This window comes from Amphiprion ocellaris, chromosome 3, assembly GCF_022539595.1.
Source record: "Amphiprion ocellaris isolate individual 3 ecotype Okinawa chromosome 3, ASM2253959v1, whole genome shotgun sequence".
Lineage (NCBI taxonomy): Eukaryota > Metazoa > Chordata > Actinopteri > Pomacentridae > Amphiprion > Amphiprion ocellaris.
Genome location: NC_072768.1, coordinates 35,144,732 through 35,288,910, shown reverse-complemented (window position 1 = coordinate 35,288,910; position 144,179 = coordinate 35,144,732). Strand labels below are relative to the sequence as shown.

Below are 144,179 nucleotides of genomic sequence, written 5' to 3'. Positions count from 1 at the left end.
GGAAGAGACTCAGGTGTGTCCGATGAGTATAACGAGGTAAAAGTAGGTCACCACACCCAACTACACAATCCTACACAACAAAGGGAACAGTGGTGACCCGCGACCAGGATAATTAAAGCTTCACCCATAAAGAACACATTTCCCAACAAGTGAGTTTAACCTAAATCCAGCTGAAGAAACAACTCCGTTATCTAGAAAATGGAACTTCCTCTTTGGGTCGCTGTGAAAACACAACCAGCTGTTGCTGAACATCTGCCGCCCGAAGCAGTTTTTTTCCAGCAGCAGTTCAACCGATCAAACATACTGCAGGGCAAGATAAGACGACTGTTTGACGAGTCCACTGGAAACAAATTAGAGCTTTGTGTTCTGCTGGAACAAGAGTAGCTCGTGACATGAACTCGCTGTTTCCCTCCACAAAAATGGAGACAAAGGGACCGTTTCAAGTTTCTAGTTAACTCTGGGCAGGAAACAGTTCACTGATGTAACTGTAAAGTCAGATAATGAATAAAGCCCCCCAAATTAGTTGGGTTACATGTTTTAAAGCAACAAAAGTAAACTGTAAACCTCAAATGTGGTCTTAGTTCCATCCTGGATTTAACCAATCAGGTGTGTTTGACAGTACTGACAATTCTCATGAACACTAAAACATGACTGAACTGGTTCATGACTAAGACCCAACAGTGTAAAAGTTGCAATTGCTGCAGTTTTGAAATATAAAGTACATTTTTGTCCGCACCGTTGATCTGCTCTTTAGTCTTAAAAGAGGCCTGAGGGTTTTTTCTCATCCTTATACACTTCCTGTCCAAAAAATAAGTCGCCACCTGGATTTAACCAAGCAAACAGGTAAGATCCTTCCATTGGATAATTACTGCAGTGATGAATACGTTTCAGCTGCAACAACTTGTTTAACCCTAGCTGATGCAGTGAGGAGCTTCTCAGTTCTTAAACAACCATGTTGGAATAAATATCCTGTGGTCATGGAAATGATGTTAATCTGACTCAGAAGGATCAAATTATTGGCCTGCAACTGAAACTACTAAAATCCGGTTAAGAACTGTCCAACGCATTACTAAAACCTGAAGGATAGTGGAGAACCATCATCTTCAGGGAACAAATGTGGTCAGAACAAACTCTTAGATGATCTTAGGAAACCAACAGTAGAACTCATGGCTATGTTTTACCCTTTGATGCACAGTGTGGGTCAAGAGATACCCACTGTCCATTGGATTTGGGTCACTTTTGACCCATGTTGTGCATCAAAGGGTTAATAGTGAAAGTAAGAACATTTCCACACACACGATGTGAAGGGAACTCAAAGGACTGGGACTAAACAGCTGTAGCTCTAAGAAAACCACTGATCAGTGAGGCTGATCAGAAAAAAAGGCTTCAGTTTGCTAGGTAGCATAAAGATTGGACTGTGGAGCAATGGAAGAAGGTCATGTGGTCTGATGAGTCCAGATTTACCCTGTTCCAGAGTGATGGAGGCATCAGGGTAAGAAGAGAGGCAGATGAAGTGATGCACTCATCATGCCTAGTTCCTACCAGCCTGTGGGGGTTAGAGTTATGATCTGGGGTTGGTCAGGTTCAGCAACATTATGTTTCCAAAGAATGAGGTCAGCTGGCTACCTGAAGATACTGAATGACCAGGTCTGTCCATGAGTGGAGTTTTTCTTCTCTGATAGCATGGACGTGTTCCATGATGATGATGTCAGGATTCATGGGGCTCACATTGAGAATGAGTGGATCAGGGAGCATGAGATGGATTGACTTCCACAGAGTCCAGACCTCAGCCCCATTGAGAATCTTTGGGATGTTCTGGAGAAGACTTTGTCCGACTCTCCCATCATCAGTATAAGATCTTGGTAGAAAATGAATGTAACTCTGGACAGAAATATATGCTGTGACATTGCAGAAGCTTATTGAAATGATGCCATGGTAGAGTGCTGTACTCAAAGCTAAAGGCAGTCCAGACTGACGCTGTCTTCGACTTTCATTTTTTTCCTCTTTAATGTATCTGGAACATAACGTGACTTTAACACCACATATTTTGCATTTGAGCATTCCTAAAATATGGTCTATATTTTTTATTCACCTATCATTTTGACATTTCCCAATTATTCAACAGAGTAAAACTAATCTTATAAAAGTGTTAAAGTGTTTAAAATTAGTTATAGAATTATCTAGTAAAACAAACATATTTAGAGTGTTTCTGTGCTGCACTTCACAGTTTCGGTTCAATGTGAAAATGATGTTTGTGAAACTATGAAACTGCCAGGTGTGTGATTGTAAATCTATTTATTATTCTGTCAAGTTTCTTTATTTTTTAATAAGCCTGAACGACTCCTCGGGATAAAGTAGATATATGATGAAGTTTAGACAGTCTGCTGATTTATGTTGTGAAATTTATAGTAAAATTACTTCTAAAAATAACTATGAAAATCTGATGGACCAATAACATTTAAATAGCTGTAAAAACTATTAGTATAACCAAAAATGTCAAAATATATAAAATAATGTATATTTTTCTAGTTGATTTGCACCCTATTTTTAACAGTCAACATGTAACTTAACACTTTTTTCCTGCAATTTTTTACATATTTTTCTGAAAATAATTTTTAAAAATTATTTATGACAAAAAACTGTAATATACAAATATTTTTGCTGATTTGAATGCAGGAAAAATGCAGTAAAACACTGAATTATCATTTATAATAAATATACAAACTTTTGATCTGAAAGTTATTTGCAGTTTTGGCTTTTTTGCTTATTGCTGACATTTAACAAAACTGTAAAATAACAGTAAATTATCTGAAAACGCCTGTTTTTTCTAAGCTATTATGTTTTTTTTTCTGCTGATTTACAGACTAAAAGTCACTGTGACAGTTAATATAATTAAATCTGAGGATTTCCTGCCTCAGTAAATGTGTTTTAGCAGCGATTCTGACTTTTCCACACAGGTTTAATGAGTATTATTAACTTTATCTGCTAATTATCTGGGTGTGACACTGAGGATTAAAGCTAACTGGAACATTTTAACGATCCATTGTTGAAGTTAATAGCTTGTTAATAGAACTCCACCTGTAGTGACGAGTGAAAACGTTTAAGAAGTTGCGGTTTAAAGAAAATTTAATCTCCCTGCTTAATGACAGTCCTTCCAGTCAAATCTAACAGTTGAAAGATGGAAGTAAAAGCAGGAAAGTTGTTTGTTTAATTATTGAACAAGTAATCCAAGAAACTGTGTCTTTCTAATCACTATGTGCTGCCACGTTACACAAGTTACCTGTAGAGCTGAAATACCGATTACGTTATAGAGTACAAGTAGTACTGTAGAATTTTGGAGTTAGCCATAAAATAAAACAAAATTAAATTAAATTAAATTAAATTAAACTAAATTAAATTCAGTTAAATTCAATTACAAATAAATAAATAAATGTTGATCTTAAACTGTGTAACTCCATTTAAAAAAAACAAACAACAAAACAAAAAAGCCCACCTAAAAGCACCTTTGGAAATCCTAATACACTTTCAGCTTGTACAAAAATGTATGAATTGAACAATTTTCAAGTAGTTTCAAGAAATTTCATGAAGTGCTGGGCCGCTGTTCTCTTTTTCTGCCACCTTTCTTCATATTTCTAGTTTTTTCTTTTCCCACGCTCAGCCACAGCTGCAGCTGAAGGCCGTGTGAGAGGAAACCAGCACAACAAACGTCTGAATCTGCTCTCCGACAGCAGTGAGCTCTGACTTTAACTTCCCTCCATAAACTCTCAGAGCGGCTGGATGTTTACGTCTCTTTGTCTTTTCTATTGTCTGACGGCTTTAAAGCAGATCAGAGGAAGAAGAAACGGAACAAAAGCATCTTGGTTGGTTCTGACTGGATTTTTACCAAAACTTTGGGAGATTATGATCAGTAGAGGAGGAAAAATTACAGGATTTTCAAAGCATTTTCCTTTTCAGATAAACAATATCAAACTCTGCTGGCTTCATTCATTCATACACACATGCGAAGTAAAGAAAAAAGCTGAATTAAAGAATTATAGATGTACAATTAAAGTACAAGTCATGTTAGTTGAAGATATAAGGTGCCAAAAATGCTGGTAGTTACACAGAAGGTGCAAAATTGTTGGTATTTACAAAAACAAAGAGTATAAGAAGAGTACAAAAAAGCCCTGGGTAAAAATACAATGAAAAAATATATATATATAAACATATATGCTTTGGTCCTGGTGAGCCTGAATTATGGGATTTATTGTTTACTCATTACTTTGTCTAAAGGGGTATAAAAATGCGGAACAGGCCCAGTTAATTTGTTAATTCTTCATGTGATTTTGCAAAAGTTCAACATCTCATTGAGGGTTTGATGTTAAGGAGCAGATGGCAGGAGCTTCAGTCACAGTTAGTTTCAGCAGGAACAGTGACTGAAGTAACATCTGTATTTAGATGTGTGTTAAAGATGTCAGTAAATATTGTTAAAAATGTGATGCTCAAGCAGGTGACCTCAAATGCATAATCACACTGTCAGCAAAAACAATGTTTATTTTTAAAATGTTTTGGTATATATGGATAGTTAAAGGTCAAAATAGAAGCCAAAATTCTTAAAAACAGAACAAGAAAATATTTTTTTATGAAAAATACACAATACAATTAAAAGACTAAAATATCTATTAAAAATAAATTAAATAAAAATATCTAGGAATAAATTCATAAAATCAGAATAAAAAATAATTGTAAAAAATGAAATAATACTCTATACAATGAAAAGACTAAGATATGTAATAAAAATAGTAAAATTAAATAAAATATCTATAAATAAATTAATTCATAAAATCTGAATAAGGAAATATTTTTTTAAGAAATCAAATCATATACAATACAATGAAAAGATTAAAAGCTGTTTAAAAATAATAAAATTAAATGAAATATCTATAAATAAATTACTTCTTGAAATCAGAATAAGTAAATGAATTTAAAAAAATAAATAATACACAATAAAATATCTATGAATAAATTCATAAAATCAGAATAGGATTTTTTTAAATTAAATAATACTCAATACAAAAAAATAAAATATGTAATAAACATTGTAATATTAAATACAATATCCAAAAATAAAATTAATTCCTAAAATCAGAATAAGAAAATATTTTTCATAAAACCAAATAATACAACACAATGAAAAGACTCAAAGATGTGAAATTAAGTAAAATAGCTATAAATCAATTAATTGTTGAAATCATAAAAAGACCATAAATCTTAAAAATTAAATAATGTACAAAGCAATAAATGACTAAAATATCCATAAAAAATGTAAAATTAAATCAAATATCTATAAATAAATTCATAAAATCAGAATAAGAAAATCATTTTCAAGTAATAGGTGATACACTGAACAGACTGATATCAGTAAATTAAGAATAAAGAAAGAAATCATTACTTAAAATTTGTTCTAAAAAACAGAAATAAATAAATGAATAAATTCCTGAGTTATTGTTGAAAAACAGCTTTAAATTTAATGAATTTTTTTTTTTACTGAAAGCAAGTTAACATCCAAAAAAAAAGTATTTGATATATGAAGCTAAAACTTCACAGATATCATGTTAAATATCTATAATTTATGGTATAAAGGTTTCAATCAAATGTGAGATGTTGAGCAGAAGAAGCCTCATGATCCTTATTAGACTAGTGATTAATTTAGAGCCCAGATAATAGGAGCCCAGACTTATGTAAATGCATCATTTTCTGAAGAACAATGACAGAACTACGTGTGAAGGTGAGGACTGGTTGCTCTGTTTCTCCAGAGTGATATCAGATTTCCATGATGGTTTCATAAGTTGTGCTCAGCAGCTGCAGCAGCGTCTCTTTGACAAACCTTGATAATCGTTACACGGTAATTTCCTTTTCTTTTCAGCTGTCAACATCTGCGCTCATCTCTTTTATTCCCTCCCTGTTGCGCCAGTCACGACCGGCTAACCGGCTTCAGCTGGAGGGAAGATTGACGCAGTGATGCTGAGTCATAACGGCAATTTGTGGTGTTTGTTCATGCAGAGGGGCTCAGGTGCAACCAGACGTCTGTTCTTAATCGCTCATCAGGGAAAACAACATTTGTTCATAGGAGATTCTCTTTTAGCATCCCCGATCCGAGCTTTTAAATGTACCTGAGACCAGAACTCCAGTTAGATTATCTAGATTTGAGGTGATAAAGTGACGTCAAGCCAGGACAAAGCGTTTTTAAATTCAATATAGTCAGCTCATGTAATTCAGGACGAGAACTGAACAACGAGCCAAAGCAGACGAAGTCAAACTGGTTAAAATCCAACAAAATCAAACCAAGTCAGGCCAAATCAAGGCAGCCTGTGCTACTTTAAGAGCATTCATGTCAACTAAATTTGAATTAAACCAAACCATATGGAGTCAAATCAGCTAAAATCAACCAGAAATCAAAACAATAATCATATGAATCAGGTTAACTTAATTTCAATCTATTCTGATTTACCAGATGTGGATTGAGGTCTTACCAGTTTCAAAATCCATTTCACTAATGGAAATGATAACAACCTGCCATGCTAAAAATTTCAAGCTTCCTGTATTACGCTGGAGTTCCATTCCTACGGCGCGACATAAGTTGATTTTCGCCATAAGTCGAAACTCCGGCAAAAATGTAAACAAAGCTGTTACGTGCATTGTGATATCATCAGTTCTTCAGAAAAGTCCTGAATACCAACGGCTTTCATCCATGTATAAGTCATTTTACGAGAAGACAACAGAATATGTTGCACTGTTTTTACACTCGCCAACTACTTCCACACAACCGACGTAAAGATGAAACCGTACATTGTAAACCAAGGACCGCCCCAAAACCAGGTCCGATGTAATGACGAAACGCTGTAGGTCGAGGACATCGTAAACCGAGGACCGTCTGTAATTTGGATCATCAGTGAGGACGCCCTGCTAGTTTCTTCCTTAGATTATCCATTTTAATGACAGTTCTCGTCCTCCTACATGCAAGTGTTCCAACAAAACAGTTAAAGTATATGCAGGGGCACCATCACTGCATCCTGGGCTTAGCACCGCCCACAAAGACTGTGATTGGTTGTTTTTCACTTCTATAGCAGATTGATAGAAAATTTCAGCCATCTGGCTAAGTGAGACTAAGTGAAGTCAGATTGAGCTGAGTGAACTAAAATTAATGTCTCAAAGCATTAAAGTTGCAACAATCAGTTCAACTCCATTCAGATCAAGTCAACCCAATGTCACCTTGAGATACATTAAAGCCAAACCAGTTATCTTATCAAAATTAAAGTACATTGTTTTCCTTGTAATCTGTTATCTGTGTTACTGTTTTCAGTAACATACAGGCTTCCTGAAACAACCCTCAGCAGCTGCCTACTGAACTGAAAGCCGTCCACTAACAATCTAAAACCAATCAAAATCTTCTTGGGCGAAGCTAAGCCCAGGATGCAGCAACAGTGCCCCATTCAAATACCAAACACATCCAAACATAGGGAATTATTATAGTGGAACATTTGCAAACACTGTCATTAAAATGGAGAATCCACTGAACAAACCAAACAGGGATGACTTACTTTACATATCTTCAGGTTGCTGTTGTCATTTCCTGTCACAAAGGTAATTCTGAAGCATGTAAATAGTGGAAGAAGAGGAAAAAGTCGCATGAAACAAACAACCGACTTAAACCAACAGTCAACATCTGGTAGGTCAGATTATGTCAAGTGGAACACAAAATGACAAAAATTAGACAAAAAAAACCCCAACCAGGACAAAAAGGTAACACAAAACTACAAAAACATAAGACAAAACAACAAACGTCAGACATAAAACAGCAAAAACAAGACAAAATATTACAAAAATGAGACACAAAAGGACAACAGAATGATGAACAATCTAATATTTTACTTTATGATCAAAACAACCTGTTGACACCTAGGAATTATTTTAAATGTACAGTTTTACTCATTTTCAATTTCCGGTTAATGTCTTATCTGTCATTTTTACTCTTTACGAAGTCGGGCTGGATTGGACCCTCTGGAGGACCAGTTTTGGCCCACAGGCCACATGTTTGACACCCCAGACTTAAGGTGTTTTGATTCTTGAGGGTTTTATGTCTATTTTGAGTCTTTTTTTGTCTCTTTTGGGTCTCATTTGTGTCTTTGTTAGTTTCCTTTCAGTCTTTTTAGTTTCTGCAGGGTCTTGCACATATCCTACAGCTTATTTTGAGACACCAACTTTTACAACATGAAGCAGTCGGCGGTTTTAAACGTGTCGTTTTCAACCTTTAGAGGCTTGATTTAGGGATGTTCGTGATATGTTTACATGTCTGCTGATGCTCCTGATCAAACACCACCTCTTAAAAACATCATTTCCTGCAGGGGATGGAGATAAATGCTGCTTCTGATGCTCTAGGAACCAGCATCCCTCCAGGGCCCTTGTGACTCCAGTGAAACATCTCAAAGATGGAGCGTATTTCTAAATCGTGACTTTAAAACAACTCGTGTTTCTTTGTGTTAATTAGCTCCTCGTAGCAGCTTGTGGTAAAATGTGACTCCGGCCCGAGGTGGTCGGCGAAGGTTAGCAGGAAGGAGTCATGAGTTGTGTTTGCAGTCAGCTGATGTGTGTGTGTTTGTGTTCGCCAGGCTTTTGTGGACGCTGGGAAGGAAAATGAATATCACAATATGCTGACAGATGGCTGGAAAGAGCCCAAGTCGCGTCTGCAAATTCATTTTGTCGCAAGCAGATATGAAAAATAATTACATGAAGCTGCTGCGTTCACAGCAGCAGAAATGAGATGGAAGAACTGATAAATAAAATCAATAAATCAGCAGTCGCTTGACATTTAATCCACCTGCAGTCGCTCGTATTTCTCTGGAATAATTCCCTCGTCCAACAAAGCAGGCATCACTTCTCACTATCTGGTTATTGTCTGAATGGAACATTTTATCTCTCAGTGTCACACAGTCAAATACTACATCAGGGGTGTCAAACATGCGGCCCGCGGGCCAAAACTGGTCCTCCAGAGGCTCCAATCTGGCCCGACTTTGTAAAGAGTAAAAATTACAGAGAAGACATTAACTGCAAATTGAAAATGAGTAAAACTATAAATTTAAAAAATAATTACTAGGCCTCGACAAGTTGTTTTGATCATAAAGTAAAATACTAGATTGTTCATCGTTCTTTTGCCATTTTGTGTCTCATTTTTGTAAAATTTTGTCTTTTTTGTCTAACTTTTGTCATTTGTTTCATGTTTTTGTCAAATTTTTTGTCTTTTTTTGTTTTGTTTCATGTCGTTTGTCTCATTTTTTTTCCGCTTTTGTTGTTTTGTGTCTCATTTTTGCAATATTTTGTCTTGTTTTTGTTGTTATTTATTTTATTTTTTGTCTGACTTTTGTCATTTGTGTCATGTTTTTGTCATTTTGTGTTTCCTTTTTGTCTCATTTGTGCTTTTTGTCTTTTGTGTTTTTTTGGCTTGCTTGTGTTGTTTGTCTATTTTTTAATCATTTTTGTTTCTCGCTTTTGTCATTTTTTTGTCTTGTGTCATTTGTGTAATTTCTTGTCTTGTTTTTGTCATTCATTCATTTTTTGTCACTTTTTTGTCTAATTTTTTGCCTCTTTTTTATTTTCTTTCGTGCCGTTTGTCTCATTTTCTGTGATTTTGTTTTTGTCGTTTTGTGTCTCATTTTTGTAATATTTTGTCTTGTTTTTGTTGGTTTTTGTCTTTTTTGTCTGACTTTTGTCGTTTTGTTTCATGTTTTTGTCATTTTGTGCTATCTTTTTGTCTCGGTTGTTTTTTTTTTGTCTTATTTTTGTCATTTTGTGTTTTGTTTTATTTGTTGTTTTGTGGGTTTTTTGTCTCACTTGTGTTGTTTGTCTACTTTTTTGTTGTTGTGTTTCTCACTTTTGTCATTTTGTGTCTCATTTTTGTAATATTTTGTCTTGTTTTTGTTGCTTTTTTGTCTTTTTTTGTGTCTGACTTCTGTTATTTTGATCATAAAGTAAAATACTGTATCGTTCAGTTCCAGATGCCTGTGACTAAATGTTGTGTTCCTTTGTAGACTCTGATCTGTAGGTTGTAATGTGTAAATGACAACCCTGAATTTATTTTTCTTAATAAATTTCAGGTTGTTCATAATGTTTTATAAAAAAGATAATTCCATAAATGTGAACATTTTTGCACTAAAATAAAGGAAAATTTGGAGTTGTCATTACTTATTATTGTTACTTGTTATTATTCTATGATTTTACTGGTCACTTGAGATCAAATTGGGCTGAATGTGGAACCTGAACTAAAATGAGTTTGACATCTCTGTACTAAATTATCTGTCAAGGCTGAGTAAAAAGAAACACACAGCTGACCTCTTCTGGTCAAAACGTGCACTGTAATCTGATTTTAAAGAGTTTTTCTTCCCTAAAATCCCTACATTTTTGCAACAATATGAAAATCTAAACAGCTTTTCATTCTGCAGAGAGACTATAAGGTAAGAAACAATACAAAATGCAGCAGTCATGTGGCTTACTAGTCTGACAGTTTTATTTCTGTTAAATAAACTGCTTTAAATCTTCAGTGCTTAAATTTAACACATTTTAAAGGCACACAGCAAATTCCTGTCATAAATTATAATTATAAATGACTAAAAAGAAGAATATTTTACCAGCATGTTAGTTTCATTTCTTTAAAAAATATATTTATGTCCAGTTAAAAGATGAAAAGTTTTTTCAAAACTTGTGTTTTGAAGTGGATAAAACAATGATTTTAGGTTGAATTATCTTGGAATTGACAACATTTCTAACTTCATCCATCATAGAAAAACCAACAAATAACTAACATGTACATACTATATAGATAATAAAGTTTTGAATTTTTTTTTTTTTTTTTTTTTTTACTCTAATCCTTATGTTTTTAAAACTCAAGTCAGCTTTTTGGGTCTGCAAATAGCAAGAAGCAACACAGAGCAGCAGCAGCAACGTGGATTTCTAATTTTACATTTTCTTTCTGTGCAATAAACAATTTTAAATGGTTTTGTTGTAAAATACTGCATTACAGGATGTTTCGGTGCTTTATTTAACAAAAATTACACCAAATTCCTGTCTTATAAATGACTAAAAAGAGGATTTTTTTCCAGTGTGTTAGTTTTATTTCTTTGAAAAACACCTAAAATCCAAACAACTTGTGTTTGCATGTTTGGAAGTAAATAAAACTATGACTTTTAAAAAATCATTGTAACTTATAATATATAAAAATATTTAATAAAATAATTAAATCTTTGATAAAATAAATAAATCTTAAAAAATAATGAAATCTTTAAAAAAAATTAATTCAATTTATTTTTAATATAATAATTGCATCTTTAATTTGAAAAATGTAAAAAAAAAAGAAGAAGTAAGTTTTTCTTCACTCAAATTTTTATTTTTTTTGTAGAACTGTTTGGAATTAATGAAATACCTAAAAAAAACCAACCTTTTTTCATTCTAAAGTCCAAACAACTTGTGTTTATTTGTTCTGAAGTGAAAAAATAGATTTTATTTATTAATTTGTTTTTAAGTCAAATGAATTTGGAAATTACTAAAATCCTAAATTTGACCATAAACAAAAAGACTCTCTGTCCCTGTAAAGTTTCTATGTGATGTTCTGCAGTCTACACATACAAACATGTTCATAATAATCTGTAATCCAATTTTTGAAAGTTTTTCTTCACTCTAATCCTCATAATTTTACAAAAACATGAAATTCAGGTCTATTTTTTGGGTCTATATTGTCAGAAACAACACAAAGAGCAGCAGCAAAGTGACTTTCTGATCTTACATTCTTATTTCTGTGTTTAAAACCTGCTCTCTGCTCTTGTTTAGTTGTAAAAGCTGCAGTAAACAGGAGGCTGTGTGCTGCTGGGAGGCCTGTCGGAGGGTTTTAGGGACAAACAAATGTTGTGTTGGAGTGTTAAGATGCTTCCAGTTGATTAGAATCCGTCAGATTCTCTCTGTGACATTCCTCACAGCGTGGAGACAAAAGGACACGTGTTGACCGGCTGCTTTATTAACACACGAGGGGATATAAAGTGTGAAAAATAGAATTTACAGTCGAGTTTGTGAGCTTGAGGTCAGACGAGAAGCAGCTTCATGACACAGAGCTTTGGTATGATCGACTCGTCAGAGGATAAAATTAAACGTCCAGCTGTCCGAGTGCCGAACATTTAGACCGTTATTTCATTTATCTTTGAGAATCTGCACCACCAGGAACCACCAGGACCTGAAATATGAGTTAAAACTGCAGCTTTCTGCCCTGATGGAGCTGAAACTGGTTTTTCTGCCTGTAAACAAACTGACCATGAATTACAGTGTTAAAAAATACAATCCAGACTTTATCGTGTTTGTTCACCTCAGAAGATGCAAAGAACAGCGACTACAATCCTGAACATTGATTAGTATTTTTATTATTGTCTTACCATATTTTGAAGTATTCTGCATTTAGGAGATCCAACAAATTAAATAAATAAATGAATCTTTCATAAAATCAATAAATATGTGATAAAATAAATACATCTTTAATAAAATAATTAACTTTCTAATAAGATAAATACATCTTTAATAAAGTAAATAAATGTTTCATAAAATAAATAAATCTATAATGTAATAAATAAATCTTTAATAAAATAATTCAATCTTTATAAAATAAATACATCTTTATAAAAACAGCTATATATTTAATGAAATGAATTAATATTGAAAAAAACAATGAGATCTTTTATAAAATAAATAAATATTTGAGAGAAGAAATAAATCTTTTAAATCAGAAATATATCTTTAATAAAATAAATAAATCTTTAATGGAATAAATAAATCTTTAATAGAATAAATCATTTTTTAATAAAATAATTGCATATTTGGTTAAATACATAAATACTTAATATGACAAATAAATCTTGAATAAAATAAATAAACATTGAATATAATAAATACTCTTTTAAAAAATTACATCTTTAATAAAATAAATAAATATTAATGTAATAAATAAATATTTATTAAAAATAATTCAATCTTTAATAAAATAAATAATATCTTTAATTAAATAATTACATCTTTGATCAAATAATTACATCTTAAATAAAATAAGACATTTAATAAAATGATAAATCATTCATTAAATAATTACACCTTTGATAAACTAATGACATCTTTAATAAAATAAATAAATATTTAATGTAATAAATAAATATTTAATAAAATAAATAAATCATTAATAAAATGAAAACATCATTATGGTTCTAAGTTAAAAAAAGAGGCAAAAATTTCAGTGATGTTTTAATGATTTAACTCAAATCAATGCAGCATTTAAATTGAACTAAATGCAGGATACAGGTGTACGTAAACCGGCTGAGCAAACCTGCAGAAGTTTGTACAGTTTCATTACTTTAATGTCTGGTATGAAATGTATGAATATCAATGTAAATAAATGTATTTCTGTGAGCATTACAGACATGATATTTATTTAGTAGGAGCCTCTCATTCATCTGCTGTAAATATGAACACAGATGACTGATGGCGCCACCTTGTGGTCGTCTGAATGTGAACCACTGACCTATTTCTGCACTTAGGCCTCAAGTGGCCCAGCAGGCTGGGAACGTTCCCACAACATTGGCTAATATTACCAAAATGTTCTCATAATGTTTGAAAGAAAACTTTGATATAAAATTCAAAGAATGTTTTATCACTTTAATTATCGATTTAATCTAAATATTAACAAAGGTAGAACCATTTTCCTGTAATATTCCTTTGGGGACGTTGCTGTTCAGAACATTCTGGTACCAAACGTTCCCACAACATTACAGCTGCTGAGATTTGTACGTACAGAAACAAACATTATTTAATTTAACACAAAGTGAAGGAACAGTTCCTGTCATGAGCTACATTTTATAAACGACTACGAAGAATTGTTCATTACTTTTTTCTTTTAAAAAATTACTGTGAACTCTGTAGTTTAAAACAATTTGTGTTTATATGTATTTCATATTCCTTATACCTGTACCTATTTACCTATTCAAGTCCTATAGGATGTATTTCGGTGCATTCACACAAAAATTTTCAGACTAATTGTTTGTATTTGTGTCCTTAATGTGTGTTCCCATAAAACACAATATTTTCCCATCCTCTGTAACTTTCAAACTAATTTTAAACATTTTCAAAAGATTGAACATAACATGACATAAAATGACCAAAACAAGGCACAAAAGGAGCATAAAGATGGACAAAATTACCAAAAAGAGATACAAGAAAGAAAATTACGGTCATCAACTACAAAAATAAAGCAAGAAACAACCAGACAGGGGAACAAACTTTTCACAAAATGATGCAATATGACACAAAACAACCACGAACAGGTGCAGAACAACTACATTATGAGGCAAAACAGTCACAAATAGATGCTAAATGACACAAAATTACTAAAATAAGACACAAAATGACCATAAAGAGATGCAACACGACCATTACTAGATGCAATATGGACGTAAAGAGATGCAATATGACCAAAGTGAGGTACAAAACAACAACTAAGAGATGCAAAATGGACATGAAGCAAAAAACAACAACAAAAAAACAACTAAAATGAGTCACAAAACCACAAGAAGCTGAACAAGCTCAAAGAGATTCAAAAAATCGACACAGAGAGAAGCAGCTGTAACTTTAGAATAACTTTAAACACGTTTTGCGTCTTCTGACTGTTTTTTATTCATAAGAAATAATATTCAAACCGAGAAAATGAGTGGCTTGCTGTCAGCCTGCATGTTTTCCTCCGCTACGTCAGAGGGCGCTGCTGCATCAACACGACGTGCCTACGTCAAGTTTGTTGCCGGAAGTAAATCTCAGCTGTCGAGGAAAAAAGCGTTGAGATTCGGCATGTGGATGTGTTTGGACTCCATGTGGTTCTGCATTCATTCAAATGAGCTGTGAATTTTAAAATAAACTTCTACAAATTCGTGTAGCGATGGGAAAGAAAGGAAAGAAGGAGAAGAAGGTGAAGGGAGCCGAGAAGACGGCGGCCAAGATGGAGAAGAAGGTTTCCAAAAGGTCCAAACGAGAAGAGGTAACTGGAACTGGACTCAGTGTTTAAAGTTACCTGTTAATAATTTTATTTTAGCCATTACACCCTAAGAGCTGTGTAGTTTAGACCATTACAGACTGTTAAAATGTGAATTTTTATCCAGATATTGGTCTGTTTCTAGAGCTTTTGCGTTTCTGCTGCTGGAAAAAACAACTGTCCTGGATGTAACTGTGATCCAGGACAAAAGATAAACTTTAGAGACCCTTTTTTAATCCCACTGTGTTGGTGATTCTCTTCTTATGCTCCTTTTTCTCTCTCCAGGAAGATTTGGAAGCTCTGATTGCAGAGTTTCAGAATCTGGATGCAAAGAAGACTCAAGTTGTGGAGACGACGTGTCCTCCTCCATCACCAAGGTGAAAGACTTTAATATACACAGCATACGCAGGAGACTCAAACTGACCACAAGGAGACATGAAATGACCAAAATACAGCAAAAACCCCCCCAAAAAAACAGCCATAAAGACTTGCAGTACAACTACAGAGACACAGAATGAATACAAAGAGATAAAAAGACATAAAGAGACATAAGACAACTAAAATTATATTTTTATATCACTTTGATATATCATTTTTATATCAATTTGTCATAGATTGACCATAATGAAGCACAAGACTACGAGAAAGAGACACAAACCTTCCATAAACAGATGCAAAATAAATCATAATATGGACATAAAAAGATACAAAATGACCAAAATGAGGCAAAAAAAATGGGTACAATGACAGGCAAAAAGAATATACAGATTCAAAATGACCAAAATGAGATACAGTATGGACAAAAAGAGACATTAGGCGACCAACGTTGCTCGTGAAACGACCAAAATAAGACATGAAATTACCATAGATACAGAGAACAATGGGGAAAAGTCACCTAACAGGACAGGAAGAACAAAAATAATGCAAACCATCTTCAAAAAACACAGTTGAAGACATTTTAAATATTTCTTGTGTCTCTTTCTGTGTGGTCCATTGTTTTTCATATATTTCACTCTTAACTGTTCAACATTTGTTCTTGTCAAATCAAGTAATAATAGATATTGTACCAACAGACTCCACCAAGAGTGTCATGAGTTTTACAAACATGTTTAGGTTCCACAGAATGACCAGCTGCTGTGGGGCTGTTTTGCTCAAAGAAATCTGATTTTGTGAGACAATTCATTTACTAAATGCTGAAATATTTCTGTCTAAACTGATAAATCTTCTCTTCATGCCGTTTAGATTGAGCGCTTCTCTGTCAGCACATCCTGAGAAAGACGAACTCATCCTGTTTGGAGGAGAATTCTTCAATGGAAAGAAGGTAAAAGCACTCTAATAAATACTTCTTTATATTATTGAATATTTAAACTTTATTTAAATGCATTTTCTGAAAATGGAAACTGAATGAGCAGCTTTTAGATTGTTCAGCAAACTGAAGCTTTGTTTACGAACTCAGATGCTGACTTTTGAGAAAAATTTGCAGATTCTTTACATATCATTCTTATCATTTTTCAGTTTTTACTTCTATTTCCTTTGGACAGTGTCACTTTTAATAGTAGATATTGTATTTTCTACTGTCATGTTGTGTGACAGTAGAAACAAGTAAAATGAGTCGCAAAAGAGAGTATTTGTTTCCAAATTTGTTTCCCAATTTTTCCTTGTATTTGTTTTTACTTTTATCCATTTTCTATAGTTATTATGAGACCTTGTGCAGTTTATCATGGCTGCCTGCAGTTTTGAGGTTTAAAACTTTCTTTGTTTTTTTTCAGACGTTTTTGTACAACGATTTGTTTTTCTACAACATCAAGAAGAACAGCTGGGTTAAATCAGATATTCCCAACCCTCCTCCACCACGATGCTCCCACCAGGTACAAAACATCCCAACTCCTAAACCTGTGTAGATATAAAATAGATAGATAGATAGATAGATAGATAGATAGATAGATAGATAGATAGATAGATAGATAGATAGATAGATAGATAGATAGATAGATAGATAGATAGATAGATAGATAGATAGATAGATAGAGTTAATTCTAGTCTTGCGCCTAATTGCGCATGAAGCAAGCGACTGTAATAGAGGGCTTGTTGTTGAGGCACAGATGGCAGGAGCTTCAGCCACAAAAAACACGTAACTGACTTCAACAGAGACTAAAGTCAACAAAAACTATATTTTTAATGTTTTGCAATGAAGATAGATAGATAATTTTTTTTGTCCCATTGGGGAAATTCAAGATATCCAGTAGCTCACGCTTGTTCTATTCAAGAAAATAAGGAAACCAATGTGCAAAAGAACATCCAATTAATGTAAAAATCATACTTGTCGAAGAAATAAGGTGCCTAAATTGCAGGTATTTACTGAATTTCCCTCTGGGGATTAATAAAGTCAGTCTAAGTGTAAAAAAAGGGTATTAAAAAGTCAAAGTGCGGTGTAAAAATAGAAATAATAATAATATTTTTACATTGTATTTATTAATACTCTTTATATACAGATGAGTATTTAATGGTTTGGTTAACAACCAGAGAGGGGCTTTACGATTAGTTAGCAAACCAGCAAGCAACATTTCCAGAAGCTAACTCAAAAAACATCACTTTGTAGCTTAAAACCTGCATGATATTGAGACCTTTTTAAGAGAAAAATGTTGTAATGGGTAATAAAAATAAATAGAATAAAAAAAATTAAGGTGGAAAATTGTTGGTATGTACAATAAAGGTGCAAAGATGCTGGCATTTACAATGAAAACAAGTATTAAAAAGTCTTAAGTCCAGTGTAAAAATAGAGCTAATATTCAGCATATAAAATAATTTCTAATGTTTCAGATCACTCTTGCACAGTTTGATGATCCAGGCGCCAGAAAACTCCACATTGTCCACATTATCTGAGAGTATTTGTCTTAAATTAGCGACTTTAGTTACCTAATGTCACACATATCAGCTGCAAATCCTTGAATGTAAACTCATCAGTGAGTGTGATTCCTGGTTCCAGCCACCAGGGGGCAGAACTGTATAACACATGTCAGGGGGAACTTTGAAACTTATCAGCAGAGTCATCACAGTCTGAAATCTGAGGGCATCAAGCCTCCCTATCTGTGTTTATGCAGCCCTCTTCCTTCCTCCACCTCACCCCTTCCTCCCTCGCTTCCTTCCTCCCCCCAGGCGGTGGTGGTTCCTCAGGGTGGCGGGCAGCTCTGGGTGTTCGGGGGAGAGTTTGGTTCTCCGAACGGGGAGCAGTTCTACCACTACAAGGACCTGTGGGTGCTGCACCTGGCGACCAACACCTGGGAGAACATCAAGTAGGAGCAGAAATATAAAATAGATGGAATAATGACAGATGATAGCTTAAATTTAGCTATAAATGCTATTTTATTACACATAAATGCAGCTGATTAGTTCATTTAAATGTCACAGTATGATTTTTATGCATCGGTGCAGGTTTATGTGTGTTTCTCTTTTATATTTTTAACTTCATAAATAATTTCCAGGGCTCCTGGAGGTCCGTCGGGTCGCAGTGGTCATCGGATGGTCCTCAGCAAGAGGCAGCTGCTGGTGTTTGGAGGTTTCCATGAGAGCACCAGGTACTAAATAACAAGCAGTCTGTGTGTAATAACAGACAAATAAGTTAGAAAGAAAGTGCAGCAATATTTATTCATGTGCTCTTTGTTTAAATTCAGAGTACACTGAAGGATAAAGGCTACTTTTACAACATAGCCGAGTGAGAGAATAAAAGACGCTGGAAATGAACTTAGATAGCAAAAAGACAAAGTTAGTAAAATAATAAAACATTATTTAGGACATTTAATCAGTCAACTACAACAAGAAGAGCAGCTGGAAGCAAAATAAGTTTGTTTATTTTGTTGGGGTTTTTTTTGTTTATTTTGCAGGCACAGCGCACAATTTAAAGTAATTGCACCAGAGTTAGACAAGAAAAGCACTCAGAGAGCTCAGTCCTCTGCCAAGGCTGCTCAGTTGTATCATTTCTGATGGATGAAATCTTGAAAAATGTTGAGGCAGAAGTCCCGGTACGATAGAATGTGGTCATTTAATCTAGATGTACCCACAAACAAAATGACCTTGCGCTGAGCACAGGCGTGTCATACATGTGTATGTTATGTACGGATACCGAATCACGTGACCTAAACATGTAGGGGAATTGATGGGACTCAGAAACACCCCCACAATTTAATCAATTGTTCCTTGTATGATTTCTGACGGATAAGTCCTGATAAGTCCGCAGCGGTGGATTTGTAGTAGGATCGTGATCGTCAGCAGGCAGCTGATGTAGTGTTCACTTGTTGTCATGGTTACAGTGATGATGTGCCGCTATCTGGCAATGATACAGAAATTGTAGAGTGTAGAGCTGTAAGTTTAACCCTGTTACCAGTTTTCAGTGACTTCATGAGAAAATGCTGAATCCATGTTTCCAGAGACAGAAAGCACATGTTCTTAAGGCCGTAAACCTTTTTTCTCAGAACCTTATGCAACCTTTACACAAACATGCTGAGCTCATTAAATGTCACTGCAACGACAAAGACACGTGAACAAATGGATAAGAAAAGAGCTCACAATTCAGCTTGTTTTCACAGAGCTTCAGCCTTCTGGCAGCTATTTGGCAACATAAAAGCATATGTCAGAATGTAACATGGACTGATTTTAAAATAATATTTATTTTTAGAGGACCTTTCAATAAGTGCTTCAAGAGGCAGCAAAATAGAGCCGAAAATTAATCATGAAATCATTACAATTTAGAAAACAGATAAAAGCACATTTTGTAAACAAAGGCAGTGTTAGACGAGGTAAAGGCACTAGAAAGCTCAAGGGAACAAGCTCAGTTTAAATTTCTTTTTTTATGTCTCAGAATCAAACTTTCACAAAATACTACAAAAATGAGACAGAATGACAAATGCGAGAAACAAAATGACAAAAAATGAGACAAACGACACAAAAGGAAACAAAAAAGAGACAAAAAATTTACAAAGCGACAAAAAACGGAGAAATGACAAAAACGAGACAAAAAATGATGAAAGTGTGAAACAAAATGGCAAAAAGGATACACAAAACAACGAATAAAGCAAAACACGAAATGACAACAATAAAAGAGCAAACACAGATGAGACGAAAAGGAAACACAACACCACACAAGCGAGAAACAAAACGACAAAAACATGAGACAAACAACAAAAGACAAAAAACCACAAAAACAAGACAAAATATTACAAAAATGAGAGAGAAAATAATGAAAGAACAATGAACAATCTAGTGTTTTACTTTATGATCAAAACAACTTGTCATGGCCTAGAAATTATTTTAAATTTATAGTTTTACAAATCTACAATCTGCAGTTAATGTCTTCTCTGTAATTTTTCCACTTTACAAAGTCGGGCCAGATTGGACCTTCTGGAGGGCTGGTTTTGGCCCGTGGGCCACATGTTTGACACGCCTGGTCTATAATCTCCGTTTCCTGTTTCTCCGTCCTCTACCTCTGCAGGGATTTCATCTACTACAATGACGTCTACTCTTTCTCCCTGGACACCTTCACCTGGTCTCGTCTTGCCCCGTCAGGCTCCGCCCCCTCGCCACGCTCCGCCTGTCAGATGACCTCCACGCCGGACGGCAGCGGAGTCGTCATCTACGGAGGATACTCTAAAGTGGTGCGTCTCGGCGTCCACTAAATCGATGTTTCTGTTTGTAACGTGGTCCGACTAAACTGTGTGACGTTTGTCCAGAGAGTCAAGAAAGACGTCGAGAAGGGAACCATCCACTCCGACATGTTTCTGCTGAAGAGAGACGGAAAAGACGGACAAGGTACGAAAAATGTCAGAACAGTAGAAATCTTGTAGCTGCTGTCCTTGTTGGTGTTTTACAGTCATGAACAAAAGTTTGCGGAAACCTGTAAAGACCATGTAGGTCAACCATCTTGAGTTCTGGTTCTTTCATGGATTTATTATGAATCTTCTGGAGATCTTTCGGTGATGCAGAAAGTTTTGTTTATCGAATTTTCTTTGTGGCATCGCCTCTTAAATTCTCGCAAGTGATTACAGTTGACTACAGCTGGTGACTCCTCTAAGCCAATTTATATAGGGCCCGTCTGACACTCAAAAATGAGCTTTTTGGCCAAAATGACCAGAAATCTCTTTGGAGGAGAGAACGTGAGGCCTTTAACACCAAGAACATTAAACCTACCACCAGGCATGGTGGTGGCAGTATCATGCTTTGGGGCTGTTTTTGTGCCAGAAGTAAGATTACCTAAACATTCTTCATAAAAACCTAAAATCATCAGCCAGAAGGTTGGGTCTTGAATGCATTGAGTGTTCCAACAAGACAATGAGATTTTTCTATCACTTTTCCACGTTTTTTTTCTCCTAACTAGATCCTTGCGTGTGTTATTGTGTATTGCAGACGTAGGAAAGAGACACAAAATGAAGATAATTTGTTATAGATTCACTAAAATCAAGCAAAAAACTACCAAAAAGAGACACAAACCTGCCTTATACAGATGCAATATGGCTAAAATTAGACATAATATTGACATAAAGAGATGCAAGATGACCAAAATAAGACAAAAAAGACTACAAAGAGAGACAAAATAGACATAGAGATACAATATGGACCAAATGAGACATTAGATGACCAATGTTGCTCATGAAATGACCAAAATAAGACACAAAATGGCCATAGATACAGAGAACAATGGGGAAAAGTTACCAAACAGGACCGAAGGAACAAAAATACTGCAAATCATTTTCAAAATACACAGTTGGAGACATTTTAAATAGTTTTTCTTGTCTCATTCTGTGTTTGCCATTGTTTTCATGTATTTCACTCTTAACTGTTCAACATTTGTTCTTGTCATTTTTTGAGAAATAACGGAATCAAGTAATAATAGATAATGTACCAACAGACTCCACCAAGAGTGTCATGAGTTTTACAGAATGACCAGAAATAATGTTTGGAAGAGGGGGTGAGGCCTTTAACCCCAAGAACATCATACCTACAGTCAAGCATGGTGGTGGCAGTATTATGCTCTGGGGCTGTTTTGATTATCCCCACATTCTTCAGAAAAACCTACAGTCATCATTCAGAAGGTTGGATCTTGGACACAGTTGGGTGTTCCAACAAGACAATGACCCCAAACACATCATAAGTGGTAAAGAAATGGTTTAATTAGGCCAGAATGAAGGTTTTAGACTGGTCTCAACAAAGTCCCGACTGTGATGAAGAAACAAGTTGATGTCAGAAAGTCAACAAATTAGATAAACTGCGCCTGTTCTGTCAACAGGAGTTAAAGATACAACCAGAAGCTTGTATTTGGCAAACAAAAGCACCTAGTCTGGGTGAAAATGTCCAAATATTGACATTGCTGTATGTATATTTGATCCAGCAGATTTTGTCATATTTCCAAGAGACTTGAAGTAAATTTGTAAAAGAACCAAAATGTATGATGGTTCTTTGTGACAGACTCATATGTTTCAATGAGACCAACACAGAAAATTCAGAGTTATAGGAGTCATTGGAAACTCAACACTGCCATGAAAAACATGGTCTTTACAAGTTTATGTCAACTTGTGTTCATGGCTGTACCTGATTCGTCTTTGGGTCTTTGTCCTGCAGAGAAGTGGTCGTGGTCCAGACTAAGCCCCTCTGGTAATAAGCCGCCTCCTCGCTCTGGTTTCTCGCTGGCCGTTTGTCCAGCGGGTCGGGCGGTTCTGTTCGGTGGGGTTTGTGATGAGGAAGAAGAGGAGACACTAGAGGGCGACTTCTACAACGACATCTACCTGTATGATACGGTGAAGAAGCGCTGGTACCCCGGCCTGCTCAGGGTGAGTTCATCTCTTAAAGGATAAACGTGGTGGATTTCCTTTTAGTTCAGCTGCATGTTTAGTGTGTGTTCATGCTACAGAGGTCGTAGTAAACTAGATATCCGGCCCAAACAGTGACTTTTTACTGCTTGTAACAACTTTTATTTAGTGTACGGAGAGTTGAGCTTTCAGTCTAGATGGTGTTTCATTGCCAAGTAGAAGAAATTATAAGCAAGACTTGGTGCAAAGCATTAGACACCGACAAATAGAACATTTTTAAAGAATTACAAGATTTTAAGAAGAGAAACTGTTGCAAGTCAATAGACACTAACTGCTGCGTCCTGTATTTCTTTCCGCCTCCGTCCTCAATTTAGCTGCTCTCCAACCTTCAATCAAAGGACTTCACACATGTCAGCAAACTAGCATGCACTGGCAGAAACTATTCCCTGATTTCCAAGTTTATGTTTGTCAAACAGTTGAAATGATTAACGTAATAGTTGTCTTTTTTTGGAAAGCTTTTTCGAAACTCCAAGTACAGTGGTCCCCCGTCTATCGCAGGGTTACGTTCCAGAACCCCCTGCGACAGGCGAAAATCTGCAAAGTAGCGACCATATTTATTTTATTATTTATAAAGTCATGGAAAAAATGATTAGACCGCCCTTGTTTTCTTCAATTTCTTGTTCATTTTAATGCCTGGTACAGCTAAAGGGACATATGTTTGGACAAATATAATGATAACAAGAAAAATAGCTCATAAGAATTTAATTTAAGAGCTGCCTCCAATGACTGGATTTTCCAACAAGACAATTCCCCTGACCACACGGCAAGATCAGTTAAAGTCTGCATGGACAACCAGAACATTGGAACCGTGCCTTGGCCTGCTCAATCACCAGATCTAAATCCAACTAATAAACATGAAGATATTGATATTGATAATTGTTAAAAGGCCTAATCTGGCTGCTCTCTGGGCTCGTTGTTTTGTTTCTGTTTGTCTGTTCAGGGGAACAAGTCGGAGAAGAAGAAACGCCGGAGGGGGAATAAGGGTGCAGCTGAAGGGGAGGAAGCCGGGAAGGAGGAGATCGAGGAGGAGGAACCTCAGGGACCGACGGAGGTCATCAAGGAGATCGTGACGGAGGACGGTACCGTGATGACCATCAAGGAGGTGATCCCTGGAGCTCAGGAGGAGGAAGAGGAGGAGGAGGAGGAGGAAGAAGAGGAAGATGAAGGCAAGATTTCATACAAGACTAGCTGAAAACATGAAAGAAATATCTCGGTTTTCAGATTCAGATGGATTTTTTTTTTTTCCACCAGGTTCGGCGTCGGCTCCTCTGGTGGAGCCCTGCCCGAGGTCCAGCGCCATGGCAACGGTGCGTCAGGGGAAGCTCTACCTGTTCGGCGGGATGTTTGAGGTCGGCGACCGGCAGTTCACCCTGAACGACTTCTACTGTCTGGACCTGCACAAGATGGACAAGTGGGAGGTTCTGGTCGAAATGGACCCCAGTGAGTTTCAGTCCTCACCCTAACTGGTCGAGGCAGATGGCCGCCTTCCCTGAGCCCAGTTCTGTTGGAGCTTTTATTCTCCTTTGCCGATTCTTGTTCTTTTTTTTTCTTTCCTTCCCACCGTTGCTTGTATGGAATCCACAAGCAACTTTGGATTGGTGGGTTTTCTGTTCTCTGTTTATAATTCGTAAGGTCTGTACCTTACTATGTTAAGCTAAGCGCTGTGAGATGACGTATGTTGTGAATCTGCGCTATATTCACTACCGTTCAAAAATTTGGGGTCACTTAGGAATGTCCTTATTTTTGAAAGAAAAGCAGTTTTTTTCAATGGAGATAACATTAAATGAATCAGAAATACAGTCTAGACCAGGACCTGAACTTTCTTAAGAAAAACAAATTCCGTTTCAGCAACATTATGCCTCAGTTCATCATTTACACATTAAAATTACAGATCACAGAGATACAAGGCAAAAAATGACAAACTTTCTGATCAAAACAACTTGTCATGGTCTAGAAATTATTTTAAATTTATAGTTTTACAAATTTACAATCTGTAGTTAATGTTTTCTCTGTAATTTTTACATTTTACAAAGTCGTCCCACAGGCCGGATTGGACCCTCTGGTGGGCCGGTTTTGGCCTGCGGGCCGCATGTTTGACACCCCTGGTCTCGCCATTGCTAAAGTGGTAAATGACTATTCTAGCTGGAAACAGCTGATTTTTAATGGAATATCTCCATAGGGGTACAGAGGAACATTTCCAGCAACCATCACTCCTGTGTTCTAATGCTACATTGTGTTAGCTAATGGTGTTGAAAGGCTCATTGATGATTAGAAAACCCTTGTGCAGTTATGTTAGCACATGAATAAAAGTGTGAGTTTTCATGGAAAACATGAAATTGTCTGGGTGACTCCAAATTTTTGAACAGTAGAGTACATAAAATTGAATTGAATGTAAAAACAGAGCTGAGATCTGATCAGATGGAGCAGATTTGTCGTGTTTGAACGTCCTCTGACTGACGCAGGAATAAAAGAGGCGCAGCGCTGATAGGACAGGAGAGGAAGGTGTGAGTCTTCATTTGGATTTCTGATTGTCTCCACAGAGACGCAGGAGTGGCTGGAAGAGTCTGAGTCAGAGGATGAAGAGGATGAAGAGGAGGAGGAGGCAAAAGGAGCAGAAGGGGAGGAAGACGAGTCTGAAGAGGAAAGCGACGACGAGGAAGGCAGGAGATAAATCAGTATCTTTGATGTCTTGTCTGTCCTTTCATTTTTTATTTTTAGTGCGCAACAAGTGCGGAATCCAGATAGTTCATACATTAAATAGATGTTTATATGTGGGAATCTTCATTAAAACATCATCACCTCCAACACTTTATTCGGTAAATCATAAAAATATAATTTAAACACTACAGTTCTGCCATAAAGTCTAACTTTACAAAGATAAAGCTAAAGCTAATGTGCAATAACTACATATCTCTCTGCAAAAATCCTTCATCACACTGTATACTTACAGTTTATTTTCTTAGAAAATGCACGTTTTACGTTTATGTTCATACTGTTTCTGCTTATGTTTATATTTTTAGGACATATTTTTCTACTCATATTTATTTATATATCTTTTGTACTGTTTATATGTCTAAACTTGAATGGGAGCAACTGTAATGTCAGCAATTTGCTCTTCTGATTCTGATGATACTGTTCAGTTTGGATCATGTTCATTTAGCTACAGTATAAGCTGTGTTTTTACACGACACTAGCTCCTGTTACTCTTTCAGCTGCACATTGTTGTTTTTTGGTCTTTTTTAATATTAATACAGTTTTTTATGGGTATATTGTGTATATTTTTGTTTTCTGTTCTGTGTATTGCTCTGCAGATCTATAATTCTGCTTCTATTTTTGTTTTTGCTCTCAGTTTATTGTTGAATATGCTGTTGTAATATGACAGTTTTATTCACAGGACCAATAAGCTCATGTATTTATGTATTACAATCACATTTTATACCACTGAACAGTAATAATTATCAAGTTTAAAGAATCTTTCATTTATAATCTGAACATTGGAAGCATTAAGAATGTGTTGTACTGAATTGTATTCCATTATAATGTTCTGTACTGTTGATGTGGATAAAAAACTACACTTAGGCTTCATTTAATAATAATAACTGTAATTGTATATAATGGCTCATACAGCAAGTAAAACTGAGGGATTTACATTAATAAAACTTAAAGATTAAAAAAAGACAACAAAGCGCTGTAATAAAAGTAAGAAAGGTCTAGGTCTGATACCAGTGAATTACATTAAATTACATTAAAAGTACATAAACGTGAGCCTGAAAAGATAAAATTAGTTCAAATTTTATTACTCCTGAAGGAAATTCCTGTGCCAGATATTGCTTAGAAACAACAAAATCACATAACATAAGAAATGCAGTGTCTAAAAAAATAGAAAAGCGGTAACAAATAGGTACAATACAGTACTAAAATAGAATAAGAAGCTAAAATAAGGCTAAAAAAACAGTAAAAAGTAATGGAGGCAATTATACTGAGGGAATAAATAATATCACACATAATGAAACTTGCATGTGAAAAAATTGTACCTGAAACATGAGATGAAAATGAAATATTGCAGATGAAAATCAAAAGTTACACATCTTTCATATGAAATATTACACCTGAGCAGTGAAAAATATTTAATATTGCATGTTACATATTGAACCTGGAATTAAATGATACTGAAACTGATAGTAGTAGTATAATAAGTAACACTGCAAATTATATTGATATTATTTAGCTCTAGTGTCTGTTGTTTTAGCTGTTGTTCCTGTAAGAAGTTTTAAACAGTGCAAAAGATAAGTTTAAAATGGTTTTAATCAAACATTAGAATGATTTTTGGAAGCAAACTAGACCTGTGGCTAACAGACACAGCGACCATTTTACCTTTTTTCTTTTAAAATGCACAACATTCCCCTTTTCTTTGTCTGTTTAATGTTGTATCTGCAGATGAAGAAGAACATCCAGCTGTGCAGGACGGGGAGACGGTGACCGACTACCAGCTGCGAACAGAACAGTACTGGACCGGACTGGCTCGGTCCAACATGGGCCCCGACGCCAAGGACAAGAAGGTGGCCAAGGTGGCCCAGGCCATGGCCAAAGTCTTCTATGAAGACCAGTAGACGGATGTCTGAGTGTTTGTGTGTGTGTGTGTGAGAGATTGAGGTTTTTTTTTTTTTAATGGATAAACTTTTTATAAAACATCTGCATTTGAACTTTACCACAAATTTCCAAAAGCTTTCACCATCTTCCAAACGAACTGTGTGTGTCTTGTACATTAAAGTCGGTTTAACGGTTTGTCAGCAGTTTGTTCATTGACGATACTGTAATACATTTGTAATGTTGGGATTTTTTCATCCTGCTGCCAATTTTGAGACCAACACTGACAGATTATCACCTCATAAACCATGTTGGCGAGTCGTGGTTATTCTGGGTTTTCGGTGCTACAAAGGTGGTTTTGCTGAACGGCTAACCTGCTGTTTTCCAAATAGAGATCAGATAAAAGCTCCTTCCACTGACCAATCAGTTCTGTTGGAAAAATATCTTTGGCATTAGATGATCCAGTGTAGCAAAGTAGTCCTAAAAGATCGATGATAAGCCTATTTATGGGTATATATGTGAATTATGTTTTTAGGTTTGCCCTTTACTGCCGTTTAACACCATCAAGCAGCTGAAGATTAAGACTGAAAGTGACTTAAACATCATATTAATGAGACTTAAAGCTAGTTTACTGAACTCATCGTCCACATCATCCATGAAAATAGGTACATTTTTATTACTCAGTTATGTATTGGTAAAGTTTTTGTCCTTTTGTGAGCAGCTTAAAATTAAAACATCTTTAATTTTGTTCTACAATCTCATGATACACAATAATTAAACTGGATCTTGAATCTTGAACAATAAACCTACATCTAAGCACCCATATACACGAAGGATGGTATAGATGAGCATATTAATTACGCTTTCACACAGTTAGCAGCTTTTTCCAGCTTTCATTCCTGCTTTAGCTCCAGCAGCTGTGTTACTTTCAGTCTTTATTATGAGTTCAAAATCTTTTCATTTCTCTAACATTACAGTTTGATCTTTGTTTAGATGTTTGTGATTGATCATCTCCAAGAGGAAACTCTTACTGCTCCAAGTTGGCTTCTCTATAGCTTTGGAGACAAAATTGTGATTCTTATTTCAGCCCCGTTTTAGTATGGATTTTATCTGATTTGGTTCTCATATTTTCTCCTAAAATTCACCAGGAGATATAGGTGAGAAAGGAGGAGATTAACTAGCAACATGAATCAAACCTGAAATTTAAAGAAGATAATTCCCAACTTCGACTCATAGATTCATGTGAGCTGTATATGAGTTTATTTTCTACAAATATAATACAACCAGTTTTGAATTATACTGAGAGGTCTTCCTAACATTTAGTCAACTCTCTCTATATATACATACACATATAGAAATACATATTGTAACTCAACTGAGAAAAATTGGAATCATTAGTCATAGTTGGAAATTATCTCCTTTAAATCCCAAGTATGACTCCTGTTTCTAATTAATCTCCTCCTTAGTAGCTCCTGCTTTGGTGATTGGCTGCTTGGTTGTGGGCGGAGCTTATCAATTAACACACCAGGCTTCAGGTGTGTTCTGGTTTCAGCTTCCAGGAGGGATTTTGGAGGTGAACTACCGTCAGAATGAAAGAAGGAGCAACTTTTCCCTTTAGCAATGAAGCGCTACAGGTTGTTGCTTGTGATTTTTTTGTGTTTTGGACCAACCACCTCTATCACAAGCAAAAAAAGAACTTGAAGAACCGTCTACTGATGCTATCTGAGCTAGCTGCTAATGGGGAGCTGTCAGCTAACTGGAGGTAAACCCACAAAACTCACCACTATCCAGCCTTTTCTTATCAACACACACTTTATTCTAAGGGAATTAATTAGCCCAAGACAAGAGAAGAACTGAAATGAAAGTCATTCTGGTAGCCTCCAGCTAATCGCTAACTTTGGCTGCCATTTTGTGCAGAGCAGGTAGTGTAGAAGTAGGTTTATCAGGTTATTTTATTGAAAACAGATGTGTTAAAAGTAGAAAATGTCAAAAACTGGAGTTGGTTTTAACAAAAAATATTATTCTTAAAGGTCCCATACTGAGCAAAAGGGTTTAAATCTAAGTCTAAGCATCACACTGTGGTTCAAAAACTTACCAGACAGATACTTTATTCATCATCTTTGGTATCCATTAGCTCATACATATTACATTTAAGAGAAATAAGGAAACTAATATACAAAAGAATGTGACATACTCTGCAAATTGTGCAAAAGGTGCAAAAATGTTTTTACAATAAGAGTATTATAATGTCTGAGTCTAAAAAAAATAGAAAAAATAATATTTTTACACTGTACTTTGACTTTATAGCACTCTTTTTATTTTTTTTACACAGATGAGTGGTTAATGGTTTGATGTATGATTAGTTAGCAAACCAGAAAACAACATCTCTTAAAGTTAATTAAACAATTACTTCGAGGCTCAAAACCAACTTGAGTTTGAGCCCTTTTGAGAAAAAACACCCTAATGTTGGAATTCTTGCTCCCTTCTGGCTTCTTTATGGTTGTTATGGTTGTGAATATTACAATGAACATCAGTTTTAAGCACTTCTTTATTGGGACGCAGTTCTTCTTCTATCTCTAGGTCTCTTTAATTCTCCATGTTGTACCCAAAATTAGATTTACCAACTTTCCAGCAATGTGTTTGTTTTTTTAGTTGATTTTACGGCTTTATTTTGTAATATTACAACCATCTTTAGACTGTTGTGATGCCTCTGCACCATGCATGTGGTTGCAACTGCACCATATATTTTTCTTCAATTTGATCCCATCTGGTGGACATTTTTATCAGTGCAGGTGGAGAAACAGTGACAACCGCTACTAGACTGGTTTAGTCACTTTAAAATATCAAGAGAAGATGCAAAAAAATCCTTCAGTGTTGTGTCAATATGCGTACTGTTGATATTGTACAGATTCTTCCATGTGTGGAAGTTCAAATGTTGCACAGATTCGTCTGAATGTAGAAGAAAATGTTATTGCACATACAGTATGTATATGTTAAAAAAATGGTGTTGCAGATTTTTCCATGACTGAAAAGAAGTTAAATAAAAAAGAGAAAACATGCTAGTAAGAGCTGCTGCAACAAGCTGCCACCAGAAAAAAGTCACTGCAGATGTTTACTTTTGCATTTTGCTTATTATTTGATGAAATTATTATTAAGTTGTAGTTTAGTTTTCTTAGTTACCTGCAGAATCTGCAACAGGAAACAAACTCAATAAAGTTAACATTTTTGTGTAATTTGTTCACCCGTTAGCTAATAAACCACCACAGAGATCCTTTAAAAATATCTACTTTAAGGACTAAGGTTAGATAGACCATCAGCCGGGCCAGTTATCCTGCCTGATATTGGGCATTTTTTTCAGATTGTCATTATTTTTATTGACTGATTATTGATAAATTAAATGTGCTACCTCTCTCTGTCATCACTCTGTGGTTTCAGAAATGTCTCTAAAGCAGCAAAAACTGAACAAGAAACACAAACCAGGAAGTTAGCTTCTCTCACTGTGGCTGAGGCTATGCTAACGGCTAGCTAATAAGAACTAGCTTACTAGCATGTAAGTGGCTAACAAGCTAATCACCACTACTCTACTTGCTGTTAGCTATTAAGTTAGCAATAATAAGTAAGCCTAGTAGCTGGTTAGTTACACACTAGCATACACATTTATAGGTCTACCTTACAAGCTACTAGGTGGAGCTACATAAGGGGCTAACTTAGCCGCTAGCTGCTAAGTCAGAAAGCAGCCACAGATTAACGTGAAACAGAGTCTGGAAAACAATAATTAATAATGGTTTAAGACCTGGACCTTAGTGGGTGATAAAAGAGAAAGAACAGTGAGATATCAAGGAAACAGAGAAGAACAGCAGATGTAACTGTAGGAGACAAACTGATTCATCTCAGTGGATCCCACATAAACAAAGTAGATAATTTAATCACTCGGATTTATTTTTTATTTATTCAGTTATTGTCACTCTTATTAATGAAGAAGCTTAGTTATGAATGACAGATTCTCTGCAGTTACATGCCGTTAAAACACTACATTTCATGTTTATTGGCTCCAAAAATAGGTCTTTTCCAATTAAGAAGAATCAGCATCAATATTGACCTCAATAAACAAACAAATGAAGTAATAAATGAATAAAATTATTTAAAAAAGTAAATAAATAGTTAAAATAAAAAGTATATCAAAAAATACAAAATTAAATATTAAAAGACATAAAAAACATACAAAATAGATAAATAAATTTTAAAATAAATGAAAAATGACAATAATGAACAAAACAACACATTGGTTGATCCCTAGTGTGCATAAATATATATATTTGTATATATGTATATATATGTGTGTGTACATATATATATGCATGTGTATATATGTTTATATACCTATATGTACGTATGTATGTATATGTATATATATATATATATAAAACAGCTAAATAAATATAACGTCACATAGCAGATTATTTAAATGAAGTAAGTTACTAAATGTGTAAGTATATATTTTTTTATTACTATTTACTGTACCATTGCCTAATGAACTTTACATAATGTATTGATGTATGATATCTGCCATTAGGGCATTCAGTGTATGTAGGGGCTGCAGTTTCATAACAACAGCAGCTTTTTAATAGAAGTTGCAGCTTCGAGTTTAAGACGTGAGGATGCTCCTTCTAACTTTTTCTTCATCACCACCTGCTGGATCTTCCTCCTCCTCCTCCTGCCCTGCAGCGACACACCACACTGCTAAATATTCTGGTTTCGTTGTGCCCCCTGCAGGTCGCTCGTAGCAACACATTTTCATTGTCTGACTTTTATTCCTCTTCAATCAGCGAGAGGGAGGCAGGGAGGGAAGGTGAGCCAAGCTGAGGCGAGCGCTCAGGAATCGTCAGGAATAAAGGAGAAAAAAAGATGGGATGACAAGACGGCAAGAGGAAGAAGGAAAGAGGAAGACATCAGTCAGCAAGCAGCAGCAGATTTTCCCTCAGTGACCTATTTTATCCTCCATCAGCAGCCAAAGGAGGGATGAGAGGAGGCTGATGAATAATAGAGGAGAAGGAGAGATGGATGAGAATGAGGCTGCCTCCTTCCTCTTCTTCCTGCGACCCCCTTTTTTTATTTTAACTGCGGGACAGAAAAAGATTTTATAAATAACTAACGAGATTTTTTTGTCTTTTTGGGGAGGCTGACGTGGAGGCAGCGTGTAAATTGTCAGAGACACGTCAGAGGAGGATAGAAACTTGTAGAACACGCTTGCATCAGGAATATTTCCATCTTTTTCCAAACTTGGTGTACATTAAATCCCAAATATAGACCCTCAGAGCTGCTGGGATGCACGTCAGCCTGAGCTGTATTGTTTGGAGGTACATGATGCCACTGTGGAGTAACTGTTGACCATCTTATCGATTGCTTGGAGACGCAACTCGATGTGCAAATAGATAGGATGCTGAGCAAACAGTGGCGAATACAGTGCAGGAAAAACATTTGGCAGCGTTTCACTTTGCTGTCATTGCGGCCTTTGACTCTCCTAACGGTTAGAAACAGCTGGATGTAATTCACACTGTAATTCAAAACAATGAATACTGAGGGAGCAAAACTACAGATATGCTGCTGAAAATGCACCCAAAAACATGCTAAAAGGTGTATTTTATTGTGGAATATGAATTAAATTTCAATTAACGTTATGCTGCAAAATAAGAATAAATATTCACATCTTTACCTGTGAAAATAATCATATTTAACTATTACATAAGCCACAGACATTTAAGAAAAATGTGCAATTCTGTGGATATTATTCATGTAATTTTTCAGTATTTATTGCTATTTCCTTTCTCACTGTGTCAGTTTGATGTTATTTTTCTTATGTTCTACTGCCATATTGTGTAAAAATGATTGACTGGTTAATGAACTGAACTGTTGTCTGTACATAACATACACATGCATAACACATGCCTGTGCTCAGCGCAAGGTCATTTTGTTTGTGGGTACATCTCTATTAAATGGCCACATTCTATGGTGCCGTGATTTCTGCCACAACTTTTTTCAAGATCTCATCCATCAGAAATGATATGATTTGGTGGAGTACTGCGCTCTCTGAATGTTTTTCTTGTATCTTTTTGCACTGATTACAAAGTTATTGGGGGCGTGAAAGTTTTTTGTCCTCTGAAAGGGGCGCTGATGGAAAAAGTTTGAGAACCACTGAGTTAATGCAATATTTCTGTCAAACCCCTTGAATTAAACTAACCCGCTGCACCTGATTTTCTACCACACTGGTGAAACAAAAGTCTTGATTTTTCTACTATTTCAACCACCTAGAACCTCGCCAATGAGACGCAGCTCAAACCAGCATGAGTTCTCTGTCCTTTAAGGTCTAGATTTTAGTGGCAAAGTGGTCTAACCCACAGCCCAAATATAGCGTTACAGTGGAATGTTAGACATTTCTTGGAAACACAAAACTTTGAACCTGCTTTTCTCAGAAACTCCAGAAAGTGGGTTAGACCACTCTGCTTCTAAACCCGTCTTCTAATCTCTGGTTATGAAATAGCCTCAGCTTGTGCGTGAACGTACCGACATGTAATTTCAGTCTTTACAACTTGTAACGTAATGACCCAGTGACATTATCCGTGACTGAGTCGGTGTCTTCTTAGCTATAATTGATTCTGTTCAGATGATGTCAGGGATTTGCGAGCGTAGACACTTGTGTTACTAACTTCTCTAATTCCTAATCCCTTTGTTGTGATCCGGAAATCAGTCTAACCCTGACTCCCTCATTCACCTTCTCCCTCTTCTTCCTCCTCCTCCTCCTCTTCCTCCCTCTCTCTAACTCTACTACCAGTGTGTTTAGATGCTTAAGCCTTAATCCCCGTCCTCACAGTGATTTTATTACTGTAATCTGGGCTGGAATTGGCTTAGCTCTCCCAGACACTGGCAGGCAGAAGGGCAAGGACAACAACAACAGCAACAGGCCAGCTGGAGGGAGGAGCTGGATGGTCAAAGGAGGACATGGAAGGAGAGTCAGAGGAGCATTGTGATGGGAGGAGGCAGGTTAAAGGGCAGCTAATCCTCATCAGAGGGCAGGTTTTAGTATCGTTTGTATCACATGGTGGCTCATTTCCGCCCACGCTGAGGTATAAACATAAGTGATCCTCACTGGCACAAAACGCTCGGATTAGGACGTCCAGATGGGGATGTTCAGACTACGGAGAAACTCTTGAACGAGGCACTAAATGGATAAATGCATGTTGAGTCACACAAGGTGAAAAAGTGTTGCTTTAAAACCCAACTGATGAGTCAAACATCTACATACAGTCGTGAACAGTAGTTTACACACTTGTACAGGCCATGTATATCGTATTAGTCTTGAGTTTCCAATGACTCTTTAAACTCAATTTTCTGTAATGGAATCAAGCATCTGTGTCATAAAACATAGTCCTATGTTTTGGTTATTTGATCAACATAGATTTTCTGGAAATATGATAAATCTGCTGGGTCAGAAATATACATACAGCAATACTAAAACCTTATTAAATGTCCCTTGGCCATTTTCACCTCAACGAGGTGCTTTTGCTTTCCGTTCACAATCTTTGGTTGTGCCTTTGACTCCTCTTGCCACAACTGGTGCAGTTCAACAAAATTTGTTGGCTTTCTGACAGAGACTTGTTTCTTCATCAGTCTACAGGTTCTTGATGGATTTAAGTCAGGACTTTGGAGAGGCCAGTCTAAAATCTTCATTCTAGCCTGATTTTACCATTTCTTTACCACCTTTGATGTGTGTTTGGGGTCATTCTCTTGTTGAAACATCCAACTGTGTCCAAGATCCAACCTTCTGGCTGATTTTAGGTTTCCCTGAAGAATGTGGAGGTAATCCTTCTTTCTTCATAGTTCTATTTACTTTGTGCAAAGCACCAGTAACTGGTAGCAAAAAAGCCCCAGAGCATAATACTGCCACCACCATGCTTGAGCATAGGTTTGGTGTTCTTGGGGTTCAAACATATTTCCGGTCATTGTGGCCAAAAAGCTCAATTTTTGTTTCATCTGACCACAGAACTTTCCTCCAGAAGGTGTTTTCTTTGTCCATGTGATCAGCAGCAAACTTCAGTGGAGCTTTAAGGTTCTGCTTCTAGAGGAAGAACTTCCTTCTTCATGGAGCCTCTCAGCTCATGTTGATGTAAAACACTGTGGACACTGACACCAGCTTCTAGTTCATTGCAGATCTGCTTTTAGGTGGTTTTTGGTTGACTCTTGACCATCCTGACCAACTGTCTCTCAGCAGCAGGTGACAACAACTGTACCATGAACTTCATACTTGCTTACTTTGGGATCTGTAGCTGCTTTGAAATGGCTCCAAGTGACTTGGCTGACTTGTTCAAGTTTGTAATTTGCGTTTTAAGATCTGTGCTGAGCTCCTCACACACAGCCTTAGCTGCAACATATCTGAGAAGAAGTGCTTCATGCTGGACTGAAGCTGAAGGATGTGAGGTGGTTTTGGTGGCGTGACAACAGCTGGTACTGCAGGTCTTGTGACGATGACGTTCGAATGCACGACATCTTTAATGCAGCTGACTCCAGTATAACCTTTGACTGGGTCAGACTGGGATTAACAGCAGGAAACCTTTAAATAATTCAAACAAACATGGAACTGTTGCGTAAAGTGAGGAGGCCAGTCCCATTTTTCAATTCTCATGGGTTGGATCACACCCATCTTCAAAGTTGACCTTCGTTTTGATGTCAACCACACACCCGTAAAGTTTCAACACTGCATCTTGTGCAGTTGTGGTACGATTGTGTTGAAAATATCTGTCCACAGACATCCTGACTTATAAACATCTGCCAATTTACTCAAAACTGGCTTTCTGGTGGTTTCTGCTACAGACATTATCTCCAGAATCACATTTAGATATAATATCCCACAACCTAAAGGTAAAATGAATATTTAAAAAATAATACTGGTAAACATATGTTTATATAGCGTATATAAATACTTTACATGGAGAGTTTTAAATACACTGAACATTAAAGTGAATGCTGGACATGGGTGTAAATAAAGGGGTCCAATGACCTCCACCTGGCACTTACTGGACCACATTTTATTTTATTCCTGTCATTTTGCTTCCATGCTGTTGTGATTTGGAATAAATCAGCACGCATACTGTAAAAACTTGATTTCTGCACTGTAAAAACATGATTTTTAAAATCTATTTTTTGTGTTTTTATAGAATATTACTGTTTGCTAAAGATGATAACTAGTATTTTTACAAGTATTAGTGTGTTGTTTTATAATGATATACCATATAATTAAACTTTTTTAATTGTTTAAATTACTTTACAAATATGTTTTTAAATTTAAAAATATGTATTTTAAGGATTGAACAGATTTACCCCAATTTCTTAAATGATTGATTCATACTAGTAAAATCACAAACAAATACATGTCCATTTTTGCAAAAAAATGTGCATTATGTTCATGCTCCAAAAATCTTTATTTTTATAAATAGTTCTTTCACAATGTGCGACAATAAAATTAGTTTTACTCTATATAAATCAGCTGAAATTATATTATCCTATATCATCTTGTGCTATACTATAATATTTTATCTGTATTTTCATAGTTTTTTGTACAATGTATGAAAATAAAATTACAGTTTTATTCTATTATTATGATTATTATTTTACATTATCTTACACTATATTACATCAAAATATTTTATTTGTATTTTTATAAATAGTTCTTTTACAATGTACAACAATAAAATTATAGTTTTACTCTATGTATATCAGCTAGAAATACATTATTATCTTGTATTATAACATGTTATATTATTACCTTAAAAAATGTATTTGTTGATTCAGCTCCTCTGTGCTTCTTAAATTGCCCCCAGAGGACAAATTTCTTATTTATTTAGTCTTTAAATTGAATTATATGGAATTGTCTTCTATGTTCCACAGCGTGTAACAAAAGGAGGAAGTTTTTGAGAATGCTGTTATCACCAAAAGGTATCTAGAACATCTTTTAGTTATTCTAAACATTCTGGGGAAAAAAAAATAAATCCTTCAGACAAAACAAAACCATTCTCGCTGGGAGGCTGAGTGAAGATAAAACACTACAGGTGAGGAAGGACAGAATTTTTTTTTTCAAAAAGGGTGACTGTCTCTTTAAGAGCTGGAGCGTGCTATTGAGCTGGTTGGGGGGGGGTGGTTGGTTGGCTGCATTGGAACAGTCCTCTCTAATGAGCAGATTTTCTCAGAGCGAGAGACATCCGTAGAGATAGATAGAGAGAGAGATCCAAAGATCCAGCCATAGGAGGAGATTGTAAGACCAAGACAGCAGCAGGCAGCAGGCTGTGCGTCAGCCGGCGCTCCACTGGGAAACATGGAGCCGAGCTGGAGATGCTGAGGAGGACGGAGAAGCCACCGCAACAGGATCATATGGATGGATGTTGTTTCATCAAGCAGGCAACCTGAAGGCAACCCACGCAGAGGATAAACCACTTATGGACGCAGTGGATTAAAGACCTACAGACAGACTGAGAGAGGGAGAGAGGGAGAGAGGGAGAGAGGAGGGGGAATAGAGGAGGAGAAATTAATCAATTCACTTGTTTATTTTCATTGTCTGTGTGTGCGCACTTTCTGTCAGATAGAGTGTGTATGTGTGTGGCTGCATTTAGTGTATGTGTGGAGACTGCATTGCTGCTCTCTGGCTCCACAGGACAGACACCAAAAAAAAAGAAAAAAGAAGAAGGTAGCTGAGCAGATTATACCTTCATGTGATTCTTTCCATTCTCCCTCTCTCTATGCATGGATGTGTGAAGCCCGGTGTGAGTGTGTGAGGCGGTGAAGATGCCGAAGCCTCAAGCCAGACTTTAAACGTGTTTTACTGTCTGATCAACAATTCCCGAGGAGTCTTTATTTTCAATCTGGGTGGCCTCTATGCTGGAGGCTCGGAGGTTAGAACCACCGGGGGAACTTCTTGGCTCTGCACCCCAGAGAGGTGAAGGCATCATCAGGTAGGAGGCGGCAGAAGAAGAAGTGGGCCCCGAGCAGGAACAAGGAGTAGGAAAAAGTGTCGTAGACTGTGTAGGCCGGCCGGTGGAGCTGGTTTGAACTCCTGCTCGGAGGGGGATGATGGCAGCTCTGGGCCGACTCGCCTCCTCTTTTACCTGCATGTGCCACAGAGGAGCCAGGAGCTGCTAGCCAAAGCTACACCAAGAGGATGGTGTGAGGCACCAACGTCCCCACCAGACCCCTGACGCCGCCGTGAGGGGTTTCCATCCATCACCTCGTTTCCTTCTTCCTCGTCTCCAAGCTAAACAAGATTGAGGCATTTTCTTGATTTGTGAGGGAGTCCTCTCCCCTTCCCTCCCACTCTCTCCTCCTCCTCCTCCTCACCCCCAACCTCCAGGTCCATGGATTGGTTCTAGCACCAACCTGTCCTTCTTCTTCTTTTTCCTCCTTTCTTTTTCTTTTCTTTTTCTTTTTGTTGAGGCTTCAGGGGAATTGCCAAGACCTGTTTCATGCATGTCCACTGGCGGCAGGTTCAACTTTGACGATGGGGGGTCATACTGCGGAGGGTGGGAGGAGGGCAAGGCGCACGGCCACGGGATCTGCACCGGACCCAAGGGCCAGGGCGAGTACTGCGGTTCCTGGGCCCACGGCTTCGAGCTGCTGGGCGTCTACACCTGGCCCAGCGGAAACACCTACCAGGGCACCTGGGCTCAGGGCAAGAGACACGGCGTGGGCGTCGAGAATAAAGGCCGCTGGGTGTACAAGGGCGAGTGGACGCATGGCTTTAAAGGACGCTACGGCGTTCGGGAAAGCACCGGGACGAGCGGGAAGTATGAGGGAACATGGAACAACGGGCTGCAGGACGGATATGGAACGGAGACGTACTCGGATGGAGGTAAGGACAGATGCATTGTGGGTGTTTTTTCTTGGTTGGGCTGGTTTGAGTGCGACAGAAGGCGTGTGAGGATGTGTGAAGCATTCCTGACAACTGTCCTCTGTGAAAACAAACCTCCTAGTGGAGCAGGATGGACAGGCCGGTGGCAGATGTACAGTAGGAGGAGTTTTTACAGGGGTCTTCTCAGGTCCTCTTCTCTAATGCACAAGCAAGAGGACAGGCTTTGAATTTCTTTCTCCTTCAGCCCTCAGATTCAGTCGCATGAGGACACACTGTGTATTTGGAGGCCTTCAATTCAGGCCACGCAGTCTTAAGGGATGAATAAAAGGTTGTGGGGACAGAGGAGGACAGCAGCTTTCAAGCAGCAAGTCCCTACAAAATGAAGTATTCTACAAAAAAGACCCATCAGCGTTGCAATGATTTTAACCCTCTGAACCCACAAGCAGGTTTTCCTCACTGTGGGCTCATTTTTAACTGCAGTATAAAGTCCTGCACCTCTATGGAAACAGAACAACCATGACTAGAAGTACAGGAAACTCCAGAATGTCTTCTGTGCAGTACAGCCAAGTCGTAATGCCATAAATCATAGAAATGTAGAATTAAAAATCTCGAATCAGCACGCACAACATTTTTAAAAGTGCCCACTGGTGGTACCAAGACTGGAAAAAATGGTGGCTCTACTTACTTTAGATATTTTACTACTTACATTTTAGATTAGTTTCCATACTTTTCTTCTTTCTGCTATGTGTAGACACTGCCTGCAATTCAACCGAAAAGTCCCAGAATTTTTGCCACATGACCATTGCTCACAGCTGAGTTCCTACTGACTTTCTGTTTGCCCCAAAAAGGGTCAAATTTTAGTTTTTTTTTTACAGAATCTGGTCAGAGCATGCGCTTTGCTTTTGACGAATTTAAAAATTAGACATCGAGAATAAGGTGATTTTACTGAAATTCCGATTTTAGGCTTAAATTTTTCTGACAGAACCGAACATCAGACATTCAAGGACTGTCATAAAGGTACAAATCCGATGATTCTTTCCATTTTAACAGGTTCTTGCTTTGTTAAGTGGTATAACTTTGTCATCTTTTGAAAGATGATGTGCTTCTCCGACCCATTAGCAGGTTTTGGGTTTCAGAGGGTTAACAGAGACATCAATCCATATCTTCACCTTGGTTTCCCCACCTACATGTATAATACATATCCTTAATTTTATGGGATTTATCACGTTTACGCCACAAACTCACTCCACTGTGTCAGCACAAGAGGTGAGTTTTCAGATATTCTCTATATCTAAATAAGATTTTATTAGTTGTGGATTCAGTTATTCCTTGTCAAGGTAAATAAAGACAAGGGTGAATATAAGCTAAACTTGGCATTCAAGGGTTTTCTTGGGCATGTAGGTATGATGAGATCAAATTTATGGAGAGCCATTAAACAACTATCTGGAGAGGCAAAGGAAGTCAGCTTGGGTTAACCCCCAATTAAAGGCATCTGCCAAGGATTCCGCCTGCTGGGAGATGTACTGGAGACTGGTTGAACTGGGCGAAACTAAACTGGAGCAACACCTACCCCACGCAAAAGTTCTAATTTAATTCAAGTCAGTTTTATTTGTGTAGCACCAATTCACAACATCAGTCATCTCAGGACATTTCATATAGTACTGTGAAGAGCTTACAATATTATTTAACAGAGAGAAATGCAACAAAACCAGAGATTCCCTTTGAGCAGCTTTTCAGTGAGAGTGGAAAGAATAAACTTTCTTTTTACAGGAAGAAGCTTCCAGCAGAACCAGGCCTAGGCAAGGTAGTCATCTGCCTCGACCAGTTAGGGGGAGGGCATTTGATAGTTAGCACTCTGAAGGAAGTTGTTGATTCTTTAAATATTATCCAACTGTTGGATCAATCAAAAATTCAACCTAAGAGATCAAGCTTATTACAATATATCTTCTAGGAGAATAAACTCCCTTTTGAAATGAAGAAACTTCACAGAACCAGGCGGGCAGACCTGTGCCTCAACCAGATGGGCTGAGAGCATTTCCTAGTTGGCACTAAGAAGAAAGGTATTGTGGCTTATTTAAATAGTTTTGCTGGTTCTTCGGATATAAATCCAATCCAACTTTTGGATGGATCAAGATGTTAACATGAGGGGTCAACGTTATTACAATCTATCTTCTAGGAAGAATAAACTCCCTTTTAAAAGGAAGACACTTCTGGCAGACCCAGGCTCAGGGAGGGCAGGCATCTGCCTCAACAAGTTGGGTTGAGGGCCGGTTTTGCTAGTTGCTGTGACTAATTTCATTAATGTTGTTGGTTCTGTGGATATAAATCTGATCCAACTGTAAGATAAATCAGAATTTTAACCTAGGGGATCAAAGTTATTACAATCTATCTTCCGGGAAAAACAAGTTCCCTTTTAAAAGGTATTAACTTCCAGCAGAACCAGACACAGGCAGAGCAGCCATTTGCCTCGACCAGATGGGGTGAATTTGCTGTGACTAATTTCATTAGTCTTTCTGGTTCTTTAGATATAAACCTGATCTAACTGTAGGATAAATCAAAATGTTAACCTGAGGGTCAAAGTTATTGCAATCTATGGAGACCATAAGTGGCCCAATGAAATTTGGTGGCAATTGTCGTCAGCAAAATGATGGATGGACAAATTGGTATTCTTCATTTAGCCACTTGTATGGCTGCAAATACAGCCCAAACAAGCACAGTATTTTCTGGTGGAAACTGCCTGATTGTTCCCTGTTAAATATTATTATGACAGCAAACAATATCCCTAAATCTCACAGTGTTGCCAAATGAAGTGTTGGACACGTAAATGCACATAATCTACCTTTGATCAAAGGTTATTTTCCTCTGACTGCAGCAAAAAGATAAAATTTAATAATTCATCTTACAGGACTTTTTATTTGTAAACCGTTGCTTGAAACAGCATCACATTTCCCCTAAAACTGAAATCAGTTTGACTCTTTTAGACCACAGCTCACTTCAGCTGCTGTTAATGAGACACACAACATATGCTTAAAAATAGACACACTTGCACACACATGAAATCTGGTGGTTTGTGTGCCAGCTGACAGTAGCGTACATGCAGCTAAAGCCTTGTTACATAACTCTAAAACTAGGAGGCCGTGTTACAATGCCACTTTCCACCAAATGCACACACATGGACCTGATAAAAATCTGCAGTCCGGACCGGTTTGAGGGGTCGATTCAGGACGAACAGGTGATAAATAACCAGACAGATGGGCTGGACGGATGGACGGACGGACGGACGGACAGGGGGGAGGCATAGATGGATCAACAGATGCACAGTTTGATGGATGGATGAATCAGTTAAACGGTGAACAGATAATGGAGAGATGGCTCGATGGACGGATGGATGATTGCCGTGATTACAATGAGCTGCTCTCTAATCAGGAGGCGAGTGAGATCGTTACCGAAAGAAAAAGGCAAAGACGAACACGGACCTCCCAGAGAGGGAAGTGTTGGAGAGTCACGGCAGCCCTGTGAAGTATTTGAACCCACATAGAGTAAATGCAGCAGAGATTGGCCTAGTTATGAGTGTTTATCTAGCTCCAACAGTACACTGTGTCCTTATTATAACAGCATGCATCTAGCCTTTATATAGATCTGTGAGGTAATAAAAGTGATTGTGTAAATACTCTGTTTAAACAGAGGAAGTATATGAAGACGCTGAGGCAGACAGAGGACTAGAAATAACCCCAGACTGATAAATGCTCAAAGAGGGGATGTATTTTCTGCAGCGATGATGCATTGTGGTCGCAGGAAAGGCAACTTTTGAGAGAATCAGAAGCCCATGATTGTGTAAAAGTGGAATTCCTGATGACTGGATTGTGTAATAATTTCACACATTCACAAACTTTTTGATTCAAATTAGTTTACTGCCAAAAAAAGCGGAAATCTTTTTTTTTTTTTTTTGGCAGAATCATTCAAATATCTTGGTCTGTTTCCAGCTCGCAGCCACTTCCAGAGTTATGTTCTGTGACTTTGTGCCTGACAGAAGTGGGAGTGAAATACAACTATTTGTCATGTCTGATCAATGCCAAGAGGCTGTTGTGGTTATGAACTGCAGCAAATGTGCGTTTGCGTGTTCGTGTTTAAAATGAAACTTTCAAGCAGCAAGCGGCTGAAAAATGAAGCCCCAAACTGCAGTTCCGCAAACAACCACTGGAGGCTGGTGAGTTAATTACTATAGCACTCAATGTTAAAACGTCCAACTTTACAACAGAACTACATGTTAACAGCCTGGTACAAAAACAGTATTGGTCTCTACAACTGATTTCTCCATTCATGACATCTGTACAGGAGGAGAATTTTTGTATGTTTTTCTTCTTTAGGTATTATTAGAGTTTAAAGTTATGCATGATGAGGAGTGTGGCTACTTTGACAAATGTTTGCATGGTAGTTATTGTACTTTTTTCTTGTTCAGTTTAAGGATTTTGTTCCATACATGCCAGTCGGTCAGGAGCTATGAGTTTTGTTCATGCAACGCTGCCATCCTTTAAGTGCAGACGTCCAAGTAGACCTTCGTGGATGAATTTAGTGGAACCTCACGTGTACGGAAAGTATAACCCTGGCCTTAAGTGGAGTCAGGTACTACCAAGATGGTCACCACACTGAGCTTTCAAAATACTGTTTAGGAAACCCCATGTTTGTCCGTCCTTATGTACAGTCTATGATGGGAACCAGTCCTGATGATATATGGACACGATGGCACTCCTTTTAGGCTAGTGTAGACCGTAATTTAATGTTTTTCTAACATTAAAAATTGTTTGCCACTTTGATGAAATAAATACATTTTGTTAACATCAGCAATATCTCCTTGTATCTTGCATTCACCATAGAAATTCATTATTTAATGGATTACTTAAAGGTGAATGCGTGAATAAGTTGGGTACTCTTACTTATTGTTTTCCACTAGAAGAGTTGTTTGTCAGTCTTTTTGGATTGGAAGCCCCACCTCTGGTGAAGTTTTTTTTTTACCTTGTTAACATGTTCATATGGTGGTTTTTAAATGATTGATTACATATAATGGATGAAATAAGCAATCAGGGCCATTGGCTGAGTATTCTACCTTGAAAATGCAGCGTACCGACGACAATCTCAAAAACGTGGAACCAGACTTCCTGGGTTTCATATGTAACAAACCTCAAGAACCAATCCTGTCAACATACAGACTTTCTGCATCATTATTTGGTTTTAAAGCTTGAACATCTGTGGCTGCTGTGTGCTATTATGCAACTTGCCATTGTGTATTGTAGAGTTGTTTTACAGTGTTTAATTGCAGACATTTTAAGTTAGGAAGGGATTATTTAATGGAAAACCTTCAAAATATGCAACTTTGATATGCAGAGATGAGCTTTTAGGGGTTTAATCAACAACTAGAGAGAAACTAAAACAAGGCAGTGATTGTCTAGTGTCTATAGTTGGTGACTGTTTACTCTGACAATTGGAATGAATGTCCCTTTGATGAAATGATTTATATGATTCTGTATCTTTTTAGTGACTGTAGAAACCCCCTTATTCACATACCATAAAGTGTACAAGAGATAGCATTTTCCACTTTAAGCCCTGATTTTCTGTCTTTTTGGGTTCAAAAACCATCTCCAGTGAAATTTATTACCTTGTTAAGTTGTCCATATGGAGTTTATTTTATATTTTTATATGCCAGAAGACATCATGAGAGAAAGAAGCAGTCAACACCAATAGTAGTACCAATGATGGTCTCAGAAATACATAATCAAACTTCCAGTGTTTTATACAAAACAAATCTAAGCAAGTTATTCTCCTTCTTCAGAATCTCCAATATTACAACTTGCCATTGTGTAGCATTTAGTAGTTTTACCATGTTACTTTCAAGACATTTAATTATTCTCATGGAAAAAACTTCTAAATATGTAACTCTGACATGCAAAGATGGTTCTTTTAGGGGTTAAATCAACAATTGGAGAGCCTGAAACAAGACAATGATCATCCAGTGTTTGTAGTCAATTATTTTTTACACTAATAATTGGAATTGTTGTTCCTTTAAGTTGCTTTCTTAGCATATCTTTTATTCACTGTTGAAAGTCTGAATGCAAGAGGCTACTTAATGATCCGCTGATTCGCCAGCTGCTTGGCAGTGTTTTAGGATGTTTCTAGCATTAATTTTGCAGTGTTTTTGCTAAATAAAGCATAAAAGTGGGCAGACCATGACTGTCATCCCACGTTAAGGCAGGTTGTGATGTTAATTTCTCTAAATACCTTTGGCGCCCTGAAATAAACTCTGCCACGAGGAGGTCGCGGCTCTTTCAGGTTTTTTTTTTCTGATATGGACGAACGCAGGTTAGCGTCAGATTAAAGCTGACAGTCTACCTCTGCAGCCTGGAGGCTGCTGTCATGTCCAAAGCAATATCAGTCAGGAGGCGATGCGTTCGAAGACGCTCCGCTGCCTACGTGCTTTTCAGAAACCGGCTGTGCACTTAGAGTCGGCTGCGTTTCCCCTCCAACTACACCTGATGCCACATTTCTAGGAAACACTCCTCCTCCTCCGTCTTGTCTTCTTGTGTTCGCTGCTCTCTTCCTACGTTTGCCAGCATCCTCTCTCTCTCTCTCTCTCTCTCCTCCCACCTCCTCTCCTTCCTCCCTCTGCCGCTCGGTACAGTAGGGGTTTCCATAGCAACGCTCGCCGACATGCAGCAGGTCACCGTGTCACGAGGGACTCGGCGTTCTGAGCCGCGATTGGCCGCCCGGCCGGCTCTGGAGGCCTCTGATTGGCTGGCTCGTCCTTCCGGGCTAATGGTGTTTACTGAGATGAAGAGCTAAGCTGACTGATTACCAACCACACACAGAGAAACAGAGCGAGGATGGAGGGAAGTAGAAAAATGAAAAGAGCGACGGACAGATTCAGTAATCACTTTAAATGAAGTGAGTCACAAACAGAGATTACAACTGTCAGTGTGTACAGCGGCGGTGAGAGATTACAGCTGTCGTGTCCGACCAGCTAATAGTCCAGTTAAACACACAAACAGACTCCAATCTGCACCGTTTGAGCTCATGTGAACACAGCGTGTTGAATTAGGAGCTTTATTGTCATTAAACTCCAGTGCAGGAAGGTAGAACAACAACTTCTACTCCACCATTTTGATTTGTTTGAAACTTTTTAAATCATAAACCAGAATATTTTAAAAAAGTATCTGTGAAATTATAGATTGATATATGAAACACTTTCTGAGATTATTAATTTTTAAAAAAACTTCACATATTGAAATTTGATGTTGTTTCAACGACAATCTCTCAGGAACTATTTCAGATAAAAATCTGAAATTTTCACTGATATTTTTCATCATGACACTGATTCAGAATCTGCAATATTAAGAAAACTGAGCTATTTGGCCACAATGACCTAAAAGATTCTTAAAGTAAACAAGATGAGGCCTTTAACCACAAGAACACCAAACCTGTCATCAAGCATGGTGGTGGCAGTATCATGTTCTGGTGCTCACACTGAGATTTGAGGCTATTTGAACAACAATATCTCAGGAGCTATTAAAGATAAAAGTCTAAAATTTTCACTGTGATTTCTCATCATGCTATTGATTAACATTCTACAGTACTGTACAACAACACTAATTTATTTCTTATATGTCAGTTAAAATATTTCAAGCATCTCTTCGAATTTGATAAGTATAATAGGAAAGCTAAGAATTTGCTTTATTTTCTTCAGCCTAGAAACTTCGGTCTAGAAATGCAAAATATGCCCATATTAATCAAAAATATATTGTTAGATAAAGTTAAAGAGCCATTTTGAAACTTGGATTAGACTACACTACACCAATGCTTTTGTTTTTGTGGTACAACTTGTCATACCTTCTCAATTTTGTCATGAAAGTTCAATGAAAATAATTTAACTTTCATTTTTGATTAAGTATTTCATTTTTAAAGCTCAATATTTTTGTTTTGTGTAATTGTGACCTAAAATTACCTGTAGTTAAGAAAATATGACTTTTTTGTTTTAGTGTGTGCTCAAAAATGGGAATTTTCACGATGGCTTTATTTATGTATTTTTTTGTATTTTAACTCACCCAAAATTAGAAACTATTTGATCTACGTATCCAGTGTCACAGATTCTGAATCAATGACATGATGAGAAATGACAGTGAAGATTACAGGTTTTTATCTTTAATCGTTCCTGAGATATGTTGTTCAAACAGCCTCAAATTTCAATGTGAGCCTGAGATCATGATACTGCCACCACCGTGCTTGATGGTAGATTTGATGTTCTTGGGGTTAAAATGATCATCATCTCTCCTCTAAATAGATTTCTAATGATTGTGGTTGAATAGCTCAGTTTTTTTTTAAATATTGCAGATTGTGAATCGATAATGTGATGAGAAATAACTGAAAATTACAGGTTTTTATTTTTAATAGTTCCTGAGATGTTGTTTTAGTGAGCATGATACTGCCACCACCATGCTTGACAGATTTCAGGTACATTTGATGATTTGACATTGAACGAACCAGATATTATTGAGTAAAATGTACATATATACAGTTAAAAAGGTGTGACAGGGTTTATCTCTCGGCAGATTCTCCATAATGTGGGGCTCGTGGCTCTTTAGAAGCTTCCTGGAACCTCCCTAATGTCCTGCAGCTGTTGGCAAATACACTTGGAGAAAATTAAAATTGGCCTACATTAACATATTCTGCTTGCTTGCTAAAGGCCACGATCAGCGCTGTAATTATTCCAGCTCTGGCCATGTTACATAAGCCAACATAATAAACCCACTCCTCGTGTTTTAGATATGCCCAGATACTATATACAGTATCGTCTATGACAGGATAGAGTCATTAAAAAACCTGCTTCCTTCGCCTAATGACAGGTGCATGTAAAGCCTGTAGAGAATACATTTGCAGCTCATTAGAGGAAGGAAACTCTTCCACCAGCAGTGTTTTCCACCAGTGTTTAACATGTTTCTCTGCATGCAGGGAGTTCACGCTCCTTTTGCATGAATATAAAACAAACCAGCAGCATAAAATAGCCTTAGAAGCCAGAGTTATCTCAGAAAATACCGAGACATTCTCCTTGAGGTCTCAGCTTCAGCTTCGGGGCTGCCGTTCTGAGGAAAACCTTGACTTCTCACCTTAATGTGGAGGAGTTAAAAGGAAAAAGAGCTGTTTTAAGAGTTTCAAGCTATTTTCTACACATATATATGCAAGTATTCTTCCGGTTTCTCATGACTATGACTCGTTAAGAGAGAATTCACCAACAGGAGATCCATGTTTGCCAGCTGATTCTGTCTTTCTGGGATTTCACTTTATATCCTGACCAAACCTGCTATAAATAAGTAATTTTTATTATTGATTAATGTTCCAAACATTTATTCAGTTACTCCTGTGGCTTACTGGATGTTAGAAAATAGGGAAAAATCACAATTTCTCAAACCTAAATGTATGTCCTGTTGGTTGTTTTCAACAAAAAACCCCAAAGAAAGTCAATTTAGGTCAATTGGGCTTTAAGTTTTTAATTTTTTCATAATTCAACTCACCCATAATTAGAAACCATTTGATCTATGTATTCAATATTGCAGACTCTTAATCAATGACATGATGAGAACTAACGTTGAAAATTACAGGTTTTTATCTTTAAGAGTTCCTGAGATATTGTCATTCAAATAGCCTCAAATTTTAATGTGAGCCCCAGAGCATGATACTGCCACCACCGTGCTTGATGGTAGATTTGGTGTTCGTGGGGTTAAAATTCATTAATGTGCTAAGCATTTTCCCTGTTACTTCTGTGGCTTATTGAATGTAAAAAAAAAAAAAAAAAATAGGGAAAAATTCCAATTTCCCAAACCTAAAGGTATGTCCTATTGATTGTTTTTGCCAAAAACCCAAAGAAAGTCAATTTAGGTCAATTGGGGTTTAATTTTTTTTCTTTTTCATATTTCAACTCACCCAAAATTAGAAACTATTTGATCGATTTGTTCAGTATTGCAGACTCTCAATCAATGAGAAAAACAGTGAAAATTACAGGTTTTTATCTTTAACTGTTCCTGAGATATTGTATTCAAACAGCCTCAGATTGTAATATGAGCCCCAGAGCATGATACTGCCACCACCATGCTTGATGGTAGGTTTGGTGTTCTTGGGGTTAAAGGCCTCACCTTCTCTCCTCCAAACAGATTCATATTTCATATTTCAATTCACCCATAATTAGAAACTAGTTTTACTCATCTTCAGTCTGTAACTTGATTTTCCCTTAAATCGTGGATTTGTTCAAGATAAACAATCCCATCTTCATGTTTGAGGCGTAAATTTGCATCATTTGGTTATTTTGCAGGTAAATATCTAAAGGAATTATCAGAATATTTGTTCATGAGTATTTTTTTTGGTCAGAATTAATTAACCGATTGTTCCAGACAGCAAGAATTTGTTGGCCGTCTTTCGTTCCCTTCTTGCCTTAGATGTTGTTTTCAGACACATATTGAATATCACTCACATTTGTGGCCAAATAAAGTCCCAACTGATATAAAAGTGGCATAAAAGGCGACATGTGAGGATTAGCAGCTTCTTCTGTGGTTGTAAAGTCCAATTTATTCTGGCATTAAAGTCCAACTATAATAATATTCTCATGTATCTGTTGGACTGGAATTTAGCTTCACTCAAACATGTAACATTTGGGCTCAACAACAACCAAAAAAGGAACAGTTTGCTTTAAACTTTATAAATTACCACAACTTTTAATGAAATTATGGTCAACCAACAACCTACACTCAGTTACATGAATTAACTTTTCCATTGAATTCAAAAGTATTTTTAGTTGTTTAATGGCTGGTAGCATAAACGCAAGTCTTTAAGTTCATTTCCTTGACAAACTGCATGGTTCCAGCTTGTTTTTGTACTTTATTAAAAGGTGTTGTACGTATTTAATCACCCTAATTAAGAAGACAAGTTTTCACAATTATAAAACAGGGAATACCTGTAAAATGTCAAGAAACTGTTATTAAAATAGTTTTTTCTTGCAATTATGCATTTAATGAAGTGTTTGGAAGAGGTTAATTTGCTTACTTCTTAGAGTTTAGTGGCTAAATCTTGTACAGCGCCAAATTTTTTCATACACTTTCTCTGAAAAGAAGAAAAATTTAAAGCCTACAGCATCACCAACTCATCTGTAAAGCTCAGGTTGTTGAGTTCTGCCCATATTTTCATGCACCGACAGACTGATTGCTGTCAGTTTCCTGCAGGAAACAGAAACCTGAACCGTATCTCTGACAGTTTTTGTTCAGAAATCTGTATTTGCTGATCGGTGATGACGCAGCTTTGGTCACTTCAGGATTCGTCTATGCTGCTTCTGGATGCTGACTAATTCCTTTATTCTGTTCAAGAAGATCCTGTTAAGCACTTTGCCTGGTATGGAGAGGTTTGTAATCCCTCCAGAGTTTATGCAGTTGTTCGTTGAGGTCGCCTCAGGTGCTGTCTTGAGCTTGGCGTTGAAGTTGAGATGTTTCAGGTTCTGCTACCTTTTGGTTTGTTCAGCCTCATCAGTTATTCTTGTTCTTTGTCTTTCTGTGGTTTTTCTGGTTTCTTTTTCTCTTCTGCCGAGCCAATTCTATTTTATAAGCAAACAAAACTATATTATGTGAAATTTCTACATGAAACTGTACAAAAGCAATCACATTTATTTCAGACTTGTCCCCCAAAAAACACAGAAAAATCTGTAATTTTATATAATATAGTGAATGTTTCATTTATGCCTGTAAATAAAATAATACATATTTAAAAATAATAACAAAAAATAGTCATAAAAATGATTTTTAAAAAAGTAAAATAGTGTAAAATTTAAAAACTATAAAAAACTACAAAAACTGTTTGATAACTGACAAAATTGACATGAAACCATCTCACATGAGCAAACTTTTGATTGGTAGTGTACATTATTCCAAGAATTGACAGACGATGCTTTAAATGCACAAAGAAACAGTACAAGACCTGAACACTGCTACCAGAATGTAAAGAATGCAGATTTTAAATACATACTTAATAGAAATGCTGATTATAAATGTGTTTGGTTGCAAGAAAACTTCACATTTTACCTTTAAATCAATCCTCAGTAGCTGGTGCACTTGTTATTTTTAGGTTTTTGGTGAGACGTTTGGTTGTTTCAGCTACTCAGAGATTAGTGAAGTAATCAGGAAATACAGTTGTTTGGTCATTTTCATTCTGTATACATATATAATGGTGTGCCTTCTTGGTCTGATCTCCCCCATAACAAGAGATTCTAATTTCAATCGACTTCTAAAGATTTTAAAAATAAAATAATGTATTTTGGGATAAAAGTGAAGACACTATAACACACTACAAGATACACAAGGAGATCATCGTAATAGATTTAAAAAAATGAACATGGTTGCTAAGCAAGGGCAAATCAAGGGCTTTTTGAGATGTTTGGGGGCAGCTGCGTCTCGCTGGGTTATCACGGGTCTTTTCATGAAATTTCTGAGCAGATAAATAATCCTCAAATGGAAATCTGAAAGACTCAGACAGAAAAAGGGCCCGGACGAAATCTCTTAAACGGATAACGGTCCCACACGGTGATTTACGCAGGCAGAGGTTTAGCTGTTTTCAGTGACCGTCGTGTCTGTTTATCCTGCCTGGTGTCTCGTCTACCTGTCTCCATCTGTCCGTCCTTCTGTCTGTGCAGTTGTTGCTTCTCTTGTTCTTTTCTTACCTGATCGTCTGCATCTTTTTTGGGTTTTTTTTTTAGCAAGTTGTATCTGACATAAATCCACTGAAGGAGGCCTCTAGACTGTCTTGTGCAAGAATCCACCTCTTCAGCATCTTTTTTTTTATTCCCTACAAACGTGCTGCAGAAAAGAACTTGCATTCTGCTTTGGTGTTTTTTTAAATTTTTTATTTTGCATTTGCTAATACGCACCTCTTCTACTACAACGAGCCCTCTGCAGGCTTTAGCTTATGTAATGGGAGTGGTTTGATGTTTGTAGTGAGGATTAGCGCAGCTGTCTGAAACATGAAAACTCTAAATGTCTGTCTTGGAAGTTTGCCCTGCATCACCACCAACAACGTCATCACCACCAACATCACTGCTGCTGCTGAGGCAGGAATAACTGGAATGATTAACTTTGTTTTATTAGTGCAAGGTTTTAGGTTTTATTTCTAATTTTTCCTTGCAGATTAGTTATAAAATGGTAGAAATTATGAGCCTGTTGTCCAACATTGTAAGGTTAAATATACAGTCTGTCTTGTGGGTGGTTGAAATTTTAGTGAATAAATCAGTTCTCTTAAAATGTAAAAAAAATCATGTTTTTACTATGATTTTAGTTAAATGTATATCGTTATATTACAGATTTTTACTTTCTTATTAAATTACACATATTAACTAGTGAAATTATTTTTTAAAAAGCCAACTAATGAAACAGGCTGTAATTAATATTTATTTTTATATTTTTATAGGGTTAGATAAAATATGATATAATGAGATATGATAATTTGTTCTTTTGCAATGTCTGACTGTAGAATTAATGGTTTTTTTATATTGTGTTTAAATAAAAAAAAACATTATTTTACAGATATTTTTTATTTGGAAAAAAACATATTAAGGACTGAAGCATTATTAATAGATTCCACATCAAATATCTGTATTTTAATTTTTTTCTTTACAAATTTTAATTACGAGTGAATACACCTACACAGTTTTATTTTCTTTTAATATATTAATTATATATTATATATTAATGATATTTCTGATATTTTGAAAAATGTACATATTAAGGAGTGAAAAATTGTAAATGATGTTTTTAACTGTTGTTTTTACATGTGTAGACGGCTATATTTATATGTGCGACTTTTCTTGTCAAAAATTATTAATTTAAAGATTGACTGTAAAAAATGAAAGTAAAGTAGAAAAGTCCAAAATTGTATATATGTGTGTGTGTGTATATATATATATGTATGTATGTGTGTGTGTGTATATATATATATATATATTTTTTTTTTTTTTTAAAACATATTTTAAATAAATATAAATACACAATTTTATTTTATTTAAATCAGATTTTTTTTACAGATATATGTTATTTGAGAAAATATATATTAAGAACTGAAAAATTATGTTTTTAGCTGTTGTTTTTATATATATATAGACAGCTATGTTTATTTTTATATGTACAACTTTTTCTTTTGTCATTATTAAAGATGGTTTAATTTTCAGGTTGACTGTTAAAAATATTTGCCATTGTTTTAACAGTTTTCACAGTTTTTGAATATTACATATTTAACATATTTTTTCCACATTTTTATTGATTTTTTTTCAGTGTTGTGTGCATCAATACTGCTGTCAAAAGTTTGTGCTTTCCCCATAGTTATGGTGAATTGTTGCACCAAAAAAACCTTTTTTTTTCAATATAAAAGTAAACGATAAGATTTGTCAGTTTTTTTTCCACTTCTTTATTATCATTTTTGGTAGCTGTCATTATTATTACTTTAACATCTGCACAAACAAATCTGAAACACAAAGGAAATGAATGTGTGATAAAGTTGGCCTTGTCTGGTCTAATGTTGCTCTACCGCCCCATTCTTCTCGTATCCACAACTGCAAGAGCCGACGTGGTGAAACAGCACATTTATAATTCATAAAATAGCCGATTTGAACTCCTTCCCGGCTGGTCTTGCTCCGCGTTTTCTCTTTGTTACTGCTGTGCATCAAGAAAGATCAATATTTTGAGGTGTAAAGTAGGCTACAGTGCAATAATCTGGATGAAGTACCAACCGTGAGACTGATTCTGAAGCCTTGTCATCAGACTACAGTGGCATGAACAGTGTTTGTGGGTACAGTAGAGCCACGTTTAGAGAGTTTAACATGTGTTGAAACACAGACCCTCAGAGACAGATGTTTTTTTTTAACCCAGAAACAGAGAACAGACACGCGTATTTGTTAAAGAGACAATTATGAATTGGGCCCGGGGGTTGGCGCGTGATCAAATCGCTGCGCCTCTGTGATGTTTCCGCCACTTTGATCTCTTTAACTCTTTCCGTGCGGCGGCGGCGGCCTCGTGCTCATCGTCCGGCCGAGTTTACAGGCCCATATGATTCGCTTCCTGCCGGCCTCCGGGGCAGAATCAGGGAAATCGCTTTGGCGTGTGAGCTGTGAAACAGATTCTCGTCACAACTGCACGCCTCCACACGTCCACAAGTCTGTTCTTTTTTTTTTTTTTTATCAGTGTGGCTGTGACGGGTTCATAGTAACCAAAGTAGAAATATTTCGGAGAAATGTGAAGTGTGCCAATGGAGCTTTTACCAATCAGGAATAACATTAAGACCACAGTTCTACAGTTTCATCTAGCAGACCCTTTTTTGGAGATGGTTTGCATTATTTTTGTTCCTTCTGTCCTGTTTGGTGACTTTTCTCCATTGTTTTCTGTGTCTATGGCCATTTTTTGCCTCATTTTGGTCATTTCATGAGCAACGTTGGTCATCTAATGCCTATTTTTGTCCATATTATATCTCATTTTGTATCTTTTAGTTCCTTTTACCTGTCTTTGTTCTCATTTTTGCCTCATTTTGGTCATCTTGTATCTCTTTATGTCCACGTTATGTCTTATATTGCATCTGTTTATGGAAGGTTTGCGTCTCTTTCTGGTAGTCTTATGCTTCATGATGGTCAATCTATGACAACTTTTCTTCATTTTGGGTCTCTTTCTTACATTGATAATTCTACAATTTCATTTACTAGATGCTTTTATCCAAAGCATCATACATCTGAGAGCAGATACAACACAAGCAAGGGTCTAGTCAGGAGGAAACAACTTGGATAAATACACTACCATTCAAAAGTTTGGGTTCACCCAAACAATTTCATGTTTTCCATGAAAACTCCCACTTTTATTCATGTGCTAACATAACTGAACAAGGGTTTTCTAATCACCAATTAGCCTTTCAACACCATTAGCTAACACAATGTAGCATTAGAACACAGGAGTGATGGTTGCTGGAAATGTTCCTCTGTACCTCTATGGAGATATTCCATTAAAAATCAGCTGTTTCCAGCTACAATAGTCATTTACCACATTAACAATGTCTATGCTGGATTTCTGATTAATTTAATGTTATCTTCATTGAAAAAAAAAGTTCTTCCTTCAAAAATAAGGAAATTTCTAAATGACCCCAAACTTTTGAACGGCAGTGTAAATGTGGATGGATCCATATTTCCTACAGTCTGCGGTCGACATTTCACCAATTTCTGAGCCTCTAACATCTGTAGGATTGGTGGCAGAAAGACATGGTTCCAGTTTTTTGCTATTTAAAAAAAGTAGCGATCAACTAAAGGGTTAATATTAAATACTTTATTTTAGTTAAACAAGTGAAACAGAATTAAACGTTTTGTGCAAACTTTGACGTTGCTGTTTGTGTTGTTCTAAATTCTCCTTGAAAACTAATCATCGATATCAGCCCTGGAAAAAACATATTGGTCGTACATTTCAGCTTCCAGCTGGGTATATCAATGATTTTAATAGTGTATTAAATAATACCTTAATTAATCATTGATATTATATCAGCAGCTGCTTTAGCTTCTGAAGGATAAAATAATCTTTTAAAAACCCATAGAAAGTTACATTTCTTTCTTTGTTTTTATAATAATAATAATAATAATAATAATAATAATAATAATAATAATAATAATAACAATAATAATAATAATAATAATAATAATAATAATAATAATAAACAATTTTACTTTGAAATGCCAGCATGCTGTATCGTTTAACATCTTTGAGCTTTTACTTTGAAAGTGTCTCAATCAGCCAATCAGCTGTGAGTCACTGGTTACTTGCAGTGAACAGAGCAGGCAGACTAAAGATTAGAGCCTCAAACAAATGCTCACAGCTCAAAAACTACAAGTCGTATCAAAAAAATTCTTTCACCGTGTGAAGTACAATCTTGTTTTGAAGATTCTGATGTATTTTCATGTCTGTCTGGTGTTTTATTCGGATTTGGTGGCAGGTTAAAGAGACTCAATGTTTCTGATTTTGACCGAAGTTTTGGAGCTCAGATACAATGGGTGTCAATGAGAGTTTTGGTCGACACACTCTGAGCTCTGAGCTGATTCATGAAAAAACTATAAATCCTACAGCAATGAGACTCACACCGGGTGAAAGACGACAAAAATATCTACATTTTTATGTATAAATTGTTCATGTTCAGGAGAAATTGTGAGAAGGAGACAAGGTTAACTGCACTTTCTTCATGAATTTTTTCTGGTCAAAATTTAGACTAGTGATGTCACCACCTCTAGCTGAATACAATTCAGGATTTTCCAGAAAAATCACAAAACTTATACTGCGACTGAATAAAAACCATAAAAGACATCAAAACATGGATTTAGAGAAATAACATTCAAAGCCTTGTGACCTGTTTAAACGTTGAATGAAGTTTCTACTGTAAAATATTCCAGAGCTAGAGGGTTCCAAAGATGACTGGTTTTGGCAGTTTTCTGGCCGACTTCCCATTCATTTCAATGGGGATTTTTAATGCAGTTTTTTATGAATTACATAAAAATTGTACGAAGAATCGCAAACAAAAGTCACAACCTACCATTCCCTATCAACCATACATTGGTTTTGTCAAAGCTGTGGAACGAGTTATGTGCTGAAAATCGTGTCGGAAGAATCTGTAAGAAACAACCAGAGGAAAAGAAATAACGTATAACTAGAATATTCATATTTTTATAAGGTCTGTTCGTTAAACTGTAAATAGGTTTGATATTGGGAGAAAATCCATCCTTAAGACTGTTTTTCAGCACCTTGGAGAGCGACAGCAGACTTTGGACAAGCGGCTCCACTGAATATTTTATTTCCTCGGCATCACTGATTGCGGCTGGACAGGATTCCAAGAAATCATAAAAAAAGCAGAAACCCACTCACTGATTTACATATATGTATTCATTTACACTCTCGGTTGCCAGTTTTCCTTTGGTACCTGTAACTAATGCAGAACATGAGTCCTGAATAAATTCTGATCTTTTACTTATTTAAAAAGTACCAACACAGTGAAGTTAAAAACACTCTGTGTTCTGTAAAGTTCTAGTAACTTCTTGTTTATGATCTTTTTACAGTTGGGATAACTGAAGACATTCTAGAAAGTATTGGTGATAACATTGCTTATCCTTTGCAGAACTTTCTCGGAATGTTTACAGTGAGTTCCCCCAATGTTCTGTAACAACAATTGAAGGTCGTTTTTAAACAAATATTTTTTAAAGTTGTCTCAATTCACTTTTTACCTAATAGAAACATCATTTGAATTGATAAATATCCTTAAAACGTTCTTTGAACATTAGATTTAAAGGTTTTCTTTCTAACATGAGTAGAACTTGTAGCTGTGGAAAAGCTAGAAATGTTCCGATGCTCTACCTGTTTTCCTATTTAAAAACATTCCAAGAACTAAAATTAAACTTCCCATGTAAGAAAATTTTATTTGAGCTTTGCAGAACTTTCTCAGAACATTCATAGCGCGTTCCCACAATGTTACATAATAACAAAGTAAGAACATTGAAAAACGTTCTGTCTCACTGCACTTTACCTCAGGAACATCATTTGAGTTGATAAATATCCTTAAAGCGTTCTTTGAACATTAAATCTGTGTTTTCTTCTTGAAATGATTCGAGCTGTTCCGACTGTTCCGATGCTGTACCTATGTTCCTATGTAAAAACATTCAAATAACTAAAATAAAACTTCCAGCTTAAAAACATTTCTAGAACTGTGCAAAACTTTCTCAGAACATTTATAGCGTGTCCCCACAATGTTACATGATAATAAAGTAAGAACATTCAAAAAAACATTCTATCTTAGTTCACTTTTTAGGAACATCATTTTAATCGATAAAGATTGATGAATGTCCTTAAAGCATTCTTTGAACATTAAATCCATGTTTTCTTTGGAAAATGATTAAAACTGTTCCGATGCTGTACCTATATTCCTATTGAAGAACATTCAAAGAAGTAAAATAAAACTTCCCGCTAGAACTACAACTTTGCGGAATGTTTTTAGAACAATGAAAATAGTTTGTCAGGTTGTTGGTGTTTGTGTGGTGGTTGTTCTTTGATCCGTCTTCCATACGATCACCCAGCTGTGTGGCGACTCGATGACAAAGATCCATCCAGATGTTCCGTCCAGCTGTGACTCTACTCAGGTAGAAGTGTACAGAAGCAGGTTCAGACTCGACAGAACCTCACTGTTGCTGCTGCTGCCTTTAAAACCACCGTCTGTGTGTGTTTGGGCGTTTCTCTGAACACGACTGGCTCGTCGGATCGGTTCATTCAGCTCCTCTGGACACTCCACGAGGGGAACGTTTGTGAGAGCGTTGTGCGATGGCTGCGGTCCTTATATGGCCATGTAGTTTTGCTTGAGAATGAATCAGAGCTGTTACATCAGAGGTACCGGCAGGCGGACGGATCGCTGGATCGCCTCCGATTGGAACACACACTTCCGTTTGAGAGTAGAGGAATGACGGAAACACACATACGCACACTCGGGTGGCCTAGTTTTCCTGCAACGCTGACATGTGAGGACCGTTATGCAGCAGGGATGCAGAGGTTTGAATGAATGGAGTGACGAGAGGAGGCCACTCCCAGGTACTACAGTAGTACCACACACTTTACTACACAGTACAACACACAAATACACGCCAGGAACAACCGGATAAGTAGGGAACTGTTGGCTTTAGTGCACCCACAATTAAAGTGGCATTATAGTGATTAATTATCATTGTTAAATATTAATAATTATGAAAAATTATCATAAGTAAAACTGGTGTGGAGAGATGGATTATTTCATTTTGGTTGTTTTGAATGTTTTTTGGGGTGTTTGTGTCACATTTTGTTGTTTTGTATAATAGTTTGGTCAACTTATGTCTCATTATGGTCGTTTTCTATCAAATTTTAGTTCTTTTACATGTTTTTCTGTATTTTTGTATCATTTTTGGTTGCTTGCTGTTATATTATCTTTATTTTTCTGTCACATTTTGGTCATTTTGGGGCACATCAATTTTTTTTTTATGTCAGATGTTATTTTTTACATCCTTTTGCGGCATATTTTGGTTGTTTTATATCACATTTCGGTTATTTTGCATTTTATTTTAGTTGTTTTACATGTTTTGGGGTGTTTTGTATCACATTTTTGTTGTTTTGTATAATAATTTGGCCAACTTACATCCTAACCCAAATTTGGGTTATTTTGCATGTTTTTTTCTGTATTTTTTGTATCAATTTTGGTTGCTTGCTGTTGTATTATCTTTATTTTTCTGTGACATTTTGGTCATTTTGGGTCACATTTATTTATTTTTTTAATATTAGATGTACTTTTTACATCCTTTTGCAGTCATTTTGTGGCATAGTTTGGTTATTTTACATCACATTTCGGTTATTATGCATTTCATTTTGGTTGTTTTACATGTTTTGGGTGGGGGGTTTGTGTCACATTTTGGTTGGTTTGGGTCATATTTAGTGTTTTTGTGTAATATTCTGGTTATTTTCATCCATTTGTGGTTATTTTGTACGTGCCCAAAAAGGAGAAAGGACTCAAAACCAACTTTAACAATACTGGTGTGCAACACTCCAACAACAATCCAAAAACAAAATCAGTAAGTAAATATGAAAAAAATATGCTAAAAAACAACAGTGGAATATTGACTGTGACAATAACAGCAATATCTTTATAGTAGATTTAATACTGTAAAACTGTACGGTTTTATTTTCTTCCAGCTTAAATGTAAATTTATACTTTTTTCTAAAATAATTACATAATATTTTATAAAAAAAATGATCTTGTTTTTCAATTCTTAATATGCATAGTTTTTCTTTCAAATAACGGCAAATGTCTGTAAATTTTTGCCAACTGAAATATAATAAAGCAGTGTAATATTATAGTGACACATTGTTAAAAAAAAATAGAAAAATAGTGTTTTTCTAAATACAGATATTTGATGCTTAACTTATTTACAGTTTTGGCCTGTTGCTTTTACAATTGACATATAAATTACAAATTTCTGCCTTTAATGGTGGTAAATTTAAAGTATTTTTTTGGGGGGGGGGGGTAGTTGCACTAAACAAGACATTTAATCATCATTTCTCAGCTTTCTGATGATATTTGAGGAATAAATTGTTCCCCAAAAAAGTCCACGTTAATTAAAAATATGCTCCTATTTGTAAAAATATCTTTTTAAAGTTGGTGTTGTCTCCAGTTTTAGTCCTTCTCTTTTTAACATTAACACTTCAAGTGAAACTTTTTTAAATGGGATTTTACCAGAAATTATCCACAAAACAGGAAAATCTGTAAAATAACTATTATTTTTCAGAAAAGTACTGTTGGAAACTGCTTTTTCATTTTTTCACTGCAGAACTTGCTCTTGTAGTGCAGTTCTACAACGGGGAGCTGGTGTGCTTGAGCTGCAGGGAGGCCGGGATTTCACATATCTGCACATTTTATCTCCATCAAGTGTGTTTTTTCTGACAACTTCACAATCAGTTGCTTAATAGCAAACCGCAAGAAGCACAAAAAGAATGAATTAGTGAGTAATTAGCAGTGAATGAAGAGAAGCATCGTTATACTCAGACGTTAACGAGCTAATCATCACATAATGGTTCATTAATATAGTGTGTGTTGTCTGCTAGCTCCTCATTTTCTACAATACAGAGATCGATTCTAGTCATTAAATATCAGTTTGTCTCCTGTTGGTTCCTCACTTGTTGTAGCAACTCACTTTTTTGTGAACTATAAAGTGTTAAACTCAACTTTATAGATATTGGCTTTGGTTTAACTTCAAAATAGGTTCATATACTAAGACATATTTGTTGTCATGTCTTCAGGAAAGTTTCTGCACTAAGACATATTTGTTCTCATGATGTAGGAATGTTTCTGGACTAAGACATATTTGTTCTCATGATTTAGGAACGTTTCTGGACTAAGACATATTTGTTCTCATGTCTTCAGGAACGTTTCTGCACTAAGACATATTTGTTCTCATGATTTAGGAACGTTTCTGGACTAAGACATATTTGTTCTCCTGTCTTCAGGAACGTTTCTGGACTAAGACATATTTGTTCTCTCATCTTCAGGAACATTTCTGGACTAAGACATATTTGTTCTCCTGTCTTCAGGAACGGTTCTGGACTAAGACATATTTGTTCTCCTGTCTTCAGGAACGTCTCTGGACTAAGACATTTGTTCTCTCGTCTTCAGGAACATTTCTGGACTAAGACATATTTGTTCTCCTGTATTCAGGAACATTTCTGGACTAAGACATATTTGTTCTCCTGTATTCAGGAACGTTTCTGGACTAAGACATATTTGTTCTCTCGTCTTCAGGAACGTTTCTGGACTAAGATATATTTGTTCTCTTGTCTTCAGGAACGTTTCTGGACTAAGACATTTGTTCTCTCATCTTCAGGAACGTTTCTGCACTAAGACATATTTGTTCTCATGTCTTCAGGAACGTTTCTGGACTAAGACATATTTGTTCTCCTGTCTTCAGGAGCGTTTCTGGTCTAAGACATATTTGTTCTCTCATCTTCAGGAACGTTTCTGGACTAAGACATATTTGTTCTCTCGTCTTCAGGAACGTTTCTGGACTAAGACATATTTGTTCTCTCGTCTTCAGGAACGTTTCTGGACTAAGACATATTTGTTCTCTCGTCTTCAGGAACGTTTCTGGACTAAGACATATTTGTTCTCCTGTCTTCAGGAACATTTCTGGACTAAGACATATTTGTTCTCTCGTCTTCAGGAACGTTTCTGGACTAAGACATATTTGTTCTCTCGTCTTCAGGAACGTTTCTGGACTAAGACATATTTGTTCTCCTGTCTTCAGGAACGTTTCTGGACTAAGACATATTTGTTCTCCCGTATTCAGGAACGTTTCTGGACTAAGACATATTTGTTCTCTCGTCTTCAGGAACGTTTCTGGACTAACATATATTTGTTCTCTCGTCTTCAGGAACGTTTCTGGACTAACATATATTTGTTCTCTTGTCTTCAGGAACGTTTCAGGGCCAGTGGGTTGGCGGGATGCGACATGGCTACGGCGTCCGTCAGAGCGTCCCGTACGGAATGGCGGCCGTCATCCGCTCGCCGCTCCGGACCTCCATAAACTCTCTCCGCTCCGGTTCAGAACACAGTAATGGCACCGCTCTGCTGGACCGGACCGGCGCCGTGGTTCCCGGACCTCCTCCGGTTCCCGGCACTCTGTCCACCAGCGTCTCCATGTGCAGCACCGGCAGCAGCGGCAGCAGCCCGGCGGTGTCTCGGGGAGGCTTCGTCCTGACGGCGCACAGCGAGGCCGAGCTGCTGAAGGGGAAGAGGAAGGGCGGCTTGTTCCGGAGGTCCATCCTGTCCGGGCTCAAGCTGAGGAAGTCCGAGTCCAGGAGCTCTCTGGCCTCCCAGAGGTCCAAACAGAGCTCGTTCAGGAGCGAAGCTGGGATGAGCACCGTGTCGTCTGCAGCCTCCGATATCAACTCAACCATCAGGTAAGAGCAGGAGCTGATGGAGGGAAGGTTCTGGAAAGTTCTGCTGCAGGCCCAGGTCCAGTGTGGCCCACTGAGGTTTCCCTCAAACCATAAAGTCCACAACAAAAACACGAGGATACAATCAAAGCTCTGGTTTCATTTTGTAGCAATGCATTCTGGGAACTAAGTCCATTTATTTCTGTCGTTGTAGTCCTCAGAGTTTCAGTAAAAAGCACCTGGATTTCTCTTTTGAGTTCTTCAGTAAAACTTAATAAACCTGTTGGATGAAGATGAAACATCTCCAAGAACCAAAAAGAGAAGTTCCATTGTTTTCTACTGAAACTTGTAGGATTACGTTCATTTACGAGTCATTTCATCTCAAATCGTTACATCTTTGAAACAACTTCTGCACCAACGATCTTGGATTTACACACAAAAACGTTTGCGTAAAATATGTATATTTATAAAGATGTTTATGAAATTTTAGCTTGATAAATCAAATACTTTCCTAGATAAAATCTTTTTAAAAATTGCCCGTCAACTCGCTTTCAGCAGGTTTTAAAAAAAAAATAAAAAATAGACAAATTTTAGGTCATGTGTTGTAAAAGAAAACAAATCGCTGTTAGTAAAATAATTATTTTTGACATGGACATAAAACCTGTACAATTTGGCCTTTTTTTCCTTTTTTTTAGTTGACATATAAAGAAATACTGTTTTTGTGATTTTGCTGGTTTAATATCTGTAATTTAACACAAAATCTGTAAAAGAATAGTGGAAAAAAAAGCTCTTTCAAAAAAATTAAATAACAGCAAATATCTTGAAAATTTTTCAGATTTTTGCTGTTTGAAATATAGTAAAAATGGTGTCATTTTGTAGTCAAGTGTAAAAGTGCCAATGACAATTTGCAAAAATACAGATTCAGGTATTATTTTTGGGGCGTTACCACAAAATTAATACTTCCATACTTACCATTACTAACATTTTTTTTTCAGGGGTAGCAAATAAGTTTATGCTTTATATATTGTGTTTTTATATATATATATATATATATATATATATATATATATATATATATATATATATATATATATATATATATATATATATATATATATATATATATATATATATTACTGCTTTCAAATAATTACAAAAAGGGTAAATCTCAAATTTTGGTACTCATGTTTGTCTTTTTTTAAGAATGGGAGCAACTGTAACATAAGAAATTTGTCCCTTGGGCTGATTGTGATAAATAACTGAAAACTGTATGAAAAATTACAGCTTAAAGCTATGACAAAGCTTTCACTTTTTACAGTTTATTAGTTCTTAATTCAACTTTTCATTGTGAGAGGAAGATAGTTTTTTCTTGTTGCTGTAAAATACCAGATGTCGTGACTTTGGGGCGTGTTTCTGTGTCGGATATCAGCTCCGTCATGAGTTAATGAAATGACGTGCTGTGGAAGAAAACCGTCCTTCATCTGGAGGACGGAGATGCGAGGCAACAACAAGCATCTGTCCTGCGTAAGTGTCTCTAAAATGGATTGGCACGGCGTCCAAATTGGCCAATAGGTCAGAGGTTGGTTTCCCGGTGAGCTGGACCGGTGCTGGATCAAAGGTTTCCAGGAATACGTTGAGTCATTCAGCGATAAGCTGATTGTGTTTGTTCCCTCTGTTCTGCTGCTGTCTATTGTTTTCCTCACCCATCATTTAATTCAGAGTCAATTAGAAAGTGAACAAGCTGTTTAAAAACTACAAGGAAAAGTCCGTTTTCTGTGTCAAATTCCCAGAACGCTGGATTGAGGCAGGCTTATTTTTAAAGACACCAATTACAAGACGAGAACAGTCAGCAGCTCTTAACCTGTTTGTTGGCAAAGTGGCTGACAGCAGCTTATCAGGTCTGATTGATTATTGGCAAAGCCGACCAGGAGAGAAACTTCTAGGTTTTTTTAATCCATTGGACTGCTGCAAACACACATGGTGAAGCTTCTTTAAAGGCTAAAATACATCAAAAGTATTGCTGTTGATCAATTATTTACCGATGTGTTGGGTTTTTTTATCAGTGGATGGTGCATGTTGTGAACATATTACAGAAATAAATCATGTGCCGGGCCGCTGAAAACATACCATGGGGAAATATAAATCTAATTAATGGGCCTGAGGAGGCGAGATGAAAACAAGTCAGCAGGACACTTATTATTATTCTGGACCAACAGAGGAGCTGTGCAGAGGCTTCCTGACCAGGCAGGAGTCTATATGAACCGACAGGGATGAGCAAATTAAAAGAAATATCTGAGAGAGATATTGAATGCATCTGTTTTTAAGAACAAGGTGCATTTTCATTTGATTTAAAAGTGTGTTTCATCTCTTTTCTGGAAGTTTTTGCTCTAAAAGTATTAGAAGTAGTTGCAACGTGGTTAGAATAAACTGGAAATGGGAGGAAATGGCAAGTTGGCAGGACTCCAGAGTGCAGCAAACAGCAACAAAGATCAGTTAAATGAGACTAGAACATTTTATTTTACTATTTTCAAGCTAATTTTTGGTCTCACACCTGTCTGTGCTGCAGTAACTAGTTGGAGACTAGAAGCTTCTCTGGTTTATGTTTAAGGAACGTCTGTAAATTGTAGCTTCACAAAACCTTGGGGGATGAGCAAATTAAGAGAAATATCAGAGACACCGAGACTTAAAAAACAGGTTTTGTCTTATTTCTGGATGATACCGCTCTAAAACTATTAGAAGTTGTTGCAATGTGTTTAAAATAAATTGGAAATGAGCGGAAACTGCTAGTTGGCAGGACTTCAGACTGCAGTGACCATCATCTACATACAATAGATATTTAGTAAGTCTATATCTAAGTCTCACTTTACTATCTTTACAAACTCTGCACATCAATTCTACAAAGACGCTTCACCATGCTGAATGTATCTTCAAACAACTTGCTGATTATTTGATCCTCTGTAGACCATTTTTGAGCCATGCTGCATTTCCTTTATTGATCAAACATGTTTTATTTGCTTTCCGCTCTGTAGAAACACAACCTCTAGTTCAGCTGAAGGTTGCTTGAACTCTTGTCACATGACTATTGGTTACAGCCTGGCCAGTCATGGCTTCTTGGTGGCACCAAGTAGCTCAGATTTTTTTTGTTTTTTGTTAGAAGGTCTGGTGTGGCCAATTTATTTCTAGCATTTTTTAAAATTCTTATCTTAAATTAAAGCAATTTTTTGTTTGTTTTTATAGTTTCTGGCTAATTATATTGTGATTTTCATAAAGATTACTTCCCAATCAACCATGTTTTTGTTCTTCATAATGTATGTTTTGCTCATTAATATGATTTAATCTCACCCCGTGTGACCTTTCACCTCTGCAGCCTCGGAGATGCAGACGCAGAGTTGGCCGTCGCCGACGACGACGTCGACGCCACGGCGACGGAGACGTACTGCGGCGAGTGGAAGAACGACAAACGGACCGGGTTCGGGGTGAGCCGGCGGTCCGACGGGCTGCAGTACGAGGGCGAGTGGCTGAGCAACAAGCGTCACGGCTACGGCTGCACAACGTTCCCCGACGGAACCAAAGAGGAAGGAAAGTACAAGCAGAACATCCTGGTCAGCGGCAAGAGGAAGAACCTGATCCCGCTCCGGGCCAGTAAGATCCGGGAGAAGGTGGACCGAGCCGTGGAGGGAGCGCAGAAGGCGGCGGACATCGCCAGGCAGAAGGCCGAGATCGCTCTGTCCAGGTAGGGAACCATTTTATTCTGAGGGTCCATCCCAACACGCATGCTACCAAACTATATAGTACATGAGAAAAACATTGAGTTCCATTCATACGACAACGGTTTTAGGATGAAACACTAAGGTTTTGTTGCCTCTCTTTTACACAGAGATGGTGTTTTAGATGACCTAAAATGGCAACTTTTGAATATGACCTCCAGAGTGGAATTTTTCTCAGAAGGCAAAAGCTGGGGTGCCCAGATAGCTCAACTGGTTGAGCAGGCGACCCATGAACAAGAGCTATAGTCCCTGATGTGGTGGTCTGGGTTTGAGTCCACCTCACGGTCCTTTGCTGCAGATGTTTCCCTCATTCTTCTGTCTGCCTCTCTACTATCCTGTCCAATAAAGCCAACAAAATGCCCAAAAAAGCTAACTTTAAAAGGCAAAAGCCGTCACCGCCGTCGCCGTGTGAATGTGTCGGCGTTTTCAGTGAGAACGCTGATGCCACTCTCCGCTTTATGCATTACACTTAGTTGTAGTTGTCATGCGCGAACCTGACGACAGCAGGAACAATAGCGGACTACCATGAGAAAAACACTGAGGCCCCATTTACAGGACAACGTGTTTTAGGATGAAGATTTTGTTGCATTTTTGTTGTCTCCCTTTTACACAGAAATGGTGTTTTAGACTACCTAAAATGGAAACTTTTGAATACGGCAGTCAGCAAAGACTCATTCCACACACCCGCCAGATAATCAGCCCACCTCTACATCAGCAGCTGTACTTCTTCTGGTCTGTGGAGGAATGGGTAGTGGTGCCTGTACAAAGTTACATCGCCGAGTACCGGCCTGGCCTGCATACTTACAGCGTTTTCAGTCCTTCAAGCATTCCAGTGCAAATGCAGATTTTTTTCACTCCGTTGACGTGTAAACCCAACAAGGCAAAGGAACTACTTTTGTGTTTTCGAGTGATATCACTGGTGTAATTGGGGGCCTTCGCACGTCCTAGTAGATGTAGTCTACCAAGAATAACCCAGATCTTTGACTGCATCCGGTCGGATTTTGCAGTTTTGCAACCCAACATGTTTTCCTGCGTGTTCTGACCCACAATCCTCTGCACAGTTGCGGTGTCTTGCACAAATGTAAAGAAGCTTGAGTTTCTGAAATCACAGAGATAAATGAAAGTTTATGTTGCTCTACAAACTACGACAGTGAGAGTTTAAGGCGTGATACTTTGATGAAGTAGTATGTCCTACGTGTATAAATACTGCATCAAACAGTTCACAAGTTGTGATGGCAGCTGCAGAACTCCGTCACATCAAATTAAGTTATTTAATAGAACATTTTTGTAGAATCTTTACAGTATCTTTGTCATTGTACACCTACAGTGAAACTGTATGCAAACCTACTCAAGTGTAAAACAGTAAAGTGCATCGAGTCAGAGGTATATAAATAAATAAATAAATAAAAGAAAAATAAACTAAACTATAAAATGATTGTTTGAAAACAGAAAGAAAAGATTCTATAAAGGGAAAAACAAAGAAAAACATATTTTATACTGCACATTTCCAGTTTTGGCAGTTTTAAGTGCAGTTATGGTGACAACCTGAACTGATCAAAGTGTTGTTTAAGATAAAAATAAATATAAAAAATACAAGTTAGAACCATTAAGAAATACCAAAAGCAGCTGAAAGCATGTACGTACTAAGATTTTTCCTAAAAATGGCAGTGATTTTTTTTGTTGTGAGAGAAGAGGTACTGTAAAGTCTTGACCTCTCTAAACCACCTTTACCTGAACTTATGTACTAAAACTAAGTATGAAATGTGGAATGCATCTGTTCTGTTTCTTCTGCTCTGGTTTTCCCACCATTGCTGGTTGATAGTGGTGCAACAGTGTCATAATGTCACAGAAACCAGATTTAAAACCCTGTTGATGATCGGCTTCGTCAGAATTGTGTGAATTTATTTGTCTTGAATGTAACAGACGTTCCTGTGTATGTAAAAGTCCTGTATTCTGGCTTCAAAAACATGTTTAGAATTATTAAGCACTAAAGATTTATTTATTTATTTTTTTTAAAGAGTCAAACTGCTTATTTTTTATGCTAAGTTAAACTCGTGGACTCTGTATTCATACAGGGGGTCCTGGACTTACATTGGAACTTCCGTTCCTATGATGCGACGTAACTTGATTTTCACCTTAAATTGGAACTCTCATATTGTGACGTTTGTGGCGTACAACCGTCGAATGTAAACAAAGCCGCCTTCCTCCTTTAGCACTGCGTGACGGCGTATTCGTCTGCTCCACTCGCCAACTAGTTCCCACATAAAATTTGTTTTAACATCACAAACGTACATCCACGTCGGAATGATGGACCAGGACTTTCTTAATAAATTCATGGGAGATGGCGATGCAACCAAACGCCATAGGCCGAGGACGTCGTAAACCGAGGACCTGCTGTATTTACAGTTTTTGGCTAACTCTCAGCAAAAAGAAAAATTACATATTTATGATAACATTCAACTATTCCTTCAACAACCTCATTTAAAGAATGTAATATACTGTAATTTGCTGACCTAAAGGTATATAATTGTGAGGCTAAAATTAGTTTTGCAGGACTTATTTTCCTGCCTGTACCTGGAACTCCACTGTGCACAAATCTGGACAATAATGCTGCATTTTTACAAATAGAAGCTGATAATTTGATGTCACTGGAACTTATTAGATTCCATTAAAAGCTGCAACAACATCAGTTTTAAGGCCAAAGGTTACTGGCCTCTTAACTATCAAGGTTGCAGTTTTCCTGATGTCTTACACTGAGGCTACGGGATTTTCTCTAATGCTGCTAAGGCTGTTGCTTCACATGGTTTCTACATTATAATTGAGATCAATGACAGATTAAGAGCAGGATTAAGGTGAAGGTGAAATTAGGGTTAAGGAGGTTACAGTAGGAGAGAAGCAGCAGCAAGCCAAGCGAGACGGTTTGATGAAGCTGCTGAATGGAAATGAGAGCTCATTATGTCGCTGCTCATTCGACTAAAACAATGTCGAGGTTGTGATGTTAATGGGCGTGTCGTGACCTTCGCCGCAGAAACTTTTGGAAGAGAATATAAAGCAACAGTTTTTGTTTTTCAGCTCGCAGAAAATTAATTAGCTGTCCTGGGACCCGAAGTCATGAATAGGCGACACATTGATGCTCTTGTCGCCCATCAGAAGTAGGCCTTTGACCCATTTCAGTGCCGGCGCCTCGTTGTTTTCAAGGAACCAGGTTATGGTTACTGTGACTCCGGCTGCTTTGTAGATTGAGCTTTTACAGCGAGGAATTTTAACAAGTGTCAAGGTGAAAATATAAACCACAGAGACCAATCTGTGGATACAAAATGAGCGAGGCTGTTTGGCAGTTGGCCTTACTGAAATCCCATCCCACAGATAATTTGTATCCTCTGAAAGACGGCGGTTCTGAAAGGAAACACAGAAGGTCACAAGTAAAATATTCCTTGTTCCCCAATGGCTGTATTGGTATTCAAGCAGTATATTCCTGAAACCCTGCCTCAGCAATCTGAGAAAAGTTATCAAATATTATATATCTATTTGGAGGATTTTGAGCACATGCGTAATTCTGCATAGATCAGGCCGCCCTCAAAAACAAAGCGACAGTGCAAGAAAAAAAATTGAGGGAGGCCACCAAGACACCAATGACTCCTCTGAAGGAGTTAAAGTCTTCAGCAGTTGAGATGGAAGAAACTGTTCAAGAGCTGTTGGCTGTCCTGCACTAGTTAAGATTTTGTGCGAGAGTGACAAAGAGAACGACACTGTTGGAATAAGGTCATATTAAATCTTGACTAGAGTTCAGCAGAAGACATTTTGGAGACTTTAAAGTCGACTAGAAGAACGTTCTTTGGTCTGATGAGACAATAATGGAGCTTTTTGTCCATCAGAGTATTTTGCAGACATCAAACACTCCACATCATCAGAAACACACCATCCCCACTGGGAAGCATGATGGTAGCAGCATCATGGTGTGAAGCATGGTGGTGGCAGTATTATGATGTAAGCATGGTGATGGCGGTATCATGATGTGAAGAATGGGGTTGTGGCAGAATCATAATATGAAGCATGGTGGTGGCAGCATCATAATGTGAAGCATGGTGGTGGCAGCATCATGATATGATGCATGGTGGTGGCAGCATCATGATATGAAGCATGGTGGTGGCAGCATCATGATATGATGCATGGTGGTGGCAGCATCATGATGTGAAGCATGGTGGTGGCAGCATCATGGTGGTGGCGGCATCATAATTTGAAGCATGGTGGTGGCACCATCATGATGTGAAGCATGGTGGTGCTTATACCTCTTTCAGAGGAGTCATAGGTGTCTTGGTGGCCTCCGCCACTCGTCTTTTTCTGTCCAGTCACTCAGTTTTTGAGGTCGACCTGCTTTAGTCAGATTTAAATGTATGTCGTATTTCTTCCAAGGACTTTAACTGGACTTTAAGAAATATTCAGTGACTTTGAAATGTTCTTGTATCATCCTCTGACTTCCAAAAACGAGTTTTTCTCTATAGTTTGTTTACATTTTTAGCTTGGAAATGTGGTTCTGCTTGCTCGATATAACGGCTTAAAATTTGCCTTTTTGTTGACTTGTTTTGTCGTCATATCATGCTGTGCTGAGTTCACCCTGCAGCTGGAATCATCCTAACTCAGCATAAAGCTTCATATCACATCCTGCTGCTTGTATCTGAACAATGGAAGAGAAGCTGATATTATTGCTTTAATGCTGTCTGGAGCACAGTCGATTTCATCCCTATTGTGGTGTTTTGTACAACAGATGCAGAGAAAACGAGAGCTGTGAGTAACAGCGGCCGGAATGAATGGCTGCAGAGTGACAGCAGTCTGAGTGAATGAAAAGGGGGTTAGCTTTACCGTCTGATTAGCAGCTGACCTTGGAAGGGATCAATAATGTAATAATGTGCTGCACTCTGACTCCGCGGTCGATGGCTGTAACTTATGTACAGTATATGTGTTACCGTTTTCCACAAGTGGTTCCTGAGACGATTTAGAGAAATGACGCGGGGCGGAAGAAGTGGAGCAAAAGTTAGAAAAAAGGTTAAAAAAAGACGCAAAGGGAGATGGAGGGAGATTTCCGCATTATGCCAACAATGCTGGCAGGCAGCCTGAGAGAGCAGAAGGAGGCCGAACCGAAGACAAACCTGCTCCACATGCTCACCAGCTCAGACACTTGGTGTGTGAATGCAGCTGCTGGACGTGGACCGAACATGCAAGACGAGCTGAATAAGTAACAATCCTATTAGTCCTGATGTCAGTCTGCTGCTGAGGGCAGAGCGAGTCACAAACACGGAAGAAACGCAGGTAGATTACAGGTAGAAAACATATCTGTAGCTCAGGTTATCAGATTATAATCATTAAGTCTCACATTTTATATTAGTAGAAAAAGTATGAGTTTTATATCCAGTGTAACCATCTGACCGACCACAAAATGATACCTTAAGGCCTCATCCACACTAATAAATCTATAATATTGTACAGAATTATTTCACTCATTGAATTTGATGGGTTATTTTATATAATAATTTTAGAATTTTGACTGAAGGATGGCTATAAAGCACCAAACCAATGAATTTATTCACTCAACAACAATTCAAAGGGATGTGTTCCTACCGCCAAAATAAATGCATAGTCACAAGATAAAATCTGATTTAGATGAACTATTTAAGTTGCAAATGTTTGCGTTTGATGAGCTATGTTGACATAATAAAGTTGGAAATTGCATCAACTTAATATTTTGTGCAATTTAAACTCAAATTTCTGCATTCATTGATGTAAAATCTGAATTTTAGCTCAGACAACTTAATGAAATTGAGTTGATGGCTACATTTTTCCACATCTTGAGTTTAACTGGGTAACACTGGGGAGAAATTTTATTTGCCAACTTTAAAACTCACGTTAGTAATAACAGCATTTAAGTACATAACAAATGAATTCTGAATAACATAGAAATACGAGTTAGAACAACTTATTTTTTATAAGTAAGCTTAAAAGAAACTTTAAAAAGATAAGTTAAAAGCTTGCATTCAATGCATGATTGCAAGACAAAAATTGTAATGATTTATATAAACATTTTACACCGCTAATATTATTTGTGATGGTTGTGTTGACATAATAATGTTCAAAATTGTGTCAACTTAATATTTTGTGTAATTTAAACTAAAATTTCTGTATTTGTTGATTTAAAATCTAAATTTAAGTACAGATACCTTAATGACCGTAAATTGAGGACTACATTTTTCTTCATCTTGAGTTCAACTAGTGAACACTGGAGCAACTTAATATTTTTTCTTTTGTTTTGCCAACTTAAAAAGTTATGCAAATAATAATAGGACTTAGGTACAAAACATTAATTTTGAATAACATGGAAACATTAGTTGGAACAACTTGTTTTTTTATCGTATACACTGCTAATATTATTTGTGATGGGTTGTGTTGACGTAATAAAGTTGAAAATTGCATCAACTTAATATTTTGTGTAATTCAAACTTAAGCTTCTGCATTTGTTGTGTCTCGATCAAAGTTTAAGTTCAGGAAACTTAATGAATTTGAGTCGATTTTTCTTCATCTTGAGTTCAGCTAGTTAAAACTGGAGCAACTTTTTTTCCATCTTTTCCAGCTTAAAAAGTTGTGTAAATAAAAGTTTAATTTGAGTACATAACAGATTAGTTTTGAATAACATGGAAACATTAATTACAAGAACTTATTTCTCTCATTAAAAACTTGTTAAATGTATGATTGCGAGATAAAAATTAAAATTGAATTTCATCAACTGAATATTGTGTGTAATTTAAAGTAAAAGTTCTGCATTAATTGATTTAAAATCTATATTTAAGTTGGGGTAACTTAATAAAATTGGTGTGATGCTACATTAATCCTTCATCTTGAGTTCAGGATTTCAAGTTTGCACCCCTAACTAGTTAACTCTAGAGCTACTTAATTATTTTTTATTTTGCCAACCTAAAAAGTTGCATTAATAATCATAGTATTTAAGTATATAACATGATCTTTTCGAATAACATAGAAATAATATTTGGGAGAACTCAGTTTTTATTAGTAAACATAAATATAAATGTAAAAAAATATGAGTCAAATAAAAAACTTGAATAATACTCAAAGTGAACTTTATATGTCTTCTTCAAATTCATTTTACTTATAATCACAGTAATAAAATCAACATATTCACTGTAGTGTTTATCTCACAGAATTTGTATTTATCACATTTATGACCACATTTCCTATAAATTCTGCCTTTTCTCTCCTGATAAGTGTGACTATTATTTGCTATAATTTCAGCTTTATTTTGTCTCTCTGAACTTTCTTTTAAACCCTTTAACTGTTGAAGTTTCTGAGTCCTGATCGTCGCCTAAACTTTGTCCGTAATAACCCTTTAAAGTTAGAAAAACTCTTTCCATACTCTGTGAAATGTAGTTCTGTGAGTGAGAACTCGTTGTTGACCACACGTGGATCTGTCGGGGTTAAGACATAAAAACTAAAGAAATACAGACTCTGTCATGTGCTGATATTATAACACCAGCAGTTAGTGTCTGCTGTGTTGGGATGTTTAGAGGGCAGCAGCTCATGCACAAAGGGGGCCTTGACTTATTTTTGGGGAGGGACAGAGTGTCCTTGTTTAAAGTAGGGTGCCACTTTATGCACGCTTAAAGCAGATGAACCCAGATCTCAACACAAAACTACTGGCAGCAACTTATTTCATGTGTCAGAGTAGAAGAGGAAAGACAAGAAAGAAGTTCAGTGAGGCTCCGTGCACCATAAAAAGTAAAGATAAAAAAAAATTAAAAGCGTATATTTAATGTTATATGAACCTTTCAAGTTGTAGACATTATTTTTGATGGTCTGTGTTGACATAATAATGCGGCTAATTGCATCAACTTAATATTGTGTGTATTTTAAACTTAAATTCCTGCATTAATTAAAATCTAAATTTAAGTTCAGGTAACTTAATTAAATTGACTTGACAACCACAATTTTCACTTTTCTCCATATTGACACTGAAACAAGTTAGTTAATTTTTTTAATTTGTCAATTTTAAAACTTTTCTATAATCTTTAAAAAAAATGTTTATTTTTATAGTCTTTATAATTATAAATATTAAGTAAAACACTTGTTCTTTTTAAATAACATGGACAATTTTTTTTGCATAAATAATCAATTCATTCATTAAGTGCTAATTAAAAATACCTTTCTTCTTTCTCAACATGGTTTGTTAATTAAACATAATTTCATTAAAAGTTCTCAGAACTCAAAAAAGTTGGTGTGAAATGTTGCATCATACTTTTTTGTCTTGAGCCCAAACATATTTTGCAGAGTTGGTGCTTTGAGCCAAATGCTAATGTTTCATATATTTTGATTCATCATTGACTTTATATATAAAAGATGTACTGTTTACGTATTTTGTAAATGGTGTGGATCTATATATGGTGTTTTTTAACCTTAGCTGCATTCTAAAAGCTTATTAGTGGAAGAAAAAAGAACTCAAAACTGCAGTTACAATGCCACAAATCATAAAAAACTAAAAAAGAAACTAAGAAATATTTACTATGTTTAGGTTATTTGAACAACACTTGCCATTTTAATGGCTGAGGCTCTTCTTTAAGTATTTCTGTGTACATTTTTCACTCACTACTTTATATTTTCATACACCTTCACAGTTTTATTTCCATTTAAAACAGCTTCTTGGTGCAGTTTTAGTTTTTTGAGTCTTTTCACCACAGTCAGGTCTCTAGGTTTGTTGTTAAACCTGAGCTGAGACCAAAACCAGAACCTGAGACTCACTGATATTCTAACAACCAGCTTTATATCTGCTGATGCTGCACAGAAGGATGACAGGCTTCAATAAAAGAATCCAATCTGGAAACACCCCCACACTTTAATCAGTTGTTTCATGTCTCATTTCCAACGGATAAGTCCTGATAAGTCCTCAGAGGTGGATTTGTAGTAGGATCACAACCATGTGATCGTCAGCAGGCAGCTGATGTAGTGTTCACTTGTTGTCATGGTTACAGTGACACCATGCCGCTATCTGGCAATGATACAGAAATCTTTAACAAATCTGTGGATCCAGACTATAAGCTGCATCACTGCCAAAATCTAATCACTTGGTCCTTGTGTCATTTCTGACCTTTCCTGAAAATTTCATCCAAATCCGTTAGTCCATTTTTGAGTAATGTTGCGAACAGACAGACAGAGAGACAGACAGACAGACAGACAGACAGACAGACAGACAGACAGACAGACAGACCGACAAACGTACGCCGACCGTCATATACCTCCACCGTTCCTTGGTGGAGTAATAATGTCAAATAATTTATGTGTTCTTAAACCAAAAAATGCATGAAAACATTAAAATATGCTCATTAGAAGAGGAAAAAAATGTCATCTCTCCAGTTTGATGATGTCTCCCTAGAAACAGAAATAGTCAAACTCTAAACTTATACCAAATTTAAAACCCTCAGCATGTTTTATTCACCGTCTGGAATCAGGTATTTGAAAGCTCACAAAGTTCACAACTCGCTGCTGGATGCAGCAGCGGGGAACATGCAGATTTTACTAATTCGATGAGAAGCAAAGCGGCAGCGCTGAACGTTTGGAGCGGCTCGGAGATGCAGGTTTTCCAGGATGGTGGCAGACATCCAGCTCTCCTCTCCAGAACAACCCGACTGTACGCACAGTTTTAGCTCTCAGCGCTTCTGGCTAACCCAGATTCAGGTAGCAGCGTCGCACAGCTCAGGACAGCCTCACTTTCTTCCTGTGAGCGTCCCAGAACAGCACAACGGGGTATTTCCTAGTGGAACACCAGGAGGAACCCTGAGAGGTGAAACAGTCACAGGATAATTACTGCAGCTCTCTTTCTCGCAGCAAAACGAAAGCAGGATGGCAAACTGGTTCAAGGATGATGAGGCTCCTTCGCTGACTTTGTGGAGTGTTTCTTCAAGTGTTCGCCGGCTGTTTTAGAATCCCAAAGGAAATTCTTATGGTAGAAATCACTCAGAAAATAAAAATACAGAACAGATAGATGCAGTAAATATCAAGAAAAGTGCAAAATAAGACTAGAGTAGGAAGATATGAAGTAACTCTGGCAGTGATTCTGATGAAGTAAAGTACTATTACACATCAAGCTGGAGTACTGCATAGAAATTAAAATATTGCAAAAATTATTTCTACTATTTAACCACAACAAATGTTTGTGAATAATTTGGAAAGTTGGATTGTGTACATTACAATTATATGATCATCATTTGTTTAATGGAAATTTTCTATTAATTTGTTGAAATAATATGAGCACCAGGAAGACACAGCCTAATGTTAATTTAATTTAATTTAATTTAATTTAATTTAATTTAATTTAATTTAATTTAATTTAATTTAATTTAATTTAATTTAATTTAATTTATGAATTAGTGTTTTTAATTTTGCTCATTTTAATTATGTTTTTCATGGTATTTATTTGATTGTGCTTAGTTAAAATTTTTAATATATTTTTTTATTCTTGTGAAAATTGTATTATTGCAGAAGTCCTTTTACATTCTTTTGTAGTCCAAAAATCTTTAAATAATAAAAAAGAAAATTTAAAACAAATGTCACACATGAAAATGACAGATTACACATATAATTGAAATGTTGCACCTAAAAATAAAATACTGCAAATTAAATGTAAAAAAAAAAGTACATGAAAATTAAACAATGCACATAAAGTTGAAATATTACACATTAAAGTAAAATACTGAAATAAGAATTGTACATGCAAATAAAAATATTTTACATCAAAAAGGAATATCGTACATTAAATTGCAAAAAAAATTGCATCCAAAAGTGAAATTTTGGGCAAATCAAAATATTTCATTTTAATTTGAAATGTTGCACCTAAAAATGAAATATCTGCACATAAAATGTAAAAAAAATGCACATAAAATATTAATTTTACACATTATACTAACATGCTGCAAGAAAAATTGTACATGCAAAGAAATATTTTCCATGAAAATGAAATATCGTACAGTAAATGGAATTGCACTGAAATTTTGGACAACAAATTGAAATATTTCACATTAATTTGGAATATTGCACCTAAAAACTAAATATACTACACGTGAAAATGAAATATTGCATATGAAAATTAAATGTTACACTTAAAAAAGAAATATTACACAAGAAATTGAAATATTCAATATGAAAATAAAATAAAATATCATACATAAAATTAAAATGCTATATATAAAAATGTGCACAAGAAGTAGAATTTTAGTTTTTTTAATTTTAGTAGTTCTTGCACACAAAACTGACACATTGCACGTTGGATGCTGCACATAAAATACTATACTGCACATGAATGCGAAATATTTTACATTAAACTGTAAAATTGCACCTGAGAGTGAAATTTTGGACAGCAAATTGAAATATTTCTCATTAATTTGAAAGGTTGCACCTAAAAATGAAATATACTGCACTTGAAAATAAAATGTCATGCTTAAAATGGAAATATTACACATGGAATTGAAATATTCTATGAACATAAAATATTAAACACAAAATAAACATGCTGCACACTAAGTATTGGACATAAAAATATGATTTTGCATGAGAAAATGAAATATTTTCTCCTAAAATTGAATTATTGCACACAAAACTGAAGCATTGCACATTGGTCACTGCACATAAAATACAATATTGTGCATAATATTGAAAATTTGTTCTTGAAACTAAACTCTTCCATATGATACAGAAGCTGACACAGCACAAACGTTTAAGAAAAGTGGTATGACGCTGATGTTATCGTTCAGATTTAAATGTGCTGCAGAAAGTGACGGAGTGGGGAAGTCAAAGGTCAGAATCCTGCAGCTGGTAGACGCTTGGGTCCACGTGCCTGATGTTACAGTAAATCCAGGATTTGTTTGTGCGATACGAGGCTGATGTGTCCTGATTACTGCTGTCACATGTACTGATGTAAGTGATGTGTCATCAGGCTACCTGTGATTAGTTAGTACCAGATAAATACACCAGTGACTCAGTGTGCTTTGTGGACAGAGCCATTCACTGCAATCCTGTGACCTCGTTTCATCAGCGCACACACACACACACACACACACACACACACACACACACACACACACACACACACTGTATTTCCATCACTTCAGAGGACGTCACATTGACTTACATTCTTTATCTGGACACCTTGAACCAAGTCTTAATGCTTGTTTTTCCCTTTTGGGATTTTGTTTTTCGTCCCCTCAATATGTAAACACATTCATGTCCCCACAACATGAGCAAAACAAGAGCACACACACACACACACACACACACACACACACACACACACACACACACACACACACACACACACACACACACACACACACACACACATACACACACACACACACACACACGCACGCACACACAGTGATGCAGACCGGAAAGCTCTGTGAGATATGAATCATCCTCCTCATCATCATCAGCTGGTTCAGAGCGATGACAGAGATGATGGAGGAGCTTTAGTGCGTGAGTCCCGGATTAGACTTTCTCTCTGCTGTAAGCTCGTCTCATTGTCTTTGCTCGTCTTCCTTGGCGAGTATCTGCTCCATCGCTCTGCCTCGTCTTTGTTTTGATTCTCCTCGTGTCCTTCTTCTTCGCCTCGCTCGTCCTTTCGGCCTTGATATCGCCGCTCGCTCGCTCGCTCCGTCCTCTTAAAGGTGCAACATGTAGCGTTTTGAATGCACATTTGTCCTCATAGCTTCTTCACTTAATGAACTTTAAACACTCAGAGATATGAAATGATATATCTGAGATGTAAATTAGACGTGGAGGTGCACTGTTGACTCTGTTTGCTTCTGTTAGTCAATTCTTTATGCTTTCAAGTTTGAGATTTTAGGATATTTATCTTCCATAGACTATCTCCTTTGAGACTAATAGAAAGAAAACAGCCAAAATACACATTTAAGTGTTTATTCTACTGCGTTCTGTCTTTTTGTGTCAATTATAATACATATCCTTAAACATCATTGTCTCAAAATGCATTTATGCCATAAATCTCCACTTCAGTACCTCTTACATACTCCTTGTTGCAGCTGAGAAGACTTGGTTAACTCAGCCTCACCAGTAGTCACATTAAAAAAAACATTCTGAAAGCATAAATTAGGGGATGAATAAAAGAAAGTTTACAAGTCTGAGTATCCCTTGGAGTTAAATTCATCACTAAAAAATAGAAGGAATATGTAACGTGTAAATCTGACTAGAGCAGATCGTCCTCAAGCACTGAGTCACTGTGCAATGAAGAGTTTAGTGAGGGAGGCCACCAAGACACCTATGACTACCCCAGAAGGAGTAACAAGATTCAGTGGTGGAGATGGAAGAGACTGTTGTCTGGTGAAGAGAAAGACAGTTAAATTTTCTTTGTGGTAAATCTCAGCAGGAGTACACCCTAAGACTTATGTGAGGGCTCTAAACTCAAGTGGAAGAAGGTTCTTTGGTCTAATGAAACCAAAATTGAGCTTTTTGTCCATCGGACTAGATGCTATGTTTGGTGGACTCCAAAACACTGCACATGATCACAAACACACCGTCCCCACCTTGAAGCATGGTGGTGGCAGCATCATGGTGGTGGCAGAATCATGATGTAAAGCATAGTGGTGGCAACATCATGATGTGAAGCATGGTGGTGGCAACATCATGATGTGAAGCATGGTGGTGGCAGCATCATGATGTGAAGCATGGTGGTGGTAGAATCATGATGAGAAGCATGGTGGTGGCAGCATCATGATGTGAAGCATGGTGGTGGCAGCATCATGATGTGAAGCATGGTGGTGGTAGAATCATGATGAGAAGCATGGTGGTGGCAGCATCATGATGTGAAGCATGGTGGTGGCAGCATCATGATGTGAAGCACGGTGGTGGTAGAATCATGATGAGAAGCATGGTGGTGGTAGAATCATGATGAGAAGCATGGTGGTGGCAGCATCATGATGTGAAGCATGGTGGTGGCAGCATCATGATGAGAAGCATGGTGGTGGCAGCATCATGACGTGAAGCATGGTGGTGGCAGCATCATGATGTGAAGCATGGTGGTGGCAGCATCATGATGAGAAGCATGGTGGTGGCAGCATCATGATGTGAAGCATGGTGCTGGCAGCATCATGATGTGAAGCATGGTGGTGGCAGCATCATGATGTGAAGCATGGTGGTGGCAGCATCATGATGTGAAGCATGGTGGTGGCAGCATCATGATGTGAAGCACGGTGGTGGCAGCATCATGATGTGAAGCACGGTGGTGGCAGCATCATGATGTGAAGCACGGTGGTGGCAGCATCATGATGTGAAGCACGGTGGTGGCAGCATCATGATGTGAAGCATGGTGGTGGCAGCATCATGATGTGAAGCATGGTGGTGGCAGCATCATGATGTGAAGCACGGTGGTGGCACCATCATGATGTGAAGTATAGTGGTGGCAGCATCATAATGTAGCAATGTTTCTCAGCAGCAGGCCCTGGAAGCCTTGTAAAGGTAGAGGGTAAAATAAATGTATTAAAGGCTGATGAAGACCTATCCACAGAGACTCAGTGCTGTAATTGTGGCCAAAAGTGCTTCTACTAAATACAGACTTGAAGGGGATGAATACTTGTGCAATCACTCATTTTAGATCTTTAATAAAGTGACATTACTTTGTAGAAGTCTGTTTTCATTTTGACATGAGTCTTTTTTTTTGTAAATTCTTGTCCAAAAAGTCAAAATATATTGACCGTGACTGCCAAAGGGGGGTGAATGCTTTTTATAGATGTTGTACATATTAATATTGAACTGACAGTCAGGCTTGTATGAAACTGTAGCAGTCAGAGTGCAGTTCTGTCTTATCACAGAGGCGTTTTTGGGGCTAGTGTCTGACCAAACTTCACACAAACCCTGTTCCCTGCTGCCACGAAGAAGACTCTGACGCTTGTCCTCGTTTGCCTCCTTTTGCTTTAATGTAGAGGTTGTCAATCTTGTGGACACTGCTGTAATTACGCTGTCTCACAATTAACCCGGCAATGATTCATTGATGTTAAACACCTTCTTTTAGTCTCTCCCCGTGGCTTCTCCATTCTTACCCTCTGCTGCCTCTCCTTTGTCTCCGTCCTCCCTCCTTCGTTTTCTTTCTTTTCCTGCCCTCCGTCTGCCGCTCTTTTCTCTTTTCGACAGGATGCCGTGTTGTATAATCGAGGCCTCTTTGAACAGGCAGCGCCTTTCTCTCCAGGCAGTTCATTCATCCACAAACAGGTTGTTCCCCAGGAAGACAGAATGGGAAATTATGGAGAGAAATCAGTTTGTTCATGAAAATTTATAATGTGTGAAACTGAGAGTGATTGACCATGACAGAGACTACTGAGGGAGGCCACCAAGACACCTATGACTCCTCTGAAGGAATTACAAGCCTCAGCAGCTGAGACTTTAGAGACTATGTAGCAATTGTCATCTATTCTTCACCTGTCAAACCTTTATGGAAAAGTGGTAAAGGGAAAGCCACTGTTGAAAAAAGATAACTTTAAATCTTGACTAGACTTCGACAGAAGACTCTGAGGTCAACAAGAGAAAGTTTCTTTGGTTTAATGAAACCAAACTTTAGATTTTTGGCCATCAGAGCAGACACTATGTTTGTTGGACACCAAACACTGTCCATCACCTCAAGCATACCATCCCTACTGTGAAGCATGGTGGTGGCAACATTGTGATATGAAGCATGGCAGTGGCAGCATCATAATGTGAAAAATGCTGGTGGCAGCATCATGATGTGAAGCATGGTTTTGGCAGCATCATGATGTGAAGCATGGTGGTGGCAGCATCATGATGTGAAGCATGGTGGTAGAAGCATCATGGTGGTGGCAGCATCATGATGTACTGGAGGACAAACTGATGCAGTCTCCAAGAGAAGTGCAACTTGGGAGAAAATCTATTTTCCTGCAAGACAACGACTTGAAGCGTGAGAAGCTGAGAGAGATCAAGCAAGACAGATTCATGACATTTAAACAAGTGGAGCTGAAATTTCTGTAGAAAGAATCTACATGTGATTCTGCCATGTGAACCAGACAGACAGTCTTCTTGTCTCCCCACTTTTATGCCTCACCTCCCTCACAACCGACACATGGTCGTGTTGAGTACACTGTAGGCCTGGCAGACAGGGGCAAAGAGAAACAAAGAGGCAGAGAGGAAAAAATCAATAGCCATCGACATGCGACACTGCATCAAGACTGTTACTGCCCAGAGACAGAAAAGGCAGCGATGGAGAGGCTATTGTACACGAATGGAGGGTACAGAAAGCAAAGGGAAACAGAGGGCCGACGGTGAGACGAGGTTGTAATTGAGAGAAAAGATCTTTTGATATGAGCAGGGAGGAAAGAAAAGAGAGTGGCAGATGAAAAGGAGGATTTTATATGAAGAAGGAAGGGGCAATTAGAGGGAGGCAGAAAGAAAAGTGGGGAGGAATAAAAGAAGGAGCCAGATATGAAAAGGAGGCTGTAAAGGAGCTGTTGGAGGAGATGAAGGGGATGTGAAAAGAGGATGTGACAGGCAGCGAGGCTAAATTATTTTGTGATAGTAAACATGTTTTCAAGCAAAACACTGTGGCGGCTGTAAACACAATGTGCTGTAGCTCAGTAGTAACTGTCCTGAAATAGCCGCCGTGTGTGAGGTATCATGTAATATGTTGATGCTGTTGTTTGTTTCTCGCCCTCTGGCTCAGGTGTCTTTTATAATGAGATTCGTCAGCCGTAACGAGACACAGTAGAGCAGATAACTCGGATATGAATGAGGCACGTTGTGTTAATGCCTGAGAATAAAATGATTGATGCCGGCGTGTTATTTTAGGTAATCACATGAAAAAGTGTCATAATGGTGACTACCAAAAGCATCGTGAGCTTTTTCTCCAAAGGAAAACAATGAGAAACAACAAGAGTTGATGCCCCCTTCCAGTGGTAAACTACTTTTGTTTTGATAAATCACTTATAATAGTAGATTACACAAAAAAGTATTATTTTACATGTTGACTATCAAAAAACAAACGTTCACATGAACAATTTGTATTTTTATAAATGACCATTTGTTCTTTGACAGTATTTGACCATAAACCTCAATTATTTTTGCTCTCTTGCAATCATATTTTCCTGATAGTTTGAATTTTTGACAGAAAACCTATGTATATTGAGAATTAAAATATGTACACTATCTATTGGGGTCATCCAGACAATTTCATGTTTTCCATGAAAACTCCCACTTTTATCCATGTGCTAACATAACTGCACAAGGGTTTTCTAATCATCAATGAGCCTTTCAACACCATTAGCTAACACAATGTAGCATTAGAACACAGGAGTGATGGTTGCTGGAAATGTTCCTCTGTACCCCTATGGAGATATTCCATTAAAAATCAGTCATTTCTAGCTAGAATAGTCATTTACCACATTGACTGTATCTCTGGTTAATTTAATGTTATCTCCATTGAAAAAAAACTTTGCTTTTCTTTCAAAAATACAGACATTTCTAAGTGACTCCAAACTTTTGAATTGTAGTATATGTATATTAAGGATTAAAATAAATACACCACCCATCAAAAGTTTTAGAATACCTAATTTTTTCCATTTTTTTATTGGAAATTATTTATGTTAATGTGTCATTGTGCTCTGAAAGTAAACCATAGAACATATAAACAAATTAGATTTTTAAAAAATCAATTTAGAAACCAAAATGTTTTGACTCTATCTTTGGCAGATATAACAGCTGAACACTCTCGTGGCATATTTTCCACTGTGGAAATCAAACCTTCTTCAGAAAGTTAGCTGCCAGATTTTATCTATTTCTTTATGGTATTTTTTTTTCAAGTTTTCTGTCACCATTTAACATTTCTCTGGTTTTCAGTGACAAAAACGTGCAGATTGGAAAGAAAGGTTGAAATGAAACAAGCTCAGTGTGGACAGAAACTAAGACACAACTGGTGTCTATGGTTGGAGCTTGTTGGCAAGTTTAATTTAAAACATGGTAAACCTTATTCTTAGAGGGGGTCTCAGTAGAGTGAACAAAAACAAGAACAACTCAACTTTTCTTCCAACTATCGAAGTGTTAAGTCTACTTTCACCTCATCGTTTGGTCAACTAATGATCCAGTACAGGTTGTGTTCTGCCGTCCTTTTATATTGAATAAACCAGGCTAAACCACACACCCCAGTATGAGTACTCGGCACTGAAGCACTGTGGTGCACTGTTGGCACTTTTATTGTTCCAAAGGTCAGTTTCTGCAGAGTTTTTCTTAAACTACAGTATTTCTGCTCAGAGTTTTTTTGTTCTGTCCCCTTCCTTATCTCCTTCCCACCTGCTCTGCTTTGTTCTTAAAGGAATTAGTTTTGGAAGTGACCGCCAGCAACTCTGTTTCTGTTCTTTTTTAAAAGTTTAAAGTTACTTTTTGTCCGGTATTCATTGTGTGCCTGTCTTCTGTGTTTCAGGACGGCTCATGCACAGGGTAAAGCTGAGGCGGCGGTGGGAGCAGCTCAGAAAGCCCAGGAGGAGAGTCGTATGGCCAGGGTCACCGCCAAGCAGTTCTCCCCTTCATTCCAGCACCCAGGAAACGGTGGGCGAACACATGCACCCACTAAAATCACAGCTCATATACACTCAAATGCAGCACAAGTTCATATAAACAGGTGTTAACAAAAGTTTACATACACTGGTAAAGTTATGAGTCTGCAGTGATGCTGGTAACTCTTCATTTTCTATATGTCCTTGTCACAAAAAACGGTCATGCATTTAGGTTCTTTCATAGATTTATTATAGGTCTTCTGGAAATATGACCAAATATGCTGGGTCAAAAATATACATACAGCAACTTGAATTATCGGTTTTGTTGATGTAGAAAGTTGTCGATCATAGGCCAGGCTTAGTCATTGCTTTACTTCTTGTGAGTGATTAGAATAGACTACAGCTGCTGACTCCTCTGAGTCATTTAAATATTTGATATTTGATTCACTCATTAGACTTACCCCCAAACACAACAATGGGAAACCTTGAGCTCAGCGCAGATCTAAAGAAAAAACCACTACTGAGTTGAATAAGTCAGGAAAGTCACTTGGAGCCATTTCAAAGCAGCTTCAGATCCCAAAGTAAGCAAGTATGAAGTTCACAGTACAGATGTGTTATTGCCATGATCAGGAAGAAAACAAACTATCACCTGCTGCTGAGAGACAGTTGGTCAGGATGGTGAAGAGTCGACCAAGAATCACCAAAAAGTTGATCTGCAATGAATTAGAAGCTGCTGGAACATAGCTGTCAGTGTCCACAGTGTTCTACATCAACATGAGCTGAGAGGTTCCATGAAGAAGGAAGTTCTAAAGCTCCACTGAAGTTTGCTGCTGATCACATGGACAAAGAAAAAGCCTTCTGGAGGAAAGTTCTGTGGTCAGATGGAACAAAAACTGAGCAGAAATATGTTTGGAGGCGAGAAGGTGAGGTCTTTAACACCAAGAACACCAAACCTACCATCAAGCATGGTGGTGGCAGCATTATGCTCTATGGAACTAGAGCTTTAAACAATGTAAATAGGATAATGAAGAAGGAGGATTACCTCTATATTCTTCAGGAAAACCCAAAATTATCAGCCAGAAGGTTGGATCTTGGACATAGTTGGGTTTTCCAACAAGACAATGATCCCAAACACATATCAAAGGGGGTTAAAAATGGTTCAATCAGGCTAGAATGAATGTTTTAGACTGGTCCCCCCAAATTCCTGACTTAAACCCCATCAAGAACCTGTGGACTGATGAAGAAACAAGTCAACAAATTTAGTTGAACTGGATTAATTCTGTCAAATGGTCAAAAGTACAACCAGAAGCTTGAGGATGCATCTACTTGAGGTGAAAATGATCAAAGGACATTTAACCAGATCTTAGCATTTCTGTATGTATATTCTTGACCCAGCAGATTTTCCTCATTTTTTCCGAAAGACCTATAATAAATCTATGAAAGAACCAAAATGCTTGTTTTTTGTGACATAGATGCATGAATTTCACAATTAAGAGTTATAGAAATCATTGAAAACTCAAAACTGCCATGAAATACATGGTCTTTTCAAGTGTATGTAAACTTTTGTCCCCAACTGTATGTGCATAGATCCAAAAACCCAGCTGAGCGTTGCATACACTGTAACAACATGTGAGCGAACACATGCATGAACAGACACATATCCTCGTGTGTGTTTGTGTGTGTGTTTGTGCGTTGGTGGTAAAGGTCAGTGTCGGCCTCCCTGCAGCGTTGCGGTTCAGCCTCTGTCAGTCACACCTGTAGAGCACCGCAGGTATCCAGCATGCCTCATGACTGTACACTCCCACAAACACATACCTGAGATGACAGTGATCGTTCTTTTGCCATCTATTCTGCTCTCAGCGGCTGTCTGTTCCCTCGCACAGCTAAAAAAAAAAAAGAAAAAAATCTCACTCCATGTTATTGTGCGAGCATCTATGTCAACAAGCATCAGCACTGACATTTTGAGGCATGTTTGTTTTGATATCCCAGGCATCATCGTCCACCCTACTGTTTCCTTCGCATCTGTTCACAGATGAAAAATAATGAACTCTGTGAGAGATGATTAGGAGGGAAGAGGTGGTCAGAAGAGGCGGAGCGAGGCGGACTGTGTTGTGTTGTTGGGAAATTATGGGCAGGCCTTTTAGCTTTTTCTTCTCCCAGATAGATTAAAAAAAATCTAATTTAAGATCCTTTCAGATCAGACATGGACTTTTCCATTAATCTCACAGCAACTGAATGCATCGGCATCCTGCTCACTTTTCCATTAAAGTTGTGACAGCAGTTTTACCAGATTTCATCTAGTAGCATATCACTTTTAACTTGGCTAAAATGAATTACAGCTTACTTTGAGTTCAGTAAGGTCTTTATGTCCTTCCGTACCGCCTGTATCTCTGAGACAGTGCTACCTTACATCATTTCTACAGCGTTGCGCTCCGCTAAGTTGCCAGCGTTGTCGCTCATGTCTTCACTTTCATTTGGTGGATTGTTGTTTTTGTTCAGGTTGTTTGGTGATTTTCCTTTCATCTTCCTTTTATTTCCCCCTTTCATACTATGTAAGAACTTTTAAGTCATATAAACTTAGATTTATTTAAGGGGAAGTAAGACCTATGGGGAGCTCAAAAGTTACGCTGCTACCTGTCTCCACGACGTGCTGGAAGTCAAGACCACAACATACTTTGAGTTCTGCAGAGCAACTTTTTCCACATTTTAGCACCACAGTTTGTGGGCAACATAAGAAGACTCATTTTCCATTCACTTACTAAATCCATACAATTTCACATTTATTACAAACTGAAATGTCGGTACAGTAAAACTACACTGTGGTAAAGACAGCGTCTATCTTTATCACAGTACAGTGGCGATGGGAAGTGATGGGACTCAGAAACAGCCCCACAATTTAATCAATTGTTCCTTGTATCATTTCCGACGGATAAGTCGGCAACAGTGGATTTCACAATCATGTCATCATCAGCAGGCAGCTGACATAGTGTTCACTTGTTGTCATGGTTACAGTGAGGCTGTACTACTATCTCGCAATGATAGAGAAATCTTTAACAAATCCGTGGATCCAGACTAAAAGCCGCATGACTGCTAAAATCTAATCAGTTGGTCCTTGTGTCATTTCTGACCTTCCCTGAAAAGTTCATCCAAATCTGTTTATCTGTTTTTGAGTAATGTTGCTAACAGACAGATGGACAGACAGACGGACAGACAGACGGATAGATGGATAGACAAATGTGCACCGATAGTCACATAACTCTGCCGTTCCTTGGCGGGGTAATAAAGGTTGTTGGTGCTCTAAAAGTCTACTTCCTGTCTCTTACAGGTATGGAGGTGCAGCGTCCCAAACGTCAGGTGTCCAGTGAGGTGGAAGGCGAAGGCTTGTCGAGCAGCGCCGGTACCGCCGACAGTCCGGACCTCTACGTGAAAAGCGCCGCCTCCGACGACCCCTCCATCGACGCCGCCACCCCCGACCTCAGCCCGCCTTCCTCCTCGCCGCCCCACACCCCGCCTCCCCCGGCCCGGCCCACCCAGCGCACCAAGAGCGCCCGATTCCACCGGCAGAGTGCTGTGGACCACAGCGATCGGGGGAAGGACGGGGGAGAAAGGGGTGAGAAAGGCGGAGGAGGAGGGCAGACGGAGATCCAGGTGTTGATGGAGGGAGGCAGCGGAGGAGGTGAGGGCATCGGGAAGGGGGAGTATCCGAGGGCCAACAGCTGGAGCGAGGACAAGAGAAGGGGGGTGTTGTCTAAAGGAGGAGGAGGGGTCAGCGGACGGGGAGCGAGCCGGACCAATGGACACAAACACACCTCCTCCAATCACAAGTCGCGGGAGCACGGCTCGTCCAATCACAGACAGGCCAGGGGGGACAGGTGGACGGAGTCGTCCTCGTCCGCCTCGTGGACGTCCGGTCACAGGGGCGTGCACGGCCGGGGGGGGCGTCTGCTGGAGCAGGACGAGGAGAAAATCAGCAACTATGAGATGGAGATGAAGCCTTTACAGCCCAGAGACTCCACTACCCACAAGCCCCATGGGCACGGGGAGGAGCGTCACGGGCACGCTCACGGAGAGGGGCGCTCGCACGCGGTGCAGCGACAGCGGCACAAGAACCGGGACGGGAGGGAGGCGAAGGAGGGCCGGGAGGCGGGGAAGGAGTCGGGGCACAAGCTGGACAGACCGGGGGAGAAGATGGATTCACGGCCTCTACGGCGAGACCTCACCCTCTCCCCCCCTCTGAAGTCCTCCCCCATCACACCGGAGCAGCAGGACCTCACGCTGAGCAAAGGCAACTCGGTAAGACACAGACACAAACACAACACAAAGACAAACATAAACACAAAACACAAACATAACACAAAGAAAAACATAAACATAAACACAAACATGAACACAAACACAAAGCAAAACATAAACATGAACACAGACACAATCACTCGACTCACTCCAGAAGACCAGATTAAAGCTGCACAAGGAAAATTCAAATGTTCTTTTTATCAGTCACTTTTCTTTACAAATTTTCTCTGTTTTATTTTCTTAAATTACAGAAAAATAACCATTAAATAAATAAATAAATAAATAAATAATATTAATTTAGATGTTAACTATAAAAAAATCAGTGCAGAACTGAAAAAACGTTACACATTAAGCATAAAAAATCAGAAGAGTAGTACCAGTTTTTAAAAATAGTTTACAGCAGTAATGTAACTAAATTTACTTATAAAACAGAACTACACCTAAATGAACATTTTAAAAAATATATATTATTACTATACTATTTACTGTTTTTACACAGTTTTTCCTTGTTTTGTTAAATTAATGAAAATAACAACTGGTAAATTCACAGAAAAGGGGTTGTACTTTACATGTTAGCCCTAAAAATCAGGCCAAAACTGTACATAAAGTCCACATTAAAAAGATTAAAGCTGCACAAGGGAAAATTTCTACAGATTTCTGGTCATTCTCAAAGTAAAAAGTTAATTTGAAAACTCAGAATCACTGTGTCATCGTGAGTCAGACACACAGAAGCAGCTGAACCTGATCAGAGATGAACTCCCTCATTTATTACAAAGCTTCACAACGACTATAAATTAGTACCGAGAGCGTTTTCTGGTGCTTTCAGGGGCAAACAGCTGTGAAGGAGACCGGCAGAGTCAGCATTTATTCTCCGCTTCCTAATTGGTTATGGTTCAGCGACACACTTAATGACACGTCTAAACAAATAGATTCTTATTTCTGTATGTTTGGCCGCCGTTTGTGTTGGTTATGATAAAAAAAACAACAACAAAAAAAAAAACGACACACCTGTTTCAGTCCACTGGATTTTTCTCCATTTATAGGACACAGACAAACTGAGAAAAAATGGTTTCTGGATCACTGTGTCTCCAGAAATGAGAAAAATCTGCTGTTTTCCTATCATTTATATTAGTTTTTACATTAAGTAATATAAATGATGGCATTTTTCCCTGGAAATAGAATTAGTAAAACACTACGAATGTCTATAGTGAACATAAATCCACATGTAAATACTGAATATTTCTGTCCAAAACAATGAGCTGCTGCTTTAATCACAATTAACCTTTATTTAAGCTATATTTAACACAAATAAAAACACAAATAAAGGAGATAAAGCAGGAATAAATGCAGAAATTCTGATTTAAAACAAGATGAAACAACCTAAACAAGAGCAGAGGATGAAATTAAACACCTGAATTGCGATAAGCAGTGAAAATGAGCAGGTTATCTCAGGTTGCAGCTGCACGGTAGGGCTGCCACAAACGACGCGTCGACGAATCGCCTGAGCACGATACGTCAACAAAAGCGGAAGTGAGCGCGCAATGCAACAGAAATCACCGTCCGAGTGGAGCGCGGAACACGCATGGACATCCGCGCTGTATCGTGCATATATAGTATATGCACGATGCGGCGCGGATGTCCGCGCTGTATCGTAAACGTGGATGTCCACGCTGTATTGTGCGTATATAATATATGCATATACTCTATATGCACGATACAGCGCGGATGTCCATGCGTGTTCCGCGCTCCACTCGGACGGTGATTTCTGTTGCATTGCGCGCTCACGTCCGCTTTTGATGACGTGTCGTGCTCAGGCGATTAGTCGACGTGTCGTTTGTGGCAGCCCTACTGCACGGTGAGTAAAACTGAATCTCCCAGTTCAGCAGAAACAGCTGCACCTGCAACGTAGTCCAATCGTTTGAGCGTGTTTGATAAGAGCCCACATTAAAAGACAGCAGTGAAGCTATTTAAAGAGGTAAAACACAATAAAGGCCTCATAAATAAATTAAATCCAGTGTCTGTTACACTTTACAGTATTCTAATTATTACTGATGATAAATCGCATCCAAGAGCTTGTAGAAAACGTCACCATAATCCAAAACTGATAGAAAAGTTGCCTCAGTCAGAGTTTTTCTGGAGGATAACATGGTCTTCTTTCTGAAAGGCTTTCTGTAAGATTTGGCTGCACAGATTAGATGTCATTTATCCTTAAGAGCATTAATGAGGCCGACGCTGACGTTGGGTCGAGGTCAGGACCGGTCGAGCTCCCGGACGCTAAAATGGTAAAATGATTTGGTGATGGGTCTGAGTTTGTGCTATTAGTATTTGCTAAATCTTCTTAGATTTTTTTGTTTTGTTTTGTTGTGTTTTTAAAACTGATTTAATTCAGGCATGCCATAATACCTTAAAGAAAAAAGAAATCCCACAAAATGGAACTAAACCCAAAATTAAAAAAAAAAAAAAAAAATTCCTATTTGTTTTATTGTGCTGATATATGTCTGAAGGTTTCTTTTGACCTACAGTAAAGGTGGAATCTGTGACTCTAATCTGGCACTTTTTTGTCAAATTCAGTTCATATCTTTTCACAGACGAGAAATAATGAACACTTAAAGCTAAGTTGCACTACTGTAAAGTTTTGCAGATGTTGACTTTTGCACCACTGCACCTGTTTATGTTGCTAAAAGCAGATCTTTTTTGCTTGATCTTGGTTTTAAATTGCTGACTCTGAACAAAAGTTAGAACTTTGCTATAATTTTATTATCATCAATATTTAAATTCCTGACATAAAAATAATGTGAAATCACCAATTACCAGGGATGATTATTAGCAGTAGGGACTTATAGCTAGCTAGTTAGTGCTAGAGTGGGCTAATATAGCATAATATCATTAGCTCACCATGAAGTTAGCTAGTACTACAGGAAGCTAAGATAGCATAATGTCATAAACTTAACATAAAGTCAGCTAGCTAGCATGTACTACAGCAAGCTAATATAGCATAATGTTATTAGCTTTACAGAAAGTCAGCTAGCCAGCTTGTGAGACAGCAAGCTAATATAGCATAACATTATTGATTGAAAATAAAATCATCTAAGCTAATATAGTCTCATGCTGCTAGCTCAACATAAAGTCAGCTATTTAGCTAGTGATATAGTAAACTAATATAGCATAATGTTACTAGCATAACACAAAGTCTGCTAGTACTACAGTAAGCTAATATAGCATGATGTTCTAGCTTAACATAAAGTCAGCTAGCTAGCAAGTGCTACAGCAAGCTAATATAGCTTAATGTTATTAATTGAACATGAATTGAGCTGGCAAATGCTATAACAAGTTAATAAAGCTGCACATTATTAGCTTAATATGAAACTAGCTAGCTAGTGAAAAAGCTCAGCTCAACATGAAGTCAGCAAAGTAGCTAGTGCTACATGCTAATATAGCGTAACATTCTTAGCACAAAGTCAGCTAGCTAGCTTTTTAGACAGATAGCACATTATTTACAGCTAGTTAGCTAATATGCCACTGTATTACCTGATAGTGTATATAACTTATTAGAAATCTAAACTAATTTGTTAAAAAATATTGATTTCCATGATGGAGTTTGCCCTCTGAAGTCCGACTTTTACTTTTTCACATATTAAAGAATGCAAATTAGTTGTATTTTGTGCAAATTGATACATAACTCCCTATATGACTCGTATGTAAATACAGAAAACTGTGCAAATATATGTTCTTACAAAGAAAACAGAAACATTTTTCTCTGTTCTGTCAAAATATTGCATAAAAATAATGCAAAACTGCTTCTTTAAAATTCCTCTGACCAGGAAAATGATTTCAGTTTTATTTAAAGAAAACACAAACTGAGCTACTAATACTCACTTGTTTTTCTTGTTCGCTGAACAGTGTTTGCTCATATTTACTCTCCTTTTAGTTCTGTTTTGTGGGAAACATGTAGCTCTTTGTTCAGCAGCTGTTTATTAAAGTTGCTGCACATGTAGTTTAAAACCTGCTGAACTAAAAACATTAAAGTTCAAAACGAGGACTTAAACCACCACAGAGCTCTGAAGATCTGAGGTTTCTCTTCCCACCTGGTCAGCTGCTGATACTGTGTTGAACATGAGCAGTTTGCAGCTGTTGGTCCTGAACATCCGACCGGACGGCGGCTGTAACGGCGCATTTGTCATATCTGTCATGTCACCGCCACACATTGATTTGACTAAAAGGATTTGTTGCCCACTGTCATGAGGATACATCCCATCCCCGGTGACATAACACAATGTTATCCCACATATTAAGATAATCCTGCGGGAGAGAGGCACAAGGAGGTTTAACCTTGTGAAATATGGAATTTTTTTTCCTTTTTTAGGGGGGGATTACGCCGTTATAATATAATTTGTTGGCTGCGTCTTGACTCGGGTTGGTGGATGGCCTCTGCTATGTTAATCCCGGGTTGTAATATGGTCGCGGCATTAGCTAATGAGAGTGAAAAGGCACGCGTTGTACGCCGCAGCTCGCAATCTGCGCAAAACTTTCATGTGAATTTTGCAGCAGCAGCAGCAGCAGGAGTTGTGGATGCTTCTACCTGCCACCTGCATGCATGAAGCCTTCGAATGCACGGACGTATAGCGGCGGAGAGAGAACCTCGGCGGTCCTCTCTGCACCCTAGTAACAGCAGATTGGCAAACTGGCCCCTTCCTCACTGCAGGCGCTCTATTGGTTAACCGGCGCTCTGTTGCTAGGGAACAGCGTATGCCTTGCTTCAGCGGCGGCCAATCGGTGGGCGTTTGACGGTGACAGAGAGGAGGGGGCGGAGGTGGTGTGTGTGTGTGTGTGTGTGTGTGTGTGTGTGTGTGTGTGTGTGTGTGTGTGTGTGTGTGTGTGTGTGTGTGTGTGTGTGTGTGTGTGTGTGTTTGCAGCCGCAGAGAAGCAAGAAGTGAGATTTGTGTAAGACAGGTTCACAGCAGATACTATCACACACAAGCGGTGCCATGGTAACCAACACTGGCGATGCTCACACACACAGATCAATCAGTCAATCAATCAATCAATCAATTAGTTAGACTTTACTCCTCCGTATGTAGGGGAAACATGCTCCGTTCTGCTTCCTCTCCAGCTGAACTCGCCACAGCATGAAAGCTGAGAATCAAAAATAGCTCCGCACCTTCAGCTTCCACTCAAACACACCGACTAGTCGTCATGGAACACAGAAACGAACCTCCCAGTGTCCCAGAGGTTCGTATTTACACCCAGACGAATCCCCAGACGGACGAGACTTTCAGGACCGGAGACGGCAGTAGGTAGCAGGATGACAAAGACGGTTAAAAAGTAAAGAAATGCAAAGAAATTCAAATGTATGGAGTGGATAAGCAGATAAATCAGAGACTCTGGGGTGAAAAGATGTTAAAAATATCATTCATCTGGCTCCTTTATTAGTCTTAGTTTGAGTAGCTAGTAGAGTGAGTAGCTTGTGTCACCCTGTAAAAAAAACGATTTGTAAAAAAAAAAATTTAAATGTCAAATTTAAAAAAACAAAACAAAACTCAAAAACATCAAAAAAATAGTGAAAGTAACAGTTAATAGCTGGTTAAAAATTTAAAAAATATATATCTAATCAAATACAGTAAAATAGTGTCAAACGTTTTTAATGTGGACATTATATAAACATTATATACAGTTTTGGCCTGACTTTTTTATTTAAGTTTTTTACAATCAGCATGTAATTAATACTTTTTGAATGATGTCTATGGATCTGGAGTGGAATAAATTGTTATTATTGGATGTGGGAATGTAGTAAAATAACTTCAAATATGAAACTAAGGAAGAAGGAGGCGACTTTTGCAGACGTGTTGCGATCCAGACGGCTTATTGCTCTTTAAAGAAAACTAAAAATACCTGAAGCTCAGTGGTGTTTCTCTCCTGGGGGCCGCCGGCGCCGATGAACCACAATAAAGCAGGAAATCAAAACTCCACAACACCGGGAGGCTAAAAATGACACCTTTATGATTAGATTACATTAAATTGGACAGAAAACACAACATGTTGCTTCACTGCCATCAGGTTTGTCTTCAGGTTCGTCTGCTGCAGGTTCTCTGATAGAAACCCAGACAGGACATGCTTTTATTCTGAAAACGTTCTGACAAAGTTCTGTTTTAAGGCACGTTCTCTAAATGTTGATGTTATTCGACTATATAACGTCTAAACATTCTTAAAATGTTCCCTGAATATTGCACCGAGAACTTCCTTCCTTTGTTTACACTGTGAGGAAGTTTTATTTATTTCAAAATAAAAGTCTAGCTTAACTTTATTGTCGATGCCAGTATATTTGCGATACATACAAAAGAACTGAAACGCCACAGAAAATAAATATAGATTTTTAATGTGGACAACATTTAAATTAATATGTTTGTTCTCCATTTTTTCTAGATATTATCTGTAATTTAACAAAACAGGAAAAATCTGTAAAATGACAATTAAAAATGATTTACATTTTGCCTTAATATACAGAATTTTATTTTTTTAAAGTTTTTTTTTGGCGGCTTTTTTTATTGGATAGGCACAGTGAGAGAGAGACAGAAAACAGGGGAGAAGAGTCAGGGGAAGACATGCAGCAAAGGGCCGCGAGCGGGAATCGAACCCGGGCCGCTGCGTCGGGGACCAGCCCTGTACATGGGTCGCCCGCTCAACGAGTTGAGCTATATGGGCGCCCGAGAATTTTATTTTTAAATGATGGCAAATATCTCTGTGACATGTTTATTTAATTTACATGCAGTAAAAATGGTGTATTTTTTTTATTAGTATTATTTGATTACTATTAATTATTACTATCATTTAATTACTGTTTGTAAAAATACAGAATTTTGATGTGGACATTATTCACAGTGCACAGAAAAGAAAAAATACAAATAAAAAATATAAATACAGTTAAAATAAATATAGAATACTGAAAAATGGTCCGCCTTACAGGAACTTTTAATAAAATAAATAAATAAAATAATACATTCTGTCATCTGAGGGCTCAATAACATCTTTAAAACATTTGTTGAATTTTGGTTTGGTCCTCTGAACGTTGCTGTTCAAACATTATGTCTTCATTAACATTTAACCATAAACAAACAATATTCAAAATGCTAAATATCCTTCAAACATTCTTTGAATTTTAGATTAAAATGTTCTTAACATTATATTAGAACTTCTGCTAATTTCCACTAACTATAATTCTATTGTACATATTGAAATACAAATATTAAAATTAGACGAGCTGCATCTATGTGTATAAAAAATAGTTTTTCATAATTTAATTCAAAAAGTTTGAGGATTTTGTTTTATAGTTCTTGATAATCTTAAACCAAGTATCTCAAAATGGTAAAAATATTTTGAGTTTGAGTGAATTGCTATTTCAACAGCACAAATATAGTGTATCTTGACTTCTTTTGTGTTTTATATTTTTAATTAATTGACCTTAATTTGTGGAAATCTGTTTTCACTTTGACATGAAATTACATATTATTGTTTTTGTTTTGATTTTGATTAATCCAGTATCTCAAAATATTACAGTATTTCACTTTTAGTAAATTATTATTCAAACTGCATAAATAGCATGTATCTGAAATCTGTTTTCACTTTGACATGAAAGAGTCCTTTTTAAAAGAAAATTATTGTCAATATTTTTTATTCATTACATACAAAGCAAAAATATTTTAAAATTTTTTTTGTTTTAATCTTTATATTTTTTTCTTATAGTTCATGAAAATCAGAAATCCAAAATCTAAAAATATTAGAATATTCAATTTTGAGTAAATTACTATACACACTGTATGAATACCATGTATCTGGACTTATTTTATATTTTGAATTAATTGACATTAATTTGCAGAAATCTGCTTTCACTTTGACATGAAAGAGTCTTTTTCTGTAAATTCTTGTCTATATTTCATATTCATTACATGTAAAGTGAAATATTTCAAGCCTTTTTTTGTTGTTTTAATTTTGATTGTTCTTTTTCTTGTAGCTCTTGAAAATCAGAAATCCAATATCTCAAAATTTTACAATATTTAATTTTACTTTTCAATGTTTTATATTTTTAATTTTTGTGAATATTTTATATTCATTACATGCTAAGTGAAATATTTCAAGCTTTTTAAAATTTTAATTTTGTAATTTTTTTTAATCATAGTTCTTGAAAATCTTAAATCCAGTATCTCAAAATATTACAACATTTAATCAGAATTTTTAATGTTTGATATGTTTTTAATTAATGGACATTAAATTGTAGAAAGTGGTTTCACTTTGACATGAAAGAGTCTTTTTTGTAAATTCTTGTCAATATTCTATATGCAAAGTGAAAAATTTCAAGCCTTTTTTGGTTTGTTTTAATTTAGAACACTTTTCTTATATTTTTTTAAAAGCAGAAACCAGTATCTCAAAATGAACACAGATTTATTATATTTATAAATTCTACAAACTTCTTTTATCCATAAATACAATATTGTTCAGCTTAGCCCTAAAATTTCTCAGCTTTTAATGTCTCAAACTGTGGATGTTTAATGATTTTTTAGGTGTAATTTTCAAAGATGCCCTCAGGCTACCAGAATAATGACTAATTTGAACAACTAACAGCAGATAAAGGAGAAATCTGTTGCAGAAGAGGCTTCAAACAGGTGTTTGTACATAAATAATCCTGGTCTGCACACTGGCTGCTTTCTTGGGTCGACCACAAAAGAAATAAAAATAAAAATAAAAGCTTTACAGTAGCGTTGTCGAGCCTGTGAATGATAAAAGCAGGAATGGGTTCTCTGGGTATCAGCATGGGAGAGATGTGGCTCCACGTTCGCAGTGTTTCCTGAGTTGATAAAAAGCCCGTGTTGGCGATATTTTGTTGGTGCGCTTCAAAAATTCAGATGAGGATCAAAAAGCACACCAAGGTTACTCGCTCGCAGCTCCTGTTGTGGGTTTTGTGTCAAGGATTTCAAGGCGCTGCACAACTTTGTGTTTCTGAATCTGCGCTCTAATTATCAGAGCTGCCGTCTTCAAGTCGACAGGAGACTTTTGGCGCATCGATAAAATGAAAAAAATATGACAACGGAGACGATAAATGACTCTGCTGTGACTGAAACCTTCATTAATGTGATGCAGAACGAAGAGAAATGCCATATTCTTATAATATTTATTACATTTTGATGGTCTTTTATGGGCATCACCTGCTATTTATCATTGACGTACTTGTATTTAATGAAAACAGGCATTTTTTTCTGTCTCATTTTGCATAAAAATTGTGCTAGATTTAGTAGGAAGCTAATATAGCACTATATTATTAGCTCAGGATAAAGTCAGCTAGTTCTACAGCAGGCTAATATAGCATAATGTTATCAGCTTAACATAAAGTCAGCTAGCTATCAAACACTACAGCAAGCTAACAGAGCACAATATTATTAACTAAGAATAAAGTCAGCCAGTACTACAGCAAGCTAATATAGCACAATACTATTAACTCAGGATAAAGTCAGCTAGTACTACAGCAAGCTAATATAGCATAGTGTTATTAGCTTAACATAAATTCAGCTAGTACTACAGCAAGCTAGTATAGCATAATGTTATTAGCTCAACATAAAGTCAGCTAGCTAGCAAACTTCCAGCAAGCTAATATAGCATAGTGTTATTAGCTTAACATAAGTTCAGCTAGTACTACAGCAAGCCAATATATCACATTTTTAACTACGGATAAAGTCAGCTAGTACTATAGCAAGGTAATATAGCATAATGTTATTAGCTTAACATAATGTCAGCTAGCTAGCAAGCATGCCAGCAAACTAATATAGCACAATATTATTAGCTCAGCATAGACTCAGCTAGTACTATAGCAAGCTAATATAGCATATTGTTATTAGCTTAACATAAAGTCAGCTAGCTAGCAAACACTCCAGCAAGCTAATATAGCACAATGTTATTAACTGAGGATAAAGACAGCTAGTACTACAGCAAGCTAATATAGCATAGTATTATTAGCTTAACATAAAGTCAGCTAGCTAGCAAACACTCCAGCAAGCTAATATAGCACAATGTTATTAACTGAGGATAAAGACAGCTAGTACTACAGCAAGCTAATATAGCATAGTGTTATTAGCTTAACATAAAGTCAGCTAGCTAGCATGTACTACAGCAAGCTAATATAGCATAATGTTATTAGCTTAACACAAAGTCAGGTAGCCAGCTTGTGTTACAGCAAGCTAATATAGCATAACAGTATTGATTTAATATAAAATCATCTAGCTAGCTAGTGCAGCAGTAAGCTAATATAGTCTAATGCCCCTAGCTCAACATAAAGTCAGCCATTTAGCTAATGATATAGCAAACTAATATAGCATAATGTTACAAGCATAACACAAAGTCTGTTAGTACTACAGTAAGCTAATATAGCATGATGTTCCTAGCTTAACATAAAGTCAGCTAGCTAGCAAATGCTCCAGCAAGCTAATATAGCACAATATTATTAACTAAGGATAAAGTCAGCTAGTACTACAGCAAGCTAATAAAGCATAATGTTATTGGCTTAACATAAAGTCAGCTAGCTAGCAAGTGCTACATCAAGCGAATGTAGTACAGTATTATTATCTCAGGATAAAGTCAGCTAGGTATACAGCCACCTAATATAGCATAATGCTATTAGCTTAACATAAAGTCAGCTAGCTAGCAAGCACTACAGCAAGTTAATACAGTACAATATTATTATCTCAGAATAAAGTCAGCTGGTAATACAGCAACCTAGTATAGCATAATGTTATTAGCTTAACATAAAGTCAGCTAGCTAGCTAGTGCTACAGCAAGCTAATATAGCATTTTGATTAAAAATTGTGCTAGATTTGGTAGGAAGGTTTGTTTACATGGATTTATCACAGCTTGGAAGTTGTTGGAGGTGAAATAACTGAACACAGCAGTTAATTTGTGGAGAAAATATAAATTAGAAACCTGCAGAGCCACATTTCACTTCATATGAGTTGAAAAAACTTTATTTTACTGTGGCAGTTCTCAGCGGAAACACATTCATAAGCAGGAAAATGTTTCCTTCTTTGCTGGGAGGATTAATAAGCATCAGATAATAGAAGGTGTTTATTGCAGTGACGACAGCTGCTGGACAGATTAAACTGAATTTCCTTTTTAATGACTGGAAAAGAACGCTAAATGGGGATTTACGCAATTAGCGCTATGATCATGTTTAACCTGATCTGTATTTTCTCTGAGGGCTTTGATGCTCTTTGTGTGTTTTCAGGATTAAGAATGAACAGATTGTAGTGAAGAATTGTTATTAAATATTAACCTGTAAGTCCACCGTTTTTAGTGGCAAGTCAGTAAAAAAAAAGTCACTGACAAAATAAGCGTTTGTTCCGGCAGGCAATGATAACATCCCCAGTTAATGTGAGCCCAATGCAATGAAATGGAGAAATAATGGCAGAAAATACAGATTTCTGAGTTCTGAACCAGCCACTAAAGAATACAGAGTAAAAAACAAACAAAAAAACCTTCTGTCAATAAAGGTGCCAGAAAAGGTGTGAAAAAAGTTTTAAAATTGTCAAAATCACAGCAAATATTTGTCAAATTATTCTATTTTTAAATGTAGTAGTTGTTTATGACCATACTTTGTAAATGAAAACATTTTTTGGAAAAATTTTGATTTTTGATGTAGTTTTGGCTTGATGTTTTACTGTCAACATGTAATTTCATACTTTTTTCTGTGATTTTTACTACATGCTATAATTTTATTATCATCAATATTTAAATTCCTGACATAAAAATAATGTGAAATCACCAATTACCAGGGATGATTATTAGCAGCAGGGACTTCTAGCTAGCTAGCTAGTGCTACAGTGGGCTAATATAGCTTAATATTATTAGCTCAGCATAAAATCAGCTAGTACTACAGCAAACAAATATAGCATAATGTTATTAGCTTAATGTGAAGTCAGCTAGCTAGCAAGTGCTACAGCAAGCTAGTATAGCACAGTATTATTTGCTCAGCATGAAGTCAGCCAGTACTACAGTAAGCTAATATAGCATAATGTTATTAGCTTAACATAAAGTCAGCTAGCTGACTTTTTTTTAAAAAATTTACAGTGTCATAGATTACTATTAGTCAAACACATATAAAATGCAAATAAATTCTATCATTTATAAAAGAAAGTAGGAAATATGCTTAAAATGTAAAATCCTACGCCTCTAATATTTCTTTCTAATTTAGTTTTTGGTCCCAGTATTGACACCAAATATGTCCCAACATCACAAACTGTGGTTTTTCTACAAAACCTTTGAACTTTTTGTGGCTTTTTTTTTTTTTTTTGCAAATTTCAACACCAAAACACAATATTGACACACTGTCTGGACTTTTTCTAGTGCAGACAAACCTACATTTACTAGCTTAAGTTCTGGGCTGCTGTTCAATCTTCCCAAAGCAAAACTAAACTTATTAGCTCAGCGTAAAGACTAAAACAGGGGGAAACAGCTAATCTGAGTCTGTCCAGAGATACGTTTTTTTCCCCTATCAGCACCTCTAAAACACACTAATTAATACATCTTGTTTGTTTAATGTGCAAAAGCTGAAGCGTGAAAGCCACAAGTTGTCGCTTCAGATTCAACATACAGATACTGGAAAATGCATCAATCAGCGAGAACGTGTTTTCCACAATATCCATCTTTTCCTTGAAGAAGTGCATCCTGTCACCAAGATCTGATAGTTTCCATGTAATTTGCTAATTGAAAATACTAATCATGAGTGATTATTCTGCGGCGCAAATGAAATAATTAGAGTGAAGAATAATCTAATTATAGCGTAATCAGCAAACCACTGTTTAAAAAGTGGAAAGCTCCAGCGAAAATGGGTGAGAATATGTGTGTGGATGTATTAAAAAGGAAAAAAAATCTTGATAAATGTGGGCAGATGAGACGAGCGCATCCACCTGTGGTCTGGTAGTCATCTATGACACAGATCTGCGATAAGTCTATCAGCATGTTGATCAGCGGTAACCTCGTTAGCGGCCGCTCTGGACGGATTCATTTACAGCGATGATGCAGCTTAATAACTAGTGCTAGTCCCATTTCCCTTCTCCCACTGCTGCCATTGTTGAAGCTGTTTCAGGGGGTAGTCTTAATTAAAACTATAGGTCTTCTTCTGCGGGCCTTCCCTCGTTTGGTAAATAAATTTAAAAAAACACTCCCTGTAACGTCAGCGAATATCCTCACTCGCACACATTGGCCGAGTGGACAGGTGGTTGGAAAAGACTGGCCTTCACCCACACGACCCAGGTTGTCAACAAGCATCTGCTGAAGTGTCATTGAGCAAGACGTCCTCCTCCTTCCCCACCATCACCTCCACCCACGGCTTCATGGCCGCTGACCTGCGACCTCCCCCTGTCAGAGGAGGTGGACTTCCATGTTAGATCAACACAAGACTGTAATATTTGTCTTGACAAGCAAATTGCACCAAAGTGAAAGATGAGAGCGTTTAAACGGGAAGAAACGTACAAGATGTGGCAAAAGAAACAACACGCTAAAGTGGATTTTTACGTGTTTCTTCCTTGCTGCTGGGTCATTGTAGTCAACAAGATGCTTCGAATATTGAACAATATCTCTATTTTTACTCTTTTTGTGAGGATTTGTAAGCATTGACTGTATATAAAGATGAACAAACCCTACTTAATCCTTAAAAAAATGAGCAATTGGATCATTCCGCCTCAATTCACCAGAACCCCCATCAGCAATTTGACAGATTTTTCTTTAAAGTGGTCAATATTGATCAAGTTCACTATGTGTAAAATGAGATGTTTACCCATATTGCCTACAATTGTTTTACAGATGTAAAACGTTTCTACACCACTCAGCCAAAACATTGAAACCACTGACCGATGAAGTTAACAACACTGGTCATCTCATTACAATGAAACGTTCTGCTGTGAAACGGATCCTGCCGTTCATGTAGATGTTACTTTAATAGGTACCATACACCTAAACACTGTTCTGTACCAAGCACACACCAGTCCATTGTAATGACATTTCCCTAGAGCAGTAACCTCCCTCAGCAGACACCCACCACCCTGAGGTGTTGGCATGATCTCCAAAAGCCCCAAATCTAATCAAGTATCCATAGGATGCATTGAAACAAGTCAGATCCACAAAGACCTCAACCCATGACATACAGGACCCAAAAGGATGAGCTGATGATGTCCCACAGTTCCTGTGTCCAGGCCCAATGGCTCAGAAATAGTGTTGGTGGCACAAAGAGGACCTACACAATAACAGATGTTTCACTAGGGCCATCACTACAACAGGCCCTTGTTTTGTTGATCATACCAACAGGCTATCGGGTGACTGGCATGGCATATGTGTTGATGGTCCAGACCTTGGTGCTCTCATTCAGCTGACTTCAAGACCTGCCTTATTCATTGTAGGTATTTGGCTGTGGCAGGCTTCCTTGCGGCTTCCTCACAGCTCCTAATTGCATTTAATTACATCCAAAAATTAAAATTGAGTCATTCCACCTCAATTCACTGAATGCCCCTTCTTCAATTTGACAGATTTTTCTTTAAATAGGTGAATATTGATTGAGTTCTGAAAAGTCTGGGCTCAGAGGCAACATTAGTTTTTGAATTAAAATGTCCTAAGGAAGGTGGGTTTGTGTTGACTTTTGTGGAGCATGGTGGTGGCAGCATCATTCCATGGATCAATTTTTGAAGTGCCATAACTTGAGAATCAATATAGCTAGAATCTTGAAATCTTTCAGGATTATTGATATGTACACGTGGTCTTCAATGGGACAACCTTGCTTTGATAGAAAAATACAAACCAGTTTTATAATGGTGCAAATTTGGTCAAAAAACGTCAAATATTTCTGTCTACTCCAATATTCCACCAACCATAAAACCTTCATTTTTCAGCCTAAGAAGTTGAGTTTTTTCCCCTGTGATTTGCACCAATAGGAGCTTTAAAAATGCAGAGTATGGTGCGAGTCATTCAGAGCCATACTGTATGAGAAAATAATTAATTTTTTGGGCCAATATTTGAACTTGCATTTAGCAGATGTGATGGTGAAACCTCCAGTAGTGTCCCAATTGGAAGAGTTCTGTGATATTGTTACTGGGCTCAAAGAAAAATCATGGTTTTCCAACAAAAAATGCATTAGTGCTAAAGTGCCAATGGGCAATGTTGACTCAAAACTAGATTTAAAACTCTGGTATGCTGCAAAACACAGAGAGATTTACATGGTGCTAATAGGCTTCATCAGTGTATGCGAACAAAAATGGTCAATTGAGTTGGACATTCATTCCTATGTTGTTCCATATCCTAACTATGGCATCTGTTGGTTTTAATCCAATGGTTTTGCTGGGTAGCTGGATAGAAGAGGTAACAAAAGGCCATATATCCTCAGGTAGAAGACCCACTACAAGTCCATTTTGGTGGACTGTGGGGCATTTGCAGGGTAGTTTTCTACATCGGACTCTTAGTTTTGTTGGTTTCAGAGGTTTTCAGGAAGGAAGAACCACACATAACTTAACTGAAGCTGCAGAATAGGTCCATTTGGACACAAGCTGGGGATTGATCGCCCCTGACCGGGTCGCATAGGTGAAGGTGTCTAACGATCTAAGACCTGAAATAGACCCTGAGTTTTCCACTGATGATGTGTCGAACTTGTGCCATCTGGTGTTTAAGTGAACAAATCTAATGTACCACGGGGACTTTTAAACGTGGCTACTCTGATGAAAAATGACTCCCCTGGTTGTCCTCCAGAAACCTTTGGGTCTTTTTTGACTCCCAGTTGTAAATTATTTTCACTTAAGAAACGCTGCCAAACTACGTGCCTTCTTATGTTTCCAACAGCTTGAACAAATCATCCATTGTTTTGTCTCCTCACGTCCAGACTATTGTTAAGCCTTTCTGCTGCGCAATTACTAAACAACTACTGGTTCTGGCTGCAGGACGATGCTTTCTTACCCTGATTTATTCTTCTTCTTTAACAAATTATGTCTGTCTTTGGTCCAAATAGTTATTCTTGTGTATTGCCTGCTATTAGAATTCAATAAAACTCACTATTTGTAAAGAAATAGACAAAGTGACCACATGTTCTGTATAAGATTTGTAATTCAATATTTAGAAAAAGATGTGGCTTTTCCTCCATATATGCAAGAGGAACATTGACCAGACAGAAGCAGAAACTAGCTTAATAAAATCTCTAAATTCATTTTTGTTAGTGGCACTAAAGCCAGTATTATCAGTTGCTGTCTGAACATTTTGCATTAAACTCTCAGAGCCTTAAGCAGTTTTTGGGTGGGTGAGTCAGTCATGACTTCTTAGTTTTGCAGAGGAGCACAGATTTTTTTGTTTTTACAGAATCTGGTTTGAGCAAATGGTTGATTTTTTTTTGGAGAATTTTTGAAATGAGACATTTAGAATAAAGTGATTTTGATTAAATATTGTGATTTTAAGCTCTAATGGTGGCGGGTTTGGGGGTTCCCATGGTTAAAGCGTCATAAATCTAATAATATACTTGAATAAAAGACTTTCACATATTCTCGTGTAAATTTCCCCACTTTTTTTTTATAATAACAAACTTGTAATCTTTGGCTTTTGAACTGATGGTGAAACAATTAAAGCAGTTAGAATATATTAAATTCAACGTTCAGGGAGTATGTGGCTCACTCTGGGCTCATTTTTCACTGCAACATAAAGTCCTACACCTCTACAGAAACAGCACAACCATGAATATAACTGGAGATAATTCAAAAATATATTCTGTGTAGTATGGCACAGTTATAATGCCACAAAAAAACTTAAAAAAATAAATGTTGACTCTACCTACTACAAATATTTTACTACTTACATCTTGAATTTATGTCCACTTTTGTCTTCTGTGTAAAGACTGCCTGCAGTTCAACCAAAATATTGTGAAATTTGTGTCACATGACTGTTGATTGCAGCTGAGTCACTAATGGTTTGATGGTTGCACTGAGAATTTACGAATTTTATGTTTTTTACAAAATGTGGTTGATTCAAACCATATATTTTTGGCAATTTTTTAAACAAGACATTTAGATTAAAGAAATAGGAATTTAAGTTTCCCAATAGAACAGCTCATTTCAAATGATGAGTTCAATGACAGTCAGAAAGTTGAAAATCACACAATTCTTTCTGTTTTTGTAATTTCTGGCTCTCATAAATGACTTTGCTAGCAATTTTTTCAACAGTAGCACTTGTTTGAAACCTACTGTGCGGTTTTGGGAATCAGAGGATTAACGCGATGTCAATGCGTTTGAGTTTCTACTGTAATTTTTTGTTTTTTTTTTGAGAAGGATTTTGTGAACCAGCTAGACGTCCTCCTCCAGCCGAAGCGACAGAATCCACCCGACAGCAGTGAGATGACAGTTATGCAATGATGAGCGCAGATTTGACGAATGTGATGTAAAAAAAAGAGTGTGAAACTGCTTCAAAAACAATAAAAATGCTAAAACAGCGGAGCGTTATTGACGTTTACGTTATAAAGAATGTTTCGGTTCTCCTTGGTTCTGCTGTGCATCATGTTCACGGACACATGAACACTTCCGGATGTGGTTTTATACGGTAAACGGGTGATTATAAACGACCGACCGTGTGTTTGTTGCAGGTTGGATTTACTTGATGTATGAAAACAGCCTCAAGTGTGTGAAGCTTTGTGTGTCTGTGTGTGCTCATTATTGACACTTTCCCTTTTCTCTCGTTTCTCCCACGCAGGCCTACAGCTCCATCCTGGTTGTCATGGTGATTCTGCTCAACATTGGGGTGGCTATTTTGTTTATCCACTTTTTTATTTAAAGACAGCACTGCTTTCAGAGTACCTATGCTACAACAACTATAAATTCATATGAGTATTAAACCTGCTGCCCCCTTCGTGTTCCCGGCGGGAGGACTCGGATCGGGGTGGGAACCGCCGCCGTCGCTCCGGGCCGACCCAGCTCGGTCCGTGGATGAAAAAAAGGGGGTGAACGGGTCCACGTAACTGGACTGCAGGGAGATGAAACAGTCCAGAACCTGGACGTCAGCGGCTCACATGCAGACTCCGGTGGGCTGATCCTCAAGTCCACGAGCAGAAAGGACTGACGAGACAGAACTTTTTCATCCTCAGATCATAGTTTTCAACAGATTTGTAACTTCTAATTTATTTATTAACATTTTCTCTCATGTACAATCGATGGCTATATTCTTTTGTAACCCTCCACCCGTCTTTATAAAATCTCCTGCCTTTTCGGTTCCCCTCCGCCCGGCGCTGGGTGTCGTTACCGACGGTTGCGTTGGCCGATGCACACATGTTCGACGCTCCGGTTGTGTGTTTGAATTGATGTTTTTCCTGCCCTCATCTTTCTGTGTGTGGATGTGTCTCCAAGTAGCTCAGTGGCCTTTCACGCTGTTCATGAACTTCACCAGAACATCTCATGAGGACACACATCCAGCATCCTACTAGCATCAGCTGTGCTCTCCCTCCCACTCTCCGTCCACCTCCACACTCACAGGACGGAGCTTCCTCTGAGTCGGTGGTTGTTAAAGGCAGATCGTCCTTGGCAAAGCCCTGCGCCTACAACTGTACCAGGTATTTAGAGGAGCTGCTGCCTCCATCGCGGATATGTCTTTAAAGGTCTCCGGCTGCTTCCCTCAGAACTTAACCCCAAGACCGTGACAACATCTTTTATACTATACATGCAAGATGTCAGAAAAAAAAAGTACAACTAGTCGCCACCTGCCTTGCTTTTGTAGCAGAAAACTGATAAAACAATGCATGCATATGTGCTGTAATATCTTACTTGTGTGTCGAGTCTGAAAGCAGAAGAAGCTTCAGAAGCACAGGTTTTGACCGGGGAAGCGTCTGGAGACCAGCCGGTTCGGTATTGATTTTTCAGGGATAAATGACACCAATTAAAGTCCCTGTGTGGAGATAGATGATGCAAGGTCTGTTTGTAGTGTAGCAGCAAGCAGTGGCCAGGGCCGCCTCCATTCCTTAAAGGTCCCATATTGTGCCCCTGTTTTTCTAGCAAATTAATGAAAATGGTACATTTCTGGAATATTTCTTTCAATTTTTTAGCACAAAATACCACAAAGATGGTTCATTTCATTATGACTGTATAACTCCTGGTTTTAGTTCTGTTTCAAATGGGGTGTTTCAGTGGCTTTAGCTTTAAATACAACTAAACTGTCGCTGTCTCTGCCCCCTTCAGGAAGAAGACACTCTCTGTGTGATTAACAGCTTGTAGCTTTATCTATACCTGGATTATTGCTGTCTCCGCCCCCTTCAGGAAGGAGACTCTCCGTGTGTGTGTGGTTTACAGCTAGCAGAAAAACAGTTAACATGGCAGCTGACTGTGAGACCATAACCTCTTTCTTTCTTTTTAAGAGATCATTTTATGTGTAAATATCACAAAACTCACTGACAGACTTTGTTTTTAACTCTGATTCATTTTAACACCTGTTGTCTGTCAGATTTTTAGTTTATTGTAAGTGCTGACTTATTACATTATTACAGACATATTTTTATGACCTTTAGAAGATGCTATAATTGGTTTATCACTATGTTAAATTTCAACCAGAACTATCAATGTTGAAGGCCTGTGGTCTAATAATTATTTCCAAAGCTGTACGTAGCTAGCTAGCTAATTAAAAAACAGTAATAAATACCTAGAGGCATGGGTGAGATAGCTGTACAAGTATTTTTAAGTTACATGAATAATTCCTAAATTTAGGAATTTGTTTCTTCTTTTTCTTTATTAAGAACTCAGTTATTTTAAAATGCAGCAAATGTGAGCCCAGAGAGCAGGAGAGAAGCTAACAGATGAAAACACCGGCTAAGTTTCGGTTGAACTGCAGCACAACAGATGACATAAAAACACAATAACCTGCCCAATCTTTGTTTTTAGGCATCAAATCAGATTCTACTTAGCTTTACAGTTTCCAGAGAGGTCAGATCTGTGAGCTAACGAATATAGCTAATGCTAATATTAGCCAAATTAGCTGCACAACATGCTAACACTAAGGATTTTGCTCTTGTTGTGGTGACACTGTCATCAAAAATGAAAGTAATCCACTGGAACTTCAGTTTCGTAGGTGCTGGGAGTGCATAAAGACTCGTGTTCACTCTTGCAACCAACAGGAGCAGTAAAGGGGAAGGATTATACAATTTCCTTTAGTTTTATGACAATTTGTTGCTCAGTTTCTATGTAGAAACTGGAGGAAATTCTTGCTTGGGGAAGTCGTGTTGCTGAGGGTTGCTACAGGAATAGCGTTAGCAAGCGTCTTCATAATCTTAGAGCTTTTATTTTGAACCTCTACATATGAAATGGGGTTTTCCACCATATGGGACCTTTAAGTTTTCCTCCAAGACTGAAGTACAGTCGCAGGTACCGACTGTTTCTAAAAACACGACAACATTTTTTCCGTCCCTCAAACCCATCTGGCAGCTTCTGTTTGTTTGCATGTGTGAATGCTCATCACAGTGTATGAACATGTGTGTGCATCCTCCTCCGTCCACGTGATGGGATGGCGGGATGGCTGAGCCCATTGCCATCGGTAACAACTTCCAAGGTGGTGGTGTTGGTGGTGTTGGTGGGGCTGGACAGGGAGGTTTGCTGTTGTTTTTATTCTGTCCAACAGCATTTCTCAAACTACAGATTGGAACTCAAACTCAGCTGTAGGCTCATTTCTGGTGTTTATTTCCCCCCCAGCATTACAACAAACAGCTCAGTCTAATGTGCCTGCACCCCGAGAGGCAGAACAATAGATTTTTTTATTTTATTTCGGGTCCCAGACAGGTTTAAGAGGCTCTGCTGTTCGCCATCAGCCTGGTGACGAAGCCCTGCGCCACCCGTTAGTCTGCAGCATGCTACAGCATGCCAAGCTCTCTATAGTTTGACTCTCCTCTTTCTTTCTTTCTTTCTTTCTTTCTTTCTTTCTTTCTTTCTTTTTTCTGGGAATTACTCTGTTTTTGTTTTTCAGTTGTGTGGAGAAAATAATGAAAGTGTTTGAAAGAAAACCCGAGACGCCTCCTTGTTGTTTTTCATTCTTTCTTGTGTTTTCGTACTTTGCAGTTTTCATCCATCCCTGATGCAGGGAGACGGAGGGAGTGGTACAGGCCTGGTTGCAAGGGAGGGGTGTGGTTTCTATAGCAACCTTAACTGAATTTTCTTCCGTCAGCAGAGGGGCGTGGCCTCTGTTTGTTGGGGGCGGGGCTTACCTCTAGAGACCAATGTTCTGAATGAGAGGGGCGGATGGAGGGAGGGGAGGAAGAAACAAAAGTAGAACAAAACAGAAGGACAAAAACTACACGTTGCATCAAGTAAATCTGAGTTGAATCAACGTTTTCCAATCATTTTTGTGCCTGTGCATGTTTTAGATCAACTGTGAGGAGGAAAAGCGTCGGAATGGATGCAGCACCACATCCATCAACTGCAGCAGGTTTCATGGACATGTGTCGCCACCTTCTGGACATAGAGGTGAACTACAAGCAGCAGCAGTAGACTATGAATAGGACAGTGAGGCTTCAACTTTGAGTTTACATAAGCGCAGACAGGTGACGAATTAAAGGAAAAAACCTACATGAAGTGTCTTATTAAGAAGTTGGGTCACCAGAACAGCTTCAGAGCTCCTTGGCATCAATTTACCAAATTTCTGAATCTCTACTAGAAGGATGACTATCATTCTTCCAAAACATATTCCATAATTTGTTGTTTTGATTATGGGAGTGAAGACCACAGTTCACATAGACAGGTGATGAAGTGAAGGGAAAAAAACAACATAAAATGTCATAGCAAGATGTTGGACCACCAGTACAGCTTCAGTGCACTTTAGGATTGATTTTCCAAGTCTTTGTATCCCTACTGGAAGAATGAGTACCGATTTTTCCAAAACATATTCCAACTATGGGTGTTTTGATGAGTGAGATGGTAGTAAAGAGTGCAGTTTACATTCATGGAAACACCAACATAAAGTGTCTTAGTAAGATGTTGAACCACCAATACAGCTTTCATGCTCTTTGGCATTAATTCTCCAAGTCTCTGGATCCCTCTTGGAAGAATGAGCACCATTCTTCCAACACATATTTTATGATTTGGCGTTTTGATTATAATGGTGGACAGTGCAGTTTACGTAACCAGAAAGTGGTGACATATTAAAGGAAAAAACAACATAAAGTGTCTTAGTAAGATCTTGAGCCACCAGTAAAGCTTCCTTCCACCTTGGCATTGATTCGCCAAGTCTCTGAATCGCTACTAGAAGGCCAAATATCACTATTCCAAAACATATTCCATAATTTGTTGTTTTGATGATGGTGGTGAAGACCACAGTTTACACAGGCAGGTGATGAATTGAAGGAAAAAAATACAACATAAAGTGTCTTAGTAGGATATTGGACCACCAATAAAGCTTCAATGCACTTTAGGATTGATTCTCCAAGTCTTTGTATCTCTACTGGAAGAACGAGCACCAAATTTTTCCAAAACATATTCCAACAATCGGTGTTCTGACGAGTGGGACGGTAGTGAAGAGTGCAGTTCACATTCATGGAAAAACCAACATCAAGTGTCTTAGTAAGACGTTGGACCACCAATACAGCTTTCATGCACTTTGGCATTGATTCTCCAATTTTCTGGATCTCTACTGGAAGGCTGAAAACCATTCTTCCAAGACATATTTTATAATTTGGTGTTTTGATTATAGAGTTGGACAGCACAGTTTACATAATCATAGAGTGGTGATGTATTCAAGGAAAAAACAACATAAAGTGAACAGTTTTAATGCACTTTGGCATTGATTCTCATATTTTCTGGATCCTGACTGGAAGGATGAACACTACTCTTCCAAAACATATTACATCATTTGGTGTTTTGATGATGGTGGGGGACAGCACAGTTTAAATAACCATAGAGGGGTGACATATTAAAGGAAAAACCAACATACAGTATCTAAGGAAGATGTTGAGCCACCAGTAAAGCTTCTATCCACCTTGGCATTGATTTTCCAAGTCTCTGGATCTCTACTAGATGAGCACTGTTCTTCTAAAACATATTTTATAATTTGGTGTTTTGATGGTGGTGGTGAAGACAAAAATTTGCATAGACAGATGATGAATTCAAGGGAAAAAACAACATGAAGTGTCTTTGTAGGATGTTGGGTCACCAGTAAATTTTCCATGCACCTTAGCATTGATGCTGCAAGTCTTTAAAGCTCTACTGGCACGATCAGGCATAGATGGGTGACAAATTAAAGGAAAAACCAACATAAAGTGTCTTAGTAAGATGTTGGACCCCCACTATAGGTTCAATGCACTTTAGGATTGATTCTCCAAGTCTTTGTATCTCAACTGAAAGAATGAGTACCATTTTTTCCAAAACATAGTCCAACATTTGGTGTTTTGAAAATGGTGGTGGACAGCACAGTTTACACAAGCGTAGAAGGGTGACGAATGAAAGGAAAAACAAAGCGTCTTACTAAGATGTTGGGCCACCAGAGCTTGTTAGCATTGCTTTTCCAAGTCTGTGGATCTCTACTGGAAGGATGAACACTATCTTCAAAAACATATTTCATAATTTGGTGTTTGATTACAGTGGTGGTTGACCACACAGTTACGCTGATGACACCTCGTTGTATGTCTCATTTAGTAGTGAAAATTGTGACAAGTTTGAATTCTCTGTAATGTCATGCTGTTATTAAGGACCAGATGGGTTTTTAATTTCCTGTAACTTATCATTTCTAAAGTCCCAGAATACAGCATCAGTCCAACATCATCTATAGGTGTTATTTGGGTTGTTTTTAAAGAGTTTTTAAAAGTACATTTTTAGATAATGTACCATGATTTTACAGATTTTCCGTGTGTTAACTTTTAAAATCACAGGGAAAAAAATCTTTATGCACAAGTTAATCATTAAAATTCTCAAAAACTGTTAAACTCTTAGTAATATCTGTAATTTGTCTTTTTAATATCATTTGACTATAAAATGACATATACTTTACTGTATATAAATCAGCTAAATAATTAACAAGCATAATTTCACAGATATTTACTGTTATTTTCACCATTTTACCAGTTGTTGAACCATTTTTTATTTTTTATTTTTTTTGGCACACTTGATGTCAGATTTCATTGTTTTGTTTTGTATTTTTTACAGATTTTTTTTTTTTACAGTGTAGGATAAAGGTGGTCTCTCAGAGCTCTTTTGTATTGATTTGCAGTAATTCTTCCTTCTAATGGCCAGTAAAAAGGCCACCTAGGCATGACAGAGCTACTGGAACTCTTAACTTCAGGGGTTCATGTTTTTCCTTTATTTTGTCCCCCTGACTGTACATTTCTTTGTAATTTGCAGGTCATTTGTTTGTTTCACAGAACTGTTTTCCTTAGAAGTTCTTTTTTTTTTAATGTCTGCAGCTGTGGAGTGTTTGTACGAGTTTCCACATCACACCTGTTTAAGTTGGATCAGCTTTCAGACTAGTTTTGACGTCACAAATCCCACTTGCAGGTACAGGCTTTGAATTTCAAAGCAAACTTCCAGGGTCAAACTTCAAACATGTATCATTCTGCACAGAGAAATTCAGTCATCCAAAGGAAGAAACAAATACCAAAGTGCTTTGGTAGAATAGAATAGAATAGAATAGAATAGAATAGAATAGAATAGAATAGAATAGAATAGAATAGAATAGAATAGAATAGAATCTTTATTGTCATTGTTAAACGACAGGCAGTTCAGCAGCTCTTTGCATTAGCAGCATACAGCAAAAGAGCATAAGTCATTACAAAAAAGTAATTAACAGTCATTTCAAATTATAGAATAAAAATAAACAAAAAAATGAAATGAAATAATAAAAAATTAAATACAATAAAAATATTTTTTTAAAAATTAGGTTAAATTAAAATAGCAATACAGGCATGTGTTATTGAGGTGAATCTATATTATATCCAATAATAATATCAATTACAGAATAAAAATAAAATTAAAAAATGAAATTAAATAAATTAAAATAAAACATAATAAAAATTTTAGAAAATAAAATAAAATTAGGTTCAATTAAAATAACAATAAAGACCTGTGTTAGTGATGTAAATCTATATTAGATCCAATAATACTATTAATTATGATTAATGGAAATCACTTTTGTTCCACATCTGCTGATTTAAATGCACTATATTAAATATATATATATATATATATATATATATATATATATATATATATATATATATATATATATATATATATTCTAAAGCCTTAAGTGATTTTACTTCATTAATATGAGTATAAAACACATTTTTTCTTGTGTAGAAAAATCACTGCTGCCATTACATGAAAGTATACCAACATATTTTCACCTTATAGGCAAAACTTTGCTTCTTAACGCTCATGTTACTCTTTAATACTCATTCTTGTGACCTTATAGTTGACTTTTCTTACTCATTGCACCCCAAAAACTCAGCATTGCTTAATTATTTAAGTAGATTTCAGTGTTTTGTAAGTTTCTTTTCACATAAACGACCCAAAACTCAAAAATACTGATACTAGTAAAGCAAAAATCCATAAGAAGTCATCTGGAATAAAGACAAAAACTTTCACAGAGGTGAGATTGATAGAAAAGCATCATGTGAGTGTGTATCTGGCGCTTTAAAGGCCCAATAACGGAGCTCAGATATGTATGAACGCATGAGAAAAAGATGTGGAATAGAAGGGCAGCGGATATCCGTCTGAGCCAATCACAGCGGAGCTTCCGGAGACAGACAGGCCCGGCAGCCAATCAGAGAGGAGCATTCTTTACGGTGGATCTGCCTTGTTGCCAGAGTTGGATAATGTTAAACACAGCTGTTTATTCTCGGTTTGGAGACCCATGGCAGAACGCAGAGGACCAGCAGCAACGTTTTCAACCAGGATTCATTCACGGACGCTGAGCAGAAGCTTTCAGAGTCGCCGCGGACTTTTCTCCAGCGGCAGCGTTTTTTGATAAAACGTCTCGGAAATGTTTTAATGCGGTTTCCAGCGGCAGGAGCTCCGGGCTGCACTTAGTTTTTGAACTTCAGACCTCTCCGATTGTGCGGCGGCTTCTTGGACCAGTTGCGGGGAACCATGAGGACGGAGTGGCGCTGCGGGACGCTGCTGCCGAACCGTGCGGGACCAGAGAGCGGGGCGGCACCGAAGCGCAAACTGTCCGGATGATTTTCCGTGGTCGGTCGGGGCGGTGACTTCGGATCCTGCCTGCCTTTCCTCCAACGCTGTGCCCTCTGGGGTGCTCTGCGGTCCGACCCGCGGAGGGACTCCACCGGCCGTCGAGCTGAGCGCTTTGGCTGCACATGAAGCGACTTTGCGGTGAGATTATGGTTCCGACGGGCCTCCAGCTCCGTCGCTGCTGCTCCAACAACAAAGGAAACGACTCTTGCTTCTTTCATGTCGCTGCTCTGGACGCAAACAGTGAAGGAAATAGACGGCGGCTTGAGTGAAAGTTGACGAATTCACTTTTTATTTGCGTAATTACGCACCAACTTTAAGCGCACGGCGCCTTTTATGTCAGGTTCCCTGTGAGTTGGAAGTGTGACTGTTTACCTGCCGCGTGGGGTTCAGGTGAGAGCGGGCTCAGGTGAGCGTGGGTGGATGTGGGAGGATGGTGGAGAGCCGGAGCTGCGTCCAGAGGGAGGGAGTGTACCGCTGGTTCTCCTCCCTCTCCTCCGCCCAGAGAGCGGAGTTCCTGTGCGGCCTGCTGGACCTCTGCGTCCCCATCGAGCTCCGGTTCCTGGGCTCCTGCCTGGAGGACCTGGCCCGTAAGGACTACCACTCCCTGCGGGATGCGGAGATCAAAGCCAACAACCCGGTGGACCTGTCGGGCCTCACCAACATCACGGACGAGGTGGTTCGCAGCAAACTGCTCGTGTCTCTCGCCCTGCTCGGCTCGGACAACCGGGAGGCGGCGGGGGTCCTGTACCGGACGCTGACCCACATAGACACGGTGATCAATAACTACGGTCTGGCGCTGAACGACGGCCGGACGGAGGAGCAGTTCCTGCTGCTGTTCACCATGGCCTCCAACCACCCAGCCTTCAGCTTCCACCAGAAGCAGGTGCTGAGGCAGCAGCTGGGCCAGATCCAGGACATCCTGCAGGTGAGGACGGGGACAGATTAAAGGAAAAACACGACCTCTGACCTCCACCGTTAGAGGATCTGTGGTGCTTTTAGTGGTTCCAGGAAAATGTTGCTGCACAATCAATACAAAGTTGTTCTGAGTGATGAAACTTTTCCATCCTGGTTCCAATAAAAGTGATAGAAAACAGTGACAGGAGACAAACTGGTCAATCGCTGATAATTTAATCTCTTCTGTTTCTATTTTACATATTCAGTCATAGTCACATTTATTAATGTAGAATCCTACTTATTATTGACAGTTTCTCTGCTACCACATGATGTTAAAACATTACATTTAATGTATATCGGGCTCAAAAATCAGTTATTATATTCTTGATTACCAATAATCTGTATCGATTTCCCTACATCTTACCATTTTTGTCTCTGATTTATGTCATTTCCAAAGAGAAAAGGCACATTCCTCGAATAAAAATGAGCTATAAATCAAGATTTTCATCACTATTAATCATTTAAGGCTCAACTATTTGGCATTTTTGGACATTTTATGATAATATTTGCTCCCGATAACTCAAAAATAAGCTTGATATTGTTATAAAATGAAGTCTTGAAATTAGATTTTCTGCCAAAATGTGTGTTTTTATGTTATTTATAACATCACATTTAATATATATCGGCTCCAAATATCGGCCTTTCTTGATTACTTATAATCGGTATCGACTCATATTGATTGATCCCTAGAAGTAACTTCATATATTTCCAATATAAACCACATTTAATTGATCAAAGTGTGGCTAAAGATGGTAAATTCTTGGAAACAAGTGGAAAAGCTCAACAGCAGATGGTGTTTTTAAACACAATATCAGATTAAATTTATCACCCAGAACTCTTATTTAAAATCAGATGAATAAACTTGCATGCATCCACAGAGGAAGAGAATTTCAGTTTGATGTACAGAAAACATTCCTGGACGTGAAAACAAACACATAAAAAGTAAAAGTCCTGCTGACTGACATGTGAGTTAAATTAAAAGAGATTTATTACGTCCTCCGTCAACAGCAGGTGAATGTTTTCATTCTGGTTCAGAGGAAAAGAAAGTGTCATAAGAACAGGTGAGTTCAGCTGCTCACATGACACCAATAAACCAAATTACAGGTGAGACTCTGGCAATGACAGACCGACTGGGAACAAAGCAGAGAATGAGCTAAATTACATGTTTGTAGCTGAGAGCAGCAAGAAGGAATTTGTGATTAAAAACACACATTTTGGCACCAAATGTAACTTCAGGGCTTAATTTTATAACAATATCAAGGTTATTTTTGAGTTATCAGGAGCAAATATTATCATAAAATGTCAAAAAATGTCAAATAATTGAGCATAAAATGATTCATACCCATGAAATTCTTGATTTCTAGTCAATTTTTATACAACCAATGTGTTTTTTCTGACTGGAAAGAACATGAATCAGTGACAAAAGTGGTCAGATGTAAGAATATCAATATTGACGATGGGCTCAAAGGATGATAACTGATATTTGGAGCCAATATCCATTAAATGAATGTTTTTATAGCTTGTGATAGCAGACTGCTATCATGAGTTATTTACCAGTGAATGAGGTAAATTACATGACATTAAAAACACATTTTGGCTTCATTCAGCAATTTCAAGCACATTTTTGAGTTATCAGGACCAAATATTATCATAAAATGCCTTAAAATGACAAATATTTGAGCCTAAAATGATTCATAGTGATAAAAATCTTAATTTATAGTAATTTTTTGTTCAAATAATGTGCCTTTTCTGACTGGAAATGACATAAATTAGTGACAATAATGGAAAGATGTAAGAATACAGATTTTGATGATGATTGTTGATATTCAAGAAAGGATGATAGCTGATATTTGGAGTCAGTGTGCATTAAATGTAATGTTTTAACAGCATGGGATAGCAGACTGCAGTCATGAGTTATTTATCAATGAATGAGGTAAATTCATTAATCAGTTTGTCTCTGACTGTTCTTCTCTATTTTCTTGCTATTTTATCACATTTATTGTCCACTAAGGTCCACATCTTAAAGTATTATTAATTATTGTTTTCCAGACTCTGTTTCAGGTTGATCTGTGGTTAGGGTTGCCACCTTTCAGAAATGAAAATAAAGGACGCCCACCACGGCTCCTCTGGGCCACAGTTCAGTAAAGTTGGAAAGATATTCACAGATTCAGACTTCAAGCATCAATAACTCATCAGATATATGTTGTGAAAACATAAACAATGCCTCTTTTCCATCATTATAAGGTACACAATGTGCTACTTGATAAAACTGGGCTTGTAGCATATTGTGTACCTACAGAGAACAAGATTGAAGTTATTGAATATTTGTGTCTCTCTTTGCTGTTGCAGTGGTTTTGCAGACATTCGTCACACAGCCAGCTGCACATAGACACCAATGTTATTCCTGTAGCTTGAAAGACAGCTACTTTTGATAAAACTGGGCTTGTAGCACATTGTCTGCCTTGCAACAATGGGAAAGAGGCACCGTTTATGTTTTGACAACCTATATCTAATGAGTTATTGATGCTGGAAGTCCGAATCTGTGAATATCTTTCCAACTTTACTGAACTTGGGGCCACTACCACCTAAGGAGTGATATATTTAATTTTGAAAAAAGCATTTAGCCATACTTAAAGCTTTAAGTGCTTTATTAACACAGAACTAAAAATTTTGTATTGTTTTATTATCACAGGTTCTGTCTGAAAAGAGGTGGCATCATTTTAAACAGTGAAACCAAACTAATGAAATAAAATGTCATGACAAACCAGTGTGAAATACTGGATTCTGCAAAAACATAAACAACTGAATGCAGAATACTGGACAAAGAAATTCTCTACAGACATTTTTTCCCATCTAAATCTTAACACAGTTAATGTATTAACTTATTTATGTGTGTATACATGTATTTATTGATTTATTTAGTACTGTTAACATATCAGAGTTCTGAGTGAGTTTTTCTTTAGATAGGCAAAGGCCATTTATTGATTACATATTGGCTATTATATAAATATTTATTAAAAACTAAAAGGCATTAAAAAAATACTAAACAACTTAGGCATTTATTGAGTCACTAAAATACTGTAGAGTCTAGGACCACATCAGCATGATTATAAGCATCCTCTGGTAAATTAACAACCAGATACTGATGTCTCTCACCATATGGACTTCAGGAGATGATTAGATGATGATAAACTGTGACCTACTGGTTGGGTTCTCTCTGTTCTCATGTTTCTTACATGTTGGTCTCCTGATGCTGCTTTACTTCAGCCAGTCAATGACCAACACAGAACACAGTCTGCCTTGTTATCACTGCCAGGGGTTCCACTCTTCCCACTCACGTCTGTACATTTGCAAACGTTTTTGCTTCTGTGGACGTGGTGTAGTTTCGGGTGTAAACATTTTTAAACACGCGGGAGCAGCGTGATCTGCTGGACCTGGCATCGGGTCCTCGCTACGTGGGTCCTACGAACTTTAAATTGGCTGCCCTTAGTATTTCCTGTGTTCTATTTTGTTCCTTATGCGTATTGATTCAATACGGGACGCAACAATTAATTGTGAAATAAAGGACGATTCCGTATTTTAAGGGACGGGTGGCAACCCTATCTGTGGCTGCCTGGTAACTTAACCGCTAGCCGTTAGCTTAGCATTAGCCGCTGTGAGAGAAGCTAATTGCTTAACTGCTTAAGAGACATTTCTGAGACCACGTCCGCTGTTTCTGTTTTCTTAATATTTCACAATTTTATCACTTTCATTGTCCACTAAGGTCTACATTTTAAAGCTATATTTATTACTGTTTTCCAGACTCCGTTTCAGCCTTTCTAACTTAGCCGTTAGCCTAGCATTAGCCGCCGTGAGAGACGCTAATTTCCTGGTTTGTGTTTCTTCTTCAGGGACATTTCTGAGACCACAGAGTGAAAATGATAGAGAGAGGAGACTGCATCAGACCTGATTTATCAATAATGGGTCAATAAAAACATAGATTATCAGAAAAATACCAAATATTGACCACAGTAATCGTTCTATTCCTCGTTACTTTCTTACCTACTAGGAGGTTCACTCACTTGGGAAGCAACAGGCAGCAGGTAAGACGGGTGACAAATTAAAGGAAAAAACTAATATAAAGTATCTTGAGAAGGTGTTTGGACTTTATGTGCCACCAGAGCAGTTTTCCAAGTCTGGAGGAGTGAACATGATTATTCTAAAAGATATTCTCTCATTATGTTTGACCTTTATGAACAAAACTGTCTGCTGGAGAGACATTTCTGAGACCACAGAGTGACGACAGACAGCGAGAGGAGGCTGCATCACACCTGACAGGTCCAAATATCCGTTGTTACAGTCATGATTACCAATAATCGGCATCAGTATCCTTACATCTTAGCACGTTTATCACTTATTTATGTCATTTCCAACCAGAAAAAGTGCATTGGTTGAATAAAAATTGACTATAAATCAAGATTTTCATCACTATGAATCATTTTAGGCTCAATTATGTGGCATTTATGGACATTTTATGATGATATTTGCTCCTGATAGCACATTCATTTATGAGCAATCAGTAAAAATCACTCAATAGAAATACCAATAGGGCAGAAAAATGCCAGGTATCAGCCACAATAATCGGTCGCTCCATAGTTACTTCCCTACATATTAGGAGATTTGCTCTCTTGGGAAACAACAGGAAACATGGAGGATGTTTGCGGGTGACAAATGAAAGAAAAACTAATATAAGTCTGCTAGAGGAATGAGCACCATTATTCTAAAATATATTCCCTCATTATATTTCACTTTTATGTATAACAGTGTCCATTTAATATGCAATATTTCATTTTCATCATGTTTTTTAGGTACATTATTTCACTTTCATGTTTCATAATCAACCAGATGGATAATCGGTTTATCTCTAGAAGTAAATTACTTCTATGTTTCAAGATAAAATCAACTTTTTTTGGACTTTACTGTCTCTGGTCCATTCCACTAAAGGTTCTGTACATAAATTTAATAAATAACAAGCAGAGGATTGATCACAGTGGCTGAAATAATGTGTAAACTTCCCCCGTAACTGTTATTTTCTGGTGTTTTTGTTCGCTTCACAGCAGCGGTGGAGAAAAATAAGCAGCTACATGTCGTCGTATTTGTTCTCTTTATCTTCACACTGAGGATGTTTGTTGTTGCAGGCGAGCAGCAGCAGCAGCAGCAGCGGTGGTGGAGGAGGAGGAGGAGGAGGAGGAAGCAGCGACGTTCAGGCAGCAGCCGTCTGCTACTCTCAGCCTCATCATCACCTCCAGCATCAGACTCTTCCTCTGTCCGACGTTAGCGCCGTCTACCTGCCCATGTCGGCCTGCCAGCCCTGCAGCGCTCACTGCAGCTGCTGGAACAAGGTAAGCAGCAGAGTTCAAGGGCAAAACATAGTTTGAGTTGCATGAAAAGAAGGATTTCTGTAACTATTTACTTGCTGAACAGGCAGTTTATGTCCTTAAACATTCAGGTGAGGAGACCAGTTACCTTTGCAATGTGCAGAATTTTTAAACTAAGAAAACAATCGTGTGTTTGATTTGGACTGTGTTTCATGTTTATGTCACCTTTTCATAAATGTTTTGTGGATCATATCATTTTTCCGGTGCAACATTTCACTGACATATACGATGTAATGTGAAATGTTTAATTATTGTGTGTGATTTAACTTTACTGCCCGAGGATCATTGCCAGTATAATTTCTTGCTTTTCTGTTCTAGTCTTATTTCAGCTTATTTATTTTATTTTCAGTCATGTATTTGCTGAATTTTAAAAGAATATTTGCTGCATTTTAAAAGGAAATGTAAAAATGACTCCATGTGATTATCCACAAGATGTAGATGTAGATCAGCTTTACTTTTAGATGAAATGAGATTAAAAAAAGATGAGATTCAATAAAATATGCTAAAAAGAGATAACATAAGATGAAATGAGAAAAAATGAGATACAATAAGATGAGATGAGATAAAATGAGATAAGATGAAATAAGTAAAAATGAGACAAAAAGGATAGAATAAGATTAAATGAAATGATATGTGATGGAATATGATAAAATACGATGAAATGAAATAAAATACAATAAAATATACAAATAAGATGGAATTTGATAAAATGAGATGAAATGAAATAAGATAAAAAGAGATACAAAGAATAAAATAAGATAAACTGAGATAAATTGAGATAAAACACAATACAATTAGATAAAATGAGATGGAATAAAATAAGATATGAAATACAAAAAGATAAAATAAGAGAAAAGGAAATAAAATATAATAAAATGAGATTAGATTAAATAAGATAAAAATAAGATAAGATTTGACAAAATAAGATAAGATGGATGAGATGACATAAGATAAAATTAAATAAAGGATAAAACACAATAAAATGAGATGAAATAAGATCAAATGAGATCAAATGAGATACAATAAGATAAAATTATTTAAAATTAGATGGAATAAGATTGGATAAGATTAACTAAAACAAGGATATTATTCAGAAAATAAAAAACAACATACCTTAATAAATTGCTTTTCTGTTCTTACATAATAGAAAAGCAGTAAGAGATAAGTTTGAAACATTATTGAAAATAAATAAGCTAAAATAAGACTTGAAAAGAAAGTAAGATGTAAAAATGTCACACATGGGAATGAAATATTGAAAATTACATCAACAAGTTTGTACATGAAAGATGTGGTCAAAACATTCTGCAGGAAATTGAAACTGCACCTGAAAAATGAAGTATTGGCAGAAGTTACCTCCTGAAGTGATAAAAACATGAAACAAAGTCCAAAGCCAGTTAACAAATAACGTGCAGAAAAGCTGAGAAAAAAACATGAAGTTAAAAAAACACACAGAGAGCCTCTCTGGCTGCTGCTGTAGGAAGTCATTTAGATTCATAATAGTGTGATTAGATCTTACAAAAATAACAAAAGTACCAGATTTTCTCTAGAAACTGTTTTATTACCGTCTCCTCTTGCAGCGATTCACTGCTACTGGACGATTTCTGGTCTGACTAGTTAGTATGAGGCTGAAATCTGCTTTAATTTCCAGTTTGATTTGACTAATTTTACTCTAAATCATCTCCAGTGTTGTTCAGTTCGACCTCACAGCTGTGAAGCTGTTACCAGCTGAATCTGAGGATGTTTTTTCAGGTGCTTTAGGGCTAATATTTACTAAGACGTTACGCAACAGCTTCCTGGGGAGTCTTGTTAGTGTGATTTTTTTTTTTTTTTTTCCTTTTTCAAACAAAACAGAGCTGCTTGTCTGGAGAATAATCACTAAAACATGGTGAATTCAGGAGCCGGAGAGCAGCAGGAGAACAAACTGTCAGCCAGTAGATAGACAACAGATAGAAGAGCCTTTAAATGTCATTAACAGAACAATAATCACCTAAATTACACTAATTAGAGCCAGAATGTAGTGATTAAAACCATAAAATCTGTTTGAAAATAATTATTGAGTCAGTATTTCTAGAGAAAAGTTGAGACTTTTTGAAATCTTCCACATTGGTGTCGTTTGAGTGTTTACTTTATTATTAGCTCTATTGTGTTACAGTTAGAGGAGTTTTAAATATATCAAACATATTTATTTATTTATTTACTTATATTCACGGCTTTTTGGAAGTTTTCCCCTTTTATTGCTTTTCATCATTTAATTATTGTGAATTTAATTAGTCTTTTTTGGCAGGAATTTACGAAAAAGATTCTTTCATGTCAAAAAGAAAAATCAGATCTCTACAAAATAATGTCATTTAATTACAAAATACAATAATTATGTAATATTTGTATGTAATATTGTAATAGTTAATTGAAAATATATTAATATTTTCTCATATACAATGATGTATTGCTTTAAATGTTATATTTTAAGTTCACATTTTTTTATTGCAATGATTAAACAAAAAGGTAATAAAATCTTATAATGATAATATAATATGTATTTTAAAATTAATATTTTATATTTTTATTGTTTAATTTGAATAATTAAAGTACAATAATATGTTATAATCTACACTATATGAACATATTGCTAATTTTAAATTGTACATTTCTATTTCACTTTTAATAATTTTTTATATTATACTGGAATATATTATCTAATAATGCTCAATTTAGATTTTTTGTTTTGCATTTTATTATTTCGTTTTAATAATTAGAAATAACAAAATAATATATACTATATGAGTATATTGCTTGTTTTAAATTTTATGTTTTACATATATATTTTTTATGTGTTTTATTTTAATTTCTACAGATTAATTAAAACTACTATAGTAATATATTATGATTTATATTATAATTGTGTAAGTTTTATGTTTTCAGTTTTTATATTGAAATTTTAATAGCTTATCAAAAAGATATTATTAGTTTATTATATTTTACAATATAATAGTTTATTGGTTATTTAATTTTTTATATTTTTAAATTATTGGAATTACATTAAATTTAATAATATTTTGCGCATTTTCATTTGTAAGTTTAATAATTTATAAAAAGTATAATAATATTTTCTTAATGTTAATATTAATTATTTAATATATATAATCTAAATATTATATAATTTTTATATGTGTGTGTGTGTGTGTGTGTGTGTGTGTGTGTGTGTGTGTGTGTGTATACATACATACATACATATAAAATAATGGTAGTGATATATCATGATACACTATAATATATGAATATATTGCTTATTTTAATTTTTTGTTTTAGATTTCTATTTTTATTTGAACAATTAATTTTAATTCTTATAATAATATATTACTTATTTTTAAATTATTTTTTCTACATATTTAATTTTTAATTTTAATAATAATTTAAAATATTTTAATAATATTTACAAGATAAACTACAATAATGTACTGTTATTATTTTAATTTTCTATTTTTAATTAATTGTCATTACTTTGTAGAAATTTTCACTTTGACATGAAAGAGTCTTTTTTTGGTAAATTCTTGTCAAAAACTCCAAATTAAATCGACAATAATTCCATGTTGGACAGCAAGAAAAGGGAAAACTTCTGAGGTGTTGACGTCTTTTTATAGGCACTGTGTTTTCAGTTTGAATTTGTCAGATTTTCATGTATATCTCAGACTAATTTGACCTTTTTCTGACGAGTAAAACAACTAGTTTTCATCTTGTGGAGCTGGAGGTGGAGTTGAAAACATCCTTCATGTTTCTGAGGTTGAACCAAACCTCGATCCTGTCATAAATGTTTGGAAATCAGTCAGCAGTGAACCCTAAAATGTCCAAATGTCGATAACAGACGGTTGTTTCCAGCCAGACCTGGATGTTTTGTCATGAAAGGTGGAGGTGGGGATTTCCCATGATGCCGCTCAGTGTTACTGTAACATCTGGCACCGAGCTGCTCACATCTGCAGGATTACTGGGAGATGAATCGCTCACAATCAAGTTGTGTGTGTTCAGCCGCTTTGTTTCTAAACACACTCGGTGGTAGGTTTGCAGAGCGGCGGGCGGCTTTAGACGTGTGTGAGCAGCGAAGGGAAAGTACCGGCTCAGAGAGGAGCGCTTGTATTTAGTGTTTTGTTGCCCTTGGCTCCTGCTTAGTGCAGGTCAGCACATTTCTCTACGCTGAAATCAACCCTCTGTGGTGAGAGAGTGTGTGTGTGTGTGTGTGTGTGTGTGTGTGTGTGTGTGTGTGTGTGTGTGTGTGTGTGTGTGTGTGTGTGTGTGTGTGTGTGTGTGTGTGTGTGTGTGTGTGTGTGTGTGTGTGTGTGTGTGTGTGTGTGTGTGTGTGTGTCTCCAGTGGATCACCAGGAAGTTATAAATGCTCTCTGGTTCTCTCTCTGGCCGTCTTTCTTCTCTCTGAAGGCAGCGACAGACTTTCATTCAGCGGCCAACATACATTATTTATATTCAGACGTTATCTGCAGCATAAAAACCTTCTGCTGAGCTTTCTGCACACACACGTGACACAATCTACAGCATTTTTCGCACTTTTTCATGCTCAGAAATAGCAATTGATCAATAATCAGCGCTGATGTTTGTCATTTTTGTGATTATTGGTGCATTTGGTAGTTTGGTAAAGCAGAGAAAACAATAGAAATGTGCAAATCTTAACCTAAAGCTGCACCAGTCTGTGTTTTTATCAGGGCTGGAAACTAATGAGTTGGTATTTTGGTGCCACAGAGAAACAAAAGAGATTAACTTTTTTTTCATTTATTTTCTAAAACATGAAAACTTTGGCCATAATTATTACTGCTGCTGCTTAAGTGCAGCATACAGGTAATAAATAATGTCTTTAATCCATTTAATTGCAAGTATAAGATTAAAATATACATTTTTTATTATATTTTATTATAAAATTTTTTGCTTGATTATTAAAATATTAATTATAAAATTATAAAATATATATTATAAAATTTTAAATAAGCAATAAATTATTGTATTATGTAATATAATATTTTATTAGAATATGTTAAATTTAATTTAAAAATGCAAAATGCAAATTTTAAAATACACATTATATTTTAATTCTAATATATTATTGGTATCTTTGAATTAATTATTAAAAAATTAAAGAAATACATTTAAAAAAGAAACTTTAAAATATGCAATGTTTTTATATGATATAATATAGTATTAGATTTTATGATTTATTGTAAGTTAACCAGATTTTGTCGCTTTTATTTGGTTTTTAGGGCAAGATTTAAATTTTCAGATATTTATCTTAAATTTTCGTCAGAAAACTTGTTTTCACTTTCAGTTAGTTTCAGATTGTATTTTTCTTAAATTTCACCCTTTTTCATTGAAAAAGCAACTTTTATTTGTTAAAGTTTAAGATCAAAACTTGAACTTTCAGTATAAAATTTTAGTTTCTCAGTTCCACTTATTTAATTCTATTCTTTTCAAAGGGCCCTGAAAAGGTGAAAATAATATTTTTAAACTATAAAAAATAAACACTATAAAATCTGAAAACTTGAAATCTTCAAAACAAACAAACAAAACAATCTAAATAATAATATTTAATTAAATTCCAGACTGGAGTCAGAATAATATTTAAACTCCAGAAAAATTTCATACAGGGTTGTATTTTTCAAAAAGTTTAAAATCAAAACTTAAACTTTCAGTTCAAAATTTAAATTTTTCGCTTTCAATTTTTTCATTTCAGTTCTTCTCAAATGGACTTTAAAAATGTTTTCAAAAGTGAAAATATAAAAAATAAGATCTAACTCTTGGGAAAAAAAGAGGAGAAATGATTTCAAATATCAAAACATATATCAGAGTGAAAAGTGGGTATAAATAAATGGCAGAATTGAATCAAAAAATATTTAAACTGAAAAAATACTAAGAATCCTACCGTTTTTTTATTTTTTATTTTTCAATGAAAATGTGTGAAACTGAAAAAAATCTAATCTGAAACAAAATAAACAATCTGAACGTTGAAGTTTTGCCACTGTAAAAAACATTTAAACTATTTTTATACTATTTTTCAGAGTCCAAGATCAAAAATTTAACTTTCAGTTTCAAATTTTAGTTTTTAAATGTATTTTTTTTTTTTTTTTTTCAAATGAGCAGAACTTTTGGCACTATTTTACCTCCATATATGCGGCTCTTGTTGCTCTTCAGAGTTGATCTCTTTTTTAAAATCCAAATTCTTTGAATGACCTGCTTCGTTTACGTATTTATCTGTTGACTAAGGATCTATTTGATTCTCAGACTGGGTTGGAAACTATTATTTTTCTTCTGACAGTGACTAAAGTTGACATTAGAACACTTTAATACTTCGTACAGCATCCATGACTGTATCTCTGTTAAAGCCATGAATCATGCATGAATCATACGTCTGTGATCTGTGATGATGAAGATGAAGAAAAGCTTCAACGTTTGGCGACAGCAGCCCTCTAGAGACTCTGGTTATGAAGAAGGGAAATAAGTGTGAATGCCTCGACTTCTGGTTTACCACCGTCGTTTACTGAAGTTCCACATAATCAGCAGTGGAAAAAATGTGCAAACTTCACTTAAAGCTGCACCAATCTGTGTTTTTATGAGGCCTGGAACAGTACACTATGGTGCAGCAGAGAAACAAAACGGAGGCATTTATTAACGTTTTTGTCATTTATTCTAAAAAAAATTGCAACTTTAGCCATAGTTTTTACTGCAGAGGCCCTCAAATGCAGCATACAGTCAATAAGAAAAGACTTTAAATGGTTTATTTGCAAATTTAGAATAAAAATACCCTTTAAAAGCAGTTAAATGCCCTCATAATTACCTTAAATTAACCATTAAAGTGCACTTTTAACCCTTACTGTGCAGTTTCAGCCGTAAAATTGCTGCTGCTTGTCTGTTTTGTAGTCATTATTCGTGTCAGCCATGTTGTTTGAATTAACTTTATTGGGATTTTCACTGAACATAGTGGAGCTTTGTATTTAAGCCTAGTGTGAGCAGATTTTTTTTTCTGCAAGAAATGTGGAGTTGAACTTGTCGTATGGAAGTTTTGTCTCTCCTTTCAAACGGTGAGAGGAATTATAGAAATGCTGCCCCCTGATTGCACCATTTGAGCTTTTTATTTAGTATTCTTTGTATCGGTCATCGCTTTCTTCCACTAGTTGGGTTTGATCAGCACTAGTTGGACGTTTGGTTGCATTTTCATCTACTAATTGTACAAAAACTAATTTTTTGTGTGTTGTTGGAATCTTTTGAAGCATTAAATTATTGAAAAATCTAAGCTAGTGATTAGTGATATTGGGTCTTATTGTTAGTTTTTAAATGTAATAATTTTTAAAAGTATAACAAGATATTAGAATATATCATTTTAATATCTTTCCCTTGCATGAATGCAGCATTTTATTTTTTCATCTGCTGTTTTTCATGTTTGACTTTATTTCTCCATTTTTTTTACTTTCAGATAATTAATTCAAATATAACAAGAATGCAGTATGGTATATAATATAATAATATAATTTTTATTTCAAAATTTGTAATTTCCATTTTGATAGTTAATTTAGATGTTATAATTTAATAGAATAAAAATCTATATTATATTCCTTATTTTACGTTTTCCATTTTTATTTCAACAATTATGTATTAATATATAATATAATATTTTCTGATGTTATGACAATAATAATAGTATAATATGTAACATTATATGTAATGCATTAAACATTACATATATAGATGTCTGTGTGTGCGTGCGTGTATATATATATATATATATATATATATATATATATATATATATATATATATATATATAAAAAAAATTATATTATTTGTATTTCTATTATTTAAAATTTCTTTATATTTTTTTATATATTGCTTCTTTGAAATGTTATATTTTCAATGTTTATTTTAATAATTAGTAAGAATGTATGATAATAGTAATATATAAAACATAGTAATTTATTGCTTTTAATATATGTATATATAAATTCATCAAAAATCAAATAATAAGCATTATATAAAATTTCTAGCTATTTTTAAGTTGTAAAAAATAATTTAAAAAATCTAATTATAATATACTGATGTATTGCTCCTTTTTAATTTTTTATTTTCCATCTTTGTTTTGATAAATAATAAAAATGTATAATAATGATAATAATAATAACAATAATAGTATGTATTATAATAATGTATTGCTTTTAATATATGTATATATTTAATAATAATAATAAATTGTAATAATATATAATGTAATAATAAGAAATAAATTATTATATAATGTATTTTTTAACATTTTCTATATATTTTTAGATTATAATAATTAATTTAAAAATAGAATTATAATATAATAATATACTGCTTCTTTTCAGCTGTATATTTTTAATTTATTGGCATTACTTTGTATAAATCAGTTTTTACTTTGACATGAAAGAGTCTTTTTTTCCCGTAACCTCTTGTCAAGACAGCCAACTTAAACTGGCCATGATTCAGTGCTGAAAAGCAACAGAAATACTTTTTCTAGTTTGCATGAAACACCTGTGAGTACCTCAGTAACTGTATTTAACTGTCCTCACTCATAGCACAGACTTTAGTGTCCCTCCAGTTTTTGTTTTGGTCCTCCAGGATTTTCAGTCTACTTGCATCAGCCTGTTTTAACACAAAGCAGCTGGAGGCCGACGGACTCCACAGGAAGAATAGTTGAATTGGATTTTCTGCAGCAACAGTTCAGCGTTTAAGCAGCAGCGGCCACATCTGTCGTCCTGCTCAGAGCTGCATCATCGCCTCGTTACAGCCGAGCTTTATTCATCCATAAAAACAAACTAACAGCAGTTTTCTCTAGAGGAGGAGGAGCTGCAGCAGTTTTATATGTTTTGTTTTTTTTTATTTCCAGCTACTAGCGAGGGCCACATGTTTTTCAAATATCTCCTGATTTCATTTCCACGCCGGTTGTTTTTCTGTTTCTGTGATTCACCGTTTCTCCTCCTTCCCTTCAGCGACATGCGGATGTGGCAGCAGCTCATCTTAATTGTTTTCAGATTTGCTGCCTGCACTAAAAGCAAAAGCACCGATTTAGTTTTTCCTCTGATTGAGTAACACAGCTCTATGTGACCTACCAAGTCATTTATTCACTGTTATTTAAGTAAATCAGCATTTCTGGGGGATTTTCTGAGGAACTGGGCGACGTCCAGCAACCTGAAACCACAAAACTGTAACCCAGAGTACATTTACTCAAGCACTTGTGTTTTACTCAAGTATTTTCTTCTAGTGACTCTTTATATTTCTGCTTTTAGTGCATTAATGTGCTTTTTATTCTAATAAATTCATCTCCCAGCTTTAATTCCTTAAAAAAGCAATTTTTTTTCGTACAGAATGCCTGGAAACATTTTTAAAATGATACTTTATTGTAGATTAAACTACATCATGCTTTGTGCAGTTACAGCAGAGTTTTTTGTTTAAACTATTTTAATGTATTTTTAATAATTTTGCAATTTGGACTGTTGATTGGACAAAACAAACATTATGAAAGTGTTCTTTTTCAGGTTTTTTTTTAAAATTACAGAACAGACTTTTTCCTTTTAATTATTTTAATTTATAATATTTTGTGATTTGGACTCTTTATCAGACTAAACAAACATTATGATCTCTGTGTAATTGTGGTTTTCTTACTGTATTCACTAATAAATAATCTATTACTAATACTAAATAATTGATTAAATAATCAAGAAAATACAAACAATGCAGTCCAGTATTATATATTTCTATGTATTCTGTTCAAATTAATATATTTTAATACAAAATTTATAACAACATTTTTAAATCAAATGTTTTATTGTAGACTAAACTATATAACTGTTAACTCAGCGTTTCCGTTGTATTATTTTAATGTATTTTTCCTAATTTTGTGATTTAGTAGATTCATGTAGATTTCTCACTATATTCACTATAGTTTTTATAAACCAAATAAACAACTGATTAATAAATCATTATGAAATTAAGAAGCAGAAAAATGCTGTGGAGACATTAAATAATAATTTAATTCTGTATAATAGTGAAGTAGTTTTCAGTGTTTTCTGCATTAAGTATTTTGAGTTTTACTTTAATTACATTTACCTGCTTGTACTTAAACACATTTATTTGACTCTGAAAGTCAGATGGAGGCAGTTTTTGTTCAAATTCACATTTTTCTCTCATGAAGTTTTCATTGCATCGAGGTGGAGCGCTTCGAATTTAATCCTCGTTATAATCCTCACATAGATCCGTGTCCGTCTCCACACCCAAAACTCTGTTTTATTGGAACCGCTCATCAAGTCGTCACTGTAGAAACATTGACCACAAATCTGAAGGAAGAGCTGCTCCGTGAGGACGCTTGTCATGTATTTGGTCAAAGAAATAAGGTATCACTGGTGTTTACAATAAAACAAGTATCTAAAAGTCTAAGAGCAGTGTAAAAATATAGCTCATAATAAGCACATAAGTTCCATTAATCAGAATAAACTCGGCGTTTCCAATCATATTAATCATTTCTCTGTGTGAAAAAAACTTTTACAGCTCATTTCTGCATTTTCTCCATCATGAAGCCCAATTTGTACAAAAAATAACCACAAAAATACTGGATTTGCTTTACATTTTAGTAAATCAGCGAATCAAATAATGACATTTATTCCTCAGCTTATATATGAGGGTCATTCCAGAATTGGAGGACATTTTATGTACCATGCATCAAATTTCAAGTAATCCATAGTCAAAATACTAAAACATGCAGCTGTTGTGTAAATGTACTTGTCCTGAGACCAAATCAAAAAAAACTAGGAGAAAAGAGTTTGCAAATATTTTTAAAATACCAAAAAAGTCTGGAGTTCCCGATAAAATTACATTTTTCTCTTGTCCAACCCCCTGATGACCAAAGAGAATTTCAAATAAAACAGTTAAAATGAAATTTAAATCTCCTTTTTTGGGTTTTATTTTTCTCATTGGTGTCTCTTGTAATTGTGGGAACATTTTTTTAATCAACGTAATATTTTAAATAATAATTATTATACGTGGAACGTGTGTCCCACAACAACCCTGTTAGCAAAACCTTTATAGCTGGTAGAAGAAGAAGGATCACATGAAATGCTGGAATTAACATCATCAAACAGTTTTCTTAAAGAATGAGTAGAGCAAAGATATGTCCTCTCTTCTATTTTTCATATTTTCATAACATTATCAGTCTTGATTGAATGCCTCTCTCTACCTCATATTATCAGGAAAAGACTAATTCTTTTAACCTTTTTCTTGACTGTTTTCCATCAGTCAGTTTGTCTTCTTGGTCAGCAGTAACAGCAGCTAAATATCTAGCTTCTACTGCTGAGAAAAAGATCACATTAGCATGGATTAGCAACCCTGTTACTGTGATTAGAGTAGGGTTAGCAAACAACACAGAAAACATGGAATAGAATGGTACCAAAGGTTTATTTTTCAAACATTTTGAAGCCAAAATGTCCCTCAATTCTGGAATGACCCACATAAATGCATTTGTATGTATGTATGTATGTATGTATAAATATTCTAATTTCCAGTTTCCCAGCTTCATGGTTATGATATTTCCAGATTCCAGACAATCTCTTCTACACAATTAAGAAAATAAATCTCTACTGTAAGCATTTTCTGGTGAAATACTTGAAAAAATGACTAATGTTTCTTACCCATTATAAGGGTTAATATAAAAAAAGCACTGCAAGTATAATCATATCAAATGACAGAAAATCTGGGTAGTTGAGAATGTTTTAGAAAACAAACAAGGCACAGAATGAATGGTCAGCTCTTATAATAACTGCGATAAGAGCTTCTATGTAATATAGGGTTAAACCAATCTTAAATATTTAAATTTGGGAGTTTTACTTCTAATACAGTATTTTTAGAGTATAGTATATGTACTTATGCTTTACTCCTTAACATTTATTCTTGTTTTTACTCAAAAAACGTACAAAGTTTGGAAGCATTTTGTCCATTGGAGCACATAGAGATATCAGAAGTTTGTTCACCTGCCACTTTGCTGTATATTAAAAAGTAAAAACATAGCTGTGATGTCCTGAAATACTTTACACAGTTTGATTAATGCAGCTTTTAAACACTGTATAATTTGCCAAATTTGGTTAGAGATGGAGCAAAGGCATTAAAAATAGGGCAGAAGAACTTTATTTGGGTTGGTGACCATCATAGAAGTTCAGTAAAGGATCCTCTAACGCTGTAACCAACAAAAACACTTTATCACGCCTGAAATCTCACAATTTAACACACTTCTGATTGTATTGTTTTAATTTATTTCCATCTGACTGCAACTGTAGGGCTTTTATTTTGAAGATGACCCTCTTTTATAGTTTTGTCATAGGTAATTATTAATATTTATGCATGTTTTTATTGCCTACATGTATTTATTATGCATTTTGGGTTACATGTGGTTTATGTTTCTTTTAATTTGACCAGACAATGAATAGAAATTCCAATCCAATCACAGTAAAGACCATCTAAAGTGGAAGCAGTGACCTATATTTATACATTACATCCAAACACATTGATTTCTGTCAATTTTAGACAAGTTGTCAGCATTTATAAGTATAGCTGCTTAAAATTCGCATAAACAAGCAGTGAGTCAGTCAATATAAACCTGGTGGAACAAGCTGATACTGTCAGTCAGTGACAAAAAGGATAATTTAACACATTTTAAAGCTACTTTAAGACAAACAAATGGTGCACAAGTGTGTGTTGAAGGAGTTAAACCTTTATTTTTGCGTTTTAACCACAGGAGCAGCTCAATAGCGAGACCTGCAGTGATTGAATTTACAGAAATATGTGCCTCTGATGAGTCTGAATTTGCTGCTTTGTTTGCACGTCAAGAATAACTCATAAACGGCGTATTATCCTGACCGTCGTGGCTTCGACTCGGGGTGATATTTCATCAAGCCTGTGGACCAGAGGGAGTTCCACACTGTGTTGTTTGTGTTGGAAACTGACAGTTTGTGGTGCAGCATCGCCGCATGTTAATGTTCTGCTTTCAGCAAAAACATGCATTAACCTCGAAGTCATCAACAACATGCTGAGTGAAGAGGTCTGTTGTAAACTTTTGTGTTTGCCCTTTTGCCATAAACCAACATTTTTTCCCCCCGTTTTTGAGACAGCTTAGCAAACTGCAAATCACAGGCTGTGTATGAAAGATGTGATATCACCCTCTGGTTTTGTGGATTACAGTTTTGAGGCCTGGAGTTTGGCATTTGGCCGTCGACATCTTTGGTTTTTGAAACAAACGAGGGGCAGATCTGACCGAGAATGTCATGATGTTATGGTCGCAACATATCAAACACGAGGCTGCCACACCCTGAAGCAGCTTTTTAAAACATATTTTGCTATAAATGAGACCATAATTTAGAAGATTACCATCATAATGTGTTGAAGGAGACTCAAAACTAGCAGTTAAGACCATAAACCCATTAGCAAAATGTTTACTGGGGTCACAAATTAAGGGAGAAGTCGGCTCATTTTCTCATAGATGTCTGTACAGTCAGACTTCTTTTTGCTACCAGAAGAGTCGCCCCCTGCTGGCCGTTAGAAAGAATGCATGTTTGAGACACTGTGGCATCAATGTCATAATGTGAAACTATCACATTTGTCATTGTTACCGCAGCATGTTTTTTAGAAGCTATATGATATAAAATGAGCAACATAAGCAGGAAACACTATGACTGAGTGTTTCCACCTTGAAACTGCTGTGCATTGATGACAGGTCATGAATTACAATCATCCAGATGGGAGAAAATGACGTTAAGCCTCAAGTCAATTTGATCTCAGCATTGTTGCTAATTTATAGGTAGTACAATTTAACCAAAGTCTAGATTTTCTTTTGGGTAAAACTGAGGTTCCTTCTCCTTACGTGTCTTGCTTAATCGCGTTGACGACCATGCCTTTCCACTTTTCTCTGTCATACGTTGCATGCAGTACAGTGTTGGTCTTCGATATTTGTTCAGTCCTTGATATTGTCAATGTATGTCATTCTCTGGCATCCTCTTGCTTTCTTCCCTTCTATTTTGTCTGTTATTGCAAGATTCTCTATGGTGTTTCTCCATATCACGACCTAGGAATTAAATTTTTCTTGATTTGATGGTTGCCAGCATTGTTCTTTTCATATTTTCTCTTGTAAGCACCTCTTCATTGGTTGATCTTACTACCCGTGATATCTTTAGCATTCTTCGTAGGAACCACACTGCATATTGTTTGATATTGCCCACGTTTCGCACCCATAGAGCAAGAATGACCAGATGTAGCATCTGAGGATTCTTTCTTTTGTCGTCGTACTGTTGTGTGCATTCATGAAGATGGTCTTTTTCTTGTTAAAAGCATCTTTGGCTATGGCAATACGTCTCTTGATCTCCGGTCTGATCTGCCATCTGATGTTAGCTTGCTGCCGAGGTAGTTGAAATTCTTGGTCTGTTTGATATTGTCTCCTTTTGCTGTTATCTTACATACGGGCGGCTATGTTTTCTTCGATACTGTCATAGTGAACATTTTCTTTGTGTTCAGGGATAAGCCCAGTCTTTCACTCTCGACTATTACTTTATCTAAAAAATTTTGGAGTCCTACTTCTGCATCGCTAAAACTGAGGTTGCAAATGAAAATAATTCCCGGGGCTTCATGTTCGGTCCAACATTCGGGCTGATTTTGCTTGAAATGTGATTGGGTCCAGTAAGTAGGACTTCAGTTGTGTTAGTGTTGAGTTGAAGGTAATTAGCAGCTCTTCAGTCCTTGAATTGAAATAAGTAAGTGTTGCAGAGGGTGTAGATTGTTTTGATTTTCCGGGGCAAATGAAACGTATAACTGGGTGTCATCAGCGTTGAGGCGGTTGGACACAACGGTGAAATGGGGCAACCACCCTCACCACCTGGAGCAGACAGCTTTAGAAATCATTTAAAGTCTTGTTTCTTTACAGCTGATGAATGAGTCCAATGTTCATGCTGTCTTTGGGGTTTCTTTTGATCCGAACCCACTGCTCAGAAAAATATCCAGCTCTTTAGATGCTGAATTCTTCACCATGTTGACGAGTTAGTTGGTAACTTCTTTGCAGTCCTTATAGTTCGTTGTTGGACATGTAACATACACATTAAATAGATACTATACATGTAGATGGACCAATTACAGTAGTGGGAGTGAACAGGAAATGGTAAAGTTGAAGAGCTGAAAGATTCCTAATTGCTCTGTAGAGATGCAATGAGATACATTAAGATAAAATCTTATAAGATACGATTAGATATAAGACACAACGAACAGAGGATGAGATACAATTAGATACAATTAGATACAATTAAATATGGTGCGATAGATAAGATACGATTAGATAACATGATATGGTGCAATAAGATACAGTTAGATAAGATACAGTAAGATACGATTAGATACGATCAGATAAGTTACGATAAAATACGATTAGATAAGATATAAGGTACGATAAGATACAAGTAGATAAGATACGATTAAATAAGATACGATAAGATATGATTAGATAAGATATGATAAGATAAGATACAATAAGATACTATTAGATAAGATACGATATGGTATGATAAGATTAGATATGATAAGATAAGATCAGATATAGTACGATAAGATACGATTAGAGACAATTAGAATAAGATATGAAAAGATACGACAAGATACAAGATATGATTAGATAAGGTATGATAAGCTATGATAAGATACAATTAGATATGATTAAATAAGATATAAAATACGATAAGATACAATAAGGTACGATAAGATTCGAGTAGATACGATACGATAAGATACTATCAGACAAGATACGATTAGAATAACATGATAAGATACGGAAAGATATGATTAGATACGATTAGATAAGATATGATTAGATGCTATTAGATAAGATACAATAAGATACGATCAGATGAGATGCAATTAGATAAAATATGGTACGATAAGATACAATTGGATAAGATATGATAAGATACCATTCTATAAGATACAATAAGATAAGACAACATAAAGTATGATAACAGACAATAAGATACAATAAGACATAAGACAATAAGATATGGTATGATACGACAACATAAGACATAAACAATAAAATAGAATGAGATACATTACGATACAATAAGATATGATCAGGTAACATAAGATCTGATGAGATACAATTAGATTCAACACAACAGCATAAGATACAATAAGATACAACAAGATAAGATAGAACTTTAGAGCCCTATGAGACTCCACAGTTGAAGAAGAAAAGCTGTCCACAGTCACTTTAAAAAGTCTTAGTAAGTAGTAAGTTTGAAGAAACAACATTGCAGAGCTACATCTAGGCCATTTCAAGGCATGAATGGATTATTTTCATGAAAATAAAGTATCTAACTTCGTTGCACAGATATTAATTTTTAGGGTTTAAATCAACAAACAGAGAGCAACTTTAAATGTGAGATCACTTGATTGAAAGCATCACATCTGTCCTCTGGTGGTTCTGGAAACCTGAGGAAATTAATGGAATTACAACCAAAGCAAATTAAACCCAAATTAGATTAAATTTCTTCCACCAGAGAGGGTTGTTTTGATGAGAAAAGTATCATAATTTGCTCCATATGTGACCAAAATGGTTGAGAAAGATTAGTTTGCATGTTTGAAAGTAGGTTAAACAGATTTGGTTGCATCAGTTCCAGTCGTAGCAGCGGTTCAGGCAGTTTTAAATGCGTGTCTGGATGTCGACTCTTCCTCCCTCCGATGGCTCCTCCAGGCCTTGGCTATAAATACGAGCGTCCTCCTCTCGGTCGGCGGCCTCGTTAAACATTGGTTGGCTGTGCGCTGCCAGATCTTTCTCCTTACTTTGTTTTAGCAGCGTGCCAGTTCTGCAGAGAGCATCAGAGTTAGTTCAGGCTTTAAGAGTTGCATTCATATACATGGATGCCAGTTCAATGTCCACTTGTGTGTGTTTTTTTGTGAGTCTGTGAGGGTTTAGAGGAGGCGAAAAACTGTGTAGGACTGTTTCTAGAAGCATTATTTACACTTTTCATTTTAATTATTTTATATGTTGGTCTTCAGAACGTGTAAGAAGTAGAAATAAAAAGGAAAAAAGACAACAAATTAGCTTAAATAAGCCAAAACATATTGTGCTGACGCTTCACCAAGACAATAAAAATATTCACCATTGGATTGTGTCATTGTGTGTGTTTGTGTGTGTGGGTGGTTGGGTGGTTATAGGTTTATAATGTTGTCTGTGCTGTTTTTATTGGTGTTGTTGGTCTTCTGACTACTTTTACTGAAATGCCCAACCAGGGGCGGGAGTTGAAAATTAGCTTAATGTTAAACACTCTATATGTAATACATCAGATGTGTTCTATGTTAATTGCATGGTCCTTGATCAAATAAATAAAATAAATAAATATATATATATATATATATATATATATATATATTTATATATATATATATATATATATATATATATATATATATATATATTTTTTATTTTTTTTTTTTAAAATTTATTTATTTTTTAAATTTCAATAGCAGCAAATATTTTTAAAATAATAGTATCTTTGCTGATTTAGAGTAAACTGAAAAAGCACTCAGAGAGGACAATACTCCATCAAAGCTGTTCATTCCCCCATATGGCATTGTCAGAAATGCAGCATTTGTTTATTAGTTATTGATGATCAGAAATCATGGCACCAAAGAATGTGTCCATTTAATATAGATGTACCCACAGACAAAATGACCTTGCATTGAGCACAGGTGTGTGTTATGCATGTGTATGTTATGTATGGATACAGAATCGCATGACCTAAATATTTAGCGGGCAGCGGGAATTGATGGGACTCAGAAACACCCCCACAATTTAATCAGTTGTTTCTTGGATCATTTCTGATGGATAAGTCCTGATAAGTCCACAGCGGTGGATTTGTAGTAGGATCACAATCATGTGATCATCAGCAGGCAGCTGATGTAGTGTTCACTTGTCATAGTTACAGTGACGCCGTGCCGCTATCTCACAATGAAACTGAAATATTTAACAAATCTGTGGATCCAGACTATAAGCTGCATCACTGCCAAAATCTAATCAATTGGTCCTTGTGTCATTTCTGACCTTCCCTGAAAATTTCATGTAAATCCATTAGTCCGTTTTTGAGTGATGTTGCTGACAGACAGACAGACAGACAGACAGACAGACAGACAGACAGACAGACAGACAGACAGACAGACAGACAGACAGACAGACAGACAGACAGACAGACAGACAGACAGACAGACAGACAGACAGACAGACAGACAGACCAACGCAGATCGTCACATAACTCCGCCGCATTCCTTGGTGGAGTAATGTCTATAAACCCAAATGTTGCACCTTATTTTTACTCTTAATTGGTGCTCTATTGTTGAACATAATGTTTGTTTTACACGTTTTATTCATCTCCAAACATGTAACAGAAGAACACCTGTCAGATTTTCTTAGAAAACAAGTTCTGGATGTTCTTTAGTTGTAAATTATTGTGAAATTTGAACTGAACAGTGAAACATCCATAAAGAACAAGTGTTGGACCATATTTGTTCTAATGTTGAACATCTCCTTTAACATCACACCAAGACACTAAACTCCTCATTATATTCCCCGTTTTGTAAATAAATCATGACATTACTGTAAAAGTCTGCAAAAAAACTAAGATATACCACTGATATGAACTGTGTTGAGTCCATAAACATAAACATTTGACCATATTTTTGCACTTATTGACTGTTTTATTTTTCAACATTGTCTACAACACCAAGACACCAACTTCCTCAGTCTATTCCCCATTTTGTCAATAAATCACTAAATTACTGTAAAAATGTAAAAGAAAACAAGATACTACCATTGAACTGAACAGGGAAATGTCCATAAACATAAATGTTGCACCGTATTTTTGCAGTTATGTGGTCTTTTGTTGTTAAACATCATGTTTGTTTTACACATTTTTTAATTAATCCTCTAATGTGTTTCAGAAATTCACCAGTTTAACAGAGAAACACTTGTCAGATTTTACTCGAAAACAAGTTTTGAACCATAAATTATTCCAAGGTTTCTATAAAATCTGTACATTTTTATCGTGTTTATTGTCGTCAGAATGCTTTACAGTGTTTTGTGTTGATCCGACACATGCTTCAGTGCGTAAACAAGTCCTATTTAAAGCTCCAGAGTAAACATTTACCTGCCTGTTCCTGACCTCTGACCTCCAGAATCAGACCAGAGAGGCCGGATCAGCTTCATCAGACCATCAGACCAACCAGGAGATCACCTCACCTCCTCCTCACCCAGACCTCTGTCCTCCCCCGCCTCCACCTCCTCCTCCACCACCTCCTCACCTCGGTCCTTCTCTACCTGCTGGACAGAACCAGGAAGCAGCAGCTGCGACCAAAAGCCACCAGGTGAAAACAGGAAAAGGTGAGCAGAAGTTTTTGCTAAATGTTGCACTGAAGCTCACTTATTACTATTAGTTCTCATGGATTATTCCGACACAATTTTCTGCACTAGCTTTGAGAAAACCCATATAAATTATACATCGAAATGTGCAGTTTGTTCAGAAATAATAGTGTGCTGTGTCTTTTGGTCGCAATTCTTCGTATGTTTTTTATGTAATTTGTAAAAAACTGCGTTAAAAATCCCCATTGAAATGAATGGGAAGTTGGCCGGACAACTGCCAAATCCAGCTATCTTTGGAACCCTGTAACTCTGGAATATTTTACACCAGAAACTTCATTCAAAGTTTAAGCGAGTCACAGGGCTTTGAACATTTTTTGTGTAAATCCATGTTTTGATATCTGTTACGATTTCTACACAGTTGCAGTTTAAGTTTTATGAATTTTTTGAGAATCCAGAATTAACTTCAGCTAGAGGTGGTTGTGCTGCTTTGTTTTAAATACAGCATCTGTAAATATTATCTGTGTGTATGTATGGCTTTACCATCAGCCTGTGTCATGTTCTGCAGCCAGTTGTTCCCAGTGGAACAAGATGTGGCACATCTGAACACTAAAACCTTGCCTAAAGAATGCTGCCCTGAAGCGTAGGTGTGTGTTTATGTAGTGTGTGGTTTCAGGTTCAGGTTGATCTGTCGGCTCAATCATCACCCGACCATTCGGGGTTAAAACCTCACGACGTTTTCTGCCATCGTGTTCATTCCCAGTGTCTGACTTGTCGGTGAGCTGGTGTGCTGAGCTGCAGCGAGTGGAGAGACTTCATATATAAGATAATAATAATAATATAATGAACTTTATTTCTAGAGCACCCTGCAAAACTGGAAGTCCTTTATGAAAAAATAAAATGGACAAAAACAAGAAAACAAGACATTAAAACACTCGTAAAGGCAGTTAAACATGAGCAGGAACAATAGTAAAGCACTATAAAGGGGTTAAATGTTGTAGAAATGCTTGTCTGTACAGGTGGGATTTTAAAAGCTTGCTGAACTGAGACACTGAACAGAAAAGCATCGTCCTCCTTCGTTTTTTAGCTTGAAACTGTTCATTTTTAACATGAACTGAAGGTTTGAGGTGCAGAATGAGGTGTTAAACTGTCGAGCCGGACTATGTAGTGATTTAAAATGAATCTAGGAGAATCTGAAATTGAACTGCTGTTGTGCGTTTTTTTGACTCGAGTTTAGGATCAACTGTAATCAGGTGATCGCTGCTTCGTTGAAACATGTAAATAAGGAATTTGAATTGTCCAGGTGGCAGAAAATGAGAGTCTGGATGATGTTTTTTATTGAGCATCGGTTTGATTTTAGCAATGTTGAGTCAATTAAAGAATCATGTCCATTAAAAATCCCTTACAGGCATGTTTAAAATTATTAAAAAGCACCTTTTCAGACGTGGGATATGGAACATTTCTGGAATATTTTTCAGCTGAAAACTGAAAATGCAACAAAATATTATTACTTGCGGTTTTGGACTGCTTTTGAAGGTTTTTTTCTGTAATTTTACTAGATACTATCTGGGAAAATCTGTAAAATAACAGCGAAAAATGTACTTTTTCCTGCCATTTCTATCATTTTTTTCAGACCTTTAAACACATATTTGTTCTTTAAATTAATGGCAGATATATTTAAAATAATGGTATTTCTGTCAATATAAATACAGTAAAAACAACAAAACAGAAATAAAATCGTTAAAAAAGTAAAAATACAACAAAATATTATTATTTACAGTTTTGATCTGTTTTTGTAGGTTATTTTCTGTAATTTTGCTAGATATTATCTGTAATTTAACAAAACAAACAGCAAAAATCTGTAAAATAACAGCTAAAAACATACTTTGTCTTGCCATTTCTATCATTTTTTCAGTCCTTAAAAAGATGGCAGATATATTTAAAACAATGATATTATTGCTGATTTAAATGCAGCAACAAAATTAAAAAATAAACAAAAACAAAAACAAATAATTTTACTGTCAAATTTTGCAAAAGAGCAAATTATCTTTTGTAAAAAATACTGAATTTTGGTGTGGATACTATTTACAGCTTTGACCTGATTTTTAGGGTTAATGTGTAAAATATACATACATTGCATCCCTGTCAAACCTTATTTCGACTTTCTTTAAAATGATGATATTTTTACTGATTTAAATTCAATTGGACCCTCATGTGCTTCCAGATATTAAAAGGATAACACTTTAATAAAATAAAACTACAAGATTGTTTCATATTTTTATATACGTTTTTAATCAGCTTTAATCCTGCAGGACTTTGCTTTTTCTCACAAACCTGTTTACCAAGTTGTCAGTTAGTCTCCATGTTTGTGGTTCATTAGTTTATTTTGGTTCATTTAGGTCATAATTCACTGGATTATCTGATGGAATTTAAAGGTCTGCTGTGGAAAGCATCTGTTAATAGGTTGTAGCCTTTTAGACTTTAGTGGGTTGTTTTGTTTGTCTTGTGCCGACTCTCTGGTAATGTGATATCATCACTACCAGTCCTGGTGTTCTACTATTAATATTCCAACGATATTCAACGAGGCGCCAACAAAGACGGACAAGAAGAAGAAGACTGGAGGCCTCTAAACC

General features: G+C 36.6%; 3 protein-coding genes across 3 annotated transcripts in view; all 3 read left to right on the top strand.

Moving 5' to 3' along the window:
* Positions 1 to 14,861: 14,861 nt before the first annotated feature.
* Positions 14,862 to 27,720, top strand: klhdc4 (kelch domain containing 4). The gene is made up of 13 exons (XM_023270434.3): positions 14,862 to 15,085; positions 15,365 to 15,456; positions 16,322 to 16,400; positions 16,849 to 16,947; positions 18,236 to 18,372; positions 18,562 to 18,654; positions 20,565 to 20,727; positions 20,803 to 20,881; positions 22,688 to 22,896; positions 23,876 to 24,101; positions 24,187 to 24,375; positions 25,476 to 25,595; positions 27,373 to 27,720. Exons 1-13 carry the CDS (start codon positions 14,987 to 14,989, stop codon positions 27,543 to 27,545), a joined length of 1,758 nt encoding a protein of 585 aa, XP_023126202.2. The 5' UTR covers positions 14,862 to 14,986; the 3' UTR covers positions 27,546 to 27,720.
* Positions 27,721 to 37,758: 10,038 nt separating this feature from the next.
* Positions 37,759 to 108,802, top strand: jph3b (junctophilin 3b). Its single transcript, XM_055009182.1, has 6 exons — positions 37,759 to 39,412; positions 62,469 to 62,955; positions 66,299 to 66,664; positions 85,183 to 85,307; positions 88,581 to 89,548; positions 107,291 to 108,802. The coding sequence occupies exons 1-6, from the start codon at positions 39,031 to 39,033 to the stop codon at positions 107,369 to 107,371; spliced, it is 2,409 nt and encodes an 802-aa protein (XP_054865157.1). The 5' UTR covers positions 37,759 to 39,030; the 3' UTR covers positions 107,372 to 108,802.
* A 7,374-nt stretch (positions 108,803 to 116,176) lies between these two features.
* The window catches only part of zcchc14 (zinc finger, CCHC domain containing 14), a 52,506-nt gene continuing 24,503 nt past the window's right edge, over positions 116,177 to 144,179 (top strand). Inside the window, exons 1-3 of the mRNA XM_055009268.1 lie at positions 116,177 to 116,671; positions 121,878 to 122,081; positions 141,366 to 141,570. Coding sequence (XP_054865243.1) covers positions 116,177 to 116,671; positions 121,878 to 122,081; positions 141,366 to 141,570 — 904 coding nt within the window. The remainder of the gene's footprint in view (positions 116,672 to 121,877; positions 122,082 to 141,365; positions 141,571 to 144,179) is intronic.

What these genes read in the sequence shown, in the direction of transcription:
- jph3b (XM_055009182.1), top strand. Translation starts at nt 39,031, where the DNA reads ATGTCCACTGGCGGCAGGTTCAACTTTGACGATGGGGGGTCATACTGC. An exon ending in GCCGAGATCGCTCTGTCCAG is followed by an intron (nt 66,665 to 85,182) that starts GTAGGGAACCAT and finishes TCTGTGTTTCAG; the next exon opens with GACGGCTCATGCACAGGGTA. An exon ending in ATTCCAGCACCCAGGAAACG is followed by an intron (nt 85,308 to 88,580) that starts GTGGGCGAACAC and finishes TGTCTCTTACAG; the next exon opens with GTATGGAGGTGCAGCGTCCC.
- klhdc4 (XM_023270434.3), top strand. Translation starts at nt 14,987, where the DNA reads ATGGGAAAGAAAGGAAAGAAGGAGAAGAAGGTGAAGGGAGCCGAGAAG. An exon ending in TGTCCTCCTCCATCACCAAG is followed by an intron (nt 15,457 to 16,321) that starts GTGAAAGACTTT and finishes CATGCCGTTTAG; the next exon opens with ATTGAGCGCTTCTCTGTCAG. An exon ending in TCTGGTCGAAATGGACCCCA is followed by an intron (nt 24,376 to 25,475) that starts GTGAGTTTCAGT and finishes TTGTCTCCACAG; the next exon opens with AGACGCAGGAGTGGCTGGAA.